Genomic DNA, 103,584 nt, shown 5'->3' with positions numbered 1-103,584 from the left:
TCCTAATGTACGCCTGTGAGGGGGGGGGGGGGGAATAGCGAGGGTAACAAAAGAGAAGATGGCTGGATGAAATCTGGGACAGGACCGGATCATATTTTGCAAATTCACTGAGGGCAGAGTTTCTTTCAGGCATAATTTTGGAGGAGGGGGAGGGGCTCTGCCTCCAGATCAAAATGAAATTTATATACAAAACATACTTTTACCAATGTCCACCCTTCCCCTGAAATTTAAGTCCCCACCCCTGAGAATTTCAAGTACGCCCCCCCCCAAATCAATTATTTATATTTAATTATATTACATTTTCGATAAATAATACCAATATGTGTGATTTTGTGTGTATAATTAGATGTACTAGTCACAGCTTTACTTATTTCCAAGGGTTGTTAACTTTGATGGATGCTAGATTGAAAGAAAACTAGACTTTTGAACATAATTTCTGCATTTTAGACCATGGTATGGCTAACCCAATTGATCATTATCAGTATTTTAGCTGTCCTAAACAATGTAATTATTGGTCTAACAATAAAAAATCAGTATACAGCTTAATTTTCGCGTGATTAGCCATATTTCTTGATAAATGATTTTATTTTTCAATAAATGTACATGAGGCCGTTCGTTGCTAGCGTCCCATTTATGGGAAGGTTTTTAAAAAATCGATATTTAAAAAAGTATTGATTTTAAAAAAAAATCCATAGTCATTCCTTCATTCAGTGCCCAAAATCTAAACCATATCAAAAACTTTTAAAAATTTGAGACCTTCGGTTAATATGGGTGTGCCGCACCGGGTGACACCCGACCTCGCTACGCCACTGCTCGGGTGAAAATACAAGAATACAGTAGACATTTTTTACCAAACAAACCAGGCACACCTTGAAAATTGCGTGACACTCTAATTTGGGCTTTTTTAAAGACAGAGTTTGATCATGGAAGACAATACTTCTTTAAATTGTGTCTCTCCCTAACAGAAAGTAATTTATATATTTCTGCGATTCACAGAGTTTTTTTTTTTTTTTAACTTAGAATCTTTTAGAAAAAACAAAATAAACCAATAGCGATGTACTATTAAAAGCTATTCAACAAAACGTAAAGATTTCAACATTTTACCATTGGAGAAACAAAAGCAGTCTGTCCCTTGGGAAATTAAAGTGTTGGTGATTGGTCTTTTATTTTCACGTGTCATCTTTTTGACAGAATTATGGTGGGCAACGATTGGTGGGTTTGTGATAGAGGCATTGGCTGGATTGTTTACAATATAATTTCATCAAGGTACTCGATAACATCACCACAAACCATCCTCCACAGACCATCTCACCAGAGTACATCTCACCACAGACCATCTCACCATCTCACCACAGACCATCTCACCACAGACCATCTCACCACAGACCATCTCACCATCTCACCACAGACCATCTCACCACAGACCATCTCACCATCTCACCACAGACCATCTCACCACAGACCATCTCACCTCAGACCATCTCACCATCTCACCACAGACCATCTCACCACAGACTATCTCACCACAGACCATCTCACCACAGACCATCTCACCATCTCACCACAGACCATCTCACCACAGACCAGTTCACCAAAGACCATCTCCCCATCTCACCACAGACCATCTCCCCATCTCACCACAGACCATCTCACCACAGACCATCTCACCACAGACCATCTCACCATCTCACCACAGACCATCTCACCACAGACCATCTCACCATCTCACCACAGACCATCTCACCACATACCATCTCACCACAGACCATCTCACCACAGACCATCTCACCACAGACCATCTCACCACAGACCATCTCACCACAGACCATCTCACCATCTCACCACAGACCATCTCACCATCTCACCACAGACCATCTCACCACTGACCATCTCACCATCTCACCACTGACCATCTCACCATCTCACCACAGACCATCTCACCACAGACCATCTCACCACAGACCATCTCACCACAGACCATCTCACCATCTCACCACAGACCATCTCACCACAGACCATCTCACCACAGACCATCTCACCACAGACCATCTCACCACAGACCATCTCACCACAGACAATCTCACCACAGACCATCTGACCACAGACCATCTCACCATCTCACCACAGACCATCTCACCACAGACCATCTCACCACAGACCATCTCACCACAGACCATCTCACCACAGACCATCTCACCATCTCACCACAGACCATCTCACCACAGACCATCTCACCACAGACCATCTCACCACAGACCATCTCACCACAGACCATCTCACCACAGACAATCTCACCACAGACCATCTCACCACAGACCATCTCACCATCTCACCACAGACCATCTCACCACAGACCATCTCACCACAGACCATCTCACCACAGACAATCTCACCACAGACCATCTCACCACAGACCATCTCATCATCTCACCACAGACCATCTCACCACATACCATCTCATCACAGACCATCTCACCACAGACCATCTCACCACAGACCATCTCACCACAGACCATCTCACCATCTCACCACAGACCATCTCACCACAGACCATCTCACCACAGACCATCTCACCACAGACCATCTCATCATCTCACCACAGACCATCTCACCACACACCATCTCACCACAGACCATCTCACCACAGACCATCTCACCACAGACCATCTCTCCACAGACCATCTCACCATCTCACCACAGACCATCTCACCATCTCACCACAGACCATCTCACCACAGACCATCTCAACACAGACCATCTCACCACAGACCATCTCACCACAGACCATCTCTCCACAGACCATCTCACCATCTCACCACAGACCATCTCACAATCTCACCACAGACCATCTCACCACAGACCATCTCAACACAGACCATCTCACCACAGACCATCCCACCATCTCACCACAGACCATCTCACCATCTCACCACAGACCATCTCACCACAGACCATCTCACCATCTCACCACAGACCATCTCACCATCTCGACACAGACCATCTCACCACAGACCATCTCACCACAGACCATCTCACCACAGACCATCCCACCATCTCACCACAGACCATCTCACCACAGACCATCCCACCATCTCACCACAGACCTTCTCACCACAGACCATCTCACCATCTCACCACAGACCATCTTACCACAGACCATCTCACCACAGACCATCTCACCATCTCACCACAGACCATCTCACCACAGACCATCTCACCACAGACCATCTCACCACAGACCATCTCACCATCTCACCACAGACCATCTCACCACAGACCATCTCACCACAGACCATCTCACCACAGACCATCTCACCACAGACCATCTCACCACAGACCATCTCACCATCTCACCACAGACCATCTCACCACAGACCATCTCACTACAGACCATCTCACCACAGACCATCTCACCACAGACCATCTCACCACAGACCATCTCACTACAGACCATCTCACCACAGACCATCTCACCACAGACCATCTCACCACAGACCATCTCACCACAGACCATCTCAACATCTCACCACAGACCATCTCACTACAGACCATCTCACCACAGACCATCTCACCACAGACCATCTCACCATCTCACCACAGACCATCTCACCACAGACCATCTCACCATCTCACCACAGACCATCTCACCATCTCACCACAGACCATCTCACCCAGACCATCTCACCACAGACCATCTCACCACAGACCATCTCACCACAGACCATTTCACCACAGACCATCTCACCACAGACCATCTCACCACAGACCATCTCACCATCTCACCACAGACCATCTCACCACAGACCATCTCACCACAGACCATCTCACCACAGACCATCTCACCACAGACCATCTCACCATCTCACCACAGACCATCTCACTACAGACCATCTCACCACTGACCATCTCACCACAGACCATCTCACCATCTCACCACAGACCATCTCATTACAGACCATCTCACCACAGACCATCTCACCACAGACCATCCCACCATCTCACCACAGACCATCTCACCATCTCACCACAGACCATCTCACCATCTCACCACAGACCATCTCACCCAGACCATCTCACCACAGACCATCTCACCACAGACCATCTCACCACAGACCATCTCACCACAGACCATCTCACCACAGACCATCTCACCACAGACCATCTCACCATCTCACCACAGACCATCTAACCATCTCACCACAGACCATCTCACCACAGACCATCTCACCACAGACCATCTCACCACAGACCATCTCACCACAGACCATCTCACCATCTCACCACAGACCATCTCACCATCTCACCACAGACCATCTCACCACAGACCATCTCACCACAGACCACCTCACCACAAACCATCTCACCACAGACCATCTCACCATCTCACCACTGACCATCTCACCATCTCACCACTGACCATCTCACCACAGACCATCTCACCACAGACCATCTCACCACAGACAATCTCACCAAAGACCATCTGACCACAGACCATCTCACCATCTCACCACAGACCATCTCACCACAGACAATCTCACCACAGACCATCTCACCACAGACCATCTCACCATCTCACCACAGACCATCTCACCACAGACCATCTCACCACAGACCATCTCACCACAGACCATCTCACCTTCTCACCACAGACCATCTCACCACAGACCATCTCACCACAGACCATCTCACCACAGACCATCTCACCACAGACCATCTCACCACAGACAATCTCACCACAGACCATCTCAACACAGACCATCTCACCACAGACCATCTCACCACAGACCATCTCACCACAGACCATCTCACCACAGACCATCTCACCACAGACCATCTCACCACAGACCATCTCACCACAGACCATCTCACCACAGACCATCTCACCACAACCATCTCACCACAGACCATCTCACCACAGACCATCTCACCACAGACCATCTCACCATCTCACCACAGACCATCTCACCCCAGACCATCTCACCACAGACCATCTCACCATCTCACCACAGACCATCTCACCACAGACCATCTCACCACAGACCATCTCACCACAGACCATCTCACCACAGACCATCTCACCACAGACCATCTCACCACAGACCATCTCACCACAGACCATCTCACCACAGACCATCTTACCACAGACCATCTCACCATCTCACCACAGACCATCTCACCACAGACCATCTCACCATCTCACCACAGACCATCTCACCACAGACCATCTCACCATCTCACCACAGACCATCTCACTACAGACCATCTCACCACAGACCATCTCACCACAGACCATCTCACCATCTCACCACAGACCATCTCATTACAGACCATCTCACCACAGACCATCCCACCATCTCACCACAGACCATCTCACCATCTCACCACAGACCATCTCACCATCTCACCACAGACCATCTCACCCAGACCATCTCACCACAGACCATCTCACCACAGACCATCTCACCACAGACCATCTCACCACAGACCATCTCACCACAGACCATCTCACCACAGACCATCTCACCATCTCACCACAGACCATCTAACCATCTTACCACAGACCATCTCACCACAGACCACCTCACCACAAACCATCTCACCACAGACCATCTCACCACAGACCATCTCACCATCTCACCACTGACCATCTCACCATCTCACCACTGACCATCTCACCACAGACCATCTCACCATCTCACCACAGACCATCTCACCACAGACCATCTCACCATCTCACCACAGACCATCTCACCACAGACCATCTCACCACAGACCATCTCACCATCTCACCACAGACCATCTCACCACAGACCATCTCACCACAGACCATCTTACCACAGACCATCTCACCACAGACCATCTCACCACAGACCATCTCACCACAGACCATCTCACCACAGACCATCTCACCACAGACCATCTCACCACAGACCATCTCACCACAGACCATCTAACCACAGACCATCTCACCACAGACCATCTCACCACAGACCATCTCACCATCTCACCACAGACCATCTCACCACAGACCATCTCACCACAGACCATCTCACCACAGACCATCTCACCACAGACCATCTCACCACAGACCATCTCACCACAGACCATCTCACCACAGACCATCTCACCACAGACCATCTCACCATCTCACCACAGACCATCTCACCACAGACAATCTCACCATCTCACCACAGACCATCTCACCACAGACCATCTCACCATCTCACCACAGACCATCTCACCACAGACCATCTCACCACAGACCATCTCACCACAGACCATCTCACTATCTCACCACATACCATCTCACCACAGACCATCTCACCACAGACCATCTCACCACAGACCATCTCACCACAGACCATCTCACCACAGACCATCTCACCACAGACCATCTCACCACAGACCATCTCACCATCTCACCACAGACCATCTCACTACAGACCATCTCACCACAGACCATCTCACCACAGACCATCTCACCACAGACCATCTCACCATCTCACCACAGACCATCTCACCACAGACCATCTCACCACAGACCATCTCACCACAGACCATCTCACCATCTCACTACAGACCATCTCACCACAGACCATCTCACCACAGACCATCTCACCACAGACCATCTCACCATCTCACCACAGACCATCTCACCACAGACCAATCGGTACTAAAGTGACCCACGCTTTTCTTTATAGTAATTTAAATAGTAGTCTATAATTTATTTTCTACTTTTTAGTGCATTATTACATAAAAGCTTGTTATTAAAACGTTTTTTATGAAATTTTGTATGTTTTATCTTTAGAACAGTCTCTGTTGGATTATACGTTTGTTAGATTAAAGTCATATAATTGACATATAATAGCAAATTAGTGTACACATAAGAATACGATATGGGTATTTCGTTGACTGGTGGGTTGTATAGTGAAACAAGCTAGAGGAAACTAACTGGAATCCAACGGACACAACAGAGGAAAGAGGAAGAGAAAAAAGACCAAATAAGTTCTGAAGGTAATCGTTTGAAATAGAGAAGGGGAAGGCTGGATTATTAGGGTTCGCTTTCATAAAATTCAAGTGAGTTGCCGAAGTGTTGCCTACGCATTATACGCATATGCTGCTTAAGAAGCCGAAACGAATGAAAAGAAGAAAATCAACAGTTTCCTTAGAACAGTGTGTTCGATCGAATCGAACCCGAGAGGTTCGGTAATTCAGTCTCAGGGCTTCCGCTGAGGTCAAGACACATATCCGACTCATAGGATTCACAATCGGATTTGTCAGTGTGGACGATACAACTATTAAGAAGGGTTGGTGAATGCGCCATTGGTAGACAGACGCCATTTTGTACAATCTTTCACTTTAAAAGAGTTTAATTTATTTTGCTCTTTTTAATTAGCCTCCTCTATTATTTGATTAAATTTAATTGAAAATTTCAATTAAAGCGCTTATCTGTCTGTAGGGGGAGGGGGTCTATTACATAAAAAATATGATCGCGGGATCCCAGATAATTAATTAGATGACTCAGACAAAAGGACAACGGCACCTTGTCCTGTGATTAAAAACAAAACAATTCTACGCACTTTTGTCCATGCGACCTGTTTAGAGTTTTCTTAAATTAAAGCCATTTCAAGGGCAACAACTGTCAGCTCTCGACCAGACGTAAAACAAAGAGTAAAACGGAAATTTTTTTTTTGAAAAAAAAAGGTTTAAAAAAATGAGTTTGAATCCTTTGAAAATGAATGTTTGTTCAGAGCTTGTTCTGGCTCAGGAAAGTGTGGATGTCCTTAAATGACGTGGTTTTCTTCTGGGGTGGTGGGACGGGGAAGGATTTTATGAAAAATATTTATTTTCGCTTGTTTTAAAAAAAATATTGAATTTTAATGTTAGGTTACAATTTACCCGATGCTAATACGAATTAGCTACAATTTATTTTCAATTTGAGATAGTCTATAACCGTGTTTTCTTTACAGAGCCAGTAGCAATGTTTTAATTATTTGATTTTAAAATAAATGAATGTTTTCTTAATTTCATTATAGATGTTTAGCAATGAATGGTAGATTGAGTCTGAGATATGAAATGAGTTTATGGAAGGGGTTCTGACAGTCTGTGAAGCGTTAAGGGATGGGAAAGTAAATCTGTTGAAACGTTTCTTTGAGAGTACTATCCCATAGAAGAAAGAAAAATCCTGACTTATAAGGTAAACTCTAAACTTCGAAGATAAATAGATCTTTTAAAGTATTTGACAGTTAGTAATTGAGTATTTTCGTTTTAAGACATGCAATTTAGACATTTTGAACACCTTTATTGACATAAATACGCTTGTTGAATGAGAGAGCGAGAGAGAAAAGAGAGAGAGAAAAAGAGAGAGAGATAGAGGGGGGGGGGGGAGTTAGCAGTGTTTCTGCCAGACTTTTTTCTATGTAAATGATATAAATTTCATTTCGTTCGGGGGGGCGGTAAAAATTTTTCGGGGGGGCTTCGCCCCCCCGAAGAGATGCCTGGAAGCAACTCTGCATATGAGGTTTGTCCATAGGGGCTTTATCCAGAGCGGGGCTTTGAACACAGATGGGCTTTGACCACAGCGGGGCATTGACCACAGAAAGGGTTAACCATAATATATATATATAGATTTTAAAATAGAAATTTTAAACTGTTATTTGATTTAAATTTATGATACAATTAATATGTTAGAAAGAAATAATTTCACAATAAAAACAATACGATCAAATCGATCTCTTAAAATCAAAATATGCAAATTAATAAAGATTTAAACGTTAAATTCTATTAATTAATGTATGTGGATCATGTGTAATTTATTCTTAGACGTAAATACCCCCTCACTTTAGAGTTGTTTTATTCAAAATATTTTGTCATGCCATGAGCCAATACATTAGTAGCTCGGACACAGCCCGTTGTCTCTAACATGTAGTATGGGCTGCACAAATGCTTATTGCGGCCAGCCGAAGAAAAAATAAGCAACGTGCTGTGTAGGACCAAAAACGCTATGATTTATAGTTGTTTAAATCATCTTATGGTATATCTATAAAACATGCTTATTTTATTCATTAAGCAAAAAAAACATATTAGGCCCTAGCTCAGATAAAAATCATTATTATTTTCTTAGAATAAGACAAAATCTAATCTAATCTAACCCAAGCTAAACCTGTCTTATAACCCTAAATCAAACCCTTTGCCTAAACCCCTTACAATATCCTCAATTTAGATATAATGCGTTATATTGAGGCACAAGGAACAAAAATCAATTTTTCTTCTTGGGAAAAAAAGTAAAATTTATAACGGAAATTTAACTGTTTTATATAAATAATTTTAAAAGATAATGGAAATTTAATAATCCTTAAAAAGCCCCTATTACTTCCATAGCGTTCAGGTCAGGGGCGGAACTACAGTGCCGCCAGACCCCGCAATGCGGGGGGGGGGGCACGCCATTTAGGGGCCCACAGCCGACCATAATAAAAAATTTATAGTTAAAAAAATAATTTTCTTGCATTTCCTGATCACTGGAATTACTGTAAACCATGTTTTATTTTAGGGTATCCTTTTTTACTTTCTCGTATATACGAAGTATAGAGAAAGTATTGTAATCGTGCAAAAAAAATCGAGATTTTTATAAATCTCGACGTTTTACACCTCACTGATACGGAAAAACATAATTTTGCAATCTTGTCCGTATGTCTGTGTGTCTGTCTGTCTGTCTGTCTGTCTGTGTGTCCGTGTGTAAACACGATTACTTGAGTACAGTTACAGCTAGGTTGATGAAATTTCATATATAAGTATTTTATCAAAATCGTAGATCCGTATCAACTTTTGAGCGATTTCCGATAACCGGAAGTGGTACTTTTTCTACTTTAAATTTTTCAAAAGCTTATAACTTGAGTACTATTTCAGATAGATAAATGAAATTTCACACGTAAGTAAAAGATCTAATTCTCTACCTTCCGTCAAAGTTTGAGTAATTTCCGTTGACCGGAAGTAGTAATTTACGCTACTTCCGATTTCTCAAAAAACGAATGTAAATTTTTAAAGTACTCATAATATTGCACACTACTATGCACTTTTTTATTTGGCGTTCACTTGGTGTGCAATTCTTTTGTCTACGAGATTTTATTCTATTTTTAAAACTTTAAGTATTTAAAATGGATTAAAAATCATGTCCATAGCCAGAGTTCCCATCCGCTGTTATTTTATATAAGAATATTCGAGAAAGTTTAGGGGAGATCACTCCCGGTTTATTTACTTTCTCGTATATACGAAGTATAGAGAAAATATTACAATCGTGACAAAAATCACTTGAAATTTTAACAATTTTCACCATAATTCACCTCATTCCTTCATAACATCCGAAGTATAGAGGACTTATTTTAATCGGGCAAAAATTATCAATCCAGATTTATCAAAATTAAGAGGCTTTATACGTAATCCAGTCTGAAAAACTGGGCTTTGCAGTTCTGTCAGTATGTCTGTGTGTCTGTCTGTGTGTGTGTCTGTGTGTAAACACGATTACTTTAGTACCGTTACAGCTAGGTTGATGAAATTTCGGATATAACTATTTTATCAAAATCGTAGATCCGTATCAACTTTTGAGCGATTTCCAATAACCGGAAGTGATACTTTTTCTACTTTGAATTTTTCAAAAGCCTATAACTTGAGTACTATTTCAGATAGATAACTGAAATTTCACATGTAAGTATAAGATCTAATTCTCTACATTCTGTTAAATTTTGATTAATTTCCGTTGACCGGAAGTAGTAATTTACGCTACTTCCGATTTCTCAAAAAACTAATGTAAATTTTTAAAGTAATAATAATATTACGCACTATTATGCACTTTTTTTTTATTTGGCGTTCACTTGGTGTGCAATTCTTTTGTTTACGAGATTTTATTCTATTTTTAAAACTTTAAGTATTTAAAATGGATTAAAAATCATGTCTATAGCCCGAGTTCCCATCCCCTGTTGTTTTATATAAGAATATTCGAGAAAGTTTAGGGGAGATCAATCCCGGTTTATTAACTTGATGGTTGTTTTGTAAAAAGATTACCATAGCTGCGGTTGGACACCACCCCCACGCTCTTGTATATTCTTTTTCCCTTTGTTTTGAAACCACTGTAAAAGCCGAGTCCTCTTTCTCCTACAATGAAACTTATCAAAGATAAGTAAACGTTCAAACCACTTCCATGGCTTATTTCCCTTTTTTAAATAGTCAAATAGGGGTGATCATAAGCTTCTTTTAATAGATTTGCACTAAACAAATTAAAAAGTAATTACTTCTCTTTATTATTTTTTTTATAAAGTAGGCCTACTTACTAAAGAATTACATTGTATAAAAAGGAAATGAATTTAAAATTAATAATATAAATACAAAAAAAAAAAAAAATAAACATAGCAAGATACACCATTACTTATACAAAGCTTTCATATTTTATATTCTTTTGACCGACTAGGTGTTAAGAGGTGTGATAGCATAAATAAAATAAACTAGCGTTTTAAAACAGACTAATGTACTTACACACATAATGACATGTTGGATTAATTTTTGTTAATTGAAAAAAAGCAATTTTTTTTCAAAACCCGAACAGGCCAGCAATGAGAATCCTATGTTTGTATTTTGTGTTTGTGTGTATATATATATATATATATATATATATATATATATATATATATATATATATATATATATATATATATATATATATATATACTAGGCATACTGCCTAGCTTCGCTTAGGTTTTTAAATAACATTTGAGAATTTGAATACTTAATTATTTAGCGATGGATTTGGTGTTGAGTGCTTTAATTTAAATAGTAATGCTAACTTTAGAAAAAAATGTTTTAGTTTGTCATTTAAATACCGTTCACAGAGAAATATCGGAAAGTACGCAATGTATAAGTAAAATGGAATTAGAACTACACAGCTTCCATGAACAGTACATCTCATAGTTTTTATTACATTGCCTTTTGAAATTTATTTATTTATTTAATTGGGATACGTATCTAAATTAACAACTTAATTTTGTACTAAAACAAATGCTATACTTCGTCATTTTCTGTTTCTGTTTAAAATAGTATACAATTATTTGAAAAATAATAATTTAAAAAACGTTACCTCCCTTGAAAACTGAACGTATGACGTATGTCTTTGTTTTTTTTTTTACAAACAGTTGCTATGCTTATATAAGAAATTACGGTATATGAACATATTTAACAACTATAATGGCTGTTTCCGACGGGAATAAAGTTTTTTTGTTAGCCTCCAGGGTCGGTCTACGACGTCACATAATATTAAGGGGATCGTTCGTCAATTTATTTATATATATATATCTCATATAAGGAGAATTTCACTCAAGATCATCTTTTAGCCCTCGTCGAGGGCTTTGAGTCTGACCAACAGTTTTTCCATACGGCCTAGTCATCTATAGTAGTGAATGCAAAAAATTAGCCAGATATACTGAGCTTAAGTACCCTAAAGTCTGCGTTGAAATGACCCTCTGTTTTTCCCATAAAATACAAAGATTATATAGGGAAATACAACTGGTCAGTTTTGACCGCTTTACAAAGTTTTCCCAGATATGCCGAGTTTTTTGTGACACCCCTAGGTGTTCTTCTACCACCTCACAAAATATCAAGGGGGGTCGTCGGAGGAAATTTTTTTTCGTAATAGAGCTCATATAAAGAGAATTTCACTCGCGGTCACTTTTTAGCCCTCGTCGAGGGCTTTGAGTGTAACCGACAGTTTTCCTTAAAGGTCAAGCCATTGTCCTAGGAGCATGCAAAAAATTAGCCAGATATACTGAGTTTAAGTACCCTAAAGTCTGCGTTGAAATGACCCTATGTTTTTCCCATAAAATACAAAGATTATATAGGGAAATACAACTGGTCAGTTTTGACCGCTTTACGAAGTTTTCCCAGATATGCCGAGTTTTTTGTGACACCCCTAGGTGTTCTTCTACCACCTCACAAAATATCAAGGGGGGTCGTCGGAGGAAAATTTTTTTCGTAATATAGCTCATATAAAAAGAATTTCACTCGCGGTCACTTTTTAGCCCTCGTCGAGGGCTTTGAGTGTAACCGACAGTTTTCCCTAAAGGTCAAGCCATCGACCTAGGAGCATGCAAAAAATTAGCCAGATATACTGAGTTTAAGTACCCTAAAGTCTGCGTTGAAATGACCCTCTGTTTTTCCCATAAAATACAAAGATTATATAGGGAAATACAACTGGTCAGTTTTGACCCCTTTACGATGTTTTCCCAGATATGCCGAGTTTTTTGTGACACCCCAAGGTGTTCTTCTACCACCTCACAAAATTTCAAGGGGGGTCGTCGGAGGAATTTTTTTTTCGTAATAGAGCTCATATAAAGAGAATTTCACTTGCGGTCACTTTTTAGCCCTCGTCGAGGGCTTTGAGTGTAACCGACAGTTTTCCCTATAGGTCAAGCCATTGACCTAGGAGCATGCAAAAAATTAGCCAGATATACTGAGCTTAAGTACCCTAAAGTCTACCACCTCACAAAATTTCAAGGGGGGTCGTCGGAGGAATTTTTTTTTCGTAATAAAGCCCATATAAGGCGCCGGTCAGTCGAGGTCAGTTTTGACCCCCGCTCCGTAGACTTTTTGCCGAACCGTCACCGGCCCTCGTGTTCTATCGCCATAAGGCACCTTAGTGCCAAATTTGACGCGCCTGCGGCGCCGGGAAGTGCCCTATCGGGCACCCGACCACTTTGCTTTATATATATAGATATATATATATATAGCCTATAGGGGGGGGGAATTTTTTTTTGCGGGGTGGCCCTTTTTTTCTAGTTCTGCCACTGGTTCAGGTAGTGGCATACAGAGTGGAGGGGTGGGTGAGGGACCAGTATCGGATAAAGGGGGGGGGGGCTGAAAGGACTGCTTAATTGTTGCTTTACAATATAAAAACTAAAGCTTTAATATTTTAGTCTAGTTTTTCCGTAGATCTAGATCATCTAGATCTAGATCTAGAATCTCCAGATCTATATGATCTGGAATCTCTAGATCTAGAATCCAAATAGATAAAATAACTTTTTTTAGTTTAGGCCGAGAAAATCGTATTGTATACATTTCATAGCGTACATAGCTCTAAATCATATTTGAATGAAATAGTTCTTTTCTTTATTTCATTCTAAACTCGGAAGATGACGTCATCAGTTTCGTGCTCTTTTTTTAGTGTAAACAATAAGCGACGTCATTGTTAAATGCGTTCTTGTCCAAAGTTTAAACACTTTTCCGGTTGCATAATTAAAATTGTTTTTCTACATTCGAATACGCCTTTATTTTTTATTTTTCTTCTTTAAATAAAATTGTGATTATACATTTAAAACATCTAACATATTATTTTCAACAAAAGTCCGTATAAAGTTCTTCATATATCGCTGCAGTTTCTGACGTGATGTCCGGCGAAAATATTTTGCGGACAGACAGACAGAGAGAGAGAGAGAGAGAGAGAGAGAGAGAGAGAGAGAGAGAGAGAGAGAGAGAGAGAGAGAGAGAGAGAGAGAGAGAGAGAAGTGCGCACGGGGTCTTTTATATATTAGGATAGAGTTACATGACTAAAAACCATTGCGCGCCTACTGAACGTGATGGCGCAGCTATTGAACGTACCGTGATGGCGCAGCTATTGAACGTGATGACGCGTGTGGTGTGGTTGGCTAGACATGCCTAATAATTCGGTCCAAATTTTAATTAATTAATAAAAAATTAATTACGCATCCAATTAAGTCAAATTTAGTTTTAGATTGCATTGTCTTCATGTCTTGACCCACGTGCCAACTGTGAATCGTATCGGTCAAGTAGAACTGTCCGAATTTTCACTCCTGCGTTTCTATCTAGACTGACGACTGACGACAGACAGAATGACGAGGAAGTGAGTTAAATAAAAGCTTGTAAAAATCCAAATCATCCAGTTTTTTTTAAAAAAAACGTATTTATTTTCTCCATCATATCTTCACAAAATTTCAACTCTTCTTTGCTATCATCCGAATGAATATTTTTCACAAAGACAAGCAAACAATGGTGAAAATTTAAATATTCAAAACTTGTTTTTTAACATATACATACATGTATGTTATAAGTCGCTGAATAGTATTATTAGACAGAGATATGTGTTGCATCTTTACTACACTGAAATACCCAAGAATTAGTTTCACCATCCTCAACATGCAGGGTTTAATGAGGTTTTCTCCTACTATGTGAGGCTTTTTTGCTTGACAATTTCTAATGCGACTTCATATGATGCTTTCACTAATGCTGTGTTTAGTCTACTTGGTGAAAACTTCGTGTTCGATCAAGTCTCTGACGTTTGCAACTAGCTTCATGCCGACGAAAGCGAGGGGGGGGGGGGGGGGGCATATGTCCCCGGGCGCCGACCTTAGGGGTCCCCAAAATGGGTTGGAAAACCAAATTGAATGTTTGAGGGGGGTGGGGGGGGATGCAATCGAAAGTTTGAGGGGGGGGGGAGTGCAATCGAAAGTTTGAGGGGGGTGTGGGGTGTAAATCGAAAGTTTGTCCCCGGGCGCCGGGAAGGGTCGCTACGCCTCTGACTCCATATCTTTTTTTGTGTATGTTCCGAATGACTCGTCTCAAAATGCCGTTTAAGTTTTGAAGGTTTCATAGACTCATGACTAAGAACAACTTGGGACAGTACGCATTGTTTATTTTTTATTCCATTTCCATTGTGATGTTAGTAAAGCCAAATTTCAGATATTCTTCTAAATATTTATGTTTTTTTTTTCATTGCTAGGGTTTAGTCTAACAGTTGGCGACCCCCCCCCCCCCATGAAAGCCCTTCGCGAGCCCTTTGGGGTCCAGTGTTTCTTCCAGACTTTTTTCTCCGGGGGGGCACATGAAATTTTCGGGTGGGGGGGGGGGGGCGGTAAACTTTCTTAGGGGGGGGGGCGGACACTGTTAAAAGTATATATTTTCTATATAAATTATATACATTTCATTTCGTTTGGGGAGATGCCTGGAAGAAACTCTGCTGGGGTCGCGGTCCCAAGTTTGGGAACCCATGCCCTAAATAAACACGATGTTTATTTCGTCCTCGGTGTACCAGTATAAGCACTTCCAGGGTTTGACGTTGAAAGTGCTTCTATATTGGACATCTTCTTCCTGTTTAAATAATCAAGACAACACATTCGCTGATTGGAGGGATTAAATATCCCATGGCTCGCTTACCTTTTGTGAAAGAAGGGCCAAGTTCAAGGTCGAGGACATGACAGGGGTTGAAGCAAGGCATTTGTATTTATGTGTGATGACCAATGACGCTTCGTCCTGGAGGGATGCACTATACAAGTTGGTAGTAAGAACCGAATGTGAGGGAACAGGAGAATGTAATGACTGAAGTTGTGGTTAGTTCTTCTAATGTAAAATTGTTTTAAGGAAATGGTAAGTTGTAAGGGTAGTTGTATGGAAAGGGTATGAAATATTGCTAGATGGAAGGCTTAGCGTCAGGAGGGGTGGTATTGTTCTAAACCCACCTGATGTAGGTGTACAACTTTGAGACAGCCGTGACTCCGACCAGGAGGTCAGCAAAGGCCAAGGACGCCAGGTACATGTCCGGTGTAGTCTGGATGCTGGGCGTGGTCTGGATGGCGACGATGGTGATGGTGTTGCCCGCGAAGATGACGAGGCCGATGAGGATGGTGAGGATGGAAGGTAGAAGGGAGAAGCCAGGCAACATCTCGGCACCAGTAGAGAGGTTAGAAGAGTTCAACGTGGTCCACATGGGTAGGGGTCAGTCTAGGGACAGCAGATTTTACATCGGCAGGGGTCGGCCTACGCCACAGTGTATAATAGTGCGGTATATTAATACTTTAGAAATTTATGAGTTTTTTGAGAAATCGGAAGTAGCGTAAAGTGCTGCTTCTGGTCAACCGAAATTACCCAAAGTTGTCTTGTGGATTGTGTCAAAGAAAAACAAATATTCCAAGGTTATTCCATCTGTTGTTGAAATTAGTTAGGTTTCCATAAAAGAAGCTACATCTATTTTTTACTAGAGAAGAATTCTCTGAATTTGAAATACGTAAACTATTACAAGCAACACAGAATTTTGGGACCTTACAACTACCGGAGGGGGGGAAATTTGTGTGTAAGGGCCCCAGCAATGGATATGCCACGCGAGCATAGGAGCCACACACATTTTTAAAAATATAAATTAAATCACGTGCTTTTAAGTTATTTTTTGGTTATTTAATTAAGTTATATGGTTATATATTTAATTGAAATGTCATAGGGGCATAATTGTAATTCAAACGCCAAGGTAATCAAAACCACATAAAACGTTATTTATAAACGCAGCTATATACCACCCATCCCATGTGTAGCCGCACTGCTAAAAGGTTAGTTGGTGTTCCTAGAAGGTGTTCTTCTGTTAGAAGGTGTTCATCTGTTTTTTATCTGATATTCTTTCCCGTGAGATAATTTATCCGTGAGATATTTAGTATGAGACCATTTGTCATGTTATCTCTTCATGTCAATAGTCATCTATATATTATCCCCCCCCCCCCCGCCTTCACCCATCCTCACTTATCATCACTCCCCCACCTTCCCCCATAAGTAATATTATACCACATTTATTTGCTGTGTTTAAATGGGTCTGTTGACTGCCGTGTGGTGTTTACCCCGTTCAAGGTCTGACCGTGTATTATCGTCCAATTATTTCTCAACTCTAATGATGCTTACGTCCGTCTGAACACGACCCTCCTAGACAATCAAAGCATAATTAGCAATTAACTCGACGGCTGGGTTTTTAACGACAGCAGCAGACAACTTTGAAGTGGATTAGGTACAGAATATTCAAGACAGCGCATTTTACATTTTACAATTTACGAGGGGGGGGGGGGGGCATACCGGTTAACCGTTAAGGTATATATTTTCTATACAATTTTTTCTCTATTTTGCCCAGAGGGGCGGTGGACGTGGTCGGGTTGTTGTCCCCCCCCCCCCACCCCACCCACCCTAAACTCTGACCATGACATTTCCATCATATAAGCTAAAAGTACACGCTATGCCGACACAATTAAATAGAGAAGTCTAAAAAGTGTAGATGAAATAAAATTGATCAATCAGCTTTAACGTTTGACGTAAAAAATAAGGGTTTAAAAGTTTAAAAAATCGACTACGTTCCTGCATTGTTGTGATACACTAAAATCTACTTTACAACAGATTCTCATAACAGACCAAGATGAGAGTTTGTGGCACAATCATTTTTCTTTAACTTAATCGGACTTCAATTAAATCATGTCTAATTACACGTGATAGCTTGTGTGGGGGTTGGGTACATTACTTCAAGTTAGCGCAAAGATGCAAAGTTAACAACTATCCTTGTGGCACTTTTGAGTTTGGTTTACAATTTGTTTGGGCCATTAATGTTTACAAATAGAAAATTTTAAATTGGTGTCAAGGACTTGAATTCGTGTACTATAAAATATTCATTTTCCTACGGGTCTTTTATTTATATTTATCTCTTGTTTCAATCAATTAATTAAACAAATTTAATAAGGAACTGTGCTCAGTTCATCTCATCTAATAGGTGGTATCTGTCATCCTTTCCCGTTCATGCACACGATGAAGTAGAGTTCATCTGTTTCAATGACCTCGGTCAAGTGGTTAGTGGTTATCATCCCAACAAGCCAGGGGCACCACGTGATCCAGTATTTGACCCCAGCCTCTCGGTGATGAAAGAGATTTGATGCCGTCAGAAACAAAAGATGTTTTCCCGCGCTGGAAGGCGAACTGAAAGACCGTGTTTGCTGCTCCAGACAACACAAGACTCGTGATGCTGCTGCTCTAAGACAGTTCGTGATGTTGCTGCTCCAAGACAGTTCGTGATGCTGCTGCTCCAAGACAGTTCGTGATGCTGCTGCTCCAAGACAGTTCGTGATGCTGCTGCTCCAAGACAGTTCGTGATGCTGCTGCTCCAAGACAGTTCGTGATGCTGCTGCTCCAAGACAGTTCGTGATGCTGCTGCTCCAAGACAGTTCGTGATGCTGCTGCTCCAAGACAGTTCGTGATGCTGCTGCTCCAAGACAGTTCGTGATGCTGCTGCTCCAAGACAGTTCGCGGTGCTGACCGCTCCAAGACTAGCGATGCCCAAAGACATGTGTGTGAGATTATCGCTCATTTATCTGTGACGGACGCAAAATAAAATATTACTGGAAATAAACTGTGTTGTGAAAAAATTGAGAAATTGATCTACTCTAGATCTATATGATGAGCGCTTGTTTTTTTTTTAAAATAATTTTTTAATAATTTTTTTTCACATTTTATCTAGTTTCAGGGTGTGAAACATTTTTTAATGGAAAGAAAAGTTTTATAAGTATAATTTTCAGCAGTTATATACAGCATTAAAATAAATCAAAAAGTCATGTTGGGTTCATGACCCCGATATATTAGTAGACCATTTGCTTGTGTTTCCTTCCTTACTTGCCAACAACAGAGCTATTACTTTTATAAACATTGACTAGATACCACGGATTTATGACCCGGTACAGAAAAAGATTGACCCTTACGAAGACCGGGGAGAATTATCAATTTTGCGACCCCCCCCCCCTCCACCTACGCTTAAACAAGATTAATTTTCTTGTTTATAATCGATGGCAAAAGTAGTTTAATCAGTTTCTAATTAGTCAATTGGGTATCTATTTTCTTAATTAACTGCGGTTTTTTTTAATAGCTAAGCAATGCTTCTAAACATAGCTTTTTAGTTTTATTCCCCTTTTAACGCGCCTCAATACTGTGGGCGCCCGGATATGCCGCCCTCCCCTAGCTACGCCACTGACCGACTGTTTTGTGTTATATTAAAGACAAACACTGTATTTTAACACGTTTTTCTTAACTCAGCTTCGCGTTTGTTTGTTTGTTTGGATGTTTGTTGTTAAAATTGACATCGAAAATTAGCCCACTTCTGATTGCTCTATAGATCTGAAATTTGGCATGCAGGCTACTTTCGCCTAACAATTTCAGATGCAATCATAAAAACTAGCAATTAGAGACCGTAATTAGCTTAATTTAATTACGCCCCAAGGACCATAAAATTGAGGACATGATTTCTAAAGATACCGACAAGACTGGAGGCCTATTGACACAGTTACTTCGGCCCCAATCGATGTGAGCGCGCTGGCCGTGATCGTATAGTGGTTAGTACTTCGCGTTGTGGCCGCGACAACCCAGGTTCGAATCCTGGTCGCTCAAGATTTTTAGTCCGTGTATTTATAAACACTTAGTCAAGTCATACTTAATAAAGTCATTAGATAAAGTAGAAAATAAACTATATAAAAAACTTTTTTAAAAACCACGTTTTTCATGTGTAGCAACGGACTAAAAAGGAGAAAATAAAATACTTAAAAAAAACTTTTAAAAAAAACACGTTTTTCTTGTGGACTAAAAAGTAGAAAATAAATTTTTCTTTTGTGCTTCCTCGAGCTGTGCAGATTCTTGTGATGACTGACAAAAAACGTGGGTCGGGCAGATGGGTCGGGAAATTTGATGGTGAACGTACCCACGTTTTTTGTCAGTCATCACAAGAATCTGCACAGCTCGAGGAAGCACAAAAGAAAAATTTATTTTCTACTTTTTAGTCCACAAGAAAAACGTGGTTTTTTAAAAAGTTTTTTTTAAGTATTTTTTAAATTTATACATATTATATCCAGAATACCTTTTTTTCTTTAGCATACAAATATTTTGATGTTCATGTAACGTGTGGACGTCCACATTGACTTGCCCCCCCCCCCCCCCATCACCCCTAGTACACAAAAAGTCGACTTTTGGGGATCCTTCCTTCCCCTCCGGGTGTACCTCTTAAGAGCCAGCGAAATAACTTCGGAATTAAATGAGCGGTTATTTTTCACTGACATAGTTTTGAGTTCAAGGATAACCGAACTGTTGCAACATTTAAACTTAGTGTCAATAATTAAAGTTTGATAATGTAATGATTACGTGGAGTAAAAATTAAATTTCAATTAGGCTAAAACTTTAACAATGCAAGAAAAAAAATTGTGGCGTTAACAGGATCATTAAATAAACAGTAAATAATAAGGTGAAGTAGCTAAGTGAACAGGAGTGGTGGGGGTGGCGGGGGTTGACAGCCAACTAAAAAGCTAGTGAGTCCGTATGATATAGATATGATAATTATAATATATAAAAGTAGAAATAAGCTTTAATTTGTTCAAAGAGATTATTTTGCAACTACAAGATACATTAAATATATGATTTAAACATGGAAACATCAACTGAGATTAATTAGGGAAGTTACACCATTTTTGCTTCAATAGAAATTCACGTATTTTGATTACCATACTTATATGGTCTTCGTCCTGTTGTGCTAAGTTACTTTTGTCTGCATCTTTTTTTCTGGCAAACTTATTAACACTGTTCTTATCTCTAAAGTTAAAGAGTAGTCTAGTTGTCAAGCACTGATGCCAATATGGCGGCACTTTAAATATTCGTGTTTTGTGACCGTAATGAAAACTGATGAACTTGTTTTTTAAGCATAAAGCAATTAACATGTTTAAATATGCGTATTTATAAATTATCGTAATTTTCAGATTTGTATTTGTACAATTACTAATAGATAGTAAGCCTATTAAAATTATAATATTAGCCTAGTCATTTTATTTTAATTTTTAAAATATTTCTGAAAATATTTCAACTTCTGAGTAGCCAATTTTTTTGGTAATCTATCGTTTTAGGTACGTAAAATTGCCCGCGACTTGTAATGTGAAAAACAGGTGACTCCTTAAATTTTAATAATTATTTCACATGTTGATGAGGATTTATGTTTTAAAAGATACAAAAATGTTTCCTTGTTTCATTCATATACCTGTTTTTAAACAATTGAATTAAAACTTCTCAGTAATAAATGAAGACTAGCGATGTTTCCAACAGATGCAACCATGCTCATTTACTATAGCAGCCATCTTGTTTAAGTAATATTTTTATAAACTTATAGCACGAGATTCAGGGGGAAGCCACTCTATTTTACAAATGGCTGCTGTTTAGATAGCAAATTTTGCTCGCAGACACTGCTGTTTAAAGTTAATTTCTGGCCTATATTGATATATTTAGCCATTGATTAATGTTTATTATTTATTTATCTATAATATTTGACACAAACATATCACAATACACGTCTATTAAAGCCTTGACAATGAGGTAACGTTTTCCCACATTATTAGCCGCGGGCGATTTTACGTACCCAAAACGATAGATTACCATTTTTTAAAACTAGTCTATATTTTTATTTCTGCAAAAAAAAATTAATAAAAATGATAATCTAGATCTAGGCCTAACAAAAAAGATTCCAATTTTTGTTGCATTTTATCAAACAGTAATAGATTTATAACCCCATTCAATTATTTCAGTACTCAGTACAGTAAAAAAAAAAAACACACCAAGAAAAAAATTCTAAGAAAGAATTCCATTTACCAGTCTAAACAATAGGCCCTAAGCTAATTCTTGCTTAGATAAACCACAGCACAATGTTTCATTATTTATTATAGTGAAATTGTGTATAAATAACAAACAGACCTCCTAGTGATTATTGTAAATTTTTTATAGTCTTTCTTATCTTTTTATAAGTAGATCTAGATCTATACCTTTTCACTGTCTCTAACAGTTAGAAGTTATCACAATGCCACATGGTGACTCGTCTTCATGGAAAAAATTAGCAGATGAAAAAGAAAAGGAATGGAGACAAATTCTAGAATCAAGGTAGCTTAGAAATTTTTATTTACCTTGTGTAAAAATGTGTTTATTCCTATCATTATTCATTACATATAGGCCTAAGCCTACTAATTTACAAACTGATTTTCTGTTTTAGAATTGAAGCGTTAGAAAATAATTGTCACTTGAAAGATAAAGAGTTGGAAGAAGAGAAAAAAAAGTTTAATGAGCTGAAAGAGCATTTTAAATACAACCTCAAACTGTTGGAAGACAGAGACAGAGAACTAGAAAAATATGATGTCTCCTATTCAGGTAAACTATAGGCATATAGTATAAACATTTCTACATTACAGTCAACATACTTTATGGTCTAGCAGAATTTTCTTGTGACCTCAGATGTCAAGAGTTCCTAACCCAGGCTCGATACTATAGGTCATCCCTCAACCAAACCAACCCCCCCTCACACACACACACACACTTAGCCATATCTAAACTAAATGGTATTATGCTCAGTGGGAGGAGGCAAAAGTCTTTGGATGTCCACAGAACTAGTGGTTGGCAACTTCTTTATCATATTGCCCCTACTTAGTATAGAGCATTGCTTTATCCATATGTATAAATCAGGGGTCTCCAAACTACGGCCCGCGGGCCTGATGCGGCCCGCGATGTCCTCTCATCCGGCCCGCGGAGATCTTTTTGTCCACGGAAAAACCGTTTGGTGGTGATGGCTGAGGAACTTTGCCCAGAAAAATCAAAGACATTCCTGGAAGAAGTTGGCCCCCGAACTGAAATTTGATAGTTAATGCGGCCCTCGGCCTGAAAAGTTTGGAGACCCCTGGTATAAATCATTACCTGTATATAAGAGAGAAATTGAATCAGTTGTATAAGATGTCTATGTAGATTAAAAAAAGACTAATTAATGTTATAATTAAACTGCATGTTTCTATGCATCATTTATTAATTCAGTGATTTTATGTAGCCTTTCAAGTTATATATGAAGATAGTTACTAGAGTTAAAAAATTAAACTAGACTTTTTATTTATTTAGAGATTCGTATGACGCTGAATGAAAAGAATGCTGAGATCAGTGAGCTGAAGATTTATCTTGATGACTTGAAAAACGTCATCAAGAGGGAGGAAAAGACAAAAGATGAGCTTCAAGCTAATTATCAGAGAAGGCTGAGAGAGAAGCAAGCTGAAGTGGATCATTATAAGAGGTAAAACCATTGAGGCGGTTTCCAGGAATTGTCATTTTTAATATTTGAAATGCTGTTATATCTCAATCACACAGGAATTATCTTGTTTACAACAATCTTTTGGGAAATGTTTTTTTTTTGTTTAATACAATATCATCTGTTGCTTTTGACGAAAAATCTAGAATTAATTTGTATTCTGGGCAAACATATTTTTCAAAAGATCAACTGTATATTACGCCTTACTTGATTAAATATACAAAATTACTATGAAAGCAGTATATATATATATATATATATATATATATATATATATATATATTGATTTTGACTTGTAAAAATTTCACAGCTGTAAAGACAAAGAGTTGCTTGATGAAAGAAAAGAGTATGAAGAATTCAGGAGAAATTTACAGAGACAACTGACCAATGTCCAAAATGAACTGGACATTCAGAAAAGGGAGTTAACCATTGGTAGGAAACTTATTTTGTATAAATTATGCACATATCTATTCTGAACAAAATTATACCATATAATTAAGATGTGAAATTTTAACTTCTATATGACATAGCTAACTTTGATTTATAAATCTCCTTTATTATAAAGAATTATTTTTACATGCACCATAATACTGCTAACTTGATGTACTATTCCCTGATATATATCAACAGATTTTGAGGACAATTTAAAAAAACGAGAGCATGAATTCAAACTACAAGTTGATGAGTTAAACACAAAAGCCTTGGAACATGAACTAAAAGTAAACATATGTTTACCTCCCCTAACTTTTTTTTATCTAGCTTCTTTATTTTACCTTATTTATTATCAATTAAAAAAAAAAGATTTAGAATCTTAATATTATGTTAATTTCAAATCACTCCAGCTCCTTTTGTCTAGCGTACCCAAAATATTAAAATAAAAACTTTACATATGCCTACATTAATTTCTGTAAGAAGATATTAATTTTGTTGTAGATTTTATATTCACCAATTGTTCCATCTGAGAGGACTAGTTGTGTTTTGTATTCCTCTAGATAAAAATACTGGAGAAAGAGCTGGAGTTGTCCAGGGAATGTAATGATAAGACAACAGCTATAGTGGAGGTGGCGGAGGACACACAGAGGCAGCTGGAGAAACTGGTCAAGAAGAGGGAGTGGGAGCTGGCTGATTCTGTGGCCATGAAAGATGCAGAGTAGGGATAGTTGTAGCTAGATATTTCTGTAGCCACACAGTAGGCATAGTTATATGGCTGTAGCTAGATACTTCTGTAGCTTAAATGGCTGTAGCTAGATATTTGTGTAGCCACACAGTAGGCTGTAGCTAGATATTTCTGTAGCCACACAGTAGGCTGTAGCTAGATATTTCTGTAGCCACGGAGTAGGCTGTACACAGATATTTCTATGGCCATGAAGATATTTCTGCTGATATTAAATAAGGAGAGTTAAATGGTTTCAAGTTTCTGGCTGACAGAATTGTTTTTTGGCTTGAAAAAAAATTACCACTGGTTCTAAAAAAATTGGACAGGCAGGCTGTAACCCAGCTATATTGTTTTTTAAATAACTGTTTTAAAAACAATTCACTATTTCAATTTTACTTACAATTTATGAGAAATTTTTATTGAAAGCAGATAGTAGATTCAAATAAAATGTAATTGTTTAAAACTGTCTTAGAATTTCAGATTTGAAAAACAAACTTTCTTCAGCTGAAAATTCTTTGAAAAAACTTCAGGAAGACTTCCAAAGAAAGTAAAAAACCAATTATTTCTTCAATTGATGTAAATTTGTTTTCTTAAAATGTTAATTTTGTTAATCCAAAAATACATTTAAAACCACATTTTTTAATTTATCAAAATTTGTTTCTACCCCAGTGTCTTTATGTCAACAAAATCTCAAGTTTTAAGATCTTTTTTTTAGATTTACTGAAATGGACAAAATAGCAAGGGACAAGGACGATACACTTGAACGAGTTAAAAATGGGTATCATGAGAAGGAAGGATCGCTGCAGGCAGCAGTACAAGATCTTCAATCAAAGCTAGAAGACTGCCTGATCAGGGAAAGACAACTCCAGTGGGCTAATCAAGATGCCATGAAAGAGAAAGAAATCCAAATTGAAAAGTGAGAAGTTGCAATTTTGTTTGGTTTTGATATTTTTCTAAACAGGAAGAGTTATTTTTATTTTGTGTAGGTTTACAAGAATATTATCTCTTTCACCTTTCATGAGAAAGGGAATTTAAAAATTATTTGAGCTAGAAAGATTAAATTCAGATGACGTTATAAATAGATTAAATGTTTGAACGGTAAAGTCGTCGTGACATTGTATCTGGTATTTTGCCATCTTTTTAAACATAACTGTCACACCCGTTTTGTACAGCCAACTTCATGGCACAAACTAAAGGCAAATACAAACCGCATCACTGTTGTGTTATTATATTTTAAGGCCTGATGGATAACACCAAACAACCCTTATCCTGGTGGTTTTACAATTTTATTGATATCACAGATACAGCAGCTACACTACCAAACACAACGCCTTTCACCTTCAATCTCCCGTATTTCCTCCTTTCTTTTGCGCATGCCCCTGCCCACAATATTTTTTAGATTTATATTCCTACATAGCCTTTTTACACCTCCATTCGAAAAAAACATTCACCCCACACAAATACTCCCACATTTGACTGTTACAATTACGTCAAAAACACTTTCATTTCTTTTTTGAGCAAGGGGTATCTTAAGATAAGTTTCTTACCTGATTAATGTTTATGCTTAATAATGTTAAAAAAAACCCATTGAGAACATAATATTGTAAATGTTCAGCTTAAAGGAAGAAATCCAAAGCACAAAAGAGAGGTGGGACCGTCACGTGGCAGAAATCTCACGTAATCATGTGACCCAAGACTTGGAGCTAAACACAGCTCTAGAGGAACAGAGGAGGTTAAAACTTGAGCTTGATCAAAGAAAAGAAGACTTAGAGAGGTGGGAGCTAGCATGATTTGATTTTTTAAAATTTTATATTAATTCCCGAATAGTCAATGTCATATTGTTTAGGTAAATTTATTTAAATACTTTGATTTTTAATTTTATTTTCATTATTATATCATTAAAAAAACACCTGCATTACTTGCCTTTTCAAGAGCTGTGCTAGTTTTTAAGAGGATTATTAATTCGGATTTGTATTGTAAAAGTAGGGTCCAATGATAAAAAAATTGAGGTACACTCATATATAGTTGTTGTTTATAATGTTGCAGGTACAAAAGAGAATTGAAAGCTGCATCAGAGAGGGAAGAAAAATTAGACAAAGCCAAAACTCAGGTGGAACTAGACTGGCAGAGGAGATGTGAAGACCTGGAGAGGCAGCAGTACGACAAGTCTGAGGATCTGATCAAGCGGCTGACCACAGCGCGCAATGATGTAAGTAAAAGCCTTGCCCACACCAACAAATTTTATTTTTTTAAAAATGTTTTATGATGAAATAAAAATTCTATCTAAAATGTTGATTAATCTTGAAAATATTTGTTGTAAACTTTTAAAAATAAAATTTTCTGTACCTTGTATTGATGAGTATTGTAATATTTTTAGGCTGAAGCTTTGGTGAAGGAGAGAGAGAGGGAGTTACGGCACAAAGTTTTGTTGGTGAAATCTCTACACAGGGAAAGAGATCAACTCCGCACCCTCCTCAAGAAAGCTGATATCCCATTGGATGGTTTTGTGAAGGTTGGTGCTAAAACCCTGTATCAATTACATGAACATTCAATTACTAGCTCAACACTTTTTCCTGCCAGTATTTAGAGAATACTGAAGGATTTTTTTTGCCCTGGTCACTGGTGCGCACACTACTGACGCTGTCACATGGCCAGGCTACTGTAAGGCAGAGCTTCAGTGTCAACAAGCCAGTTATGCTGGTAAACATGTAGGAAAAAACTGATGACCAAAAGATTGATATGTGACCATGTTGCCAGTTAGGGGGGAGAGGGGGGGGGGGGGCTAACAAATGTCAGCATTAGTAGGGGGCTGCTCATGGCAACTGCAGCTGTCAGGTCTAAATATAAGTTGTATTTAGAAGGGAAGGCAGAAGAAAGAAAAATCTCAGTGAAATGGAAGACGGATGGTAACAATGGTTACCATTGTTTTATGCATTTTATTACGTCCTAAAATTTCCTGATTTCTCCTGAAAAACTCCTGGAATTCTCCCGGTGCATAAACCCTGTAAATTTTCCATTTCTTTCCTCTGTTTTTTAAAAGTATTCCCTGGACTCGATGGAGAAAGGGGATGAAGATCTGGACTACATGGAGAAACTTCAGAAGGAAAATGAGAGCCTCAAGCAGCTGATAACGATGATGAGGCAGGAAATTGAAAACCTCGGAGCCATTGACCCTCAACCCCAGAAATACTTGACCGCCAACAGTCAGTTTAAATCTGTTTTCATCTATTTGGTCATTACACAATACATTCATTTTTTAACTTTATCAATATTGGGGGAAAAGCATGTACTAGTCAGCTGAATTCTTTAGACTCTAGAAATAGCTTTCCTAAGAACCAAATGTAAATTATGATATCAGTTGTAAAGTTACCCCTTTGGACCTGATGGACCAATATGGAAGATGAAGAAGAGTTATTTGACCTCTGCAAGTTCTATGCCCATCAAACATTAATTTTTGCCTAACCTTATAGGTGTACTCATCAGCTCGGGGACCCAAACTTTTATGGTAGCAGGCATGCATTCAACAACATAACCTCTTATATTCTCTAAAAAAAATTTTTTAGGTTTTTAAAGTAGGCCTACTTTAGTTTATAAATTATTTTTTTTAATTTGCACTCGCACATTAATGGTGAAAGTGTGGATGATCTACTTTAGTTTATAAATTAATTTTTTAATTTGCTCTTGCGCAGATAACGCTGACAGTGTGGATGAAGAAGTTGAAAACCTTAAACAGAAAAACAAAGAATTGATAGAAAAACTGAAGCAAGCCAGAAAAATGTTTGCCATTCCACCTGGTGATCCAGAGGTGGGCAGTCAGGTGGATGTGTTGGCTCAGGTGGAGGGGAACTCTGTGGTGAAGAGTCACATTCTAGGCCTTAATGCAGCCATAGGTGAGTCACATTCTCAGCCATAGGTGAGTCACATTCTAGGCCTTAATGCAGCCATAGGTGAGTCACATTATTAGCCATAGGTGAGTCACATTCTCAGCCATAGGTGAGTCACATTCTCAGCCTTAGGTGAGTCACATTCTATTTTCTATTTTCTTATTGACTACATAAAATTAAAAAAAAACGGGGTCTTCCTTAGGTAATTGCTCCAACTAAATTTGTAAAACTTGAGCAGAATATGGACAGTCTTGAAAGTTAATTGATTTTTGTTTCCCTCCCTCCCAGGTAATCTCAGGTGTGAGAAAGTGGAGCTGGCAGCTACAGTGAAAAAACAACAAGCAAGAATTGCTCACCTGGAAACAGCACTAGAAGAAGTTTCTAGCCAGGTGCTCAATTAACACTGAACAAATTCTGTTGTGCTCGGTGACTTTTTTGCTCTTGTATTCACATTAAAATATTTTGTCCATCTCCACTTACACCTTGTGCTATGGATATTTTTATAGCGTGCAAATAATCAAATGATTTTTATTGTTTCCATAGCCACGTCAAAAACAGATCCAGATAGACCAGCTGACCTATGAACTCAACAACTTGCGTAAAAGGAACGAGGGAGAGATGAGCAGCCTAAAAACAAGAATCCATGACCTTGAACTTCAGCTAAGTGAAGCCAGACGGGAAGCAGACGAGTACCACAGGGCAAGCCTAGAGAACAACCAGGAACTTGTGGCCCTGGGGAACCAGGTCAGGACGCTGGCACTAAATTACCTCCCTTGTTTGATCCCTACAGCTACACGGTTATCCAATATCTACGTTCATTATTTTAACAGACAGTATTTTGAAAAGAAAACTGATTAAGTTTTTTTGTCTAGACGGTTTTAAATTTTTAAAACCTGTCATTGATCTTTAATTCAACAATAAGGCAAATAAAAGTTGATTGAGTACAGAAGGGGCATAACTCAAAAAAATATGGCATGCATACTTACTAATAGTTGAAATAAGTAGCTAATTAAACATTTTAGGATATATACACTTCAGCAGGTTTGATTATGGGCAATTGAAAGTATCAAAAATTTTGTTCTCTTTGCTTTTCTGACACTGTAAAAATGGTAGTTCAAACCTCTATAATGATGTGTTTATCTTTTAGCTTGCATCAAAAATTTTGTTCTCTTTGCTTTTCTAACACTGTAAAAATGGTAGTTCAAACCACTCTTAGGATGTGTTTATCTTTCAGCTCGCCTCCCTTAAGATGGCCATGTCAGACTCCAACCCTTCAATCAACTATGGTGCTCAGGTCAGTTGAGTTTACACATTTATTTCATCACTAAGGTTAAAGGTCACTACACTATTATAAATGGAGCGGTTTTATATGCGTTATCTCTACTAGATTTATTTCAAGACATCTGTTTTTGTATTCCTGAAGAAACCACATTAAACTTTTGAGTATCTGTTTTATGGGATAGCCTTGTGTGCCATAGGTGCTGTACCTGGCCTATCTCTTAGGCCTTACTTGCTCTCTTCCCTATAAAACACCTGATAAAAAAAATATCAAAACTTTTAAACAACGAGGAACATTGTAAAGTTTAACACCAGCCTTTTTGTTTAGGAACTCTACATTCAGCAACTGCAGTCATAAAATACTTAGCCAGATAAAAAATATCAAAACTTTTTAAACAATAACGAACATTGTAAAGTTTAACACCAGCCTTTTTGTTTAGGAACTCTACATTCAGCAACTGCAATCAGAGTTAAGCCAACTGCGTCAGCGTGCTGTGACCATTGAAGATGCCAGGCTAGATTTTCTAGGCAACAAACTTGACCAGTCCAGCGCTGGCGATCTGAAGAACAAATTAAAGATGGCTGCCATGAAGATAGTCCAGTTGGCGAAAGAGAACCAACAGCTGACCGAGTCTAATAATAGACTGAGGATGGAGCTAAAGAAAACAGGTGGGGGCCTTGTGGTCAGTTTCTTCTAAGTGTATCATGTAATCAGTTTATTTGTGTTAGTCTAATGGTCAGTTCTATGTGTCTAAGGGTCAGTTTCTTCTATGTGTATCATGTCATCTGTTTATTTGTGTTAGGTCTAGTGGTCAGTTCTATGGGTCTAGTGGTCAGTTCTATGAGTCTAGTGGTCAGTTCTATGGGTCTAGTGGTCAGTTCTATGGGTCTTGTGGTCAGTTCTATGGGTCTAGTGGTCAGTTCTATGGGTCTAGTGGTCAGTTCTATGGGTCTTGTGGTCAGTTTCTTCTAGGTGTATAATGGAATCAGTTTATTTGTGTTAGTCTAATGGTCAGTTCTATGTGTCTAAGGGTCAGTTTCTTCTATGTGTATCATGTCATCTGTTTATTTGTGTTAGGTCTAGTGGTCAGTTCCATGGGTCTAGTGGTCAGTTTCTTCTAGGTGTATAATGGAATCAGTTTATTTGTGTTAGTCTAGTGGTCAGTTCTATGGGTCTAGTGGTCAGTTTCTTCTAGGTGTATAATGGAACCAGTTTATTCCCCGTGTTGATCTGATGATCTTTTCCTTTGGTACTCCCCCATACATATATAAACAAAATCCACATTAGTATTCTTAGATTATTTATACTTTAATCCACAACGTAATTTTTTTTTACCTGAACAGATTCAGAGAGAAACAAATCCCCTGTACCTTTCAATGATAAAGTCCAAGACAGCAATAATAAAAATGATGATGGTTCAAAGGTTACAGGTCAACCAGATAGATTGTCTGCCCTTGAAAAACTTCAGTACCAGTTAACCAAACAGGTTAGTTACATCAGCAACTATGATAACAAAGAGGTTAGTATAACCTGTCACATTGTTAACAAACAGGTTAATGAAACCTGTCATTAACAAACAGGTTAGTGAAATCTGCCACATTGAAAAGTTTCAGAAAATATACCTGTTACATGGAGATGAGTCATTCAACATTCAAAACTAGATACTTAACAAATTGATAACTACTAGAATTAACCGCAATGTTGGTTACAACTTAATTCTCTCTAATTATAAAACTACTAATTCTATTTGATTCGTAACAGGAACTACAGTTTGTGCATCGTTTTGGAGGAGATAATTCTACTGGTTCACATCATTACTATAACATGAGTGATCTCCCTGAAAAAGACAGCTCAGGTAATTCTGATAATTTAGTAATCCAGTCTGTTTTAATTTCTCCTATATGGACTGTATAGGAGGAAATAGTTTTAATTATAAACATTGATGTGGGGGACACAAGTTAGCTGCAAAATCAAAGTTTAATAATATTGACATGTTGATACTTGTATGCTCTGTACAATAGATTTTTAATATTTAATAGAATTTTTTTAAAATGTAATAAATTAATAATAATCCCTCAACTTTTAAAATATTAAGATTTTAGTACTTTTTGTTTCTGTAGATCCCATATGTGAAATAGTTTCAGCCATTTTTTCACATGGTTACTTCACATTGTATTGAAGTGTAAAAAATGCAATGTCCGCCTGTGTTAAGAGGAGACAATCCAAACTTACACCAAACTCAAATAAATCAGGGGAGACTATGAGTATTTTTCCAAACTTCAGTGTGATTTCTGTAATCATCTCACAACCATTTGTGTAATTACCATGAAACATCTTTTGTTGTCTAATCCTTTCTATATGACCCCTCCTCCCATGGACCCCCCCCCCCCTTCCATGACCCTTCCTCCTATCGTTTGGTCACCAGCACGCAATAAATGTTGATATTTTACCCATTTTTTAGGATAAATTTTTTTCTTTATACCAATGATGAAATATTTCTCTTGAAAATTAGATCTCATACTGGTGTACTGAATTTTTTGTTCTTTTAATTTTTTTCAGAAACTTAAAATAGAAACAAATTTAACTCGAAAAATTTAACTCTGAAAATAGTTAAGTGTTTTTTGGAACTGAAGAGTTTAAAAAAATAAAATGAAGGTTGCAAGAATGTTTAAAAAAAATAAAAAAAATAAAGTGAGGGTCTCAGGTGCATCTGAGTGAGAAAATACAATTAGAGCAGTTCCAACAGGACCATACAAACTTGGTCTCTGTGTAATTGACTTCACCAACCCTGAGTTCTTTCCCCTGCTAGAACTCTCTTGAGCTCTGATGACATTTCAAACCACTATAGCAACAAAAGCCAAGGTCAATGAAAGCTAGAAAAGAACCAGTGAATAATGGTATACATAATTAATTGGCCCGGGTGTTTTTTTTGTTTGGTGAAACCAGTCTTTTTATCCAATCAATTACAAACCCAACCCAACAATAACTTGACCAAACTCAATCATGGGGAGTCTAGTTTTCAATTACCAGTTTTGAAAGGATTCTAGGGCGAAAAAAAGTTCATGGCCAAACTTTCTTTTGTATTGGGGTTATAATATCTAATATATAAAGCTCAGTTCTGTATGTAATGCATTTGTATGTCGTTGGAATTGTACGAATTTAAAAGTTAGAAAATTATCGTGCGCATTTGTCTAAATTTATGAGCTAAAAAATTACTATTGAAAGTGTTGGGAAATAATTTTCATTTTTCAAATTATAGTAATAATTGTCGGCATGTTCATTAAACACAAGTTTTAAAAAAAATATCATCTTTTACAAAAATTCTAATTATGTCTTTATTTAGTCCTATAGCACTTACTTCCCTTTGATAAATTAGGAAAAACACAATTACTTCCCTTTATAAAACCATAGCATTCCGTGAAAATAATTTACTTTTTAATTACTTTGTTTTGGTGTTGGGAAAAAAAATAATTACATAATTAGCGGGGATTGATCAAGTGCAAATGTTGTAGGTATTTTACGGATAAGCTTGGAGTATTAAAATTGTTTATTAAATTGAAACAGGCGCGTTCGTTTAAGTGAGTGCAAAAGACTGTGAATAAGTTGGGGTACTATAGTCGTTCATTAAGCTAAAACAGGTGATTCCGCCCCGGGCGTTTATGTTCGCGTTAGTGTTTTCTTTGTGTTTAGGTGGGTTTGCGTTAGTGGTTGCGTTTTGATTTGGTTCGTTTTTGTTCTTTCTTTTTTCGTTTTTGTTTGTGTTTTTTTTTGTTTGGGTTTGTATTTGTGTTTTTGGTTGGTTTTGCGTTTGGATTTGGTTTGTTTTCGTTTGCTTTTTTCGTTGATTTTTTTTTTTGTTGGTATTGGTGTTTGTGGTTGGGTTTGTTGTTAGGTTTTTGTTTTCGTTTGCTTTTTTGTTTGTTTTTTCTTTGTGTTTGTATTGGTGTTTGTGGGTGTGGTTGTGTTTGTTGTTAAGTTTTTGTTTTCGTTTGTATTTGTAATTGTGTTAGCGTTATGTTTGCGTTTTGTTGTTTTGGTTTTGGTTGGTTGTGGTTTGGGTGGGCAATGCCGGGTTTATGATGATTACTAAACACACAGGTAATGGTCTTTAACAGAAAGGTTTTTCACAGAAGCCAGAGCAGGGCCTGGCCGGGACGGCTAGTTACACTATAAAATAATGTTGTTTTCTCAGTTATTATTTATGACTTTTTTAAATATTGATTTTTCTTTTTCTTTTAGTTTTGAAGTTAGGTTGTAATATTTTCCATTTTCTTCTCCAGAGAGCAATGAAAAAGATGTGGAACACTCAAGCCACCCGCCATCCCACTCCCCTAGGCCTGTCTCTAGGCCCCACCAACCATCACAGGCATCACCTAGGCCTTTCTCTAGGCTAACCCCACCAGTCAAGGACTCTCAAATGCTGATGAGTTTCTCCTCAGGGGGAGGGGAATCTATAGAGCAAGTCTGGAAGCTTCTGGAAGATTCTGTTGTCAGTGGTGGATCTTCACTTCATCTGTCTCAGCCCACCTCCTCACAGCATCTAGGACAGGAAGGTTTGTCTTCACAGGCTTTAGTAGCTCTATTCTTTTGTCTTGTAATGCACTGTATCATCTTAAAGTCTTTCTTCATTATATATCCTTATCATCTCATCATCATCTGTTTTGTTTGTGTCCAAGACAGATGAAGTCGATTTCATCTGTTCCAATGACAGCCTATGAAGGGATAGTGTGGTCAGCACTATGCCCTGCTGCCTTTGTTTCCTTAACATGAATTAGATACCCATCAGAGCTGGGGGGACTCAGGGACATTCTACTGACTTGAACCCATTTTTGAACTCGAGACTTTTATGTTTGCAGTCTAGCTCTCTACTGCTAAGCCACGCCTAAAATTTACTATTTACACTTAATTTTTTATGTCCTAATATTTTCCTTAAGGTTGTGGTTAAATCCCAATATTTATATTTTATTTCATTCAAACAATTCCAGGAAGTTCAAAAGGTGTCAGAGGTCATCCAGGTCAAGGCTCTGAGAAGAAAAGAGATCTATATTTAGAAGGTCAGAAAGCACCTACTGAACTGAAGTCAGCACTGAAGCAGCAGAGCGGGCAGACAGCTGCTGTCAGGTATTCCGAACATGTGAAGAAGGCGACAAGACTGAAACCTAAAGTTAGGAATTATAATCTCAAAGATGACCGTAGGTGACACTAGGAAATGTCACAAACATGAAATTTGTCAAATATTTATAGTTTTGTCAACTATGTGAATTGTAATATTTTTATACGAATACACAGTGTTATTTTTTGCTGTTATATGCAAATCATTATTATGTTAAACTGTATTTTAATCTTAGCTAAGACTGTAGCTAGAACCTAGTCTTCAAAAATTTAGTTTTGTGTCTGTATACCCAACTTTATGGAAGATTCTAGAAATATTTATAATGTACTGTCTACTGCCTTTGATGTATGGTAGATCATTCTGACACTTTTTATTATGTAGGTCATGACCTTTTCAGCAGACACAGGAAAAGGTCACTGCTTTAATTACCATTTACATGGTTCATGTGATGCTTTATGTGTGTGTTAGGGTAAATGTAAACATTGGTGTCTGTGTGTGTGATCAAGGTGGGTGCTAATTGGATAGGGAGGGGAGATGAGATGGGTGCTCATTAATTAAGGAGGGTAGTTAGAGTGTGTGCTAATTGGATATGGCGGAGAGTCAGTGGGTGCTAATTGGAAAGGAGAGAAACAATAGCCCTTTGAATGTACATGATGTTAATCATTTTTTGTTTAGTTAATGACTTCATTAAATTGTATATTGAAGCTTTAAATAAAATTTATTTTTATAATAATAAGTAATCAAAGGTTTTATTATGTATTATTTGTAGCTGTATCTGGTGATGTTGTATAATAAGTCAGAACATAATCAGGGGTAATAAATATAAATGATTTAGTAAATCAATTTAATAAATGAGTCTGAAATCATTTAGGTGCAGCTACACATACAAGAAAAGTATTGTCATCACACAGTTTTTCTCTATAAATTTTATATTGAAGAAATATATGGGGGGGTATTTTTTCTATTTAGAAAATGCAGGTGGTCTTATTAACCCTACCCACCCACTCATTGGAAAACAATGTTTTACCCCGTTATAAATACAAGCTGTTACATAAATTATTTCCCTATCATTTTTTTTCTCAGATTTAACTTTCCACAACACACATAAATCTATCTGCTTCCCCTTCTTGGCCCTGAGGTATTTTAGATAGAAGGGTATTTTTATATTCTTTTTTTAGCAGCCTAAAATATTCTTCACTGGCACAAAAGTAGAATGGTGACACAAATGATCACCTGCTCAACTGCTGGATTTTTATTTTTATACCCAGTCTATTTATAGTAACACTAATTCTGAAAACTGGGACACAAACATAGTCTCAACCAGGCTACGTGTCTATGTAGGTCAACAGGTATCTTGATGATTTATCAGCAATGGTTTTATACACTCGCTTTGTCAAGTGTATAGCAATAAATACAAAACGCAAAAGGTTAGCACGAGTGGGGTTCGAACCCACGCGGAAATAATTCCATTGGATCTTAAGTCCAACGCCTTAACCACTCGGCCATCGTGCTGTGGTGGCAAAGCGGTCAATATTTTGTATGTAGGTTAGAATTACCTATAACTTGCAGCCTCGATATTGTGGATATGGTAACGAATAGTAACGATTAAATAAGCGAACTCGCGACCTAAGTCTTCGACATTTAGCTCATGTTTGTAGTTCTACATGTGACGTATTAAGCTCCCTCTAACCAGAGTTCCCCCCCCCCCCCCCCGAACGAAATGAAATTTATATAATTTAAATAGAAAATATATACTTTTAACAGTGTCCGCCCCCCCCCCCCCCCGAAGAAAGTCTAACCCCCCCCCCCCCCCCGAAAATTTTAAGTGCCCCCCTTTCCCCCCCCCCCCCCCCGGAGAAAAAAGTCTGGAAGAAACACTGCCTCTAACTACATAGTATACTACAAGTGAAGTCTTAAGCTCCCACGAACATTATGTGCTACTACTGATGTATTGATTAAGCTCCCGGGTAAAGCTAGTCTCGATCTGTGATAGACCTAACAAAACAAAGCTGTCTTTATACTGCAAGAGCCGGTGTATGTCGTGTAAGACAGCTGTCAGAGCGAGCTGTGTGATAGGCCGAAGTAGAGGTCAGAAAAATATGTCGGCCTCTGAAGCAGACAGTCACCTTTGACCCCCATATTTGCATATACATGGGGAGGTGACTCGATATTGCCTGTTTTATATTTCAATAAAAAAACTAATCCCGTCCCCTGCTCTCAATTACCATAATAGGCTAGCTAGTCGCTTCGTGTCGTACACAAGGCCTTCAGTGGCCTACATGTAGAGTCCAGTAACACGAAAATGTAGCCACTCGAACAATTATTTATTAATTTATAGGCTTCCATCCCCATGTAGCACTGTAAGTTTAAAAATAAAGTGAAGGCTACGTTGTATCGAGCTGCTAAAAATTGAACTTTAATTTCGGTAACCAAAACTTAATTCTTGTATCTGGCTGCTAGTTTTTAAAGTTTATTTTATTTTAGTAAGCCCGGTCACAACGCAGTTTTGTTGTGAAGGGCAGTGTTTCTTCCAGACTTTTTTCTCCGGGGGGGGGGGGGGGGGGGGGGGCGGACTAAAATGTCCGGAGGTGGGGGCGCACACTGTTTTCTATACAAATTCCATTTCGTTCAGGGTGGGGGGGGGCGGGGGGGGGGGGGGGGGGGGGCGGTAGACTTTCCTAAAGAGATGCCGGGAAGAAACTACTGACGGGTGTCATCCTAACGCCACTATTTACCTAACTAGCTAATCTTGCAAGGCACTAAATTGGGGATCTAGCAAAACATTTTTATGAGGTCACTACTCAACTACTCGGGTGACCAACACTGTCTGGCTAATCATAGACCAAAGCTTATTTTCGTTAAACATTCATGTGGCCACTACTTAACTACTCAACTGAATCGCCACTGTCTAGCCAAGCATAGACCGATGGTTATTTTAGTCACACTTCCATCAGAGCTGCCTTCAACATGTGCAGCAACCATCACGATAGATATCTGAGACATGCACTTGAAAAAAATGTCAGCCCACATCCTTTTTATAAGAATTATTGGCCATTATTGACAGAATATTACTTTATGATTATCTTAGCGTCTCTGGGCTGTCATATTCTGTGCTAACAAATGAAACAGAAAGGTATTCTCTATGCAAGCCAGTGAGGGCTGGTTCAAAAGATGCAATTCCATCATGCCAAAGGCGGATTGGAAATGTTTCCGGTTTTGGTTGGATGATGTGGTGGGACCCCTATGATTGTTGGGGCCCCAATTATCGTAGGGCCTCGACCTAGTATATAAGTGGCTTTATAATTATATGTAGTCAACTTGCCATTCTTGTCATTATTAACTATGTACTGATCACCACCTGGTGTCACCATTTCACCACTGTTACTGTGTCCAGATTACCGCCTGGTGTCACCCTTACAACACCGTTTGTGTCTTTAATGTCATACAGTGTCACTTTAAGTCACTGTTTAAGTCCTGATCACCAGCTGGTGTCACCATTAAACCATTGTGTCCATTACTGTGTCCTGTTCAACACATTCACATTGTGTCACCATTACATCATTGTGTCACCATTACACCACTGTCTGTGTCATGAATGCCGTATGATGCCACCCTCAGGTCATTGTATAACTGTCCTGGTCACCACCCGGTGTCACCATTACATGACTGTGTCACCATTACATCACAGTGTCACGCCCGGTGTCACTATTACATCAGTGTGTCACCACCTAATGTCACCGTAACATCACTTTGTCACCATCTAATGTTACCATAACCTCACCGAGAACCTACTCTCAGCAGCCACATAAATGTGACAATCACTAACGCTACCCCTTCTACTCCCCCCCCCCCCCCCCCACCCTGTTGACTATTGTATCCTTGTGTAACTATACTATTGATCAAATCATCACTCCACACATATTCCATCTGACACCCCCAAGTATCGTTGTACAATGTCCCCGGCAAAACGTTTGTTTCTATTACAATCATGTCATTAGCTTGTGTGTGTCAATGGGCTAGAAGAAAGGTGCCATTACTCTGGATCAATGTTTTGTTTCGTCAAGGTGTTCGCAATGTGAGGTTTGAAATTTTAGAAAACTTACAATGTGGTTTGGTTTAGAAATGTGTGTACGTTTATATAATTGTATTAAATTTGTATTTATTGGAGGTTTGAACTTTTAGAAAACTTACAATTTGATTTGGTTTAGAAATGTGTGTACGTTTGTATAAATGTATTAAATTTGTATTTATGGGTGGTTTGAAATTTTTAGAAAACTTAAAGTTTGAATCGGTTTAGAAATGTGTGTATGTTTGTATTAATGTATTCATTTGTATTTTTTGGAAAGGGGGGGGGGGGGATACAACAAAGTTAAGCGCTAAGATTCTTTCTTGTATATCGGTGGGGGCGGGTGCAGTATTGTAAACAGGGGTGTTGTATTATGTGCAGGGGTGCTGACTGTGGGTATGGGGTGCTGATTGTAGGTGTGGGGTGCTGATTGTGGGTGCGAGTGGTGATTATTGGTGTGGGTTGTGGGTAGGGGTACCGATTACTGTTTTGTCTACGGACTGAAATAGCACCTGTACAACACTCGGCCACTAACTAATGACTGGGCCACTATACAACACTTGACCACTAATGTCTGGGCCACTATACAACACTGGGCCACAAAACAGCATTCGGCCACTAAATAATGACTGGGCCATTATACAACACTGGGCCACTATACAACACTGGGCCACAAAACAATACCCGGCCACTAAATGATGACTAGGCCACAATATAACAATGGCAACCACAACTCTAAGACCAGCTACACATTATATCAGCCTTCTCTCGGTTTCTAAGAAAAAATGTTGAAATCAGTTTTATTTATCTAGCAACGGGCAGGACAAACTGTAATGTTTGATAGCCGTCTGGCTTTATCATCATACTCTCGATATATTTCAAAATAAAATCAAATAACATTCATACACAACAATCGTATAATAGATTTTATTTCTTCAGATCAGGGGTCGGCAACCTTTTGAAGCGGAAGAGCCAAGAGTTACAATTTTCAAAATTTCCCTGGTTTTAAAGAGCCACTAACATTTTTTTTTTATTTCAAATATTTTATTTTTTTATTAAGATAATTAGTATTTGTTCAAGGAGCTGGAGAGCCGCATCTTGATATCAAAAGAGCCGCATGCGGCTCGCGAGCCACAGGTTGCCGACCCCTGCTTTAGACAATAGTGTACACTGGCGGTTCAAATGTTGCGCCTAAAAGCAATCACTCCCCTCCCATCTAGTTGCTTTTATCTACAAGATTTGTATCCAATGATAATAACGGGCTTCGTTGCGGCGTCATTTCCGGCTGTTTCACGCAGACACGTGACATAGACAGGAGGCTGATCTCATTTTTACTTGACCTTTGACCTCACCCTGTCAATCCGGGTTGTTGCTGGCTAAAATACATCGCCATTTTGTTTTGGTCCAAAGGCTTGAATTTCACAACATGCTGGCTAGGTCATGTAGCTTGTGAGGTCACGTAATTAGAGAGGTCGTGTGGCTAGTGAGGTCACGTGACTAGCGAGGTCACGTGGCTAGTGAGGTCACGTGGCTTGTGAGGTCACGTGGCTAGTGGGTCACGTGATCGTGGAAGTGCAGGGTTAACATCTGTAACTTTTTCTCATGATTGTTAAAGTTGCTTGATATAACCCAGTCAAGATAACTATTGTGTAGAAATGTGATACAAATTAAATACCGACCACGTTTTAATTTGGTCAGCTTTTGAAAGAAAAAGAGAAATTTTTATTTCAGGCCTCCCCTTCTTCCGACGATATTTACGCAGCACAAATAATGACACGTTGAATGGATCGACCATTCGCTAACTGTTCAATAGCCATAGAAATCGTATCAATATAAAATCAATAAGAATCAAGTGTCAAATGTTTGATTTATATGATATATAAATGTCTATATAGAAAATGTCTATACATTCAACGTATCCAAACAATTGTGGTCCAAGAAAATAAATCATCTCAGGTCACGAAGACATGTCTCATGTGGTCTACAGAGACCAGAATTCCATGTTTTTCCCCCACACTTTCTACCACACACGGTTCATTGCCTGTGTGTGTTTTAATCGAAACAACAACACAGCTAGTAGCGTAGCTTTAGCTGCAACTGTTGTGTCATTGTCATCACGCAACGTTTTTTGATGTAAAGGCAGTAAAGTGCTCCATTCATGAAGCTTGTTGTTTTTCTTTCTTGCGTTGTTCTTGTTTTATTTTGTGTTGAAAATAGTTTCATATCTTGTCTATGATAGGCTTGTAAAGTCGCACGACATTCAAGTAAAGCTATCAGATGTTGTTTTATAAGATTTTAAAATTTCTAGCACGGACACAAGGGCACAATTTGGTGGAGTTTAAGTAGTTAGGTTCAGTTCATGGGCTTCCGGTTGGGTTTACCTTTACTGTCGACACAGAGCGTTGATCCAATGTCAAGGTTATACTGACACGTGTTGTAGCCAAGGTTGTAGTTGTAGGTACAGCTGTGGGCCATTCCGCAGTAGTCGTTTGGTTTACACGGCGTCAGGGGCATGCAAATCCCTTCCGGTGCGTCCTCTTTTACCTCCCCTGTTGGAGAGCTCGAATGTTTTGTTTCCGGGTCGTCAGCGCGCATGGCTCTGACGCGATCGTTGTAGGTGTAGCGTTCTGTTATGATATCAGACAGCCTGGGGCTGCTGTCTAGACGCTGGTCACCTGCTGTCTGAAGGCCTGGTCTGGAAAACAACACCAACGGCGATTTCTGGACACCGGAAGTGTTGTTTTGTCCCACGCAGTGGCCGTCTGGACAGCCGAATCGACAGTGGATTTTCGGGTAGCAAATTGTGTGGTAGGCGCAGTACTCGTGGACACAGCAGCCATCTTGACATGACCTGTACTAAAAATAAAACATGGAACAGATTGGTTAGGGTTGAGAGTACTATACTTCGAGGTAAAACCACTTGCGCGGTTCGATACGTTAAAGTGGTATCGCTACATGAACTTGCTAATCACGATACGTAAATTTAACACAGTCCATACCCTGATCTTTGTCAATCTCGTGCTTTAGCGTAAAATGGCGCGGTTCCCAGAAAGATGCAAACGGAAAAATACGCCACTGAAAAATGCGTAAAAAGAACTTTGCGCATTTATCTGTGTGCGCATTTTCTCTTTGAGCATTTTTCTGCGGGTGCATTTTTCTGTTGCGCATTATTTCGCGCTTTTTTCGTTGCGCATTTTTCCGGAGCGCATCTTTCTGGTCACCCAAAAGCGCGTGCGGCTAAACCTCGCGCCGTTAATATCGTTTATACATTCCCTACATGTATTTTCTAGTTAAACCAGAGATACAGAAGCAAGTAAGGTTATTCCATGGGCAAAACAAAACCTTAATCTACACGATATGAGTGAGAGCCAACTAGGTACTTATATTATGATATCAGGACAAAATGTGTCAACAAAAGTACTATTTTACATAGATCTACTATCAATGAACCCGCAAAACAATTCTACAATTCTACAATCTAAATATTGTTGAACCCCCCCCCCCCCCCCCCCCAATGATACGAAACAGTAGAACCATACTTTAACTGCATGTCTTCTGCGCTCAAATCAGCCACCAAAATGTACTCACCCGACTCGCCGCCGTCTGCATGACACCAACAGCAGCAGACACCAACCAGACGACCAACAGCTCCATGTTTTAATGACGTAATGGCTCTTTAATTTTTGTGGCCGGTCATTAGCTGATTAAAAAATAATTAGTTTCAGACACATTGGAATGGTTAACTTACCCTTTACAACAACGATACATAAAAGCTAATTTTTAAAATCACGAAAGTAAAAAAAAAAGGCCGATTCTAGTCGGAATAAGATACGCATGCGATACGCATGCGCAATGGAGAGAAACTACGACTTAGCGGCGATGTTTTCGATGGTACTGCGCATGCGTGTGTTTACAACCGCAGAACCCTAATACCAACCCTAATCCTATCCTTAACCCTATCCCTAATCCTATCCCTAACCCTAACCCTAGCCCTAATCCTATCCCTAACCCTAGCCCTAATCCTATCCCTAACCCTATCCCTAATCCTACCCCTAACCCTCATTCTAGCCCTAACCCTAGCCATAGGTCACTGCGCATGCGCAGAACTATCTTTTGCCGAAAAATCTTATTCCGAGTAGACACTTCGAAAAAAAAAATGACATATATAAACAACGAATATAGAAATTCACTTTACCCTAAAGACGTATCAGGTATGCTAACCGTCGTTAAGTAATTAACGCTTTTTAAACTTGTCGTAAAAACCTTTGACTCCCTCACCCTCTCATTCCCTTTTAACACCCCCCCCCCCCCACTTCAAGAGCGTGGTTATTGACTTTTAAGTAGACTACAGCTCTGTAAGAAACTGAATACTGCTTTGAATTTAATAATAACCCTCGAATAACGCACTAATAAGTTAACTAATGACGATATAATCTTTTAATTAAAAAGAGAGGGCTTTGATAACAGTCTTTAAAAAAATGAGAAGATATTGTCTCTGCTTTAAATAAGGGGGGGGGGGGGTGTCGTGTTTTTTAAAAACCCATCAAACATCGAACAGAGCTGCGAGAGTTGTCTGCCCGAGCTTTTATTAAGAAGCTTTTAATGTCGGGCCCGCGGGAGGGGCTATCTCAGATGACGGGATGCTGTTTTCTGCAGAATGGGTCGGGACGGGGGGGGGGGGGGGGGGGTAGTGAGGTCAAACGCATCCATCTAAAAGTGGCTTAAATTTTCAACCTGGCCGTGTTAGGGAGCAGATAAAAACCTGCCCAAAATACACAAGTAGGACTGGGAACTGGGATGATATTAAACAGCTCGAAATGACACACACACACACACACACACACATATATATATATATATATATATATATATATATATATATATATATATATATATATATATATATATATATATATATATATATATATATATATATATATATATACATACATACATGTGATATGAGAACCAACTAGGTACTTATATTACGATATGAGGACAAAATGTTTATCTAATGATATAAGCCAGAAACATTCTCTAAATCTATACTTAAGAGTTAACCTGCAAGACCCCACAAGCCCATCCTATGCAATTGTTTCTAATTCCTTTGAGAAGTATCTTTTTTTCTGTTTTTTTTTTGTTTTGTTTTTGTTACTTGTTGCGAAACAAGTTTTAAAAGCCAACGCTTGAAAAGGGCGCTTTTAATAGCTGTGGAGTTGATTCCCTTTGTTCGTTCGATTCTCTGAAGGTCGCATGGATGAGATATCGCAATGGTTTCTAGAATGTTCTGGCTTTACATGAGCTTGATGCGCAAACCCTATTATAAAGTAAGTAATGGGTGTGTGAGTGGTGTGTGTGTGTGGGGGGGGGGGGTGTAACTGGGATGTGTTCCTGTACATATCTTCAACATACAAATATAACATTTTTACACTACTTGCCTACTGAAATTTTCAAAGACCACATAGGTGATTACCCACCCGCATTCCGCCATTTGACAAACCATAATACATTTTGAAATTGGAAAAAGTTTGTATTTATGAAAACAAAATATGGGACTTCCATTATTTTTAAAGACAAAATGTTATAAAAATCGTCATTAGAAAAAACTCGTAAAGCCTTATTAATTACTTACTATAAGTTTCAATGTGTTCAATGTAACAACGATAGGCGGTTTTGTCAGCATATCGTCCAACAGTAAAATGTATTTAAAAAGTAATGGTATAACATTATAACAAATTGATTGACCACCACCTTAACCCCCGCTCATGTAGTCCATGACGTACACAATCCCTAACTTTTGTAGAGGCCTACAATCGTGACCTTTAGAAATATGCTGATGGTAATCCTTTTGGACACAACTCTTCAAAACATTTCTTGAATTTAATTGACATAGTTAATTTAAAAAAAAACAAAAAAAAAAAAAAACAACAAACATCGCTTTATGGTTAGCCATTGCCTTATTATTCTGGAACTATATTATTTTTAGCTCATCTGTTTTCTGAGGACACTGGCCAAGTTCTTTTAGAAAGACCCGATCATTATTGTTTACACAGACCAAAAACTTCTTTTTTTTGTCATTTTGACTTCAGGGTAGCCGTATTATTATACTACATAGAATCACCTTTTTATAATAACGCGTCTTAATATCCGCACACGATAGACTAGTTAAAATAATTAATTTACCATGTGAGAGTTTTATGAGCCAGTGTTATTTAAATAAAAACAACAACATCACAAACATTATACTCAAGTATACTGCCACCACTGTTGTTAACTCACTTTAGTATTACAGAAATAAGGAACAACTTTCTTTCAGATATCGCTGTTGATTAAATCCTACTGAAGGTATGTCTCACATCGTTTTCCATTATTTTTTCACTTCTCGTACAATGAAGGCTAGCAGCCATATATTGCAAAGCCCAACAACATTTGAATGGAATCGCCACACAAAGCAGAACGCACAAATCAATCCTCAAAAAGGGAAAGCTCTCCACATTTACTGGCAATAAAACAAGAGAGTTCGCGCGCCTGTGCTGACGTCACACAGCGCTCATCGCTCAATGCCGACTTCCTGTAGGTCCCCAATGGCGGCAACTAGCACTAGCGCAATGAATAATTTATCTGCGGCGCATGGTTCTCGTGGCACCGGCTATAATTAGATCAGACTTAGTAACGTGCGAGATCCGTCAACATATTGTTTAAATTATTTAGACTACCATCGGCCGTCCAAATCGGTTCTACTTTAAGTTAGAGAAAAATCGCTTTAAAGAAACCTAATATCTTCATGCTGGGTTATTCTCTACATTTCAAACAGAATAATTTTGTTTACTGAAATAGGAAATAATTACATTAGGCCACATATTTTTTATTAGCACGTTAATTAACTTTTAATGAGGTCTGAAACAAATGAGCCGACGTCTTACAAAACCCCAGTGACTTGCCGGGATATTTACTTAATTCAATGGGCAGGGGGGGGGGGGGGTGATAATGTTGAGAGGTCGCCTCTTTTATATACGATGAGTTAGCTAAATAAATAGTCGAGTCAACGTTCAGTGAAGGGTGCCAGGGAGCCACCTAGATGGAGCCATGAGGTGGACATGACCATTTAAAGAGCCACAAGAACTTGGCCCACAGTGAAGAACATATACTGACAAACTATGGATTTGTATCAAGCAATGCTCTTATCATCAGGGTTTGTTGATGACCATAAATTCAACACATTGAACCTCTGAGATACCCCAACAGTAGCTTAACTAAACAGAAAATCCAGGACACTTTGAACTAGTCAACAGCGCTCGGTGCACTCAAGTAAAACGTCACAGAAGAAACAATGTGCTCCAGGGGAAATAGCTCAATACAAATGTTTGCTAGTGCTGGATCACGTCTCCATTCTCATGGATGAAAAGAGCCCGAGTTACTAGGAACAAAAAATAACTGCATAAAAAAACTCCTCATACTTCTTTTAAAAGAAAATGTAATTCGAATACACAGATTAATTAACACCAATATGTTAACTGAAAATCATTTATTGTATGATGTAAAAAAGTTTTGCTTGAGTTATTGGTTCTGACGCAAAAATGCCATGTAATCGATAGATCGATTCTGTCATGAAATCAATAAATCCATACTGTTGATTTATCCCTTAATAAAACACTCAGTAATTCTATTAACCAATCACATTATTATTATGGATGAACTAGAATTAAAAATTAAACGTCTGCGGAACATTCATGGAAATGTCAACACTTCAATTTCCAATCGTCAATAATGAATGCAGCCTAATTATGTTAAACGAAAAATTTATTTTTCATCACAATAAAAAAGGTTTAAGCCAAAAAACGCATTAAAATTTAATCATGCCATTCAATAATTTTTTTTTAGATCCAGCGTCACTTACTGAAAGCACGGCGCTAAAACTCGGCGGTTGAGCCGGTCGGGGACTGAAGAATTTAATCAAACCCCGGAAATAAACGCGGCAGCTGAAAATGACAGACTGTGAGAGTGGCTTCCCCTTGTTGAATACGAGCCGGATTATGTTGAAGTATCGTCATATGAGCGCGAGCTTGTTGGTGTGGGGAGTCACGTGACACGAGACCTTGACCGATGTCAGCTAAAAAGTTAGCAGAGGTATTGTTTGGATCAGACAGATCTAGCTAAGAATTCAGTATTCAGTTTTCTTAGTTGTCTATTCTTCCATAATAATTTAATTGAAATTTTTAGATTTTAAAAGCTAAAAATTATCTTCATGTGTAGGTAAATCTCGTAAATTTAATTTTCCACTTTGGTTAGTATTTTGAAAGCTGTGAGTAAAGGGGTTTCCGTTATGCTGGAATGAACAAACATTTCTGCCTGAATAAGGAGAAGGGACAAACAGTTTTTTTTTCAGACTTATTTCTTCGGGGAGGCGGGGGGGGGGGGGGGCACTTGAAATTTTCCAGGAAGTGGGGGGTGGGGGGGGGGGGGGCGAGGGGGGGGGGGATCGCACTTAAATTTCTGGAGGGTGGCGATGTGCGTTCTTTGGGTGTGTGTGTATGGGTGGGGGGGGGGGCATAGCATAAGAGATGCCTGAAAGAAACTCTGAGAGACAGCTAAGTTAGGAAGGCGTGCCTTCAACAAAAGATAAGGCTGTTTTACCGCCAATTTATGCAGGGCAGTCTGCTGAAAATAACGTCACGTGATTTATGTCTCGTCTGCGTCCTAGCTCCCATTCACGACACGCATCGACCAATGGAAAAGCGTTTAACAACCAGTTAGGAATCTGTTACATTATGCCGTTTTAGTTTTAATTGTTACTCCCTTTAATTTTCTTATTTAGAGCTAGGGGTCATCCATATAGGACGTCACGCTTTTTGGGCGATTTTTACCTCCTCTATCACTTCCCACCGTCACACATTATCACAAAAAATTAAGACCCCCCTCCCTAAAATGACGTCACGCCGTAGCTTACACCCCCTCTCAAAATCGCAGTTTTTTTAATCACACCGTTTTACTAAACATAGAGTACGTCAATGTGTTTCTAATACAATTTACAAAAAAAAATAAAAAAATAAATAAATAAAAAAGCTTTCTAAAACGCGAAATAACAGCTAACATTTATATTTTAACATTAGTTTAAAAAGAAAAAAAAAACAAATGCAGCACTGTGATGTCATACTTTCTGAACATCCCCTCCCCCTTATCACTAAATTCCCCCACTCCCTCTTTTGAGTGTGACGTCAATTAAGGGCGATCCCCTTGCGTCCCTAATTTTCCATCACAGCATTTATAGATCTTTGTTTATCTTGGGCATAAAGTGAATGATGAAGCTCCCAATTTCCCAAAACATCGACTCGTCACTTTACTTCTTTGGGTATAATACAGTTCTTAAGAATAAAACAGATTATTTAATACATTTAACACTCAGCTAACTTTACAACATTTCAACCATTCAATTATTTCTTTGGCTAAATGGTGTTACAAATATTTTTGTTGTCTTTCGCTCCCTCACGCCGACTTCCGGTTAACCTACCAACACCACCTACCATGCTAGATAAACAGTCCGTCACGTCCTAACATAAATTTGCTCATAACTAATCGTCTGCAAGGTTCGCCTACCTATCTAAATTTCAAATAATAATCATTAAAAAAGTTTTAAAAAACCCACGTTTTCTGATTGAACTAAAAAGTAGAAAATAAACGCTATACATCACAATAATGCAAGCGATCACTCTACTATAAGCGATGAAAAACGTGGGGCGCCGAAGTAAAAGTTATATTACTATTGATTAGATAATACTATTGACTTTTATTAGGGAGCTTGTAGAGAGTCAACAGTATTAGAAACTGTAAGAAAATCACGGCGCCCCACGTTTTTGATCGCTTATAGTAGAGTGATCGCTTGCATTATTGTGATGTATAGCGTTTATTTTCTACTTTTTAGTTCAATCAGAAAACGTGGGTTTTTTAAAACTTTTTTAATGATTATTATTTTCTACTTTTTAGTCTTTGTTTGTTTGCATTAAAATCTTGCTATCGATTTTATCTTTTCACTTTTTTTGGGTAAACGAAGACAACTCGTAAAAAGACAACTCGTAAAAAGACAACTCGTAAAAAACACGTTGTGTGAATACGTTACTGACTAGAACACATAGATTTGAACCCGTGTCGAGTGGGATAGCAATCGTGTGCCCAACCACTCGACCATATCTTCTCCCCCATACTGGCCCACCTCCTGTAAGTTTAAACTCGGTTCAAACTAAATTATCTGTCCCTAAGCCTGTGGCGAAGTGGGATCGTTCGCTTCACTGCGCGCGAGGTACGCGTCGCTCCTGTAAGTTTAAACTCGGTTCAAGCTAAATTCTCTGCCCCTAAGCCTGTGGCGACATGTGATCGTTCGCTTCACTGCGCGCGAGGTACGCGTCGCTGGTTTTTTTTCTAATGGCTAGCAGAGGAGAATTATATATATAGATTATATAGCGGTCTAAAATGCTCAATAAAATGTTTCCATTGATCAATTTAGTAATAATAACAATTGAATATTCAATGGTCATCCAAAAGAAAGCTTCCCTGAAAATTTCAGCGCGCTAGCTAACTGGGAAGTGCCAGAAATTTCGATCGCAAGATTTGATTGGAAAGACAAACACACAAACAGAGAAAGCAAGTTAAAGAAAACGTGGGAAAAACCAGAGAATTCATTGATAGGCTCTATCTAGCCGACAGTTAAAAAAAGGTGACAGGGACCCCGCATGTTGGAGTAGTCTTTATCACGTGATCATGCTAGCATCGTTTGCAGAGCTAAAAGTTCAAGGTCACCAAATTTACTTTATAAATTGAGTATGAAATGAAAAAAAAAATAGCTTTGGGGTGTAGGGGGATCAATGTCAAGTTAAAAGCTAGAAAGTTAGATCTAGGCTAGGTCAAATTACACTGCTTCTTGGTTTCATGAATTATAGATTAATTCGAATCCATATTGATTGAATGTATGGGCTTCATATTAGAGATGGTTACTGGAGCATAACTCTGGTCAACCAAAGGGCGATTACTCTGGTTAATTAGTGGACAATTACTCTGGTCAGTAAATGGACAATCACTCTGGTCAGTTACTTTACAGGGATGATTTGTTGTCAGAATGTCAAGGACTGATTACGAATTTTGGTATTTTGTCAAAAATCTTTAAAAAATAATGCTGTTTTTCAGTTTGTGTGTAATTAGTACACGGTTAAACATCAGACGACCAAACACCAGACATCATCAGACGCCCACATCGCAGGCGACCGTACAACAGACGCCCATACAGTAGACGGTCACACACCAGACATCATCAGACGACCAAACACCAGACGACCAAACACCAGACGACCAAACACCAGACGACCAAACACCAGACGACCAAACACCAGACGACCAAACACCAGACGACCAAACACCAGACGCCCAAACATCAGACGACCAAACACCAGACGACCAAATACCAGACGACCAAATACTGACGACCAAATACTGACGACCAAATACCAGACGACCAAATACCAGACGACCAAATACCAGACGACCAAATACCAGACGACGAAACACCAGACGACCAAATACTGACGACCAAACATCAGACGACCAAACACCAGACGACCAAATACCAGACGACCAAATACTGACGACCAAATACCAGACGACCAAATACTGACGACCAAATACCAGACGACCAAATACCAGACGACCAAATACCAGACGACCAAATACCAGACGATGAAACACCAGACGACCAAATACCAGACGACCAAATACTGACGACCAAATACCAGACGACCAAATACCAGACGACCAAATACCAGACGACCAAATACCAGACGACGAAATACCAGACGACCAAATACCAGACGACCAAACACCAGACGACCAAACACCAGACGACCAAACACCAGACGACCAAACACCAGACGACCAAATACCAGACGGTCATACAACAGACGGCCGCACACCAGACGACCATCGCTACTTCCGGTTGCACATCAACTTGCCCAGCCTTGCCGGAACACGACGTACGACGAATCTGAGATTCCCACGAATTGTGCCAGGAAAATGGAACCAGCGATTGTCCCCCTGACGTGAAGTGCCATCACCACTCCTCCTGCACCATTCAGACGCCCTCGTCACGTGAGAGTGAGATCAATAAGGCTATTAGCCTGCACGGACACCCCTGCTCACGAGCTGATGCTAAAAATAGACCAGCTCTCGACACTTTTCTAATGTAACTGCTTAATAATGCTCTAAAATTCTGAACAATTATTCTTGTAAGCTGATTATGTTTTGTTTAATCACCACAACGTTGATCAAGTTAATTTAATGCATGAAATTGTAATGATTAAAAAAATATATATAATAATAATAAAAAAACAACGGGTTTTTAGAGCAGAGAAAATTAAAAAAAAAAACAAAAAAAAACTTTTGTAATTAGATTCTATTAATCGGAAATGATAATTTAATTTGATGGATATATTTGGTGAAACAATTGAGGTGGTAGCCTATTGTTTAACGAATTCTATCTCTTATTACGTTCATCAAAATATTTCATAAGCTTTGGTCAAATAGATTTGGATTGTTGTTAAATAGTTTGATATAGAGAATACTCACTTTTTGGTGACAACTCCTTAAAGAATACATAGTTTTTGGTGACTTTTGAAGTAAGTCCCACTTTTTGGTGATATTTTCTGGAAAAAAAACCCCAACTTATTGACAACTTTTGAAAGAAAACCCACTTTTTAATGACAAATTTGGAAGGAATACAAACATTTTGGTAAGGATTTTATAGGAAAATACAGTTTTCAAGAAAAAAACTCTTCAAACTATTCTCATAGCCGAACCACCAAATGACTACGGTCAGCCAAAAAAAAAAAAAAAAAAAACCATGAGCCTATCAAAGTCAGCCAACCATGAGCCTATCAAAGTCAGCCAACCATGAGCCTATCAAAGTCAGCCAACCATGAGCTATTATAGTCAGCCAACCATAAGCCTATCAAAGTCAGCCAACCATGAGCCTATCATACTGAGACAACAAGGAGAAACTACACTACTAAACTAAAACCTCAGCCACAAACGTCTCTCTTGGGCTCCAAGCAACGTGTTACAAAAAACGTAGTCCCTTGACTTACTTCCCCTGATCTGCAATGTCTACTGCCCATTACAATACCTAAGAAGTAATTATCCTCTTTTTTTTTTATTAGAAAAAACTCTATTTTTTTTTTATTTTCGGGAAAATTTACCACCAAAAAACTCGATGAGTGAAATTTAACCCCTTCTCCCCCCTTTCCACTACGATTATAGAAATCCTGAAAATACTTTAAATCAGAAGCATAAACGTGCATCCTGTTTCTGATACACATTTTTCCTTCTCCGCCATTTTTAGTTCGCCAATCACATCTTTGTGTATTTCTTCTCCATGTGTAAAATGTGAACATAACATAATTTTAAAAATGGGCCTTATGCTACCCCACCCCCTCCCCCATTCATCGTACTGATTTCAAATACTTTCCCCATTCACCTTACTAATTTCTAACACTTTCCCTTTAAATCCTTCTGATTTCTAGCACCTTCTACGATTCCATCTGCGCCGATGTCATTGATGTACATTCAGCTCACACATCAAAAGCTAGAACTTTGCATCACTTTTATTCTTGTCAAATTAATCCAGACCAGGTTTATAAAGAAATGCTAATCAGCTGTCAGGAACGGTCCCACAACGGCCATCCATAATTCGGAACTACGTCATCAGCAGTCCCTTAATACTCCGCACACACATTTTTCACTTGATCAAAGTTTTTTATATACATTTTTTTTACTGAAAATATCTGAAATTCAAACCGTTATGAATGCCTTAGAAATTATATTTGATTTAGCAACAATTATGTAGCCTTATAGTGTTGAATAACTGTATATACAATATTAAAATAAAGCAGGAGTGAGCTACTCACTTTTAACTATAGCGTATGTTCGTATTTAACAGAATAGGACTTTAAAATAGAATGCAAGTTTGTGACAAAGCTGCTCAGTTTTGAGAAAACGCTTTGAGGCGAAAATGTCTTAGAAGGTTTTTTTTTTTTTGTTGAGAATAGATTGACTAAAAGCGAATTTTAAACGTTTTTTGAGAAAGGGGAAATAAATTTCCACTTCCGACACCGAAAATCGCTCGAACAGTGATAGAAACTTACGTATAAGATCAGATACCTATTTAGAAATATTTCGTTTCGTCTACCATACTGAGTCGGTACTCCATCGTGTTCACACACACACAAGATTGCAAAAGCTATGTATTTCCGAAGGGTGCAAAACGTCGAGTTTTTGCCGTTGCATTAACTTCCTCATTACCTGGAGCGCTGACAACAGGGGCTTTGACCACAGGGGCTTTGGTCGTGGGCACATAGACCACAGGCGCTTTGATCATGGACACATTTACCACAGGGGCTTTGGTCGTGGACACATAGACCACAGGGGATTTGATCGTGGACACATAGACCAAGGGGCTTTGATCGTGGGCACATAGACCAAGGGGCTTTGATCGTGGGCACATAGACCAAGGGGCTTTGACCACAGGGGACCTAGATCACAGGTGTTGTTTCCACAGAGGGTCTTTGACCACATGTGGTTTGTGCAGTGTGGGTTTGATTACAGGTACTCTGTTTATGTATGGTAAGGATTAACTTAACAAGTTGCAGTATGCTGTAATATGATGAACTATTCATAATCTAGACAAAACTTGACGCAACCATATTTTCATATAATTTAAATAAAGTTTTCTTCAACCATTTTGAAAACCCACTTTAGAAGCAAAAACCATCATTTTCCAGTAGCCAATAAAGTATAAAGTATCACAGATTCCAAGGGACAGAACTGTGCTACTGGCTTATTTTTCTTGAAACACAACATCATACAGCACACACTAAAGCTAATGTGTTCAGTGAACGATTAAGTAGAACAAATAAGTAGGTTATAAAACAAATATATAAGGGTAGTACTACTGTTTATTACTAACATCAGTATGAAATGTAAGTTGTAACAGTTAACAGCAGTAATAAATGCAACTTTTGCCAGAAAAAATTCATATTTTAATGAATAAAAAAATATATATTGCAATTTTCTTAGTGAATAAACTAACTCAGAACTAAGTTGGTATTTTATAAAAAAAAATGTAAAATAGAAATACAAGGCCAAATATCAATATTAAAAGATTTAAATTTTACTTTATCTTTTATAAACTTCGTTAAAAATAACTCTTAAAGCACTTTTTAAAATTACTGTTCTCATGTAATAAAAAAAATTAAATGCATGAGAAAATTGCCAGAAAAACCACACCAAAATGTTTTTTTTAAACGCGGCAAAGAAAGGTTTCCCCACATGGTTATGTACAATAAATTTTCAAATGAAATTTCCAAAATAAAATATAGAAAAAAAGAGTACAAATGGCACAGAGCTTTCTCAAAAGAGTTATAGTGTAAGTTACAAAGTTGGGAACAAATAGCAAATATGTGTATCTATCTAACAATGACTAAAGAAGACAGGAACAGATATTTGTATCCATCCAAGCAAGGTTGGGAACAAATAGCAAATACATGTATCTATCCTACAGCAATGAAGCAAATATGCAAAGGATGTGGGGAATAAATAGAAAATATTTGTATATATCCTAGTAATGAAACACAACAGGAACAAAAAAACTAGCATTTGTATCTATCTTACAGTAACCAATTGGCTGATTCAATCTTGGTGAATTATGAATGAACATAGTTTGAAAGAAACCAGAAACCATTTATTTTTTAATTACATATTTAACAAATTGATTATAAAAACAATAATTACAAACTGTAATTAAAACACAACACAGTAAAGGTGATGTGAAGCCAAGGATTTCTTTGTTAAAGAAAATAATAATAAAAAAAAACAACTAGTCAACAATTGAAAACAAATTTCAATTTCATTGATTTATGTAACAGTTTTAAAATACCATATATATGATTCACATCAAAATATGGAGATTCAAAGTGATAGATGTCACTATGACAAAAAAGACATGCTAGAAAATAAAAGAATCAAAGTGGCACTACTTTAAAGGTGGTCTGTACACTTAAACACTGCCAATTGACTGTTCTTATTAAGGTAATAAAAAAAGAGGGTTTAGATTAGAATGAACACATGATTTTGCAAATAAAACTACACAACATTTGGCTTCTTATTAAGTTCAATGTACAGAAATACCAGAAACTACAGTTCTATTGATTGGATCTTTTCACTACATTAAAAAGGAAAATGCATATTTGGTAATGACTAATTGCATGTTCAAAACTGTATTAAAATGCAGTTTTCAATCAACAAAGTAAAACAACTATGAAATAGAAAAAACTATTTTAAAGGGAACTAACCAAAACAACATAAACAATAATCTGAATATTCAACCAAACTTGTTGATTAAACACTACATTTGTATCAATTAAAACTGTAGCATATTTACAGGTAGTATATTTACTATCAATATATGACTTAAATGTTTAAATAGTATATATATTTGTACTTTTAATCAAACAAAGCTAAAATTTCATTGAAAATAAATAATTATACAAACTGAGCAGCTAAATTTACTATAAAGCAGAAAGATGAAACTGCATTTAAAGTCTCTAGAAATAAAGAAAAAAGAGTATTGAAAAATAAAATTTTAAAAATTTCAAATACTTTTTTTATGTTAAAGAGCTAAAAATAGGAATGTCATTGTTAACCATTTAGTATAAATTTAGACAGCAATAAAAAATCACTCTATTTTCTTGTCATCCAAAATTATAGCTGTCTTCATTAAGAATGCGTTGCCATTCCTCAAAATCAGTTAGAAGTTAAAAATAAAATTTTGTCTTGTATATCACATATTATATCACAAAAATTTTAAAATTTAAATACCAGATTATCACAAATAGTTCAAAACAGTTTTAAAATATGTTTACATAATAATTATTATAAAAAATAAATCACAATATATGAATAGCATATACTTCTAAATTTACCTTTGCAAACATATTTACAAGTAAATAAAAAATAATAATTTTAAATGGATTATTGCTTAAGAATTGTGTAAAGATATTTCTTCTTAAATTTAAATGGTGAAACTCATGAAATGGAATGGTTGTGTGCAGGTATAAATTTTTACCATCAGCTGCCTTCTGTTACAAAAGTTTTGTAAAATTACAAGTCGCGGATATGATTCTTCATTAATTTTGGTATAGGCAGCTTGTCCACACTGTCCATATTGACCAGACTACTGCGAATCTTAGAAAAACATTTCTCCTGCAGGGTGAGGTAGCGACAGGTCCTTACACCCAGCTCCAGCTCAGTCTCTGTGGCCGTGGAACTGATTAAAGGATAGAGGGGCTTCTGCACAGCGTTCAACCCAGTGAACGCTTCACCAAGACTGATGCCGTTCTTATAGAATGTTAGGGTCCCTTTGTACATGTCCAGCAATACACCAATGACAGTTGAGCTGTCAAAAAAAGGGTCACAGTAGCGCTTGCTGATGCCATTGTGCCAGATACAACCTTTGTACGACAGACCCCAACTTTCCTCATCTTGACCTGGATGTACAAAAAAATAGAATTAAGTTTTTAAAAAATTAAAAAAGCCAAAAATTAATGAAAGAATCTGAATAAAATAAATATTCATATTTATTAGAAATTTTTAAAAACTAGATCTATATTTAAAAAAAAAATATATATATAAATTTAAAATTGTTATTAAAATTTTTTTTCATATGAATGCAGTTAATTATTATAAATATTATATTTTATATATATATTATTATATTTTTAAATATTTATATTTATATTTTAGAATGCATCAGACAATAGCATTCTAAATCATACCGATGAGATTTATGTACTGGTAGAGGTTGGATCTAAGCAGGGCCCTGCATGTTCCCACGCCAACCATGACAGATGTTCCTCTGGGTGGTTCCAAGAACACAATCTCCCAGTAGTGCTCACCATCAGAGAACCCCTTTGTTCCTCTCACACCTGTCATCACATAGCAGACATCAGGGACTATCATTTAACTGATAATTTTACAGTAAGAATATGCTATACCAGTTAACTTTTTAAATATATAACAGGATGTAACCAGTAACTTAATGTCAGAATAAATAATTACATGATACTTAGTGTTTAATAATAGAACATAGACCATAGAATGTAAACAAAAATAAATAATTGTTGACAGCCCCTCAATGATAGCTATTGGTCTACATATAGCAGCCATTTTAAATTAAACAAATTTTAACATTAAGCTACCCACCTACAGTACCTGTACTTTGAATAACTGGGTCAATGTAAAAATAGGCAGCCTCCATGTTGGAAGACAACTGGACCTCAGGAGGTTTGGAGTTACTGTCCCATACCCAGCTTTCATTAAAGTACTCGCGTATAGCTGGCTGGTTACCTAGTAGGAATTTTTAGAATATTTACACAAGTGATTAAAAAGCTCATGTTAAAATGCGATGCTCCACCAAAGTTCCTTTGACTATGACAAAAAACAAATATATATTAGGGTGAGCAAAATGTTGATTCTTTATTTCTAATTATTTATACAATTATATGAACTTTGTCATACAGTTGTAATCCAATTAAATTACTTAAAAAACGACAGCTAACATCCTAGAGTAGTTAAGAAACTTTTTTTAGCCATGCTTTAGATAGTGAGCACAATCAAGTAAAGACTTGGAAGTATGTGTTAATTCTTGTAAGCTATCCACTCAATATCAAAATGTAAAACTAAAACTCATAATTACACAGAGGTGCAAAATATCTAAAATTATGATGGATGATCAACAATGAAATCATAAATTAAACTGGAGAAGTATTCAAATCAAGTTAAAAGGTTTATTAATGATCATTTATTTAGAAGTCATAATTAGTTTTAATCAAGTGAGCTGCACTTTTTTTAAAACATAGAGAAAAATTCTTATAAAAATAACTTGGCTGACATTTACCACAAAGAATAAATGCTTACAGTAGCGTAGACTAATAGATAACAAGGATGAAAAATTACATCGTAGTAGAGAAAATGGAATACAAATAAAATAAAAGTTTAACTTACCCACAGGAAGAGGCATTGGTGATTAGTGATTCACAGAGAGAGAACTAGAAAAAATAAAACCTTGCATGCAACTAGACAGATGCATCAAACAAACCAAGGTCGCCAGTTTTTGAAAATAATTCGTCAACAATGTTATTATTGCTAGTCTGTAGAAATAAAAAAAAACCATCTAGTGATAAGCAGCTGATAACTTTATCTAAGAAAACTAGAACAGCTTGGAGAAATAATATGCACTTTAACATTAGCACTGCAGTTATCTTGCGGTTGTAAGGAGAAAAAATTTTGTGGCATGTCCCCTGATACATACAAGTCACAGCCATAATGTGAATCTTGCAGCTGTTTGACAGTTAGATAAGAAACTAGATTAAACCAGAAAAACTGTAATGTTACAACTGATTACATAAGCTTCATTATGCAATACACAGTACAAAAAACAAACTTCCCTGTTACAAAAAAAAAGAAATAGTGGTCATTACACAACTAAAGAGAATCGGTTATGTTTTTCAACTGTATTAATTAAAAAATCTATTTAACATACATAAGCTACAGGTTACACTAATTGCTTATGTTAAAACAATTTTTTTTTCTTTTATTCACATATGTTACATTCTTTAGGCTAGTTTGTGATTAAAAAAACAACCCATCTATGAATTCACAGGTGAAGTGTTTTAACTGGTCACTTCATGCTTCATTTGAGTGAACATCATTAGTAAGTCAAACATAACAGGTACAACACCCAGCTGTGGTCTATATGGCATCCCTTATATTCAGAGTTTTTTCCAGGCATCTCTTCGGGAAGCGGAGCACCCCCCCCCCCCCCCCCCCCCCCGAAAATTTCAAGTAGTGCCCCCCTGGAGAAAAAAGGCTGGAACACTGCTTATATTTATGGGCAGTCCAAACTTTTTAGAAGATGCACAATAGTACTGTGAAGGACTTGAGAGAGAAATGTGACCCAGGCCTGGCCTAACTCTTCTAAAATCTAAAGATGTATAACAGAAATTTTAAAAGAATTATTATGATTAGGCGAAATTTTTGTTTATTATTTTAAAATGTAGAGTTTTGTGGTTCTATGTGAGCACTCATTTTGGATAGGGATGGGGTTGGTATTTTACTATAATTTAATTTTGTTTGACATTTTACAATTGTAACACTAGGAGTAATACTAATATTAATATTCAACAGTTTTAGTTTAGTGTACTACACTTGAAGAGGAAAAGCATAGCAGTAATATACACACAGTTAAACTCTACTTATTATTAAATGTTATTTTCTCTCTGAAACAATTCATCTTTAGAAGGCTAGTCTAATTATTAGAATTGAAACACACTCACTACCGATAATTTTCATCGCTCTCACAACAATAATATTAGATTATTACTGCGTCCAGCTGTAGTGAAAAGTCGGTCAAACTATTCTTCATTTGATTGGCTGAGGTAGACACACCTTCCATTGAATAAGAAATATCAACTAATCAAAACATTTTCATTTTTTTCTGCGTTACTGTAATGTCTAAAATTAAACTCAAATGTTTCTTCCGCTTGGAAAAGAAACTTCCGTTCTAATCTAAACACAACAGCTCTTCTTCAACTGTGGATATCCGATTGTTTTACAAAAACACAAGAAATAAAAAAAATTTAAAAATAATAATTAATCAAGTCTACTCTTCCAACATCATAAAGAAATAATGTCTGATATTTTGGACTATGAAATTGAAGAAGACAAACTGTGAGTTGAATAATATAAAATTAATAAATTAAATTTGGTTACCAGACATGAGAGTGAGACTGTCACGACTCACTAGATCTAGAAATCTAGATCTAGACTAGATCTAGATCTAGTCACTACTGTACCAGACCAGGTCTTGACTGGCCAGACGACCAGCTGGCTGTTAGTTTCTCTAGATAATCTAGATTTTCCAGGTCTAGATCTAGAATCTAGCAGCCTAGCTTCTAAATGCTAAGCTTTGTACTTAGACTGCTTTAGTCTTTTCTTTAGTCATCTGCTTCTAGAGTAGATTTCCTCACGCGATCAAAGCCATATTGCGATCACATTCCCGTTTTTCGCTTCGTATAATAATTGTTTGGATGCTTTATACAAAACTACCGGTATCTGATGTACGCATGTCCATTTCTAAATATATCCAGGTCAAATTCCTTTGTTTTCTCCTTCTGGAAGACAAGTTATTAAATTTTTAAGTTGAGGTATGACGTCAGCCGGTGATCCCAGTTCCCCCGGATGAAAGCACTAGGTCCGGGATGAGACGAATAAAACCAACCAATCAAAGCTGTTTATAATTAGGTTAACTATAAATAGCTTCTACATATGTGTGGGACACTGTAAATACTATAGCTAAGGCTACTAAAGCAACCTGAGAGGTCAAATGGGGGTGATCGCAGCTGGGCTGACGATTCGGGTCGTTTTCCTCGCTGCGTAACCAATGACTTGAGCTAGACTAGCCTAGATTTAGATGCTCTATATTTCAAGCTAAGTCTAGAATCTGTATAGTTTATACATTATTCTGTGGTTTTAAATTATTTCGATCATCTACTTCTTCTAGAACTAGTTTGTGTCTCCATATACAAGCATATCTAAGCAAATGTTAGGTTTTGTCTTGTTAGTAATTATTACGTCCCTTTGTTATGATTATTAAAATTGCGTCCCTTGAGTTATCACTGGGTCATCCGTGATGTGTTGTTAATAAATTTAATTAAAGTGTTTTTTATGTGGTTTTGCAGTCTATTAATTAATAATACAATCAACAACACATTTAAAGGTGTAAATTATTTATTTTAGCTATTAAAATTGGATCAAAACGTAAAAAACTACGCTTGTTACGCAACAGGAAAATGTGACCGCCGGCAAGAAAAAAAGGGGAAAAAAAGATCGCAAGCAGGCACGTCACTAAAACATGAATATCTCAAATACTTGCGTAGGAATACAAAATGACTTATAAATATTAGAGTAGAATGGCAGCGGAATAACACGGTACTTTCAGTTTGTTTCTGTGTGAAACGGGTACAAAATAGCGCCCGATTGAAATTGGGAGTTTGGATTTTTTTGCTATATGTGACCGCGTTAGGAAATCTACTCTAGATCTAGATTAGTAGCTTGGCTTAAGACTTAAAATAAATCTAGTTCAGTAGCTAGATCTACTCCTTACTCCTGAGAGTCAGTTACTAGAATAACTAAATTATTTAGTTATTTTAGTAAATAACTAGATCTAGATAGATCTAGATCTACTCAAGACTCTAGAATCTAGATCTAGTTCTAGACTTAGTCTTAGAAAAAAAAAATGACTTAGACTAGACTAGCTTAGACTCTAGACTAAATGACTAAGGACTAAGATTAGAAATAGGGATAAGGAGATTAGATTAGACAAGATCTACATTCTAGATCTAATTATTCTAGCATCTAGATCTAGAATCTAGAGTCTAGCTAGCAGCTAGAGCAATAGAATCATTCTACTCTCAGTTTATTTTTTTAGTAGGCCTAAAAAAGCCTATTTTATTTTTACAATCATTTGGAATAATTCATATTCATAAGATAGTGACATAGAAAGTCATATTCTACTAGATCTCTAGAGTCTAAACTAAAAGAATCATATAATATTTTTGGACAATTAAAAAATGAAAATTGGCTTTTAAAATGAAAGTGTCTGACAGTCAGTTGCAGTTAGCGAAAAATTGTCTTGAGTGACTGAGTCAGTGTCTTTGTGTTGTCACTGAACCCAGATGGGCCTATAGTCTATAGTATAGATCCTAATAATAATTAGTCTTAGGCCCTAATAATTAAAATACTATTGATAGGCTAATAGGCCTAATATTATTCAGCATGCTGCTAATCTCTATTATTTTGACATTAACTTAAAACCATTAGACCTAAGTATGCTTGACTTGATTATTTGTTCCAACAGTAGAATATACTATGGCTATGGTTTACAGTAACACAGGCAAACAAATGTACAGCACCAATTGCATAATGTCTGTTATAGGGCCTACTGTTCTGGAACAATTACTGATGCAATATCAGGGTTTTACTGCACTGTCAACTTACAATTTACATTCCAGTATGACCATAATTACACTCACTTAATATAGTCATGAGTCAAGCAACACTGCAGTAACTCATGTCAGTTGTAACAGTTAGTAGTATAATTATATTGTGTTCAATGCTATGTTCACACCCTGAATTAATGATTATCTTATATGAACATCTTTGATTTTACCAGCCTCAACAATTTGTTGAGTTATAACTTTTCTTTTAGTTGTTTTGTCTTTTAGTATTTAGATTTTATTTTGGTAACATGTGGAGTAGTAGGAACTCAAATATCTAGCCCCCCCCCCCCCCCCCATAGCATATTTTAAAAATTAAATTCTAAATTTATTAAGTTCTTGTCAGATTTTTACTGGGACACCTCCAACCCAAACAATAAATTGAAGTTTCAGTTTTAACTGTGCTGAGTATGTACCTTTTGCTTGTCTCACTGAGCATTATTTTTAACAATGTTTGCCATGTGAATTTCGCTTAATTCTAGTGGTTTATTATGAAATAATTATAACAACAACAAGATATAGAAAACAGATGACAATGCTTTTATACAGAAAACACTTAAAACAATGATTGTTGAACTTAGTTTCAAGAGGTTGGTACCATTACAACAGGAAAATAATTAAAAAAAAATTCTTTCTGAAATTTCACTTTTGAAAAAAGAAAGAAAAAAAATAATGTATCATTATGTATTGAAACAACTTAATTTAAATAGAATGGCAAAAACATTTCAATTGTGAAAAAATATACCACCGAATAAAAAGTACACATACACATTTCTGTTACTTAAGCTACTATTTGTAGACATCAAAGCATACTTATAATGGCCTTGGTTTTATTTACAAGTATAATAAATAGTGACCTTATCTACAAAACTGATAAGCCAATGGGACATGCACACTTTATTAATAATCTTAATAAACACCAAATAGATGTAACTAACTAGAGGAACAAACAACAGGAGGTTTTTACATCATTTTTCTACTAATTTTCATCATTTCACCCTTTTTTGCATTCTAACTAGCGCATCATATTTTGTTTCCAAACTGGTACTGTAATTAATGTCAAGGATGTATCACGGCTAAAATGTTGCTAGCCTCTAACTCTAAGTGAAATAATTTTCAATTCTTATCTAAATGTTAAACTTTTATTAAAACATGTTTTAAGAGGAAAGCTTCTTCTCAAAAGATAAAAATAAGCTACAAAAGACTTTTTGTCCATCTCAAGAATGGTGGCTACTAGAATTATGCCATTTCTAAATTTCTTGAAGTGGTCTTTGAACTGTTAGTGTTAATTTCCTTTAATGTCCTCAACAAGATGTAAATCTTAGACCATTATTACCATCCCCACTGTGTTGTAAAAGATTTCTAGGCCTATGTTACCATTACTGAACTCATCCTGACTTAGCAAAAGTGTTTGCTTCTGATCTGGCTTAAGCTTTTGAATGTTATTAAAATTAATTATTATAAGTTTATTTTTTTATAAAGAAATTCAATATTTTATTGATTTTAAAAAAAAATTTGCAAGGCTAATATTTTCTTTTCCTTATATGCTTTATGAAGTTTTTTAATGGTTTATGCAAGTGTTAAAGTTTATGTTTGGACGCATCCAGTTTTTGTACACTATGTTGTTATTGTGATAATGAAATTGCTTTTGGCGATTCAGCAATGTTACAGTTTAAGTGGCCTTCTTTAAAGTTAACAGTATCTTAAGTTTTGAGTTGTAGTCATTTTTCTTCTCAATGTACACCTTTTTAAAAAGAATCATAGTGATAAACTGGCAGCTATTAGTGATAACAACCACTGCACAGAAAGTTTGGCTTGATACATCTTTCATTATTGTACTAAATAGCATAAATAATAACATTTTACAGGCAGTTGTCACGCTACAACATGTGTCCTTTACCATTGCTGATTAGCTTTAAGGTTAAAACCAGTGACAGTTTTAAAACTATCAAACAGCTTAACACAGTCAACTGAGAATTCAAAAACTAAGTTTATATATTAACAAAAAATAAAGATAATAAATTAATTCAATTATTAAATGAAACAGTTCTAAACTTCATTTTTAAAAAAAAAATCTGACCCAGACTTAACATAGAATGTACTAAAGATGTTAGTATTAAATGTATACAATATTGAAGCCCACAGTTAATGTACAGTAAAATAAATTAGTTAGCGATTAATTAATTAAATCAAGAAAAAAGCATTTCAAAAGTGATTTATTTCTCTTCAACAGATTATTATCTGATGTAATAATCTGTTGAATAATTAATTATGGATAACAGCAAAAAAAAAAAGGTCAAGTGTAATTACCTTGCTGTTGAGATGACCATGGTTTAGGAGTTTAGTCCCTTTATTTTACATTATCATCCTTTAGAACTGAACACAACAGCCCAGAGACCCTTACGTCAAATCTACACCATTACATGTCATTAGTAGTTTTAGACCTTTTGTCAAAGCTCCATAAGCATCATCCCCTGTAACATTCCCCATAATTACTGGTGTAGCCTCCATACTGTTTGCGGTGTAAAGGTCTCTGAGGGTGACTGTGTTGTGGTGACTCACAACCTGTGTAGCCAGCTGTATATAGGTTGTATGTGGTTATAATTGGATGAGAGGCAACAGCTGGCTCATATCATAGACAGCAGCATAAGTTTTTCTTTTTATTGACCGGGCTTTGAGAGCCTTGCAGCTGTCACCACTGTGTTGTGTGGTTTCAAGTTTGTGGCTTTTAGCCTGTACTCATCAGAGGGAGTGTGCTTTTAAAAATATCCCATTAGAGAAGTTTGCCTGATAGGCTGTGCATAAATTATGAAAGTGTCCTAAAGTGTAGGAGGTAGTCACTAATGAGTAGCACACCATATGAGTATTCTCTTGTGTCAACTATGGATTTAGATGAGATGTATTCGGATCACAACAAGCATCTTCCCATGCCATGGGAAGACAATATGTAAGTTTTAAACACTTGCTTCAAGATAAATGTGATCTTGCCTATAATTGTAAATACATTAATTTAATATAGCAAAAATATCTCCTTGGAACAACAATACTTGTGATATTAATGTGAGTTAATATAGGTTTTAATTTGAAGTTCGTCATGACAAAAATTGTAATTCTATAGAATTTCACACTATGGATCTACAACAGAATATAGATTATAGTAATAACCTAATCTGAAAGGATTTACAGACCTCTGAAAGAAGTAACCTAATGGTAAAGTTCATGTTAATCTTTCTAAATTGCAAAAAACAAATTCTACTAATCCAAGAAGCTGTTCTTTTTCTATAAGTACAAATGCATCATTTTAACAATTTTACTTACAAAGAACACCTTCCTGGCTTTATGTACAAATGTCATTTATTTAACAGGTCTACTTGCATGAAACACCTGGTAGTCAGCATTGTATCACATTAATCTGGGACAACACAATTACAAGTATTGATTAGCCATTGTGATACATGTGTTGTATCCAACTTATTGATTCTCTTCTTCTTAATTAAATCCATCTGCAAAGTTCTGCATCACATTAGATCTATAAGGTGGGGAGAGGTGGATATATACAATAGCTATACCTTAGTATAGAAGTATAGAGAAAAAACTGATAGAGGAATACTTTACTGCAAACTCAAAGCATTGGTATTATTTTGAAATGTTAAAATGGTATAATATAACATCAATAAAACGTTCTTGTTCTTTAAAAATTGTGATTTATTCAAAATAATGTCACTTGTGGCATTTTATCAAGTAATGTTACACTTTATGGTCGCTTAACTAAAATAGTTTCAAGTTCACAATCTATTTGGAGCTTGTGTGGTTCCAAGGGACACAACCCCACAATTGTCTGTGAAATCTTTGAGTTGGCTCTATAGTCACATTAAAGCTGTATAGCAGCATTGGGAACTTATCCAGTGTATTTACAGTTGTGCTGAGTTTTTACACAGTTTTTTAAACCACACATTTTTTTAATTAGATCAACACATTTAACTTGTGATTCTTTAATTTCATAAACTTTGTTGTGTTTCAGGGGTATGACCGTGACCTCTGGTCATGTCGTGTTAAAGAAGGATGGCCAGAATTTGATAGGTATCAGCATAGGTGGTGGTGCCCCCCTGTGTCCATGTCTGTATGTTGTACAGGTGTTTGATAACACCCCAGCAGCTAAGGAGGGCTCGTTGGCTGCAGGTGATGAAATCGTTGGTGTCAACGGTCAGTCCGTTAAGGGCAGAACTAAGGTGGAAGTTGCCAGAATGATCCAGTCTATAAAGGTATTGATACAAACTGTACACAGTGTAATATTACATCATAATATTTAAAAAAAAATAAAGTAATAGAACTTTAATTTCAGTTGTAAAATATATTTATTGATATACTTTCTACTCTTATGTAGGCTGAAGTCACAATCAATTATAATAAACTACATGCTGATCCAAAGCAAGGGAAAAGCTTAGACATAAGTAGGTCTTGTTTTATATTTCTTTAAAATTGCAACAAATGTAATGTAAGTTGGTGTAAGCAATCTATTTTCTTTTTCAGTCCTCAAGAAGGTCAAACACAGGGTGGTAGAGAACATGAACTCCAACACAGCTGATGCTTTGGGTCTCAGTAGAGCCATCTTATGTAATGGTAAGGTTGACTTGCATCTTGTAGTTTTTTTTACATTTCCTCATCATTGTAATAGCTTATATTACAGGTTGAAAGATAGTACATTACAATTGAAATAAATGTTGACTAATTTTGTTTTTGTTTTCTTAACATTGCTAAATTGCTCTCGAGTTTATTTTGTGTTTAATATTTTTCATTTCTTAATTCAGATGTTTTTTTTTTACTTGTTTACAAGTTATAAAAAAACTTTTCCAATCCGATTTTTTAGATGGTTTGTTGAAGAAGTTGGAAGAGATGGAGAGAACAGCTACTATGTACAGTGGCTTGATTATACAGACTCGCAGACTGCTTAAAGCCATATTTGATCTGTCTCAGTCCCATAAAGGTCAGGAAGTAAAAAAAATATTTTTACTTTACAACAGTTTTGGTACACCGGACTGGCGATGAAAAAAAAATGTTTTCTTCCTAAAAGCCCTATAAGAGCTAATTGTTTTATAACTGAAGTTGTACTGTTATCCATTGAAAAAAATTCAATATCTTTAAATTTTTTCCTATATTATTACATTAGCATGTTTAAAAAAGTGAATTACTGTTAATACATTATAGCTGTGTAGGTGGAGTAGAATTCATGTTTCTGTGCTCAAGGTCTATAAAACATTTATGTGACTAATATAGTACCCAGCCAAGTTTGTATTCAATCAGCCATATGAATGGGTGGACTTGAACCTAGAACTCAAGACATTTGACTTAGCTCACCTTACCACTATGTCCCAATAAGAATTCTTCCATTCCAGCATTTGGTGAGGTGTTCTGTGGGATTGGGGTGAGGGAACCCCAGCCCGCTGCCAGTGAAGCCTTCTCCCAGTTTGGCGAGGCTCACCGCAACATGGAGAAGTTTGCCATCAAGATGCTGAAGACAGTCAAGCCCATGATCAGTGATCTCAACACCTTCCTCCACAAGGCTGTGCCAGACACCAGGCTGACTGTCAAGAAATACCTGGACACTAAGTTTGAATACCTGGTAAGTCTGTCAGGTGTTTAAATAGTGTGTAGCAGGGAGACCTGTTTAGGTATGTTTTGTTCTGTAGCAATGCTCTGCTAGTAGATTTTCAGTTTTGTCAACTGCCAGAATTATCCTTTTACAAATACTTATGTCACTACAGCAAGGAATCAGAATCTAACTTGCAAATAGATATTCCTTTATCACTAGCATAGGGAATCAGTCATGCTTGCTAATAGTTATAGTCAAAGACACTCTGCTTAAAAGACTTCAAAACTTCCCCTGACATTTATTGAATGTGTAGTTTTAGGTTCTTGTCATTAACCCTTTGAGCCCTGGCCTCCCTGGCCTAATTTCTCCCATTTCCTGAGCTCTCAGGGCAAACCAATGTTCACTTCTCTGCTTCTAACTTTGCCTATAACTTTTGAACCGTTTGAGATAATCAAGCCAAATTTGGTATCCAGACTCAGGATCAAACAACAATGCAGCAAGATTCTGAAATTCTTTAATTTTTTACAATGTATGAAGAGAACAATGTATATAAAACCAACACAATTATTATCCACACGCCAAGGAGACTGACGTTTTACAGCACCACGTGCATCAGAACGTACTTGAACAGTTTCATTGTCACTGTCAATTTCAATGCCACTGTGTTCAGTCTCAAATTCAACGTCACTATGATTACAATATAGACCAGGAATATTATCTTCTTCATCAGAATCAATAAGTAGTTGTATTGCCTGAGATGCAGTCATTCTACTTCTTTTGTTGATATTTCGGTCTTTTGCTTCATCTTTTGCACCAACTGTATGTGTTGATGTCGATGGCTGTGGCTCAGCTTTTCGTTTCAGTGGCATTGCTACGAAATGTAAACACTTTCACTTTTCCTTAAATCTATTTTTAGAATCATAATCCCCCACTAAAAAGACATATGGGAGTTTTAGTCAGTCTTCCGCTAATTATATTTAATTAGACGATATACCGGCCGCTAGGAATATGACGCTAGATCATAGGGCCGGAAAACCGGCTTTTCGGACATATATGCCTAATGTTGAAGCCGGTTTACCGGCCTGGCGGGCTCAAAGGGTTAAGGCGGTTTCTATAACTTCATGAATACGTTGTTCCAGCACACCTCATAAATCCACTGCTTTATTTATGATGTTCATTCAATTATTTGAATGTCTTGACAGTCTTACTGTTTAAAAGTCAAGGAGATGGATGATGAAGAGTACAGCTATGCTGCCCTACAGGAACCTTTGTATAGAGTAGAAACAGGGAATTATGAGTATAGGTAGGTCCGGTCACACAAGCCTTAATAATGCTGTGATGTTATGGCCATTCAGTTTATTGTAGAAGGTTTAATATGATACAATTCTAGCTATAAGTGCTCATTCAAAAATTTGTTTGTAGGTTGATATTGAGATGCAGACAGGATGCCAGATCAAGATTTGCCAAAATGAGATCAGATGTTTTAGTCAAAATGGAACTACTGGACCAAAAGCATGGTGAATTATTAGATTTGTTTTTCATCTATTTTACTTGTAATGGGGAAAGTGAAGTAGAGTTCACCTGTTTCTGTGACTTAAGCCTATGAAAGGATAGTGTGGTCAGCACTGCTCAGCTGCCTTTAGATTCCTTAACTTGAGTCAGGTACCCATCAGTTCAGAGCTGGGTGTACTCAGATGTTCTACAGAATCTGAACCTGGATTCAAACTCGAGACTTTCTGGTTAGCAGTCATATGCTCTACCATTTGACCATGCCGAAGTCAAAGTCAATTTTTTTCAAAATGGTTATATGACATGCTTTTCTCTGCATGTTTAATATTATACATCATACAGTTTTCAAAGCTTTGGAGTGAATGTCTGTTTATATTTTTATCTCACGCAGTCCAGGACATTGTTTTCCAACTCCAGAAGTTTGTCACCGCCATGGCCAAGTACCACACTGACTGCCACGATGCCATGAAAAGTGCTGTTGTATTTCCTATTGAGGTGGACCTGTCCAGGGGCACCTTTACTTATGAGAGTGCCAACAATTTTAACGATGGGGGAGATGATGAAGAGGAGGAGGAAGAGGATGATGATGAGATGATTGGCCAGGAGAGAGACGGGTCTCAGAGTGGTGTTTTAACAGGGGACTTGCTGGGGGAATAGGTTTATAAAACCTCAACTAGGGAACTACGTGATTCATTTTATAACATTTGCTTGGGAACTAATTAAAAAAAAACATAATTTATAATTACTGGTTAGTGAATATCTTAATAAAGCTATGAAGTATATTCTCCATAGATTGATCTTCAAACCACATTGTGGATATTTCTCATTCCATTTGTTTGCCATTTGAAGGCTAGATCTGTACAATATTTTATTTCTTCAGAAGATTTCAGACTTTTTAATCATAAAAATACTTTGAACACCCATGTATAATATTACTTAGTTTGAAGGTACTCTTCCTGAGGACTGCCTCAGTATTCAATGAGACCCTTGTACACTTGAATAGCTCTAGTCCAGACTAATTTAAACATTGTCTTATTTATTTCATTATCTCCACTGTGATCTTGAGTTGTGAAATTTTTTTCTTTACTTGTTTAGAGGATAAGTGTTCAATCCTCCATGTGATCTAGCTACATGTGACATGTAGAAATCAAATAAACTGTTGTGCTCTGTCTATTATTCCTGTGTTTACAAGCCAAGCTGAACAGTAAACTGATTTGGTTTACAAGCCAACCCAATGGAGCTGTATCAAATATAGGATCAATGTAAATTAACAGCAATTTAAAATTAAAATATATTTTTTTTTCTAGCTTTAATTTTGTGCTTGTTTGTCATTCTATTATTTTTGTAAAAAAATGTTTATTTGATCTGAAATACTGCCTAGATTTAACTATATAAAGCATAATTTCACTTTTTAAAATAATAAAATGATGTGTTATGTGAATTATTATTGAATATTTTACAGTACTCTTAAGAGAAACTTACTGAAAGAAATTTTGATGTCAGTATTTATAAAAAGTACATTAAATGTCAGTATTTATTATTGATAAAAGGCAAATATAATTATTTAAAATGAAGTGATGCTGTTTTACTTTATTTGTATATTAGATTTAGTAACAGCATAGAAAATCAACCCATTGTAACCAAAAAGAATTTAAAATGTTTATTTTTTACATATTATAAAATTGATTTTACCCCTTTGTTTGAATATCATTCCTTGTGCATTTATTTTAAAATGAGGCATAAAATCTGTTCATTCCAAGTCTTTTTTTTGTGCAATAAATATTTGCTGTCTATTGATTTGTTTACTTTTTATATTTGATGCTTTGTGAAATAAAATTCTGAGTTATTGTACTTACTCTGAAAAAAGGTTTTACTCTTTACATAAAAGATTTATTAAGTCCAATTAGCTACTAAAAATTAAACAAAACTTTAATTTTCTTTTTTAACAACTTTTAAAAGCTGTTTTTGCCCTGTCACAGTATCATAAGGTCACTTGTAAGCTGTGGTTGACACACTTATTAAAAAGACGTACATAGAGTGATCTCTCTTTGTGCATAAACAACATCATAATGTACAATTGGTCTCTACCTTGCACTCTAGTTCACTATATTAAATTTAGTCGTTAATTTTCCATAAAATATTAGCAAACTTTTGTAGTACTAACCAAATAGCCTATTTATCAGTTACTTTAGGGGAAAGGAACTACAACTTGTACATGATCCCTAATTAAGTGGAACAAAGGCATTTTTGCTGATAATTATAAATTTATTTTTTTGTAAAAATTAAACAATACAATGAATTCAAGCATACCCTAAAAAGCTGATCAAAATGGCAGTTTGTTAAATAAATATATGAGCTAGCGCTAGAGACAACACACACTTATTAATAAAAAAGCAATTTAAATTATAAAACATCATTTGAAATCAGGCATATCCATTGGAAAACTTAAAACATTCTTTCTACAAAAACAATTTAAGCTGTAAAGTAGAATAATTTTCTATTTCCTTGTTTCTAAACTGTTTGAAAGAGTATTTAAATTAAAAATATCTTTAATGATATCTACTACCCATTTAAAACACAAAAATAGTTTTAGCAATTGATTGACAAGTGTTTAGAAAAGGCACAAGTGCAATTGAAAAAAATGATGTGTGACAAGGTACAAAACCAACAGATCAAGCTTGAATTTAGAGATGGTTGTTAAAAACTGAACAGTTAAATGTTTAAAAAAATATGTCACTTATGTCATATGGTAAATAACAAGCAGCCAAACCATCAATATTTCATGGTTTTAAATACAACTTTATACAATATCCAATCTAAAAAAATTCATAAAGTGTGGCTAATACATTCTTAACTTCAGATATTTGCAGCAGCCAAAAATAACCACATAATTATACCTTACTTTAGAAAATGCAGACCAGTTGGGCTAATAATATGAACATTGAACCTGCTTCCATTTTAATTCAGAAAAAAAAAAATTAGTTATACATTTTTTTTTAGAAATAGCTCATACATAAATAAAAAATATAAGATATAAGAGTTACCAATAGACAACTGACAAAAGCATACACATTAATTTAATTAAATAATGTTAAGTAAATGATTCACTTTTGAAACAAAAATCACACATTAGTATCAGTATTAAGCAATCACAAATTACTAGCCAACAAACAATTTCACATTTTTTCAATACTCTTACAGCAGCTTATTCAACTTTAAGAAATAAGCTCCAAGCACATAAAACAAATAAAATATTCAAAATGTTACATAAAAAAGCAATTACAAAGGCAAATTATATTTATTATTTTAGCAATAAATTATATCAGAAATAAAATGTATATCTTCTGAGAAGTATATTCCTTTATTATTTACAATAATGCTCCTAGATGTCAGCTTTTTGACACAGAGTGCATAGACATTGTTTTATTGAAGTACAACAGCAATTATCACTTGAATACAATATAGGCAATCAAAGCACTGGTTGTTTAAGTCAAGTTTGCTCCCAGTGAAATTCACACTTAATTTGTTCAGTAAATCACATGTATTGGTATCTATTTGTTCTGTAAGGTAAGCAGATTGGTTCATGTGGCATAAACTATGGAGATCTCCACAATTTACCAGGTTTAAAAAACAGGTTGTAAAAAAGAATTAAAATCTCTATCAGTATTGCAAATAATAATTTTTCAGCCAAATACACAAACATATTTTGAATAACTTTTTAAAACAACCTGGCAACCTTTCACACCAGAAACATTTTCTTTTCAATATTTAAATTTACAGCTATAAAAAAAACACGTAAATTATAAATCACCCCACTTCATAATTCAAAATTTGACCTAAATAATCTAGAAAAATATAATGATGAGACAATTAATTAAATTATAGATATCAACCTGTTTATTAAGGCACCTTTCATTGGCTGGCCTGGAATAAAATTGCTCAGTGTATTGGAGGGCTAAAAGAAATCAAATTTTTATGTCAAAGTTACTACATCACAGAGGGAGCACAATCTAATGACATGACCACTGGTCATCACATTTTAGAGGTAGCACTGTCTTATGCTATGACCACTGAAGTCACATAATGGGGGCACCATCTAATCATATGACCACAGGTCACCACATCATAGAGAGAACACTGTTTAATGATATGACAACTGAATAGTTGATTTTGCAAGACATTGTGAACAGCAAAATAAGGCTCAGTGGTTATCATTTATCAAATTTAAAAACAATACAGTAAAATGAATTCATAAACAGCAGTCTTTTTTAAAAAAAAAAACAGAAATGTATAGAAGAATATGAAGAAAATAAACTGAATTTAAATTTTGGTAGACTAAATTTTTTTACATGCATCTGTTATTATATCCTCACTTTCGTGACTTAACTAGAGAGTTGCTATGGTGGTGATTAGTAACACAATATCTGATGTAGCCATCTTAATTATAAAAATATTAAATTTTGTTTTAGCAACAATGTTTCATAATAAAAGATTTCCAAATTTTATTCTTAACAGACTCAAAGGAATTTTATAAATTACAATGAGCAGATCATAAATTTTTTTTTTAATATTAGTGTAACTACGTATTTTAAAGTAACATAACTCTCTGTTTAAAACAAGAAAAAAATGTAATTGTTCATTTTTTAGGTCTATGATGAAGGAAAAACTTTTTTTAATAATACATTATGTTACAGTGAACTGAGCTGAACTAAGTAAATAAAAGAATAGTGTAAAAAATCAGCACAAAATATATTCTTTTGATTGTTCAAATTGATTTTCACATTTTGATGATAAAGTAAAACATATTTATTTTAAAAAAATGGAAGAATAAAAATGAAAGTAAATATAATGGAATGCATCCTATCATTTGTTCTGTTAAAATAAATAACTGACACTAAGAATCCTTTTTGTCATTCATATTGTCATCATTCATATTGTCATCAATCACTTGTATTGCACAGCTTCTAGGGAACCATCCTCGTAAACGTTTTGTCACTGTTCAAAGAGATAGTGGATATTTACATTACATTCATAGTAAACTTTTTTTTTTCATACATATAGCAACTAGGACAAAAACTGTAGAAGAGTCATTTATGGAATATCAATTGAAACAGCAGCTTCTACAATAATAATTATTAGAGAGGTTGGGAAGGTGGTCACCAAAACTGACTATACTAGAGAACTGCTGTAGCAGACTTCAGGCCAAGGACATGGTGGGTTAATGGAGTTACTAAAAACTGACTTTACTAGAGTCTTGCTATGGTGGTGATTAGTTGCATCTGCTGGGCAAAACTAATTAAATAATTTTAAGATTTTACAATTTTAATCTTTAAAAAACTTGTCAAATATTTTCAGTAGTACACCTACAATTATCAGAAAATAATTCTGGCTTTTTATTTAAGCATTTAACTTGAATAAAATTTATAAATAGAAAACTGCTTACCTGTATGACCTTCAATGACCTCAGCAGCTATCTTACAACCATACAACCACCTCCTAGAAAAACAACAACATCCTCTTAGTCTCAATAAACTCAATAGCACAGCCACTTTAACCCTTAAAGCGCTCAGCTGGTATTCAGGAAGTGCATTAAAAAATGGGATCAAAATGGTAATGTTTACAAATTTTGATACCCCCTTGTAATATTACCATTTTAAAGTGTGATCTATACATTATAGACCTATGAACCCATACATTAATGGAAAGCTTAAATAATAAAGAATATGAAAACACATTAACTATTAACAGAAAAACACAATAGTCAAAATTTAAGAAAAATGAAATACAAACCATTTTTTTTACCTTCGCAAATAATTTTAATTCCTTGAATAAAGTACACATAAATTTTCAAAAACAAACACCACAATCTAAAAAACAAAGTACCAAAACCAGCACATTTATATCCTTGATAAGAAATCACACACTGGTAGTAAATATAGGGTCCTATGGTATTTGGCAAAGCATTCCGGACACAGTCCAACATTGCAACCAGAACACTCCCACCCACTTCTGACTCTTGCAGAATGACCTGCAACACACTGTCTTTTTTTGCACACTTGTAGTTTCACTAAATCATGGCCATCTAGTGGATAACTGTAAGCAGAAGGCACTGGGGACTCAACACCATTTCTGGTGGTTGATATTTCCTCCCTTGTCCGTTTGCGACGAACAATTTTTTCTGGTGTGAATTTAGAGGACAGGCTCTCCAAAACAGAAATGATAAAATTGCACCTAAAAAGCACAGGCTTGTCTGAAGTGTTCAGCTTGTATAAGATATAGCTGTTTAGCACAGCTCTACCTAACAAAGAGAAGAATACTTTATTTGTCCATTTGAGGGTTTGACGTTAAGCCAGGTGCATACAGTTTTTTTTTTTAACGTGCAGGGAACCATGGTGTTTCTTGGCTATGGTGGCAGGAGTCCCAATAAGCATTGGAATTGGGCTTTTGATTTAAGCCCATGTTCAGGACCACAGCAAGAAAGGCCCTAAATTCAGCTAGGGTGAGTGGAGTCAATTTGTGGACTCTTGATCAGGGAATGATGTCATAACTTCTCTTTGTTGCTCTCGATGAACTCGCTAGCGTAGCAGTTGGTCTCAGCTATGATAACATTGGTAAGCTCTGATGATAAAAACAGATCCAAGTATTCAACAGGCTTAGCATTAGCAGCTGGTTTATGCTTGGGTCCTGGATTTGCTGTAAACAGGATAGGTCTAGGGCCACAATCCTCTCCAACAATAGGCTGCCAATGTCCATCAGCTGTAAGAGATTCCCTGTCCTCTGAATCTGAAAAATAGTTTAAATTTATAATTAGAGCCTATTATTTTATTTTTTAATAATTATATTGACTTCATTTACATTTGTTTACCTAAATGATATATTTAATATAGAGATCTAGATATTCATTCATAAATTTTGAAACAGTATCTACCTAAAGAGGTGGGCGTGGCACTTCAAGCACCCACACCCTTACAGTAAAAATAAAATAATGTAATAATTTTCCCGACACTAGATCTACTTTCACTTTATTTTTAAAATTCATCACCAAGCTGAAGAGAAAGTATTTGTATTTATTAAATTCGAACACTTACCATACAAATCATCTAAAACGCTGCTATCAAAGTCATCATCAGTCTCAATTATGTTCTTGAGTCACCTTCACTGTCTCTTGAGTCGCTGTCCAATTTTATTTGTAAAAAATTTAGCTTTCACAGTACAAACACTAAACCACGATGTTTGAAATCGGAAATGGCGGAAGTATTCGTGTATTTACGGTTACTGGTCTAATTGCCGAGTATTTACGAAAAATACGGCCGCAAACACACGAAACCACGATCGTGGCCTTACGCGTCATACGTTCTGTTATAGCAAAGCCACGATCGTGGCCATGCGCGCTTTAAGGGTTAAGCCAACATGTTTTATAAACCAGAAACTGTAACAAACAACTTACTTTTTCCACCTGGTGACTAAAACTCTGTCCCCTATATCTACACTGATCCTGGGCTCATCAGTGCATGGCACACAACAACCAGTTCTCACTCCTTTTGTTATAGGAAACAAAGAGCCAGAATATTTCTCTGTTATCATGTACTCTATAGTTCTCTCCCTTTTTTCTCTTTTCTGCATCACTTGCTCCATCTAGGAAACAAAATCAACAGTGTAATCAATAGTGAACTGAAATTAATAGACAGAACTAAAACCTGACTTGCAAACTTGAAAAATACTTTAGTCTAATTATATTTGCTTTATGAAAGTCAAATACAATTTTTTAAATGATTAATCAAAAGCAAAGATAAAAATACTGTATGAAAATCTAATTTTGCAACAACAAAATTAAAAATGGCAAAATTATCATAATAGAATAGCTAACCAATCATATAGATGGTTTACATATAATGCAATAAGGGTAGTTGTGAGTATTGTTATACTTATAATTTATAGTAGCTCTATGCATAGACAGGTTTAGTGAAAGGAAGAGTACAGAGGGAAATGCCTGCCTGTGGGTCAGCACTAGGCCAAGGACTTACTGTCAGAGAGAACTGATGGCAGCCGTGAGCCACATCCCACCTGATCCCATTTGACTTGGGTCTACCAGTCCAGGTAAACACCTGTCTCAAGTTTTCCTTCCAGCCCAGGTTGTATGGGTAGATAAACTCCCCTTCCTCTTCTTCTCTGTCCCTATCCAGAGCCTGGTTAAAAAAATATTAATTGTACAATTAGTATTTTTGTTTATCAATTAAAATATTGATAGACAATATTTAATGCAATGTTATTTTAAAAATACAACCTTGTCTATTATCCAGGATTCAATGCCGGTCTCATTTTTTAAGACACTTCGTATCTGAAATTTTTAAAAAGTTTTAGATAAAACTATTATTAACTGAGTGAAAATTTTGATCAATGTAAACTTTAATTAACAAAATGGCAACAACCAATGAATAAATATCACAAAAGCAAACAAAATCACTTCTATAACTGTACGTTATGTGGTGGATTAACAAATTTGTATGACAAAATAAAAATTGACCCCCAGCCTGTTGGATATTAACAAGGTGAGTTTTTTTAACATTGCCACCCCCTGACAAAATACAAAAATTATATAATTTAGTTTATATAGAAATTATATATCTTAACCAGTGATCTAGCATAAGTAACCTTTCCCATGAAAGTATAATAAAGGTGAATACAAAAATTTTAAAGAATTTAAACAAAAACTAAATTTCCTAAAAAAAATCATTTTATATCAAAAATTGTAAAAAAAAAAGTTATAGTAGTTTGTGAGTCCTACTTCATGCTTTAAAATTTCATTTATGTTTGGTTAAAAACAATATAATATTATGGAAATAAAGACCAGAAGAAAATTAAACTCTTAATTAAAAGTAATAAGATTTAAGAAATGGTAACCTGTATGTAGAACAGCATTCCCACAGCAATGATGACTCCAATGGCCAGCCCAATGGCAAACATGGTGACAACAAAACCCCACACACCAAGGTAAACCAGAGGATCATTAGGGCGGGCATGAAAATAATAATGCTGAAACAAGATTCACAACATCATGACATTCAATGAGTGGGAATTAAATAATCAAACATTTACAATGACATAATCTTTGTGATTGTTCATAAATTTAGAAATTCAAATATTCAATGAAAAGCAGGAATATTTTTATGTTTTTACTACTGTGCTACATCAGATTAAGCTACAAAATCAAAGCAATAGATTCAATTTTAGTTTGGATTTTATTTTAAAGTTCTTAATAAAACATCTGTCATATCAATCTATTTGAGGTTTTTAAACCTCCAAGTACAATAATGACAGTATTGTTCTACTCTTGACATTTGAAAATATGCAAAAATTCTGAGCAAACACAAACACACCAATATACACAGGATCAACTTACAAAGTTTAGTGCTCTATAAATAGAAGGGATGAGGATAAAGAGAGCATGCAAGCAGCCTATTGGGGCAAATAATAGAAACCAACAAAAATTGGCATGGTTCAAGTGACCACAACATGTATTTATCCATGGGCAGTGATGGTCCATTTTCATTACACACCTGCCAATAAAAATTGATAATTGATATAAAAGAAACAATTGTACTGCATACTGATAAATATTCATTACTGTTGTTGACAATCACATCAAGATGAATCCTACCTGCCACATTTTCGACAGTGATGGGACCTAGGAGCTTTGTAGCCCTGACAAGCTTCACAGTATTGGAGGAACTGTTCATGTTGTGGATTTTTCTGGAATCAATATTGTCATAAGAAATTTGGTTTCACTAATGAATTTGCTATATCTTAATAAGCAAATAAAGTAACATACAATTTTAAGTATGCTTAAAAATTAGTGTTTTCACATTTTCTTTAAAAAATATTATCAGGAAAAATGTAACATAATAATAAACAAACTAGCAACATTTAAATTAGTATGCTCTATATCAAAGGACACATCAAAGGCTACATCAAAGGACATAAAAAAAGACAACTTGTATCTTTAAATGTCATTTGATGTTAATAGAATATAAATATATGTAAAAGTTGTACATAATACATCAACATGTAAATTAAAGTATAAAAATGTAATACATAAAAAAAACCTACTGGTTTCCACATGATGGGGACAAAGCCAGGTCCTTTAATACAGGCAGAAAAATAGTTGTGTAGAGTGAGAGCCACCCATGACAAGAAACAGGAGAAGTTAACAAAAGCTCCGAGGCTCATGAGCGGGGGCCACCACATCACATGACACCTGATGGCCACCAGGCTGATTGTGAAGATCACAGACAGGGCCAGAATTGGGCCCCAATGTAAGAATTGTCTCCAGGTTCCAACTCTCTCAAAGCCCATGTTTTTTTAAAAAGTTATCTTTTAAAGAAATTTAGCAAATTAAATTTTTATTGCTCAGGAATTCTTGCCTGCTGTCATATTCAAAAACCTGCAAATATTATCAAACCATAATAGTAACTCTGCATGAGCATTAGGCCCCTACCATTTTATTTAACTTATGAATGCACATAAATGAAAAAAATAATTCAATGCCTCTATTCTATTTTCAGACACAAAAATAACTAAGGCTCATATTCTTTTAGAATCTTACAATGCATTCTAATCAAATTGTGTATTAAATAGACTAGGTACGTTTTTTATTTATTTATTATATTTATTAGGCCTATTCAAACTATTGGCAAATGTAAGTCCTCCTAGGACCTAGGTTGATTTACAATCTACTTATTCAACTTATTGTTTATTTTAAAAAATAAAATGTAGTTTTTAATCTAAAAATCTATTACTTATATTATTAGTACAGTAGGCCTATACTAAACTAAGCTAGGCCCCTAGATATCTGGAATCTAGATCTTTATAGTGTAGTTGTAAGCTTGGTTGTTAGAATTACGTTGTAATTTACAGTCAGTGAGATAAGCTTGTCATAGGCCTAATGTATTTACTAAATTTACTAGATCTAGGCCTAGTTATTAATTAATAGTTAATATTAATAGTTATATTTAGGCTATGGTTATAGTTACTTTTTAGCGCAATTTCCATTCTGGAGAATTGCGTTTATTAACCCGTCATTTCTGGATGTATGAATGTATGGATGTGTGTTCGCAGCTTTAAGTCGTATCTCCTCCTCAACGAAGCAATATCGAGGACTAGTTCCGAAAGCAAATTTGTTAAGCAAGTTACGAGGATGATAGTGGGCCAAAAAAATTCCGGAATTCCTTCCTGGATTTCGCGGAAAAGCTAAAAAACCTAAAAAAAATGCAGTTTTTGGCCCATATCTCGGCAACCAGACCACTTAGCGACTTGAAACATTTACCAATCGATTCCTGCCATAATTTAGAACAATATTTCGGAAGAAAGTTTTCAAAAATATCCTTTCGTTCGGTCACAAATTTTAAAATTACTTATAACACATACAAACCGATCGTTCTCCTAGCTTGAACGCACCCCAGCATTATACATCAGAGCTATTTTTAGATAACATAAGGAAATTGCGCATAAATGTCTCTAGACTTTTTAATTAACTTGTTTTTTTAGTAATTAAAAAAATATTAGGCCCAAATTAAATTAATAATTTTATTAGGCCTATAGACTACTATAGAGTAGTATAGAGTACTATAGATAGACTTCTATATATTACTATAATTATTAAATTATTACTAGATTCTAGATCTAAATCTAGATCTGCTTAGTTACTTAGTAATACTTAGTGAGTTGTTACTCTGAGTGTTATGAGTATAGTATGGAGGGTTGTTAGTCTTAGTCCGGATACCCCCCCCCCCCTCCCCGCTTTCTACGAACTACGAAGCCTAAGACCACAGGCAACAATGATCAATCTTAGTAAGTTTGACTTACCAGCCACAACAATGTGACTATAGATTACTTAATAGATTCTAGGGTAAAATCTTAGTTTAGCGTCGTAAATTCGGCCAAAACTAGTAATGTAGGAGAGAGTGCAATAATGAATATGTCATTAAATATGAGTATATTTTCGTATATTTTGATAAAATATTATAAATAATTGAATAATAGATCACCATTTATGGTTAAATCAATTTAAATATCCTGAAATTAATTTTTATCAACCCTGTTCGAGATAGTAAATTTACTATTAAAAACAGCAGCCATCTTAAGAAAATGTTATTTAGAGTAGCTTCCCTTTCATTTCTATTCGTATGAAAATGTATTTAAATATGATTGTCTTGTTGTATAGTCCGTATAACAAAGCATTTTTTAAAATTCTGCTCTTTAAAAACTGAATGTCCTAAGAAACAACTTTATTAATTCTAGAAGCATTGTGAGATGCAACTTGTATCCATGTTTTAAATCACGTTTTTTTTTACTAATGTTTATTTGATCTTACTATTACTATATAGTTTGAGTTTTTTCTTATTGTTTGAATGTTCACTATTTTCATTTCAGGTTTTTCTTTCCATCAGTTAGATCTAGTGATTCTATCGTAACTTATGACATTTTTTTTTTACTTCTCTTTACCTTAATTAAACCCCAACCTCCGTCATATTTTTGTTGTCAATGTCACAACAAGTCATAAGGGGGCATCCATAAATGACGTCACACTCGTAGGGGGAGGGGGGGGGGTCCGTAATTTTGTGACGATGTGTGATGAGGGGGAGGGGGGGGGGGGGTTCAGATGTTGCGACGTCACATTTTTGCATTATAAAAAAAGAAAAAAGTTTTAATAAATTGTAATAGTTTAGACAAGATTTTGGAAAAATATCGATGTTTAAAAAAAATTCAACTGCAATTTTGAGGGGGGTTGTAGGTTGAGGTGTGACGTCATTTTAGGGGGGGGGTCTGGCTTTTTCTGACGACGTGTGACGGAGGGGAGGGGGGGGGAGGTAAAAATCGTCAAAAAAGCGTGACGTCATTTATGGATGACCCCTAATGTAAAAAATTACGCTTCGCTCTGCCTTATCTAAGATCTCTAGCCATAATTTTGACAACAATAAATGTTTGTCATCATTTATATATACAGAGAGACAAAATGTATTATCCACCAGCTTCCCTCGTAAAACATCATCTAAAATAATCAGCCACTCCACCCCTTAAGTGCGTGTTGTCATTATGGTCGATCGCAAGTCTCCACCTGCCAGACAGATTTTGGTTATCCTTTGTTGTCAAATTGTCAATATCAAGTACCCAAGTGAGTGATATGGGGTTGTCCATAAATGATGTCACATATGATTTGCTACGGGAGTGAGTGAAGATTTGTGACGTCAACTCAGGTGGCTTTGCAATTTATGACGTGTCGGTCTCATGAAAGGAGGTGAACGGGGAAAAATACCTATGTGGTTGATGGAGAACCTCTATAATGCTTTGTTCAATCAAAATAACGATAAATAAGCATTAGTATACGTATACCTTGCTTAAAACGAATTATCATAAATGTTGCAAGCCTGCCAGTTTAAGACATTTGGCAAAACGGCCTTAACTTAACACATTATCCCCGTCAAAAAGGCTTGCCACCAAATGCCTGCTGACGAATAAGCCGCGTCTAATGCGGGGCGTTAGGAATACGGCCATTAGCATGGGCCGCGTTAGAGCACCAGTAGGCTATCGCGCTTTGTAAGATGACGTAAATACTTAAATTCAATTTCGCTAAACTGCGCAAAAATTTAGTTATGTTCCATCGTTTGAGGAAATTTATTTTCTTGGACTTAAATTGAAATATCATGTTGACTGTCTGGCTCATAATTTCCGAATATCACTTTTAATGTATCAAGATTCAGAACTATAATTTACTTTAATATAAGTGTCATCTTATCGTTTATTGTGCTTTTTATAAAGCGCGGAGCAGCTACAAAATCGGACGGCCATCCTGTTTTCACCAAGCTTCTTTTGGAGCTTAATATGGGTAGTCTAGTTCTATACGGTGTGAGCTTAATACATTTTTAAAGGGCCGAAAGTCTCAAGACAGCAAGCTTGCAGAAATAACTACGTACGTTTAAATGGACGAGTGATAGATGTGTTAGGGGCTGTTTAATGAACACCAACTTATGTAATCAAATTAAACGTCGCAAAAGCGTCAAAAAGGCAGTGCTTGTTGTTTTTTTTTTTCTATAAAATTAGCTTAACGGTCGGCGGTACCGCTACATGACGTCACGTGCGAGCGTTAACTCGGTGACGATGTGCTAAGTGGGGGAATGAAAAAGGTAGGGTTCAAGAAATGCGACTCAGCAAGCTTTTTACATTTCTTGACCCTTCTTAATAGTTCTTTCGTCCCCACTGAGAAAATGGATCACCAATGAATGACGCGTCATACTTCTACAGCTGGTCTTTCTCCCACAACCATCCCGTTTTCACGAAAAAAAAAACCTGACCCGTCTCCAAAATCACATCGCTGAGTTCTACTCAACCTCTCCCCACCACAAATCACAATTTCTATCTGAAACAATATGTTCATGTTTGCTCTGTAATAATGCACGCTGTCATTACTATCTTAAGAGCGACGTCATTTATGAGCGATCTAAAATAATTGATTTGCTTACTGCAAATAAAGTGTTCAAAAGTTCAACCTCCCAACAATTGTTGTGGTCTTGGATGCACACTATTAAGTCTGATAAGGTCTATTAGTCATTCATGTCAACTATATTAAAAAAAGAAAAATTACTATACAGGGGGGTCATCCATAAATGACGTCACGCTTTTTTGACGATTTCCCCCCCCCCCTCCCCCACACGTCGTCACAAAAAGCCAGACCCCCCACCCCCCTAAAGTGACGTCACACCTCAGCCTACAACCCCTCAAAATTGCAGTTGAATTGTTTTTAAACAGCTATATTTTTCCAAAATCTTGTCTGAACTCTGTCAAAATAGAGTATTTTAATCAATTGTTATTACAATGTATTAAAACAGTTATCTAAAACGCAAAATAACGTCTAAAATTCGTCACACCATGTGAACCCCCCTCCCCACTACGAGTGTGACGTCATTTATGGACGACCCCCAGGCATGTATTAATATTAAAACAATACAAAGCAATCATATTAAACCACAAAATCAACACAAAAGACATGCGAATAGACAATTTATTGTTTTTGAAACATGGCCGCTGCTTGAATTTACTCATTGTTGTCTCGAACGGGGTAGTTTAAAGTTTATTCCAGGATATTTATGACTGGTTTGGTCTTGGATTGTGATTTGTTATTCAATTATCTGTTATATTATGTAAAATATGACATAAATATGGCCAAATGAAAGAAATATTCATTAGTTACCTTCATCGCACATTACTAGCTACGTTGGAATTTACGACGCTAAACTAAGATTTTACCGATTCTAGATCAAACTAGATTTAGATTTCTAGTCTAGATCTAGAACCTATATCAGTATATCTCTTCTCTTGTCTATGTTTGTTTGGTGCATAAGAAAGATATACCTACTCAGCCTAGGATTGAGAATTTAGTCCACAATTTTTAACAACCCACCCGGAAAGAGAAATCCTTTAAAGTGGAGGAAGACATAAACAGCTGAACTAAAGTTGGTACATAAACAAATGGGGGATGTGTCTTTATTTTTTAGAGACTGTTAGATCCACGACCCTTTTGTATTTGTAATATTACATTCAATTTCAAATCAAACTAGCATCTGTTATGGCACGCTATGAAGCTGCTTCATCAATTATTGGAAACATAAATTTTAAAAAAGCTTTATTTCAATCGCCTTCTCCTGTACCAGAGAGCTCAAAAGCAGCAGCAGGACCAGGTACTAGACTAGGCTGTTTGATGAGAATTACAGAATGATTTTTTTATTAAAAATGTATCAATAATAGCTAGAACACTAGTAAACTAAGCTAATTTAGCATATTTTAACTTTCTGTGCAAAGTCATTATTACTGAAAAAAATTCCAAAGTCAGGTCAGCCTGTGGCACCCTCCACTGAACGTGACAGAAGGAAAAAAAAACTTCACCCGTGACCTTCATTAAAACAGAATTTGCTTTTGTTTTATTTTTATTTTTGGTAAACATGTGCTTAATCTTACCCAATAAGTGATAAAAATTTGAAAATTAATTTTAATTACTTTTGTAAAGTGAGATAAACAGCTTAATAAACACATGCTTTCTTGAGGGGGTGTGGCACATCGCAATTATAACTTTATATTTCTGTGTTTTATGACTATATTTGTTCACAATTACCATGCTATGTTTTTTAAATTGATAAAAGGTAAGTATACCAAGTTACAAAATCCGTAATCTAACTAATAATTCATACTTTCAATTTAAAAAATAATAAAAACGATCATCAACGAAGAAAGCGTAAACATTCTATTTTTAGGTATGACATAAAAAACAGTCATAAATCTAGCCAAATGATTGGATTCTTGCGCGGCACACATTTTCCCGCGCCTCGTTTTCACCAAACAAGAATATAATAAAATGGCATTATTGAGGGGTGATCACTTACACCCTCAAATGTATTGTTTTCACCCTAATTTCATTAAACAATTCAATTTTTATTTGATAGTAAAGATGTTATAAAAATTGTAAAAAATAAAAAAGTTATTGTCGAGCGCACCTGCTTTAGTTAATTCGACTTGAAACGCAAGCTAAATAAGCGTGACTTTCTCTCGACGGCCTCGTTAAATACAAACAAAGAAATTAGGCCAAAAGTAGATCCGACAATTCTTAAACAACAGACTTAAATAGAAACGGATAGTTCCGATGTCTAAAATTAACGATGGCTTCGTAATCATTAGTTTTATCCCTCTACCCATTAGTGAAAGCGAAACTGGCCGCCATTTTTGGTAAGCGCATGAGCCGTGAGATGGCTTCAAAACAACAAACCCGGAAGCTGTGAATTCGAACGGCCTATACTAGACTGACTACTAGATCTAACTATGATTTATATTTTATAGTAACTATGGAGTACTATTGAGTCTGAGTGAGAGTGCATTCACTGCATTGAGTTGTGTCATAGCCTGTCTATGTCCAGTGTCTGATGTCTCGCAGTATATTTTAAAGGCCGATGCTAGCCGGAAAAAGATACGCATGCGCAATGGAGAGAAACTACGACTTGCCATTGCGGCAATGTTTTTGATGGTACTGCGCATGTGTGTGTTTACAACCGCAGAACCCTAATACCAACCCTAATCCTAATCCTATCCCTAACCCGGTAACCCTATCCCTAATAGTAATTCTAATCCTAACCCTATCCCTAATCCTATCCAGTGTTTCTTCCAGACTTTTTTCTCCGGGGGGGGGGGGGGCACTTGAAATCTTCGGGGGGGGGGGGGGGCGGTAAACTTTCTTCGGGGGGCGGACACTGTTAAAAGTATATATTTTCTATATAAATTATATAAATTTCGTTCGGGGGGGGGGGGGGGCGGTAAAATTTTTTCGGGGGGGCTTTGCCCCCCCCCCCCCGGAGAGATGCCTGGAAGAAACTCTGATCCTATCCCTAACCCTAACTAGTAATTAATCCTATCCCTAACCCTATGACCTATCCCTAACCCTAGACCTAATCCTATCCCTAACCCTAATTCTAGCCCTAACCGTAGCCATAGGTCACTGCGCATGCGCAGAGCTATCTTTTGCCGACTAAGTGGAGACGTTGGAGAGAAAAATCTTCTTCCGAGTAGTCACTTTGTATTTTAAATTAAGTTATAATTATTTTATCATTTGGTAATCCCTTGATATAGCGTAGGAAATTATCTGGTAATGCTTGTTGAGTTTCGGTAACATTTGTTACTGTAAACCATAGTTTAATTGACCGTTCAAATAAAAATAAAGTCAAGTGCATTAAATTAATGTTTTAACTTAATTTAAAGTTTAATTGACAAAAAAATAGCAACAATTATTAATAAACTCGAGTGTGGTTTTTAATGTTTTTTTAAGAAATACAAAAAAAAACTTGCAGAAGATTTGCGACAACTAGATCTACTCATTCTAGTCTGATCTAGATCTAGTAAATTAAGACAAATAGATTTACTAAATTTAAAAGTAGTAAGAAAAATTAGAACAAGTGTTTAGTAGCAGCAATAATTAGCACATACACTGAAAAAATTAGAAATACGAAAAAATTAGCAAAACAGTATTTAAAATGCAGCTAAAATCAATCCATGCACATTTTTAAACATAATCAATTAAAAATGATATGGCGGCAAATAAAGGTTTACGGTGTTACTGGTGGTTTCCGGAATGGCTCGACAGACTACGCCATGGTTTTATTGTTTTTTACTGCTGTACAATTCCGGAATAATAACCGACACCATATCGTGATTTTACCTATCATTTGACATATTCCATTGGAAAGTACAACCAATATAAATTTTTACACTATTTAAAGTGTTGAGGAAAAAAATGGAAAAAAATTCCCTAAAACTCTAAAACTAAAAATTTGAGTATTTTTAGTCTAAAATTAAAATCATTACAAATCCAAGGCTTAAAAATTCAATAAAGATCTAGATTTTTATGTAAACTAATATTGTAAAGTCTTAAGTAACCTACATTTTCGAACCTACATTGCAGCAAACACTAGTTGGTTTTTGGCTCTTAGAAACTTCATTAGCATTACTTACCCAAAACCACATAGATCTAGATAGATCTAGATCTAGAATTATTTTACAAGCATGTAAAGTTACAAAAAACAATAATATCTCAAATTCTATGCATATGAATACAGAATTAAACATATATTATTACAGTAGAATTGCAGAGTATTATGGTACTTTTTTTTCTATGTCAATTGAAATGGGGACTTCTGATTTTTTTGCTAGACCTATGTGTGTGTTCGCAGATAGTTGATTAAACTTGCTAGATCTAGATCTAGATAAAAAAAAGCTAAATAACTAAATAAATAGCAGCAAATAGCAAAATATCATTGTAATAAAAATTAATATGGCCAGTCAACAGTTAGCTCTTTAAAGATTAAGTATAAGGTGATTCATATTAAAAACATAACAATTTAAGAATCTTGACCTAGTAAGTCTATAGATAATTTGTAAGTAAAAGTATAACCTTTTTAAAAACGGAATATAATATTTAGATCTAATAACATAAAATTTTAATGTTAAGTTGAATCTGACTTGAGGATTAGAGAGATTTAGATGTCTCCTCGACCTAGTCCTAGTTTTTAAGACTAAGTGTTAATAACTGTTAATTAGTTAGTGTTAATACCTGTTAATTGACTTACTTGACTTAGTCCTTGTTCTCCTTATAGAAAATAGGACCTCCATCATTTCCTTCAATTTTGTCCGATCCCCAGCTATTAATTTTGCAATCTCCTAAAACATCCCTGTTGGCTTCAGTTATTCAAGAAGACTTGGCCTCCAGGTCTGTCTTGGGCGCCCTCTCTTCAACTTCCCCTAGGGGTTCCACTCAAGCGACTGGCATGTCACATTTTGGTGAGCCTTCGCAGTATGTGCCCCCCATATAAATTAGTTTGTGTTAATCTCTGTCCCATTGAGACCTGTGCTTATTTTTTGTTAAATTTATTAAAACTATAATTGGAAACTTGAGCTATGCTAATTACTGATATGATAAAATAACCAGTTACTTTGACCCAACCATATTCTTCAGCTGATTTTAGCCTAACAGTCTAACACCGCGTTTACACTTACGACAATGTTACTAGACTTGACCTACTAAAGTGTATACTAAACATGTTACGAGTATATGGAACATCTTCTGAGTCGCAGGGCACAAAACCACGCCCCTTTTTGTGTTCTGGGTCAAGTTTTTGTCATCGCTCGCTGAGCGAAAACATTGGACATGTTCTGAATTTTCAGATGAGTGCGCATGCGTCAAAAGTAGTAAGCGCATCATATGCCTCAGCTGATTGCAAAATTAAATATAGATTCTATAATGATTTTGAGTTTTTAAACACACGATTTCATAATTTGTAATTTCTCTAGGCCCTGCTAAAATTGACATTTTTATCATTTCTTTTTATTTCTTTAATTAAATTCCAAACACGTTTTAATGAAATAATATCTAAGGCATTATAATTTTGCCTTAAAACCAGTTTAGGTATTAATTACGAAAATATTAATTAATTAAAAAATATAATTGAACCAAATTTATCTCCAATTTTTTCTTGACCAACATATTTTCAGTTTCCGTCTGACATGAGTAAATCTTTATGCCCACCAGAATGTGCTCTTGGGATCCCACATAATCAACTTACTATAAAAACAGGCAGATAAAAAAGTCATAGGCTAATTATTTAGGTTTAAAATGGGACATAATTAACATAAAGAAACGAATTGGGGTTGGGGGGGATGTCATAGGCCCTACTCTAAAAACTACATCTACTTTTATTCTTAACAATAGACTCAGTATAGTGATAACACGATCACGATACGTTTAATGAACTTGGCAGATGCAAGTTTTCGGAGAAAATCAGACCTTTACTTTCAGCAAACAAATATTTAGCCCTGTTTATTGGAAGCTGTTTCTGAAGGATATAGACTAGCAATTAAAGAAGCTGGGGAAATGGCTACCATGGGGTTGGGGTGGGAAAGGGTGATTGTACTGCGGGATGGGAGGGAGGGGTAATTACAGGTGGGTAATGTCAACGACCCGTGGTATTATACAACATTATATTTATAAAAACTGTCTAGCTCCAGTAGCTGGCATAAAATTTATAAAATCTTGCATGTTCTCTAATTTTTAGATCATTCATTGTTGAATCGCAAGCACCGTGGGTACACCATTTTCCTTTTTAAAAAAAACAACTGTGTGCCCACTATCTTTTTTTTTTACTTTGATTTCTCTTTATTTAATTATCCGGGCCTATATAGCAGACGCTCCGGGTCAAAGGTCATGCTCGTTTTATAAACTGTTCTATAACAATGTTCTAGTGTGAACGCTAAAGTATACATGTTCTGTGAACAAATTGTTTCAAGACAAATTTTATTTTGGCGGGCTTTGTGTTCCAGAAATGTATAGTATACATTGTCGTAAGTGTAAACGCGGTATAACACATAAACAACAAACATTAAATGACAAGAATTCATTGTATTGTATTCTAATCGTTCACATGTGCAGTTCACTGAACATGCATATTTTGTTTCATCTAGAATCTTCAATCAGCCTACATTATTCCCTAATTTAAGCTTTTCCATTGCAAAGCATATCCGTTATAAAATAAAAAAACATAAATTAAGATCCAAACTAATTTAGGGACTTATATAGTTCATTTTAAAAAAACCTGTGTAAGTTATTTCACGGCAAAAAAAAATGCAGAAAAAGTTCCTGAACAAAATTAGTATGCTGATCATAGTATATCAATTACGGAAGCTTGATGATTTCTATGGATTTTTGTGTTTATTTTATTACAATATTTTAGATATGATTCAAATCATCTTAAAATTTTTTTTAAAATTTGAAGTCACAGATAACCTTTATTTAAATTTATACCTTTTATCATATATATGTTATTTTGACTTTTTCATTTGGATTTGATAGTGTTTTTTTGGTACTAATTAAAATCCCTAACTCAAACACAAAATTATTACATATTTGCAAATAGTATGCGACAGCTAATCAATAACAAGGTCAGAACCAAAGTCTAACCATCATATTTTGGGATCTATCTATTAATTTTAATTAAAAAAAAAACAATTTAAGGTAAAATCCTGATAGTGCATCAGTAATTATTCCAGAACAGTATAGCAGAATGTAATTATTGCAAGACATTGGTACTTCATATTTGTAAACATGTTTAAGTAATGGTTTTAAGTTTATTCCAACATAAAAAAATGTACAGTCAGAGTTAAATTATCTCTTATTTCTAAGAAGATGCTTAATTTGTGTGTTGGGTCATGTCGTATATTCTGGTAAAATGAAATCAGCGCTCAAGGTCTGTCAGCTTTTATTGGTAATTAAAAAAAAAATAAAATGAAGTTTACTTAAACTTTAAAATAAAAATAAAAATTCCCAAATAAACAACTAACCATAAACAATATACTATACCAAATATATTACTAAAATAAGGCTTTCATTGTCTCTTTGCTAATAATGCACATGTATTGATTTGAAAACTAGATAGAGCTGAATAAACAATGGCTTACAGTCTGTTACACCATTCTGGAATTATTTCTGATGTTATTTTAGGTTTTTCCCCAACATCTATATATATAATTCTTTTCATGGAGCGACCATGCGGGACACCATGTTAGCACACTGAACTGTCCGCTCTCTAGACATATTGCTACCACCCCCACCCCATCAGTCTGGTGAGCTGTGGTTCACGCCCAATGTTTGCAATCATAGGGCTTGGTTGAATTAGTTATGGCTATTAGGGGCAGATAATTTAGTTTTTAAACTATTTGAAACTAAGGGGTGGTAATAAAAAGTTCTGATAGATCTTTTCATTGTCATCTGTAAACTGTCGTCGTGGACGGCTGCTTTGACTGAGTTTGTGGGTGGGGTTGGAGAGAGTGATAGTGAGAATAATTGTCCTTCATGAGCTACTGATAGTGTTCTAAAGCAAATTATGAATTACTCAAAAATAGAAAATAAAACAACTAAATAGCGCGTATCAGCTCATACTAGCTAATCCGCTAGAAAAAAGTCACAAAAAAATAAAAGGTATACTATTTAATACAGCTAATGTGTAATCAAAAGTAATAAATAGAGCAAACTTAATGCTGGGTCTTAATAGTGCTCCTGTCTATATGGACCTAGGTCTGAATAATTTCAGCGTAATTAAAAAGTAGAATTGTTTCCCTTGAATTATATGAACTGGTATGGTATAAAGACAAAACTAAACTTTAAATTTAATGGGGAATACACTTAATTAACCATAAAATGACTACTAAGATAGTAAGTTAAATCTGCAAAAAGGTAAAAATATTATTGTGACAAGTCAATTGAGTTTTTGCTTTGCTTTCCTTAAAGAAAATAAAAGAATTTAGCCATAAATAATTTTTTTTCATCATTACTTTGTTAATCTCCATTATACTGATTCCAAAGATTTGTATTGAAAAAAATAAGGTAAAACTTAAGAAATAATATAGATGAAAAAAATGTGTAAATCATCATTAGCTGAGGTTTGGTAATTGATATTGGTGAATCTAGAAGCTCAATGAATGCCAAAAGATTTTGAAATTACAAACATGAAACCCCTGATCTCTTATTTTGTGTGGAGAATTTGTTTGGAATGGTGCCAAATGTGTTTAAGAAACTTTTAATTAATCGCTGGCGTGCAAGCACTCTCTCTTTCAAGTTGCCTGGCCATATGTTAGACTAGTTAGAGCTAAAAAATGAAAATTGCCAGGGTAATAGATTCAATTTTTAGTTGGCTCATTTTTCTAATATGATCCTATTTATGTTGGCCAGTTATTACGAACTGATCCGCTTTAAGTTGGCGAGTTTTTATAAACTGATCTAAGTTAGCCAGTTTTTCCATAATCATTATATTAAAATGTTTTTGTTTTTCTGCTAGCAGTATTTAGTTTCCCCTTATGAACTAGAACCAATTCCAAATTTCAGAAATTATTTTGTTTTTCTGAAATCAGTATTTAGTTTCCCCTAATGAACTAGAACCAATTCTAAATTTCAGAAATTATTCCATCCATGTCTCTCATCTACAAGGTTCAGCTGGAACAAGACATTGATATGAATTTGTATTATATTAAAAAAGGTATGTCATGTCATAGCTCTCCACCTTTTATCTGTTTTTAATTTTAAAAAATATACCCTATATCATTGACATTTTTTTATTTGTTTGAAATTTTTTGACTGGTCCTATAGTTTAGAAATTAAGAAGTTTTTTTGTTTGTTGATACTGTCATAAGAACAGTTTCAAGTAGTTAAATTTAAAATTTGCAGACCTGCACATACAGAGGCTGAAGGAGCTGAGAGAGCTAAGTGCCAGTTTACAGGATGATAACTGGAAGTATGAGCCAGCTGAGAAGCTGACTGGCCTACAGTGATGTAACTCTAGCAGCTTGTTGTGATATTTAGACCAGTTGCGGTCAGAACAACTGTCCATTTGGGTGTATGTTTAGTCAGGGCCTGCTAGCCCAGCTTTTGTGACTACACTGTACCCAGACACCAACGGCTCTTGGGGTAAAGTTAAAATAAGGACTGGAATAAAAGAATCAATTCCTTGAATATGAAACTGGTTTCTTGTGTAGTTACAGTAGGTGGTTATCCAGTGGTTTTTTCAAGCTTCTATTACATTGTGGTTTTTAAATGCCTGTGTTACATTATGTGGTTTTAAACAAGAACTTTCAAACTACCATTAATCAAATTGAATGAAAGAAACAGTGTTGATGCGTTTGTAAATATAAGTGGATGCATTTGTAATACAAGCTTAATCTGCTCATAAGCTACAACTTTATTTATTTGTAACATTGGATTGATGCATTTATTTTTTAATAAGTGGGGTTGCTCCAATATGTGGGACTTAATGCAAATAAATTGAACTGTAAAGGTGTTATGTGTTATTGCATATGTTGTTCACTTTTGTGCTTATCTAGTGGCATATTAATTTAAATGCTATATGGTGGCATTTTATCATATGTGCACTAATGACCCCATGACATATACCAAGTAATCTCTTGATCACATGACATGTACCTAGTGATCTGATGACCACATGACATGTACCTAGTGATGAGATGACCATATGACATGTACCTAGTGATCTGATGACCACATGTCATGTACCTAGTGATCAGATGACCACATGACATGTACCTAGTGATCAGATGACCACTTGACATCTACCATGACACCTGATAACATGTACCATAGGATCTGATGACCACACACTCCACTAATACATATAAGTCTTTGAACCAGTAACTCATGGACCCTAGTTGTCAGCCATCTATCTTGGCATGAAACCTGTAGACATCCGTCCAAAATATTGATATCAGTTTGTTTTTGTGCTATTAGCTGGGAAAGTACTTGAATGAAGTGGACAGCTGTGAGTTAAGTGTACACCAAAAAAATCACCGTTGGCTGTTTATCTGTACCCCCCCCCCTCACACACACACACCTTGCAATCTAGTGAAAAGTGAAGTCCTGTGTGCAGTATGTGCTCAGGTCGGTGTGAGCAGTTCTGGCACGTGCATCCATTTCTTTACCTGGTCTGTGCTGAGGGTTGTCGTGTGTTGCGTGCTGTCTGAAATATTTAGTGCTGATTGCTTCGTTAGATGGAGGCCGCTTTATTAGGTGTACAAACATGAGTTAGATGGAGGCCGCTTTATTAGGTGTACAGACATTTATTAGGTCTCCTAACACGAGTTTAATGAAGGCCGCTTTATTAAGTGTACAAATATAAGTTAAATGGAGGCCGCTTTATTATTTAGGTGTCCATACAAGAGTTTAATGAAGGCCTCTTTCGAAGATGTTCAAATATAGTGTTATGATGTTTTGGTGGATGGCTTTTACAATTAAGACCACTTTTCGACATGTGTATGATGTGTGGTTGCAGCCCTTTGCTCCCCAGGGGCCACAAAGGAGTGATGATGATGATCGTCTGCTTACACCACCAGCTGGGGTAGATGACGTGTGTGTATGATCGTCTGCTTACAACACAGATGACGTGTGTGTATGATCGTCTGCTTACAACACAGATGACGTGTGTGTATGATCATCTGCTTACAACACAGATGACGTGTGTGTATGATCGTCTGCTTACAACACAGATGACGTGTGTGTATGATCGTCTGCTTACAACACAGATGACGTGTGTGTATGATCATCTGCTTACGACACAGATGACGTGTGTGTATGATCGTCTGCTTACAACACAGATGACGTGTGTGTATGATCGTCTGCTTACAACATAGATGACTTGTGTGTGATTGTCTGCTTACAACACAGATGACGTGTGTGTATGATCGTCTGCTTACAACACAGATGACGTGTGTGTATGATCATCTGCTTACAACACAGATGACATGTGTTTATGATTGTCTGCTTACAACACTGATGACGTGTGTGTATGATCATCTGCTTACAACACAGATGACGTGTGTGTATGATCATCTGCTTACAACTCAGATGACGTGTGTGTATGATCATCTGCTTACAACACAGATGACGTGTGTGTATGATCATCTGCTTACAACACAGATGACGTGTGTGTATGATCATCTGCTTACAACACAGATGACGTGTGTGTATGATCATCTGCTTACAACACAGATGACGTGTGTGTATGATCATCTGCTTACAACACAGTGTGTATGATTGTCTGCTTACAACACAGCGTGTGTGTATGATTGTCTGCTTACAACACAGATGACGTGTGTGTATGATTGTCTGCTTACAACACAGATGACGTGTGTGTATGATTGTCTGCTTACAACACAGCGTGTGTGTATGATCGTCTGCTTACAACACAGATGACGTGTGTGTATGATAGTTTACTTACACCACCAGCAGGAGTGAATTATCTCAGGTAGAGCCGTCTGCTAGAACAGCGGTCCTCACACACTAACTTACATGACCCTCACAGCGTAGTATGGCCTAAGCCTAAAATTTGCATTTAAAGAAATAGAACAATAACTTCACAAAAGCAATTTTTTTCCTGAAAGTAAATGGCATGCACGTATATTGTAATTTGAAGGGTTGTATAAGGCTAAATTATAACGACATTTTAGGAAGTCTGAAATTTTAATACAATATGAATAGGGGGGGGGCAGAGGCGTATCCAGGTTTTCGTTGTAGGGGGAGCGAAAAGAGCAAAAAAGGCGCCGAATTTTTAACACGTTCTAAATACGTGTATTATATAATCTAATATATAAAGCTCAGTTCTGTAACGTGTGGCAAAAAAGTTTGTCGTTGACACTTCTATGGATTTAAGTGTTAGATTTTTTATCGTGCTCATAGTCTAAATTTACGAGTCAAAAAATTACCATTGAAAGTCTTTAAAAACAATTTTCATTCTATTTACTTAGAAGAATAATTTTCAATTATGAACGCGACATAAAATTTTTAAAAAGTGTATCGACGTTTATAAAATTTCTAAAATTGTGTCGGAAATGTATTAACTGCACAGTTACTTCCCTTTAATAAAAAAAATTCTTAAGAAGAAAGAATTTACATTTTATTACTTTGTTTTTGGTGTTAAGAAAAAAAAGATAATTACATAATTAGCGGGGATTGATTAAGTGCAATGTCGTTAGGTATTTTTAACACTGCCTTTTATTTATTCTATACACTGAACATACTGTTCAATATTTTTTTTTTTTTTAAATCAATAACATTTAATAAGCCAGGTCCTACAAATCCTATATGTTTATTTCTTTCCATTTACGGATAAGCTTGGAGTATTATCATTTTTGTTCACTAAATTGAAACAGGCGCGTCCGCCGGCGCCCTTGCACGGTTCGATTTGGCACCCTGGGCTATCATGTGAGCGCTATGCTGCATAGTTTTGTTTTTAACAGTGCGATAGACTATGGGTAAGAAAGGTTACTGTAGTCTTTAAGTGAATCAGATCCGGGCGTCCTCCGGCACCCCGACAGGGTGCTATTTGGCGCCCCGGGCCTTCCGGTGTACGCTATGGTATATACGTTCGCGTGAGTTCAAAAGACTATGAATAAGTTATGTACTATAGTCGTTTACTAAGTTCAATCAGGCGGTGACGTCATGGTGCGTCCTCCGGCGCCCAGACAGGGTGCTATTTGGGGTCCCGGGCCTCCCGTGTTCGGTTTCGCGCCTACGCTCATTAAAGTGAGTGCAAAAGACTATGAATAAGTTGGGGTACTATAGTCGTTTATTAAGCTGAAACAGGCGATTCCGCCCCGGGCTAGACTCTGAGCACTGTGCGTTTATGTTCGCGTTAGTGTTTTCTTTGTGTTTAGGTTGGGTTTGCGTTAGTGGTTGCGTTTTGATTTGGTTCGTTTTTGTTCTTTCTTTTTTCGTTTGTGTTTTATTTTCTTTGCGTTTGTGTTTGTATTTGTGTTTGTGGTTGGTTTTGCGTTTGTATTTGGTTTGTTTTCGTTTGTTTTTTCGTTTGTGTTTTTTTCTTTGGGTTTGTGGTTGGTTTTGCATTTGGATTTGGTTTGTTTTCGTTTGCTTTTTCGTTTGTTTTTTTCTTTGTGTTCGTATTGGTGTTTGTGGTTGTGGTTGGGTTAGTTGTTAGGTTTTTGTTTTCGTTTGTATTTGCAATTGTGTTAGCGTTATGTTTGCGTTTTGTTGTTTTGGTTTTGGTTTGGGTGTGCAATGCCGGGTTTATGATGATTACTAAACACACAGGTAATGGTCTTTAACAGAAAGGTTTTTCACAGAAGCCAGAGCAGGGCCTGGCCGGGACGGCTAGTTATATATATATATAATTATATATATATATATATATATATATATATATATATATATATATATATATATATATATATATATATATATATATATAATTACTAGATGTATGTCATTACTTCGCTATGATGTAAAATAAATTGAAAGTAGCACTCCAAAGAAATAGGAAAAAACACACAATGTAGGCCGACAAAACAAAAATTGTATCAATCTAAACAAAAAAAAATCTATAATATAACGCTGCTGGTAGTGTGTCAGTCCTTCCTTCCGTCATCGCTATAGATTTTGGAACCATAAAAGTAAACATTCGCACCATGCTGTGCTTTTCAGTGCACCGCAGTGTCTTATTATAAGTATTAGAGTAGGGTTTGTTTATATAGCGGCATAGAGCTATTTTATAATTGCCACGGTTTTTACTCTTTCGCATAACGTCAAGAAAATATTAAATACACGCAAACTGCTAAAACGTATAAAAAGATTAATGTCAAATATCATTTTCGTTTAGGTTCCCAGAAAAAGTGGATACATTTTAATAACATAATAACAGTACGGTAGAAAAATCAAATTAATTTAACTCTTTTCTAATTTTGACAAAGGAGGTAATTTAAAAATACATTAAACTCACGCTAATAAAAAATGTAAATGCAAATATACGTTCGTCATAGAAGGAATTAGTGCTGCAATAATATAATTAGCAAAATGTGAATGCAAATTATTCGGATGTGTAAGAGGAAATTATTGTTAGAAAATTATAATTAGCATGGATTGATAAAAGGCAATCTTTTATTTATTTTATTCACTGAATGTAGGCCCTACTGTTTATTACTTATAATTTTTAATCAACTATTCAGCTTTATTATAGACGCGTCATCACGTTCATTAGGTGCGCAATGGTTTTAGTTATGAAACTCTATTGTAATTTTTTTTTTAATTTAAAGTACTGGAAAAAAATGCGTGAATGGATAAAGTGAAATATTGTAGGTAAAACAAGGATATTTTAAATACTGCCTATTATTTATACTGTTTTCTAATTATTATTCTATCTTTCGGGTTTTATAGGAGAGGCGTAGCGAGGGGGGGGGGGGCATATGTCCCCGGGTGCCGACCTTAGGGGGCGCCAAAGTGGGTTGGAAAAAATGTGCGAGGGGGGGGGTGGTGGAAATCGAAAGTTTTAGGGAGGGGGGGGGGGGGGAAGGGGTGCAAATCGAAAGTTTGAGGGGGGGGGGGGGGTGCAAATCACCGGAAAGGGCGCGATTTGGCGCTACGGGCTAGACTGTGAGCAATATGCCTGTATGATTGCATTTAAATTGTGTCTATGTTACGAGTGTTGTGTTTGTTTTTTCGTTTTTTTTTTTTTTTTGCGTTCGTTTGTGTTGTGTTTAGTTTTGTTCTGTTCCCAAGTTGGTACATTTAAAAAAGATTTACCGTGGCGGAGCACGGGATGCAGCTAGTATATATATATACACACTACAACCAAAAACAATGAACGAAACACAATCTGTTTTGTAATTCTTGTAAAAAAAAATTCTTACATAATAATTCCTGGGAAATTATTTAAAACAAGTGAAATGGGGAAATAATCACTCTCTTAATATAAATATGTATATATCTACACATTTAATTATAAATGTCAAAACAAAAAAATAATTACTTAATAATATAATAAAATTGTTTAACACTATTCGTGTTTACAACATGTTTTTGTCTATAATCAGAATTTAATATATCGTCACCATAAATGCTAAAGTATTACAGCATATGAAAGTTTTTAAAATCAGAGTTGGTATAAAACCACGCTTTTCGATATAATAGCAAAACATTCGGAATAAACAGCATACACTTAACTAAATATCGGTCTGTTAGCTCAGATCATATATTTTTAATTGACTACAGCTTCTTTGTGTTCTTTAAAGTGATAGGTATGGGTTAGATCGCTGTATTGATCACACACCTTTTTACTGGTAATTGCAAAAACAATATTCACAGAGTTTTACCTTTAAAAAGCTAATTTTCTGGCGGCATGGTACTTTGGTACATCATTATGCGTTTTTCTACATGTACTTAACAGATCATTTCGGGGTGGGTTGGGGGGGGGGGGGGGTGTGTTCAACTTCATTCACCACTGTCAGGTCACTTTAGGTCAATTATCCAACCCAGTGTATACCTAGGTGTGACATTAATGTCGCTCTACACGATTGTGGTGGTGGTGGTGGTGTGTGTGTGTGGGGGGGGGGGGGAGATAACCAACTCAGAGTGAACATAGCGTCAGTTTTTAGATGACTGTTCTAAACATACATATATATTACACAAATATATATTACACAAATATTTATTACAGAAATAGATTTAAATAAGTAGCAGTGGTATTATGACAATATTTTTTTACAAAGGGGTCCATGGGGGAGGGGGGTTGTAACTGTTTCATATAATTTGTAATCGTAATCACTATCGCCCAAACTGTAAGAATACTACTACTTCATTGTGATGACGTTGTTGACCTTGTCAAAATTTCCCCACCACTACGCAGTTTGCTCATAAGTACATTTAAATAGAGGTGCCACATCAGTTGTATTTGTTTATGTATTGTAATTTTTTTTTTAATTAATCACACGATTCAAACTGTATATATAAAGTAATTATGTGTGAAGTTTTATGTATAAAATTTTCTAATTCAATTATTCGTAAGCAAATATAATATACAGTTGCCTTAAACTTAACACCCCTCTTGCCAAGTGGTACTACCCGTAGAGGTTTTTTACACATTGCAATGCATCGTAATGGTTATTTTTACTTTCTCGTATATACGAAGTATAGAGAAAGTATTGTAATCGTGCAAAAAAAAATCGAGATTTTTACAGATCTCGACGTTTTACACCTCACTGATACGGAAAAACATAATTTTGCAATCTTGTCCGTATGTCTGTGTGTGTGTCTGTGTGTCTGTGTGTCTGTGTGTCCGTGTGTAAACACGATAACTTGAGTACCGTTACAGCTAGGTTGATGAAATTTCATATATAAGTATTATATCAAAATCGTAGATCCGTATCAACTTTTGAGCGATTTCCGACAACCGGAAGTGGTACTTTTTCTACTTTGAATTTTTCAAAAGCCTATAACTTGAGTACTATTTCAGATAGATAAATGAAATTTCACATGTAAGTAAAAGATCTAATTCTCTACCTTCTGTTAAATTTTGAGTAATTTCCGTTGACCGGAAGTAGTAATTTACGCTACTTCCGATTTCTCAAAAAACTAATGTAAATTTTTAAAGTACTAATAATATTGCGCACTATTACGCACATTTGGTTTTGGTGCTAGCTTGGTGCGCATTTTTTTTCTACTAGATTTTATTCTATTTTTAAAAGTTTAAATAAACAAAAATCATGTCTATATTCCGAGTTGACATCCCACGTAGTGTTATATTAGAATATTCGAGAAAGTTTAGGGGAGATCACTCCCGGTTTATTAGAATGGCAAACTGACGCAGCTGTTAATACGTGTTGTAAACGTAGACACTACTAGACTAGTACAATAATGCTTAATTGCTGCATGAAAAGAAATCTTGTGATTTACATAGATGTGCCGACCAAAAATATTTTTTAACAAATATCATTGTTTAAAACTTTGAGTTTAAAAAGTTTCCAAAAAAGGCGCCACTTTGCCGAAAATGGCCAGAGGGGGAGCGGCCGCTCCCCCTGCTCCCCCCCTGCGTACGCTACTGGGGGGGGGGGTAAACATTATTAAAAATAAATAAACCTGATATCATTTATGGAACAATTCTAACCAATATTGCTGTGAATCTCCACATTTAACATTTGTTACGAGTAAGACCATTTTGTCAAAGGGGATTCAACGGTCCATATGGCACATAACCATATTATGTTGACACGCAATTCTTAATTGTGGTGAAGGAAATACCCTCCGATAAATTACGAACGTTGTTATTGTTGTTCAGTTCAGTTAACATCTTTTACGAGAAAGTCCATTTCGTCACTAGGTTCCATTTTTGGTGTCGACAGTGTTGTACATTCAGCTGGTACTTTTTTTACTTTCTCGTATATACGAAGTATAGAGAAAGTATTGTAATCGTGCACAAAAATCACTTGAAATTTTAACTATTTTCACCGTATTACACCTCAGTCCTTCATCACATCCGAAGTATAGAGGACTTATTTTAATCGGGCAAAAATTATCAATCCAGATTTATCAAAATTAAAAGGTTTTATGCGTATTCCAGTCTGAAAAACTGGGCTTTGCAATTCTGTCCGTATGTCTGTGTGTCTGTGTATGTGTGTGTCCGTGTGTAAACACGATAACTTGAGTACCGTTACAGCTAGGTTGATGAAATTTCATATATAAGTATTTTATCAAAATCGTAGATCCGTATCAACTTTTGAGCGATTTCGGATAACCGGAAGTGGTACTTTTTCTACTTTGAATTTTTCAAAAGCCTATAACTTGAGTACTATTTCAGATAGATAAATGAAATTTGATATGTAAGTAACAGGTCTAATTCTCTACCTTCTGTCAAATTTTGAGAATTTTTCGTTGACCGGAAGTACTTATTTACGCTACTTCCGATTTCTCAAAAAACTAATGTAAATTTTAAAAGTACTAATAATATTGCGCACTATTATGCGCTTTTTTATTCGCGTTCACTTGGTGTGCAATTAATTTGTCTACGAGATTTTATTCTATTTTTAAAACTTTAAGTATTTAAAATGGATTAAAAATCATGTCTATAGCCCGAGTTCCCATCCCCTGTTATTTTATATAAGAATATTCGAGAAAGTTTAGGGGAGATCACTCCCGGTTTATTTTTAAACAGGGAGGTAATTATCGTTTATTACATTATTTGTAAAAAAAAAAAACATTAAAAGATGTAGTTATACGTACACGAACGGTTGCTCTACAACTGACCGAGAACCTCCGGGCTAGAGATATTTTTTACAGCATTGTGCGTGGATGGGGGGGGGGGGGGGGTAGTTTTTGGGTGGGGTACTGGAGTACACGAGCGGAATTAAATTTTAAGCAAAATGAGTGAGGGAACAAAATTAGCAGTAGTAAAAAATATGTTGGGAAGGGCGGATAACTACCGGAAATACAATCTGCTTATTCGTTAAAAACAGCAATGTTTTCCTTTCACAAGCAGACGTGTAAGTGATACGATAAAAACGCGAGGTCCGGTTCTTGAAGGTGAAAATATTTCCTCTAGTCTAGCATGTTAGAAAGATGGCTAAGGACGTATGAAGCCTAGCCGTTGTTCCCCTGAACTAGCTAGCTCTACTCCAGGTTCTCGGTAATCTTCACATCTGCTGGTGGGATTAAATCATTAAATTTACGGCCTGAGTTAGATGAATGATTCAGATCTACAAACATGGACTGGACACGTTTTTATTTTAAAGATTATTGGCTCGAGGGGGTTTGAATGTGGACTTAGTGGAACATGAGGGGGGAAACACAATTACAAAAGAAAATAATTCTTTAGAAGTGCGTTACTGGTGCAATTCTTGTACAGTGAATTAATTTTACTGATACGAATCCTATACATGAAGCTCTTTGCTGTGTAGTCTACTTTAGATATAAGATTAAGAAACTAAGCTCCTTGCCGTATAGTGTACAGTGTTTCTTCCAGACTTTTTTCTCCGGGGGTGCACTTGATATA

At 36.2% G+C, this 103,584-nt stretch overlaps 7 protein-coding genes and 1 non-coding gene across 15 annotated transcripts; 3 read left to right on the top strand and 5 right to left on the bottom strand.

The window, feature by feature from the left end:
- The first annotated feature begins 21,438 nt into the window (after nt 1-21,438).
- LOC131948192 (coiled-coil domain-containing protein 57) lies at nt 21,439-35,445 on the top strand. The gene is made up of 22 exons (XM_059309733.1): nt 21,439-21,491; nt 22,649-22,743; nt 22,853-23,007; nt 23,743-23,911; nt 24,237-24,358; nt 24,557-24,645; nt 24,919-25,076; nt 25,555-25,629; nt 25,798-25,998; nt 26,698-26,856; nt 27,129-27,291; nt 27,460-27,594; nt 28,123-28,285; nt 28,772-28,972; nt 29,255-29,355; nt 29,510-29,710; nt 30,201-30,260; nt 30,685-30,913; nt 31,589-31,764; nt 32,007-32,100; nt 34,526-34,798; nt 35,231-35,445. The coding sequence occupies exons 1-22, from the start codon at nt 21,450-21,452 to the stop codon at nt 35,443-35,445; spliced, it is 3,276 nt and encodes a 1,091-aa protein (XP_059165716.1). The 5' UTR covers nt 21,439-21,449.
- A 1,342-nt stretch (nt 35,446-36,787) lies between these two features.
- Trnal-uaa (transfer RNA leucine (anticodon UAA)) lies at nt 36,788-36,870 on the bottom strand. The gene has a single exon. It is a non-coding gene; the product is annotated as a tRNA-Leu (tRNA).
- Nucleotides 36,871-40,614: 3,744 nt separating this feature from the next.
- LOC131948193 (uncharacterized) lies at nt 40,615-45,842 on the bottom strand. The gene is made up of 3 exons (XM_059309734.1): nt 45,704-45,842; nt 43,013-43,124; nt 40,615-42,280 (listed from the first exon to the last, which is right to left on the bottom strand). Exons 2-3 carry the CDS (start codon nt 43,076-43,078, stop codon nt 41,777-41,779), a joined length of 570 nt encoding a protein of 189 aa, XP_059165717.1. The 5' UTR covers nt 43,079-43,124; nt 45,704-45,842; the 3' UTR covers nt 40,615-41,776.
- Nucleotides 45,843-50,706: 4,864 nt separating this feature from the next.
- LOC131948182 (uncharacterized) lies at nt 50,707-53,963 on the bottom strand. Its single transcript, XM_059309716.1, has 3 exons — nt 53,762-53,963; nt 52,031-52,046; nt 50,707-51,394 (listed from the first exon to the last, which is right to left on the bottom strand). The coding sequence occupies exons 1-3, from the start codon at nt 53,961-53,963 to the stop codon at nt 50,707-50,709; spliced, it is 906 nt and encodes a 301-aa protein (XP_059165699.1).
- Nucleotides 53,964-54,398: 435 nt separating this feature from the next.
- LOC131948188 (SPRY domain-containing SOCS box protein 3-like) lies at nt 54,399-65,127 on the bottom strand. 5 transcript variants are annotated; one of them, XM_059309727.1, is made up of 5 exons: nt 64,882-65,127; nt 58,520-58,665; nt 57,728-57,862; nt 57,292-57,441; nt 54,399-57,003 (listed from the first exon to the last, which is right to left on the bottom strand). In XM_059309727.1, the coding sequence occupies exons 2-5, from the start codon at nt 58,533-58,535 to the stop codon at nt 56,618-56,620; spliced, it is 687 nt and encodes a 228-aa protein (XP_059165710.1). In that variant the 5' UTR covers nt 58,536-58,665; nt 64,882-65,127; the 3' UTR covers nt 54,399-56,617. The 5 variants fall into 5 exon arrangements, with proteins under 5 accessions (XP_059165710.1, XP_059165706.1, XP_059165707.1 ...); XM_059309723.1 differs by having other exon boundaries at nt 57,719-57,862; nt 64,882-65,124; XM_059309724.1 differs by lacking the exon at nt 64,882-65,127 and adding an exon at nt 59,851-59,888 and having other exon boundaries at nt 57,719-57,862.
- On the top strand, nt 60,050-71,462 carry LOC131948187 (PRKCA-binding protein). 2 transcript variants are annotated; one of them, XM_059309722.1, is made up of 9 exons: nt 60,050-60,244; nt 66,593-66,833; nt 66,956-67,022; nt 67,102-67,191; nt 67,439-67,555; nt 67,965-68,191; nt 69,364-69,464; nt 69,584-69,678; nt 70,062-71,462. In XM_059309722.1, exons 1-9 carry the CDS (start codon nt 60,204-60,206, stop codon nt 70,325-70,327), a joined length of 1,245 nt encoding a protein of 414 aa, XP_059165705.1. In that variant the 5' UTR covers nt 60,050-60,203; the 3' UTR covers nt 70,328-71,462. The 2 variants fall into 2 exon arrangements, with proteins under 2 accessions (XP_059165705.1, XP_059165704.1); XM_059309721.1 differs by lacking the exon at nt 60,050-60,244 and adding an exon at nt 65,172-65,518.
- A 2,793-nt stretch (nt 71,463-74,255) lies between these two features.
- Nucleotides 74,256-85,117, bottom strand: LOC131948189 (palmitoyltransferase ZDHHC6-like). Of its 3 annotated transcripts, none has more exons than XM_059309730.1 (10): nt 85,076-85,117; nt 79,778-80,111; nt 79,329-79,420; nt 79,071-79,227; nt 78,572-78,703; nt 77,955-78,008; nt 77,695-77,856; nt 77,118-77,305; nt 75,114-75,166; nt 74,256-74,665 (listed from the first exon to the last, which is right to left on the bottom strand). In XM_059309730.1, the coding sequence occupies exons 2-10, from the start codon at nt 80,021-80,023 to the stop codon at nt 74,565-74,567; spliced, it is 1,185 nt and encodes a 394-aa protein (XP_059165713.1). In that variant the 5' UTR covers nt 80,024-80,111; nt 85,076-85,117; the 3' UTR covers nt 74,256-74,564. The 3 variants fall into 3 exon arrangements, with proteins under 3 accessions (XP_059165713.1, XP_059165714.1, XP_059165712.1); XM_059309731.1 differs by having other exon boundaries at nt 85,080-85,117; XM_059309729.1 differs by lacking the exon at nt 85,076-85,117 and adding an exon at nt 81,533-81,574.
- Nucleotides 85,118-85,129: 12 nt separating this feature from the next.
- On the top strand, nt 85,130-94,073 carry LOC131948191 (uncharacterized). Its single transcript, XM_059309732.1, has 3 exons — nt 85,130-85,401; nt 93,202-93,282; nt 93,471-94,073. Exons 1-3 carry the CDS (start codon nt 85,290-85,292, stop codon nt 93,572-93,574), a joined length of 297 nt encoding a protein of 98 aa, XP_059165715.1. The 5' UTR covers nt 85,130-85,289; the 3' UTR covers nt 93,575-94,073.
- Nucleotides 94,074-103,584: the final 9,511 nt, after the last annotated feature.

The sequence above is a fragment of the Physella acuta genome, unplaced genomic scaffold (assembly GCF_028476545.2).
Source record: "Physella acuta isolate Inbredline_101_S28 unplaced genomic scaffold, ASM2847654v3 ptg000628l, whole genome shotgun sequence".
In the NCBI taxonomy this organism is placed as follows: domain Eukaryota; kingdom Metazoa; phylum Mollusca; class Gastropoda; family Physidae; genus Physella; species Physella acuta.
This window is presented reverse-complemented; position numbering and strand designations above follow the sequence as displayed.

Coding starts and splice junctions, on each gene's coding strand:
- LOC131948192 (XM_059309733.1), top strand. CDS start 21,450: ATGCCAATATGGCGGCACTTTAAATATTCGTGTTTTGTGACC. Junction 25,999..26,697: donor AAAGAAATCCAAATTGAAAA/GTGAGAAGTTGC, acceptor GTAAATGTTCAG/CTTAAAGGAAGAAATCCAAA. Junction 29,711..30,200: donor TTGTGGCCCTGGGGAACCAG/GTCAGGACGCTG, acceptor TTTATCTTTCAG/CTCGCCTCCCTTAAGATGGC.
- LOC131948193 (XM_059309734.1), bottom strand. CDS start 43,078: ATGGAGCTGTTGGTCGTCTGGTTGGTGTCTGCTGCTGTTGGTGTCATG. Junction 42,281..43,012: donor TGCAGACGGCGGCGAGTCGG/GTGAGTACATTT, acceptor TTTTATTTTTAG/TACAGGTCATGTCAAGATGG.
- LOC131948182 (XM_059309716.1), bottom strand. CDS start 53,963: ATGTGCCCACGATCAAAGCCCCTTGGTCTATGTGCCCACGATCAAAGC.
- LOC131948188 (XM_059309723.1), bottom strand. Junction 57,442..57,718: donor TCAAAGTACAGGTACTGTAG/GTGGGTAGCTTA, acceptor ATGTGATGACAG/GTGTGAGAGGAACAAAGGGG. Junction 57,004..57,291: donor CCAGTACATAAATCTCATCG/GTATGATTTAGA, acceptor TTGTACATCCAG/GTCAAGATGAGGAAAGTTGG.
- LOC131948187 (XM_059309721.1), top strand. CDS start 65,415: ATGAGTAGCACACCATATGAGTATTCTCTTGTGTCAACTATGGATTTA. Junction 65,519..66,592: donor ATGCCATGGGAAGACAATAT/GTAAGTTTTAAA, acceptor GTTGTGTTTCAG/GGGTATGACCGTGACCTCTG. Junction 66,834..66,955: donor GAATGATCCAGTCTATAAAG/GTATTGATACAA, acceptor ACTCTTATGTAG/GCTGAAGTCACAATCAATTA.
- LOC131948189 (XM_059309730.1), bottom strand. CDS start 80,023: ATGGGCTTTGAGAGAGTTGGAACCTGGAGACAATTCTTACATTGGGGC. Junction 78,009..78,571: donor GAATGCTGTTCTACATACAG/GTTACCATTTCT, acceptor TAAAAATTTCAG/ATACGAAGTGTCTTAAAAAA. Junction 77,306..77,694: donor GCCATCAGTTCTCTCTGACA/GTAAGTCCTTGG, acceptor TTTGTTTCCTAG/ATGGAGCAAGTGATGCAGAA.
- LOC131948191 (XM_059309732.1), top strand. CDS start 85,290: ATGGCACGCTATGAAGCTGCTTCATCAATTATTGGAAACATAAATTTT. Junction 85,402..93,201: donor AAAAGCAGCAGCAGGACCAG/GTACTAGACTAG, acceptor TCTAAATTTCAG/AAATTATTCCATCCATGTCT. Junction 93,283..93,470: donor TTTGTATTATATTAAAAAAG/GTATGTCATGTC, acceptor TAAAATTTGCAG/ACCTGCACATACAGAGGCTG.